At 31.7% G+C, this 144179-nt stretch overlaps 2 protein-coding genes and 1 long non-coding RNA gene across 8 annotated transcripts; 2 read left to right on the top strand and 1 right to left on the bottom strand.

Annotated features, from left to right (window-relative positions):
* Window positions 1-23680: 23680 nt before the first annotated feature.
* Window positions 23681-40245, top strand: LOC134723131 (uncharacterized). Its single transcript, XR_010107984.1, has 3 exons — window positions 23681-23721; window positions 27422-27555; window positions 40130-40245. It is a non-coding gene; the product is annotated as an uncharacterized LOC134723131 (long non-coding RNA).
* Window positions 40246-47883: 7638 nt separating this feature from the next.
* On the top strand, window positions 47884-99288 carry LOC134720549 (irregular chiasm C-roughest protein-like). Of its 5 annotated transcripts, XM_063582865.1 has the most exons (15): window positions 47884-48090; window positions 50652-50722; window positions 65707-65750; window positions 82559-82653; window positions 89524-89721; window positions 91184-91309; window positions 91560-91874; window positions 93355-93463; window positions 93725-93876; window positions 94368-94628; window positions 95083-95379; window positions 95880-95990; window positions 96665-96831; window positions 97157-97284; window positions 98003-99288. In XM_063582865.1, the coding sequence occupies exons 4-15, from the start codon at window positions 82581-82583 to the stop codon at window positions 98139-98141; spliced, it is 2076 nt and encodes a 691-aa protein (XP_063438935.1). In that variant the 5' UTR covers window positions 47884-48090; window positions 50652-50722; window positions 65707-65750; window positions 82559-82580; the 3' UTR covers window positions 98142-99288. The 5 variants fall into 5 exon arrangements, with proteins under 5 accessions (XP_063438935.1, XP_063438937.1, XP_063438933.1 ...); XM_063582863.1 differs by lacking the exon at window positions 47884-48090 and having other exon boundaries at window positions 50400-50722; XM_063582866.1 differs by lacking the exons at window positions 47884-48090; window positions 50652-50722 and adding an exon at window positions 63148-63461.
* A 6500-nt stretch (window positions 99289-105788) lies between these two features.
* LOC134720550 (uncharacterized) lies at window positions 105789-118910 on the bottom strand. 2 transcript variants are annotated; one of them, XM_063582869.1, is made up of 7 exons: window positions 118750-118910; window positions 109627-111309; window positions 109173-109263; window positions 108542-108746; window positions 107879-108023; window positions 107484-107605; window positions 105789-106971 (listed from the first exon to the last, which is right to left on the bottom strand). In XM_063582869.1, the coding sequence occupies exons 1-7, from the start codon at window positions 118829-118831 to the stop codon at window positions 106711-106713; spliced, it is 2589 nt and encodes an 862-aa protein (XP_063438939.1). In that variant the 5' UTR covers window positions 118832-118910; the 3' UTR covers window positions 105789-106710. The 2 variants fall into 2 exon arrangements, with proteins under 2 accessions (XP_063438939.1, XP_063438940.1); XM_063582870.1 differs by lacking the exon at window positions 118750-118910 and adding an exon at window positions 114147-114279.
* Window positions 118911-144179: the final 25269 nt, after the last annotated feature.

The following is a 144179-nucleotide window of genomic DNA, read 5'->3' on the forward strand; positions in this document are numbered from 1 at the left end:
TATCTTTCTTCCTAAGAAGTTCCTGTATGAAGTCAGCCTCATAATAATAAAGAAACAAGTCTGCTAGGAGAGGGACACAGATGGTTCCCATTGGAATGCCGACACTCTGTTGAAAAGTCCGTCCTCCGAACGTAACAAATGTGTTGTCAATCAAAATATCAAGCATCTTGGTAATGTTAGTTTCAGAGAATTTTTTGTTTGAATCAGAGTGATCTTTTACAAAGTAGGATTTATCTCTCCCTAAGACCATAATACTTGTACCTACGTTGGCCATTTTCTTTTATATAACAAACCAATACCAACTCTTTCAATTTGTCTTTTAGTTTGATTGTGGAATAGTGTAAAGTGTAGAAAAGTCAAATGTTTAAATACTATTGCAAGATGAAAGCGAGTTGGATTGTATGTACTCTAAAAGATCTTTGGAATTTTTTAGTATCCACATCTGAATTACACATCCTCTATAATGGTCAGTTTCACAATAACTTTGAAGCCACGCTTTGATTGCTGATAACATAGATGTTATTAATTTAGAAAGAGGGTTCGTGAAGCACTTGGAAGACTCAGCAATATACCGATGTTTGTATGGTTGTAAGGATACTTATATAGTTTAGGTATTCAATACAGTGATGGACGATCTAGTTCTTCACTTTTGATTGAAATTCCAAAGGAACATAGAACAGACCTATGATTATCCATGATTTCCTCTTTGGTAAGTGTCGTGAGGGTATATGTTGAGTTTCCAAGTGAATTGTCAATACCTAATTCGTTTATCAAGCAGTTAATGTAAGTTTTACACACAAAAACGATGTTGTTTGGGGCTTTAACTGCGGGGACAACAACATATTTGTCATGGGGGTAGAATAATTGTTTTTGTAACAATAGGGTCTCTAAAGATTGACGCAGCATGGGCATTTATAGACCCATTCAGTTTCTTAATTCTGATTTGTATCAATGACCGCACAGCCTTAATCCGTTTGGAAATAGTGTCTGCGTCTTCCTTCTCGCGCTTAGTCTATTACCTGACATACTCCTCGGCTGAATCCATCAAAATTTTAAAGTTGTATTTCCAATTGATGGATTTATGCTCACGATATTTTGGACCTTTCGATAACACATTTCGCAGGGAAGTGTTATTGACAATGTTGAGGTCACCGGTAATAACGTGGCCAGCCGAATTATATGTGAATTGGGAACTAGCACAAGTAAAATCAGGAGTTTTAGTCTTAAAGTCGTCAATGTTGAGATCCTGCAAAACGTGTTTGTAATTGAAAATTTTAGTTGCAATAGGTTTGGTATAGGTATAAGAAATGATTGGTACAGACAGATCTTTGAAATAAGGAGGTATTTTCGACTGAACTAAATTATGATAAAGGATATTGCCTAAGTTGACGTCATCGAGACCTTTGTTGGCAAAGGATAGATTAAGAAAAAATCTTTTCTCTTTTTCATCTTTTCCAATACGAGCTGGTTTGAAAAGTCTGTGACTTGCAATATCCGAAATGATAGCTGCAAGTTTATATTAGTTTGAATGAGGGTTTGTAACAGTGGTTTTTCAAACATAAATTGAACAGAGAATGAAGTTTTAAAAGGGGTAATGAATAAAGTTTCGTTCGAATGTAATGAATAACTAAAGGCTTTTGTATAGATGACAGTAAGTCATTTTAAATAGAGATATCATGCAGAGTAGGTGATGTATAATGACGATGACCATGACTGCGTCTACATCGAGGAGTAGAAATGAAAATATTCCCTACAGTTACCGAGCTACACGAAGGTATAGATAGAATATCTGTACCATCAATGTTTTAATTGCAATCATATGGTGTCGCAGTTCCCAATTGTCTAGTCTAATTGTCTAAATTGTCAATGCTCTTCAACTTTGTACTTGTTTGGCTTTTAAACTATTTTGATTTGAGCGTCACTGATAAGTCTATTGTAAACGAAACGCGCGTCTGGCGTATAAAATTATAATCCTGGTACTTTTGATAACTATTAGTAGTCCTCCTAAAATATCTAAATTCGCAAGTTCAGTGACAAATTTTTCATTTACATGATACCGAAGAATTGACTACAAAGGCACTTATTAGCCTCTGTGATCGACATGCTCCATCTATTACCATGTAATCTCTTGATCTGATCCTTGTAATAGTCTCACTATAACTTTGTTGAAATGTTATATTCCTCGCTATAGAAAAAAATTATTACAATTTTCCAATTACTCATTGAAATAAAACTAGGAACAATATCAGCATTTGTATTAAACATTTTCATACCAGAGATTTTGAGTTGTTCCCAAATTAATACAAAATGGAACTCATCTTCCATCCATTTATTACTTTTTTCTAAAAGCTGTGATATTGTATTATTCACAATCTAGCTAGCATACGTATTCTTATTTTGATAAGGTTTGGATAACATCTTATCTAAATCTAATAAAAGCTATTTTTCAAGTTTTCTCTTCACATAAAATTTCTGTAAGTTCTAAACTTATTTCCATAAACATTAAAATGTGTTATGATATTCCTTTAGCCAAAACAAGCTAACTAGTAATTTTGGGGCCTTTTATAGCTTGTTGTTCGGTGTGAGCCAAGGCTCCGTGTTGAAGGCCGTACTTTAACCTATAATGGTTTAATTTTTAAATTGTTATTTGGATGGAGAGTTGTCTCATTGGCACTCACACCACATCTTCCTATATCTATCTAAGAAGAGTTATCTTTCTTTAAATATGAGCAAAAATTTGTTTCTGTGAAGTTATCATCCATGTACATTATAAAACTATGTATTATACCAAGGAGAACATAACCTCCTTAATTATACTGATAATGTAATAAATAAAAAGTATAAAAATCAAATATTAATCCAGTAGAATATAGCAAATGTTTAATTAATACATACTGAAAAAATACCTTAAAAACACTAATGAGCCAGAAAAGATAAGAATAAGAAAAATCACTCAGAAAGAAAATATGGTTAAATATGGTTAAAGATGAGCATTTTTACTAAGCTGAAAAGGACAAAGTGATTGATTAATCAATTAAACAAAAGACAAACGCAACAGTATTTTGAGTATTCAAAAAATATTTATAGCTATGACCATATAAATGATAGCTCATGTCAACACAGAAGCGCTGACTACTGGGCTGGTGATAATGGAAAGGGCCTTGATATAATATTCAAATACACTTGAGGCTATATTACTGAAAGGGGTCATTAATAAAACAGCCAAATACATGAGGGGCTTTGTGACTTAAGGGGGTTGTAATAGAACATAGCCAAATACTTGACTACTCTATTACTGTAATAGAATAGTTAGGTTCATTTAGGGTTATTTTACTGAAAGGGGCAGCTGATCACATAAGGGAATTTAAAAAAATGCCTTCCCAGAATAGTCTGAAACGAGCGGTATTCGAACAGCCAAATAAATGAGGTGTGATATGACTGAAGAGGGCATTAATAGATTAGTCAGATTCAATTAGGGCTACATGACTGAATGGGACGGTAATGAAACCGCCAAAAACATGAGGGGCTAAATAAATCATAGAGGCCTTAATAGAACAGCGATATGCATGCGGGGCTATATGACTGAAAGGGTACGTAATAGAAAAACTTAATACATGAGGGAGCTACATGTATATGATTGTAAGGGAACTTAATAGAATAGCCAAATACATCAAAGATCAACTTTGTTTGAGGAAGTCAGTAAAACCGTAAATTATGTCAGTTTCTCTGAACAGTTTACCGGCAGTGGTAAGCAGGTTTACAAACTATCTCAGGAAAATGTTATAAAACAGTTTTGAAAAATATCCCATATCTGTTTTTACACAAATTTCCCATGATGTCATTTTACAAACTTGGTGTGTTTTTATTAGAATAGATAAGAAATACATGACGTATATCATAATTTAATTTTTTGTTTATTATTTACATAATTGTTTTCTAATTTTCTGTGAAATAGCTTGTGATTGATATTAATAGTTCAATTGACCTTATGAATGAATGAAATATGTAATAACTGTCTTATTAGTTACGCCTCCAAGTTTCTTTGATAATCACTTCCATTCTAATCTACGATGTCATTGCTAATTTCTTGGTCCACAAAATATATCATCATACCTAATACGTAAAAATAGATATTTAATTTAACAATGTAGTAGGAGTTATATAATTGACCGTTTGATAATTGTCATAAAATGTCATGTTGCTCTATAAGTACTATGTAAGTACAGTTAGACAAGTAGGAAGCTGTTAGTACTGTACAGAGGTAAGATGCTTTTAATTCAGGGTGTCATCTCATTCGTAATGGATATTGTGTTGTATATCTCTGGCACCAGAATATTAGTTTAGATATCCTGTTTTTATCATGCTTTAACATGAAATATCCCGTTCCTATTTATGGAACCCTATAATTTTGCAATATTCATAATAGGATGTATAAATTTAGAATATACACGATCGACCTAAAACTATCTGATTTGTCTATTTGATACAAAAAGGCATAATCACAAAACAAAAGAACACGAATTTTTAATATAGAGATCTGTGACAGCACTTCTACGTCATTGACGGAATTTGACAGTCGTTACATATATACATAGATACATCCATGTATACATAGCGGATTCCATTGGTTCATGCATTGCTTACCAACACAGAACGTACAAAGAAGTATTTAATGGCAAACTAAATAACTTATTACAATATTAAACTTACGATCAATTAAATACATGGATTGAATCAACCAACATCTGCATGAGTACTACTAAAAGAAAGACGAACGGTAACAAACGGATATTTCAACTCATTAATCGAAAACAAACTGACAACGCCATGGAGCAAAACTATTAAACAACAGTATACGAAACATAACATAGAAAACAAAAGATAGAGCAACACAAACCCACAAAAATAGGTGTGCTCTCGTGTGCTCCGTAAGGGTTTATATGCAGACCCGGTGATGATGCTAATGTGATAGGTAACATTCTAGGAAAAGAGTACCGGATTTAGATTATGGTTATGACAATTGGATCAGATCCATCGCCAACTGTCAAACAGATATCCCATAACGGTCAACAAACTCGTAATGGCGTCCTTAAAATTTTCGTATTTCAACGTCATCGCTTAGAACTCTTGGTTTAATAGACTATTTATTATCAGCAACTCTATGTAAATAAAAATAAATGAAATACAAACTATTGAATATACGTATAAACAGGGAAATATATACTCCATGTAGGCGCTGCAGGAATCAGTTTTGCTACATAGAATTGATATTTTCACAATTAGGAAACTCCAATCATCTCTTTTGTCACAAGATTCATTCTTAACAAACCTTCACCCCTAGCAACAACAAAAACGAAATTAAGTACAGATCTTCATAAGAAGCTCCTGCATGAATATAAAAAAATATATGGTATGATTGCCAATGAGACAACTCTCCACGACACGTGAACCGCTCATATGAATTAAGGAACAAGTCGACAAGAAGGGCTCGTCCATAATTTCTTCCAAAGGGACAGTCAGTTCGATAGCAAGACTATCTCCCTTGTTCATTGAGACCAGAACACAATATCTGTGTGGGATAATTTTAATGACAATATTTACATCGAGTCTTCAATGTTGTGTTTGGTGTACTGTTGTTTGTCTATTGTTTTATTTTTCGTTTTGGTACTTTGTCAGTTTATTTTCGACTTGTGAGTTCAAATGTCCCCATTGGTTATCTTTCGCCTCTCATTGTATCGTTACAGAGAAAACAGATCATACCCGTAGCCAGGGGGGGGGGGGGGGGGGTTCGAGGGGTTCGGACGAACCACCCCTTGAAAACAAATAAGCACTGTTAAAGTCGATGTTCTGTTCGAATTGTGACTGTTAAAGTCGAGTTTGTGAGTCAAACGAACCCCCCTTTAGAAATTCCTGGCTACGGGCCTGCAGATCTACCAAATTAAAGAATAGAATGTTTATGTTTAAACTACGTTGCCATGTCAACCTATATTTGACCCTTTATAAAAGCATGCAATGAGATAGCTGCTGCATCTTATCAATCTATAACCGAGAGAAGTGAACAACAAAATCTAGTTTCTTCAGTGAAATTAAATTTAGCGCATAAAAGTTTAATCCACCCACTTAGTCTCAAAAGATCATTTAAAATTAAATCTAATAAATTTGGTAGCAAATGAAGATATATGTATGTGTTTTAATTAACTTTTAGGTTTACATGTATTCTATATGAGTTCTGTTAAAAGACGGAAACCTAGTAGAGGAAGCTTGTCGTAATTTACGCGTGAGTTAGTTTGTTATTTCCTGCAAATCTGTCTCCAACGCAGTAGAAATCATATTAAGTTGACTTAATTGAAAAATATTGGGATGTCCACAGATTTTTTCTTTGCCTTCTGCATCGTGAATAATAGTAACAGGACCTAATGGAATTACAGAGCAGATTAATCAGAATTTAAACTAATCAAATACAATTTCTATCTACTGTTCATCTTACTGGCTGTTCATCTTAGTACCTTGGTTCTGGTAGTTTAGTAGTAACTTCTTTGTTGCTTGCATTCGATTGTGAAGATTTCATATATTTTGCCCTCGGTTTTCACTGAAATTACTTACTAATCTGATTTGGGCTCATAGACATAATTTTACATCATCAGCTTTTTTTCTCTCTGTAAAATGGAATCTTCAATTAGATTATAGCCGGAACGACTGTAATATTTTTTATGTACTAGTATTCGAAACTTTGAAAAAGTGTAGCACACTTTTGAATAAACCGCTACGCGAGTTACTGAAGCGTGCACCCCATTTTTGTATGTGATTTCTTCATAGACAGATTTTATTATACCTTTCCTTAAATATATAATCTTGCTAAGAATTGGCAAGATTATGCTTATTTCTACTAATATTCTGTTAGTCTATCCGAGGGAAAAAATAGGACTACATATTCTTTAAAAAATCGAATTCGACTAAATTATATCTGAAACCTCAGAATTTGAACCAAAAAAAAAGCTTCAAATAAAAAACTAGTATCCAACAAGTAGTCAAAAATCAACAGTGGTCTTATTCAAAATCTAGAATTTCTGTAGTATTGAAACTATTAATACTATAATCTTTTAACTGATCAAATCGAACTTGAGCATCAGAATTTGACAAGATAAATGAATAATAAATAATTTACCAAGTACGTCACACTCTTTGTAAATTCATTAAAACATTCAATTTCCGTGTACCGTTCTAACGGAGATGTCAGAAAGATGTCGATTTATTTAATTTAAACCTTGTATTTATATTTGCTAAAGACAATATTAGAACATATTGTAGTATCAAAGAACCAGTAGAATATAGATTTTGCTGTAGTATCTTAGAGCCACTATAGATTTTACTGTCTTCTCTAAGTGATGAAATGGCTGTATGGAGGTACCGAATTTAAAATTTACTCAGGTTTTTGTTTGTTTGTTCATTTGGTGTTATTGAATATATAATTTATGTTATGTTTGTTGACATCATGTAGTAGTAGATTATCGATGGCCTTAAATATACAGATACAAGAAGATGTGTTATGAGTGTCAATGAGACAACTCTCCATCCAAGTCACAAAATGATTCTCTGATCTTGCAAAAGTAGTAAAACATTTCACTTTTCTACACTTTACACAAGCATTTCCCATCCCAATATAAACTGGACAAATCAAAAGAGTTGGTATTGTTTTATTTCATAATAAAGAATGGTGAACGTAGATAAAAGTATATAAATCCTACTTTGTAAAGAATCATTTTGATTCAAACAAAAAATTATCTGAAACTGATATTATTATGATACTTGATTCCAATGAGATCCAATTGTGCCCCTCTTCTTGCCGACTTGTTCCTTTGTTATTATGGGGGCTGACTTCTAACAGGAACTTCATAGGAAGAAAAATAAGAAGAACATTAACTTTACTTTTAGCTGTACGATGTTCTCTCACTGACTTCATTAACGCGTCTATCCCATCGAACTAGAGATAAAGGATACTACATATCTTGACTTACATTTAGAAATTGACAATGTAGTATATATAAAAAAGAAGATGTGGTATGATTGCCAATGAGACAACTATCCACAAAAGACCAAAATGAAACCAACATTAACAACTACTAGAACACACCCGTGCTATCGCGGGTTCGTGACTGAATTTAAGTATATAACAATGCGTATGCCTTATTTAAGTATTGGTATTGTCATCTGATAAAGTAATCTATTCGTTTTGTATTCTATAGCAAGTCATCACTTCAGTTTAATCATTTTATATCTATTATATAGTCATTTTATAAAATTTACTGTTCGCAAAACTATGTATTATTCTTGATAATAATGATGTTTTGTCACAGGCGGATAACCCTGGCCTCACAACTTTTTGGAACATTTGGTCCTCTGCGATCTTCAACTTGGTAGTTGTTATGGCTTTTCAACTTTTTACATCTGATCATAGTTTTGTGTGCACGTAGCGCGCGTCTGGTGTATACAAATATTTTTCAACCCGTTACCTTTGGATGGCTATTATTCCGGTTTGTTTCTCTGTCCGTTATTTTCTCCCATTTATCTGTTTATTTATTGTAACCCTGTAGTGTAATGTTGTAATTTTAATATTAAATTAACACTGCCATTAAAGCGGGAGGTTTGCCATGCCACAAAACCAGGTTCAATCCACCATTTTTTTCATAAAATGCCCTGTACCAAGACAGGAAAATGGCCATTGTTACATTATAGTTAGTTTCTCTGTGCGTTACGTTTCGGTGTTGTGTCTCTGTTGTGTCGTAGTTCTCTCTCAGTTTTAGTTTGTAACTTGGATTTGTTTTTTTCTCTATCAATTTTTGAATTTTGAACAGCGGTATACAACTGTTGCCTTTATTTTTTTTTTTTAAGTCATGAGGATAATAAGATACACATTTTCTCTGCTTTCAAAATCTTTCTATTTGAACCCGTCTTCCTGGAACTTATCAATTAATTATTTGGAAAACAAAAGGTCCTGGAATGGAGTACTTTTTAAAGCATTGTCCTAATTCTTTTATTCGCTGTTTTACGTCATGCCAGCTAACAAATTGAAAACTGTACCTATATGCATTAAATTAAGTCCAGATTTTTAGAATTCGTATTACTATCATAGAAAGTCTTACTGATTGAATTACTACAATAGGGAACAATTTAGTAGTGTCAACCCTGTGATTATGACCCGTGTATATAGCAAAATCCTAAATACACTGTTTGGTGGTGCGCCTGTCAGATGCGGAACGTACAGATAAGGTAATAGGTAACAGATTAATATACTATTGGTATCGGTATCGGATTCGACCCGGAACTTAAAAGATATGATTTCAGCTTTCTGATTGTGAACTTTCCTGTCCCAAGTCAGGAGCCTGTAATTCAGTGGTTGTCGTTGTTTATGTGTTACATATTTGTTTTTCGTTCATTTTTGGTACATAAATAAGGCCGCTAGTTTTTTCGTTTGAATTCTTTTGCATTGTTATTTCGGGGTCTTTTATAGCTGACTATGCGATATGGGCTTTGCTCATTGTTGAAGGCTGTAAGGTGACCTACAACTGTTAATTTTTGTGTAATTTTGGTCTCTTGTTGAGTGTTGTCTCATTGACAATCATACCACATCTTCTTCTTTAAGCTTATGAACCACATAAAAAAATGCCTCTGTATTCACCAATGAAACCAATGTAATAAAAAAAAAAAATAAGAAAAAAACAACATTGAAAAATACTTCTCGGTCATCATTTGTTTTTAATTATATTTATTTAGATAAGGTAATGGTCAATAAATTATATTTTATTGACACAACTGATGGCGTGAACAGATGTGTTATGGTTTATCGGGGGGAAGTAAACACAGTTTTCACACAAAACCATTGCCAGATTATCAATTGCCTTACATACCCGAGAGATTCCAACTGATCAGACCCACGGTAGACTCGGACCTAGAGAGTGTCAGATGTGTCAATGCATCTCGAACATTACCGCTAAAAACCGTAACAAATTTTAAATACAAATCCAGTAGTTATCATGCAAAATAGTAAATATGATCTGCGTTGGATAGAAATCTAATATCATTTGAATCTGTAAGCCTTTTTAGGGTTAAAACTAGAAAGTGTCCATGGTGCACGTATGTCCCATCCGCACTATCATTTTCTATGCTTAGTGGACCGCGAAAATTTGACTTCAGCTTCATCAAAAACTACCCCGACCAAAAACTTCTTCTTCTTCTTCTTCTTCTTCTTCTTCTTCTTCTTCTTCTTCTTCTTCTTCTTCTTCTTCTGATTCTGATTCTGATATACAGTTACAGCTTCATTATTATTGAAGATTACGAACTGTTACATGCGCGCAGCATATGATTAAAAAAATATGAACAAATTTATCTTTAACTTAGTAGAATACTTGGTGATATTTACATGAAAGAAAACAACAAGTGATTAAAAAATATGTACATTGTTATTTATAGAATTAAATTATGTTGTGGAGAACAGTTGGTGTCAACTGATCTCTGTAAATTTCAATGGTTTGACTTGCTATACCACAACTTGTGGCAACATGTTCCATTGAATGATTGTTTGCGGAAAGAATGACCATTTGTAGCTGTCTTTAGAGGTGGATATTTGCCGAAATGTTCCAGTATGTAATTTTCTTGTTCTAGTATCTGATGGTATGAGGACTAGTGATGAGATTGCAATGAGTCCATGGATGACCTTGTAGAACATGATAAGTCTGGTTTTACCTGAAGCGGGACAAACGGACGGACGCACAGACCACAAAACATAATGCCTAAAATGGGACATAGTCTGAAAATTAAAGGACAACATCAAAAGTTCAATGTAGGATAAAAAAAAACTTAGTCACATATTTTGTTTTACTGACCCCCACCCCCTCTTAACTTAATTTGGGAAATATTGACTTGACCAATAGGATATGCAAAATTGATGTCAAATATTTTTACCCCCTTCTTCTTCTTTTTTGTCTTTTTTATTTTATTTTGAGTTATCGTGGGTACAACAGAAAATCGTGCCAGAGATATATACCCCTTTCTGTGACCTCTTTCAAGTCCTTCAAACGTTTGACTTCTGGGAACCAGTTTTCTCTCGTGAGCAAAATTAGCACAAGTTCAGCAAGGAAGCAGTTTATTAAGTGAGTCTGTCTTGAAGTGGAAAAGGAAGTTGTATAACAGACGTTTTAAGCTGTACTTGAGCCTGGGACTATAGGCAAAACAAATGGGCCCTCAGTTTGGTAGTAGTCGCCTAAATTTCCCGTAGTGAAACCAATGTGTTGGTCACATTTATATACAATTGTAACATGTACAAGGGCTAATACTAATAGAGAATAATAGAAGATCATACAAATAATAGAATATTTCATAAATTACAGGGCCCAGAAAGGGCATACAATCAGTAACAATTGATTGACATAATTGGTAATTACAACAATTAACATCACAGTAATCATGTAAATGTGTATTAAGTATATATATATAAGCATATATGGTCAGAATCAGAGCCAAAATTTGGTTGATTATATAGGGAATCAATGAAGCATGACTGGAGCCCCCCTAAAAATGGTAAAACATTTTGATTTTCTGCTGAAACAGCCAACTTAAAATATATTCTACATGTACATGAAGGTCCTCATGTGGCAGATCCAGTCATTTTTAAAACTTGGAGTTGCCCAACCAAGGAGAAAGAGGGGTACCAACCATAAGCCTCAATTAAAATGCATTGATCGTAATAAAAAATGGGACAGGGGGGGGGGGGGGGGGAGGTTTCAACCCTCCCCTTGGATCTACCACTGTTCCTGAATGACATTGCACAAATATGTCTGTACTCTGAGCAAGTTTTGTGATATAGTCATATTTACAATACTTGTTTCTGACAAACATCAAATGAGATTTAAGGAATTTCCTATCACAATTGTCCCCATGTAACAATGTGATCTACTGATGGGTTCTTCGGACAGATTACCATTATTTTTTTTAGAAACAAGACAATAATTTCTAGGTGTCAAATGAAGAGGAAATTGGTTTCCTTGATGATAACAGCAATAATTGTTTTATATAACAATTTATCTGTTTAAAATCATTCCAAGACCATGATACAATTAGTTGATTTTATATTGTTTTGAAGTGATACAATCCTGAAGTGGTACCCTTTGTTGCTACGGGTTTGTGGTCTCCAGTAAAATGCTTTCCTTAAAATATTATATATTGCTACTGTTTTAGCTGTTTATTGAAGCTTGACTTAGCTGTTAATTGAAACTTGACTTAGCTGCTTATTGAAGCTTGACTTAGCTGCTGATTGAAGCTTGACTTAGCTGTTTATTGAAGCTTGACTTAGCTGATTATTGAGGCTTGACTTAGCTGTTTATTGAAGCTTGACTTAGCTGTTTATTGAAGCTTGACTAAGCTGTTGATTGAAGCTTGACTTATCTGCTGATTGAAGCTTGGCTTAGCTGTTGATTGAAGCTTGACTTAGCTGTTTATTGAAGCTTGACTCAACTGTTTATTAAAGCTTGATTTAGCTGTTTATTGAAGCTTGACTAAGCTGTTTATTGAAGCTTGACTAAGCTGATTATTGAAGCTTGTCTTAGCTGCCTATTGAAGCTTGACTTAGCTGCCTATTGAAGCTTGACTTAGCTGTTTATGGAAGCTTGACTTAGCTGTTTAATGAAGCTTGACTTAGCTGTTTATTGAAGCTTGACTTATCTGTCTATTGAAGCTTGACTTAGCTGCTTTTTGCAGCTTGACTAAGCTGTTTATTGGAGCTTGACTTAGCTGTTTATTGAAGCTTGACTTAGCTGTTTATTGAAGCTTGACTGAGCTGTTTATTGAAGCTTGATTTAGCTGTTTATGGAAGCTTGACTTAGCTGTTTATTGAAGCTTGATTTAACTGTTTATGGAAGCTTGACTTAGCTGTTTATGGAAGCTTGACTTAGCTGTTTATTGAAGCTTGACTTAGATTTTTATTGAAGCTTGATTGAGCTGTTTATTGAAGCTTGACTTAGCTGTTTATGGAAGCTTGACTTAGCTGTTAATTGAAGCTTGACATCAGTACAGAGATAACAACAATAACTATTTACAATATAATGAAATATACAAAACAAGGAGAGAGGTTACAAAATTCATTATCCAGAAAGACAAACAAAAGATTAAATATTTTTTTGCCCCATTTATGGGCATTATGTTGTCTGGTCTGTGCATCAATTCATTCCTCTGTTTGTTTGTTCGTTCGTTCATTCATTTGTTCCTTCAGTCGTTCATTCGTTCGTCTGTCCCGCTTCAGGTTCAAGTTTTTGGTCAAGGTAGTTTTTGATGAAGTTGAAGTCCAATCAACTTGAAACTTAGTACACATGTTCCTTATGATATGATCTTTCTTGTTTTAATGCAGCTCAACCTCCCTCTTTGCCCTGTGATCTAATATAACCAACTATAGTATGTCTCAGTAAGACCATAATCTAGTAAGTAATTCACAAATTGAATGACCAACAAAACCAAGTCCCTTCAGAGTGACAGTTATGTTTTCACTGATGCTAACAACCTCAGATTAGATATTACCAACTTTACAGCCAATACACTTTAATCATTGACACCACTGTTTGGCCCAAGGCATTGTTCATTCAAATCTGAGAGTTTTGTTTTGATTGGATTATCTTGTCACATGACCCTAGGGTATTTGTCTGGTACTTGAGGGTGTTTGGTGGAACATTTAATTATAGGGTACAGGTTACAATCTAATTACATTTTCACACTAAATTACCTAAGTATGGGTAAAGTTTAATTAAATTATTGATTTTTCAGGTTGATGTCTGGATAGAAAGAATATTATTGTTGAAATTAACTGAGCATTGGGTTGGAGGTTAGTGAATAAGAGGTAAGTGAATTAGTTAAATCATTCCAGTACATAAATCATTCCAGTACATATATGTACTTATGAACATTGATTGAAAAAAAGAATATTCTAGATAAAAAATGCAGGTGACAGTGGCAGATGCAGAATTGGGGTTCAGGGGCTTGGAACCCCCTTTTTTATGATCATTGGATGTCAGGTGTCAGTGGCAGATGCAGAGTGGTCTTTTTCGTATGATCAATGGTTTTAAATGGGGACATAGAGCTTGGACCCCCTTTAAAAAATGGCTGAATCAGCCCCTGGGTGTGCGACCTGATGGGAAAGAAGATTTGACACATTTTCTGTCTTCCTCTTCCACAAAACCATGCACACTGCTCATGCATAGTTTGGTGAATTTCATTGAAACTTTGCTCAATGGTAGTTTATAAAAGAGGGATTTTTTCTATAATTATATTTTTTTGTTGTTCTGTGAATTCAGATGAACTTTAATAAGCCCCAGTTGTCTTATTATCCTATTTTGATATGCTGGAACATATACAAATACAAATACAAATATTTTATTGGCACAAACACAATTACAATAATTGGCAATGGCCCATACAACTGATATAAAAATAGTAATAATGCATAGAATATCAATAGGCATATTTCGAACAATATCATCGAACGATATCAATATCATCAACAGTAAATGATTAAAAAAAAGATATATCAATTACATAGTTTGTCAAACAAAATAAGTATTGAAAATAACGACAATATTAATATGTAATATTATGAACAATGATTATTAGCAATTTTATAGAGTTTGTTCTGCTTTACGCAGGTTCAAACTGTCTGAGATGAAAGAGGAAGTTAATTTTAGGATTGTGTATGAATTATTATTTAATAAAAAGATTATATTATTTTCATGTTTTTGAAATTTTGTAGGATCAACAATTATATTTGAAACTTTATGGTAAAATATGTCCCTCTTAGTAGAGTATTTTTCACAATGTAAAAGAAAATGTTTTTCATTTTCAATTTGACCAGAATTACATACAGAGCAGTATCTCTCATTTCTGGGAATATTTAGATGTCTCCCTCTTTCAATCATCAGTGTATGAGCGCTTATACGGATCTTACATATTGCAGCTCTGTCACTTCTGTTTTTTAAAATATCAACATAGGGTGGTCTTCTGCCCATTATGTAGACACTTTTGAAAAAGTCTAACTTTTTGGATTCAAATATATTTGCATTTTGAACTTGCAAACATTGGTCATTAATTCTTTGTTTAATAGAATTTAAATTACCTTTAACATAATTAAAGTTATTGATGATATAAGACATTCCAAGTTCATTCAAAAGACTCTTGACCTTTTTGACCCAAGGGTTTGAATCTACAGATTTAGTGAATATATCATATGCCAAAGAATTTTCCGAAGAAACTATATGGTTCAGGTAGTTGAATATTGAATATAATATTTTATTTTTTAAGGGAATTCTATTAAGTTCAGCTCGACATCCATCATTAGATGCCTTACAGTGAACCCCTAATATGTCTTTGATAAATTTAACATGAAGTTTTTCAAATGGATCAGAGTCTTTAAAATGTGAATCCACCCCCCAAATTTCACTACAATATGTAAGAATGGGAGTAACTAAACAATCAAACAATTTTTCAAGAAGTCTACATGGGTTGTTGAGACCTATAGTTTTCTTTATTTTATAGTATGCCTTCCTGGCTTTTTCCATTAGAGTATTCACAGCAAGGCAAAAATTGCCATTATACTTTAAAACAATACCCAAGTAACAATAATTTGCTACCGTTTCAAGATATACATTATCATAAGTAAAATGGTTTAACAATGTCTTGCCATTAGAATTAAATATCATAATTTTTGATTTATCAGTATTAACTTGTAGTTTCCATGTTGAACAGTATTCGTGTAAAATATCAAGAGATTTTTGTAGACCCTCTTTGCTTTCAGATAGTAAAACAATATCATCTGCATATAAAAGAATGTTCAAAGAGGTATCCCCAATAGCAACTGGATCCGTATGTTTGTTATCGAGATTACCTACTAGATCATTTATAAAATAGTTAAAAAGAAGGGGACTCAATACGTCACCTTGTTTAACACCCCTTTCTGAAAGGAATGGAGGACTCAACCCATTAGAGAATTTTATTCTACTTACTGTATCAGTATACATTGAATAAATAACATTAAACATTTTTTGGGGGATATTATGTTTTATGAGTTTAGAAAATAAACCTAGTCGCCATACAGTATCAAATGCCTTTTTTAAGTCTATGAAGGCAGCAAAAACTTTTTTCTTTTTTTGTTTATATTGATCATATATATGAATATATATAGTACAGTTGACGTCTGACAATCTGTCCAATGTTTGCATGTCATTCAACACATCCTACAAAAACAATTAGGAGACAGAATATGGTGATAGAATATGTAATCCAATTATTAAGGTATGGCGCATGAACTTCAGAATAAATCTAATAGATTAACAGGATTTAGGTTTCTGTTGGTCAATCTCTAGTTATCTATGACAAGTTTTTTATAGACTTTTATTTTATCTTTTGATTGTTTTCTACCTTTGCCATAAGCTTGACAGTTTTCTTACAATAATGAATTTTCTTCCTCCTTGCAACCCTTATGTGTGTTTTGATGATCAGTAAAGGAGAGTTCTCTTTAGGTTTGTAAAGTTTATGGTTTGTCCAGGCAATGATATACCCCATCTCCTTATTTTGGTAAATGAAAATATTTTGATCATATTCTCAACATTTTATTGGATATATTCAGAAAATAGTTAACAGGGATACCTCACTGGATAATGTGCATTGAAGTACATTCAAATGCAATTAGTTTGTAACAATAATTTTCATTGGATGTTGACAAATATTTTGAGGGGTTAGATTCCACGTACTACCAGTCCATAACTAATAAAGCCACCATTTTGAATTCTGATTTTTTTTTGGGTATGTAATTTTTTTTTAAATAAACAAGATAGTCACATTTTGAGTTCAAAATCTTCTTTTTGTCTTTATTGAAACCATTCTGTAGTGTACGCAAAAATAAAAATATGTTTAGTATTCATGTTTAACATCCAGAGTATACATATGACATCACATTTAAAATTGTTTAGATGCTAAAGACTATGCAACAGTTTCGCAGACTTTTTTTAAATATGCCATTATTAAGCCAAAAAAAATAGTCAATTTAAAGAACAAAGATTATCATAATTTTAAAATATATGCAGTTTACATGTATCTATAGCACACACAACATATTTTTGCCCCCAAAAGCACTTATTTTTTGACGATTGACCATATACAGCAAGCCTCCACAACAACTGTTCCTATTGACCATAATAAATTGTATACAGTACTGTGATACAGTATAGGTTACCAGTAAATGGAGTAATAAGCATGATGGATGATATGTTTTGTAGAAGTGAATATAGGCCAATATTAACCTGGAATTGATTCTGTCTACTCCCTTGTTGATTCACAAATAACATTCTCAGTCTTAACCTCTATTTGGATTTGTTTAAAAAAAAGATTGCATTCCCATGGTAACAACAGTGTGTCAAAAGGTCATATTTATTTCTTCATTGTAAACAAAGAAAAAAACTGCTAACATTCTGTAATTATTTGTATATATGAAGACATGGTCCTTATATTGACTTTTTATTGTTACTCATCTTTATATATTAACTGTCTTTATTGTCCATCGTTATGTAGTTAACAACTAATCAGACAATCGTAACTGAAATTTATTTCCAACTAAGTTTATTATATGTTTCATTGCAACAAATCAAGAAATAAATGAAGAAAATTATAACGTAGAGTCATTATATACCCTCTGGTTATAGAGTTACATTGTAAAGTCTAATTGATGGCAAGTCTGGGTGTCTGTATGGACAGAAAATAACAGCTTTCATCCCTGTTAATTAATTGTATTTTATTTGTGGCACTTTTCTTATTTGTATAACATGACATAATATATTATATTGAACAAAAATGTATTGGAAATTTGTCATGATGAGCAAAATATGTTATAAACTGGAACAAATGAATAAAGTTAATAAACTAGAGGCTTATAGAGTCTTTAAGGTGGTATAGGAGTTTTAAAAAAAAAATGATAGAATTTGTTCATACTTTGTCAAAATGTAGTATCTATTGATACATGTTCAAAAATATTATAAAAATGATAGGTCACCGTGCAAGTTTCAGGTTGTGACAAAATGACAAATTTTGTATGGATTATACAGGAAAAGACAACATTTTGTGAATAGAAACTAATCAAAATGATAGAATTGTAAAATAAATTAGGAAAAGATTGCTTTCAGACAATGCTTTGAGAATATCAAAAGAAAAGAAAGGGTCACCATAAGTTTTTTCCGGCTAAAAGACAAAATAGGAAAATTTCATGTAGAGTCCTTCAGAAAATGCACTGTTTTAGAGTTACCTCCCCTTAAATTGCCAATTTGAAATATTCAAAAAACAACCAAAAATAATCTACACTTGTAAAAATATTAACATTTATAAGTTATATTCTTATAAATTGGTTCTTTAAAATGAAAATTCATATTAAAAATCTGCATTCCTGCATCAAATTTTGCTAACTTGATAGAAAATATGGACCTTAGATTCTCTGTTTTTTACAATCCAAGATGGCGAAAGACACCCATACCACCTTAATCACTAATCTGGCAAATTTTTAGTTTAATTTTTAAAAGGGAGGTAACTTTCAACAAATTTAGGTACAGATGGGTTTTGCTTCTATCAATCAGTAAATGTTTTAGTCTTATGCTTATAACAATCAGTAAACGTTTTAGTCTTAGTCTTAAGTATAATTTCCACTTGTCTAAGGTAACATACTCAGTCAATGATTATGGCTCAAACTTTTTATGATTTGTTGATGTTGCATGGTCCATTCATGGTAAGTTCAAAGTTGAAAAGGTTTGCCAAGGCATAATGCTGAGCTTAAGTCTCCAGTAAGGGACAAAGTTAAAATGATTGTCAAGACTACATTGTAAGTCTATGGTTAGATCAAAATTGAAAGAAATTGTCAAGACCATATGCTCAGAAATTGATTTTTATTATTATGCCCCATTTTTATGGGCATTATGTTTTCTGGTCTGTGCATCTGTTCGTTCATTTGTTTGTCCGTCTGTCCTGCTTCAAGTTCAGGTTAAAGTTTTTGGTCAAGGTAGTTTTTAATGAAGTTGAAGTCCAATCAACTTGAAACTTAGTAAACCTGTTCTCTATGATTTGATCTTTCTAATTTTATTGCCAAATTGGAGATTTTATCCATTATCGCGGTCCACTGAATAAAGAAAATGATAGTGCGGATGGGGCATCCGTGTACTTGGAACACATTCTTGTTTTTCATCCTTTTTATATAAAAAGAATATGTGGAATGACTGCCAGTGAGACAACTATCCACAAGAGACCAAATGGCACAGAATGAGAAATTAGGAATTATGAATGTTTCTCGAATAAATAGATTAAATACAAATGTATATAAAGATATATGTGGACATATTAGTTTATGAATGTACATACGGTACCTATTGCAAAAGTATGTCCTTTTTTTATTTTTAAAAGGATATAACCTTTGCTTTAAGAAATATTTGAGTACTGTAAATTCAGATATTATTGCGTGCATTTATTATTGCGATTTTTTAATATTAGACTTAAATGCGATTTTAATTTTTACGATTTTGAGAAAAATCCTGTTTAATTCATATGAAATATTTCAAAATGCGAGTTTAAATTATTGCGGTTACAACTCTAATAATAAAAACCTCACTATAATTTCTGAATTACAGTAATAAGAAATGTAAAAATTGCTAGTTTTTTTTTTACCAAATTGAACCTGACAAATTGTTCTCTGATTACATTATATTTTCACAAATGCAGTCAGACATTTTGCTTGAACCTCGAGGATTGAATGAATTGAACCAAACTTGCTAATTTTAGCCCAGTTATCAGTGTTAATTCAATTGACAATGGTGGTAATATTCCAATTGTTAGTTTTAGCAGTGTTAATACAATAAAGATGATTAGAGAATTTGGCTGAGATTTGATTGTCACAAATGTGATGTCAACTAAAAAGAGATTAGAATAAAAAAATCATCATTTAAAAAAAAAAACAACCAACATAAAATGGGGATTGAATGAATATTATCACTATACAAAGATACTAAAATACTGTTAATTTAAAGAGATGTGGTATGATTGCCAATGAGACACCAATGAGACACCTATCCACCAGAGACAGATCATTTAATAGAAATCATTTACTTTTACCAAACTTGTTACTGTAGTTATTTTCAGCTTAATTTACATAATTGATTGACAGCTTTGGTTCACAGTTCAGTGATTACAGAAAAGTTTCCAAATTGTCTCCTTAATGGAAACATTAATCTTCTTTAGATCAATACATGGGAAAAAGTTATCAAATCATTTGTTATTGACATAGAAGAGCCAGGCTCATTTATTTTTTTGTTAGAAATGAATTGTTAATATTGCTTGTTAAGCAACCACTGCTGGATAACCACAGTGGCTTATAAGCTCTGACATCTTGGCTTTATTATAACTCATGGATACAATCGCAAATGATCATGTACAAAGCTATGTTCCTTGTTTCTTTGACTTCTATTGGTCTGTCTGCTTGGGGTTGAAGTTAGTTGTGTCAATTTATTTCTCAAACCTTATTAAATTATTTCTTTTGTATGGACCTAAATTGGCAGCTTTTTTTAAATGATTGTTTTTTTTTTATTAATTGGTCAAAATGTAGTATATATGATGGCTTTCTGAAATATAGGATAAGAAGTATGGGTCACAGGGCTTTTTTCCAGCCACAGGTTGTTAAAAATTGTCAGATTTTGTAAAGTTATAATATTCATGGAAACCTCAAATTTGCGATTTGCATGATAGAAGGAAAATTAAATATGACAAGATAGCTCCTATAATGCTCTCTTTAAATATAAAAAGAAAAAAATAGGGTCACTGGATGCATTTCCATGCTATTGAATTAATAGGTAAATTCATCACACATTCAAGTATAAAAGTTACATTATCTGAGTTATCCTTTATATGGCAAAGTTGAAACCAACAAAAAAGTATTCTGTATTTGTTTTCTGCTAATTTACAATTAAAAATGGTGGAAGTTACCCAAGAGAGTTTCAATGATAGATAGACTAGTTTTTTTGCAGTTAATATTTGCAGACATTCTGGGATTGTTGTCTTCAGATAAGTTTGTAATCTAATAAAAAGTTCATTTTTTTCTGTGTTTAAATGATGAATGGCCGTACAATTTAAAGTCCATAGAACCCTTTACCCATTTTTTTTTCTAAGTTGTCTTCCAAACATGCTGGTGTTTCGTTACCAGTCTCACAATCTGAATCATAAATTGTATGAATTCCGTAACATTTTTTAGAACATGCTTTGCAATTAAATTGATGGGTTTTGTCTAACTACATTATTCTAACAGTATTTACGTTTTCTTGGAAAGAAGCAACTTAATACAATTTATATTGTCTAAAAAAAGTCACTGCTTTGTTCAATATACAAATTTATTTATTTAATGAAATTTCTTTACACACTTAACATGGCCATTTTACGTCTGACATGGTTAGTCTTTCAGAGAAACTTGTTTGTTCAAACTTTTACTGTCAAATTGAAATTAACCGAAATTAAATTTCTGTAGACAAGTACAAGTAATTCAGAGAAGAGTTTGAAAACACATTTTATTATAATTTTATTAGGAGTTGTATTTATGATTGGATAAAAGTCTTTTAGTATATTGAGGAAATTGTGCAATAAAGATGTCTGTACATAATAATCACTTTGTTTGCAGATTTCCTAATGAAATATGTAGAAATGTTAATTGATATGCCATGATATTCTATTGACTGTTCGTTGATCAGTTGTCTTCAAGTGATCAGTTCTATTAATACAAAGAAAACCACTTTTGCAATGTTTTGTGGGTATGGCAGAGAAAGCAATACATTGTAATAAACATTAAAATTAATTATTTGAAGATTGCACTTATAATGAGCTTTAAGAAAATAAAAAGAAAGTTTTCTTCATAGTACATAGTACTTTTCTGCTACAAAACAAATAAGGAAATATACTGAACAATTTATGAATTATTTGAAAATTAAATTTATCTGAGTTATCTCCCATTTATGCCTTAAATAAATAAAAATTGTACCAAACAAAAAAACAATTATAATTTGTATATTCAGTTAGAAATATAAAAGAAAGTTTACTTCATTGTAAAAAGTGCTTTTCAGGTACAAAACTGATAAGGTAAATGTACTGTACAATAAGTCAAAAATTAATTTATCTGAGTTATCTCCCCTTTATGCCTTAAATGAATAAAAATTGAACCAAACAAAAACACTAAGAATTTGTATAATCAGTTATTTTGATTAGATAAATCACATACATTTCTGTAGATGAAAATGAATTACACTTCTATATCAAATTTGGCATATTTCTTTTTAAGAACTGTTTTGCTCTTCTACAATCCGATTAAGATCACTAAAGATGGAGACCCCAAAAGACCCTATCAGATTTTGCACTTTGGAGAATATATGGTTTGGAGAATTTAACATAGAACTGGTTTTAGTGTTAATGCAAATTATGACTTTTGTTTCTTTCTGTAAGATTCTCTGTTAGTATTGTTTGTTTGATTGGTGTGAAATCCCAGTGAAACATCCGGATAGGGGATCTAGTTAAAAAGGGCAACTCTTTATATATATATTTCTCTTCTCGTGAGTGAACCTTTTTTGATATTGGAATAGAACCTTCATATAGAGTTAATATATCTTTATTTGAATCCAAGTACATGGGTTGTTAACAAGTGAATTATTTACCCTCCCCCTTTTCAGTGTTAAACTTTAAGATAGAATAAATGTACCATTCAATTAATTTTATGTCCTTCCAATCAAATAATTAATATAATGCAACATTGACATATAAACCAAGGCTCAGCAATGTTCTTCTTTATCATAGTATGTTGTGTTACATATTTTACACAAGATGATAAAAGAGTTTTTTACAGGCCCCTCCTCTATAGTCATTCATATTTCATGTTAAGTAATAACCTTATCAGTCACTATAGGTTTGTATGTTTTATGTCTTCAATAAAAACTGTTCCATTGACTTTAACTTGATCAAACCCCATTTACCACTGAGGCTACAATCAGCTGAGGATGAGATATTGATTAAGTGTTTAACTGATAGACATTTTATACCTTACTTAACTAAATTGATTTTAATTTATTTATGAAGAAAACATATCTTAATTGAACATTTATACCTCCTAGCAATGGTATAGTTTTCATACACTCTATAGCTCTGTACTCAAATTAAACTATTGCATGGGGGAATTATTCAAATTGCACCATTAAATTTTAATTTTTGGAAATACCAGCACAACAGTCTACATACTTGGAAGCAGAACCTAAAATGAAATAAGGCTGACTATGCGGTATGGGCTTTGCTCATTGTTGAAGGCCGTACTGTGAGTGACCTATAGTTGTTAATTTCCGTGTCATTTTGGTCTTTTGTAGATAGTTGTCTCATTGGCAATCATACCACATCTTCTTTTTTATATATTAACTGTAGATGTTGAATCATTGTACCTCAAATAACTTCAGTATCAGTTAACTTATTTCCAATAAAAAAAAATTAGTTGAATCTAATGTTTTCTTGTTGATAAAAAAAAAAAGAGCCGTACAAAATCTTCTCTGCAGTGCAGCTGCTATAATATTAAAGAGTAAAATGGAATGATTTTTTTAGCACCCCAAGTTAGTGAGCTGCAATTTGTCTTTATGCTTGTGAAAGGTAAGTTATAAAATTGTACTGCAATGATACATGGAAGAAAAAAGAAACAAAATACATCCAAAGCAATAACAGGACAGAGCAGACTTGGTTGGTGTGGGCTGCTTTCATGGCAATTCAAGTTACCCTTAATTCATCTAATTCCACTTCAGAAATATCAGCTCTCTGATTTTTTTTTGTGAAAATATTAAATCTATTAACTAATGTCTTGAGGCCAAATATTGTGTATGCTCTATCATAAAAAATGTGGCCAAGTTTGATAATATTTCCATCAAAATGTGTGGCCAAGTTTGATAATATTTCCTGTAATACATAGTACCTCTATCCTAATAAAACATCTATTATAGTAGATAAATATTTGTACAGGGAATTGTAATAACATCAAATTATTTCTGTTAATATTTGGTAAGTAAATAGTATATGGACAATTATCTTATTAAAATACTATTTGGAAATGGTCTTATGAGTTCATTAAACATCCCCTGGCTCTAGACCTGTATTGTGGAGCTTGTTCAAATAACTGTTAGTACACCTCTTAAGTCTGCATTCAATGTCCGTCAGACCAAACTACTGTACAGGTTAAACACTTACTTTTAAGACAAAGAACTGGGAAAGATTTACAGTTACTATTTATAAAGTAAGTTGTATGTACTCTTTGGTTTATTTTAACAAAATATTGATACTCTTATAAAGTTGAATAGTTTTATAAGTACTAATTCTTACTTTATGTGAATGCATTTGTGTCCCTTTTTGAGATTAGAACCATATATCTTTATGTTATATGAAAAATTCACAAGAATGAACTGTAACCTTATCTAATTTTTCCAATTAACACTAACAATTTACTTGATTCTTTATAAAACCCAATATATCTATTTTCTTAGATAGATATACTTTTAGGTTTGAACAATTGTCAATGAGACAGCTCTCTACCAGAAACCAAATTACATAGAAGTTAACAACTATAGGTCACAGTGTGGCCTTCAACAATGAGCAAACCCATACTGCATAGTCAGATTCAAGTTGATTGTCAGTGTAAAATATTGGTTAAAACAAAAATTTGAAAATTAATTATATGATAACAAAAATAGATGTTTTGAGATTAGATATGCACTTTAAATTTATTCATGGTGTCAAATTGTTTTAGAACCATTTGATTTTTTTCTAGAATTTCAATGAAAATCAATATGTTGATATAATTTTCTATATCAAAATGATTCCCTGTGTCAGTAACTGCGAGTACTCTCAAATCGTATTTTCTTGTTAATTCGACCTGTTGATACTGTTTATAATGCTTTTTTGTCATTTTTTATTTATATGGATCTTTGCTGTATACCAGCTTTGATTATTTGTAATATCTTCAATTTTTCACTTATTCTTACAACATTTGTATAAACTTCAAGATTATAAAAAACCGGTTTTTTCTAAAGTGAACATTGATTGGTTTAATATTTCTCAGTGTGTTTGAATTTGTTTATTAGCCTTTTGGTCATGAATGTTTGTCTCTAATATTTAATTAACTGTGCATTTGTATTCAGATATCGCAGATCAAATTTATTCGTTCATTGTGTAATCATATGTTTTTTGATTGAGTTAAGTCTGCCAATTGATATTTTATCGTATGTTTTTATATGTTGTGATGTTATGCTATTGTTTCAGAAAAAGGGAGAAGGTTTGGGCCCATTAAAACGTTTAATCCCGCTGCAAATGTTTGCACCTGTCCTAAGTCAGGAATCTGATGTACAGTAGTTGTCGTTTGTTTATGTAATATATATACGTGTTTCTCGTTTCTCGTTTTGTTTATATAGATTAGACCGTTGGTTTTCCCGTTTGAATGGTTTTACACTAGTTATTTTGGGGCCCTTTATAGCTTGTTGTTCGGTGTGAGCCAAGGCTCCGTGTTGAAGGCCGTACTTTAACCTATAATGGTTTAATTTTTGAATTGTTGTTTGGATGGAGAGTTGTCTCATTGGCACTCACACCACATCTTCCTATATCTACAATAATAGTGTTCAAAATTCATAAATCAATTAAGAGATAACAATCCAGGTTACAAACTTAAACCAAGGGAAACATGTCAATTTTAAGAGGAAATCTGACAACAGAAATACTGAACTGAAGTAAAAAAACAATTAAACAACAACTTACCTAGAGAGGAATTGTTTGATAAAACCTTGTTGCTGACTTGGTACTGGACATATTCAGATAAAATGGTTGGTTGAAACTAGTTTTATGGCTTAAGCCAAACCTCCCACTCATAGGGTATATGTAAAAATACTGCTAAAATGACAACACTACGTGACAGGAATATAGTACAAACAAACCCAAGAATGGTCGGCACAGACAAATGCATGAAAATGAATAGTATGCCTTTTGTTTTCTTTGTTTTGTTTGTTTTGGAGTCTCATTGATGTATTCCCACATCTGCTTCATTCATTTTCATTCTTATAAATTGCAATTGTTGTTCTATACCAAAGATAATAACAAGACAATTGTTAGACAAATATTTACACCAACAACAAATACACAATATTTACTTTATGTACCTTATTTTGTTTGTCAGGTAGGAAATACAATGATCCTCTTTAAAAGAGAGGTGACGGATCATATATTGACGGGACAATTAATTGTCTTTCTAAAAAAAATCGGAAAAATTTACATTTTCATTGGCATCTAATGACAATAAATTTAACAATTCATTGTCTAATTTCTAAAAAAAAAAAATTGGAAATTTTACATTTTCATTGGCATTTATGTTTTTTATTTAATGAGTTATCTAATTTATCTCCATTGATATTTCCTGAGTAAATCTAGGAAAGCACCATTATGTTTTAGTGAGTGTTTGTTTTTGATTCATGTTCTGATGTTTGATTTTAAGAGCATCCTTTGTCTTTAATGAGTATTGACATCAGTAAGTGTTTCTCTATTATCTGTTTACTAAATATTTATTATACAAATAATCACATCTCTTTGTTCCTTTGTTTTAAATGGCTCTTGGAATCTGAGTAATACAGCACAAGGCTCTTTAAACTTCATATATCGATGTAAATGTTGAAAAATTTCAAAAACTTGAATAATTACTTATTGGGCTATTTCTGTATTTTCATTAGCCTGGTACAATTGACTGCTTATGACAAATAAAAGTTCATTACTGGGAGGCATTTAATTTCTAATTAAAACTTGTTTTGTTCTGAAAACAAATATCATTACAATTGATCCGAGGTAATTCATTTATACTGTTCAAACATACGGTCCACCCTCTCTATGTTCCAAACAAACGTATTGATAAAACCCCGTGTGATCAATATTGTTATAACAAACGCTACCGTCTCAGGACCAGTCAAGTATAGCCATCGATATCACTTTAATGTTTATTGCTATTTTACCATTCACATCATTATAATTTGGAGAATTAAACTACTTGTTATTGAGTGACCCTTAAAACTATATATTTGTTATTGAAGGAATTTAATGAAGCAAGAACCGTAATATTTGTTTTTATCAATATAGATGGATTTCAGAGCTAAAATCCTGCGTACCGGTATATACTAAATGCGTTATATTGAAGTGACTTTATTCAGTTAGTTTACATATAAAGTTTGCGTTGATATAGACTTGTATCAGAGCCTAATGCATTGGATTATGAATTTGAATGAAAAGTTGTGAAATTTTTATGTTTAAAAGAAAATTTGAATTTTAGCAGGTAATCATTGTGTATCATCGTATGATGTCAAAGTGAACAGATTTATAGGAAAAGACATTAATTCATTGAGGAGGATACAATAGAGAAAAGTGTGCAGTGGCTTGATACAGGATATAGACCAGCACAATAGCAAGGTAAGCTTATAATGTGTAACAGTCTAAATCTAGTGGGCAATAATGCAGGGTCTTGCAAAGCTAGTTAGTGCAAATAAACAATTTTATATTGGTACTGTTGTTATTTTTTCTATGGTCGGGTTGTTGTCTCTTTGACACATTCCCCGTTTCCATTCTCAATTTTACTCTATTTTTAGCAGTTGCATAGGTCAAATAAAGCAAATATTTATCTAACAAACTGCCTACTGCATTTAAAATTTTAAAGCTTGCATGCTAACTTATAAAGGATAACAACAATTGCCTCTAATATTAGACAGCATAACAAAGTGGCCAATCTCAAATACACTTAATTGGAACAAACAATCATACTTACAAACATCTCTGGACAACTTAGGGTCCAAATAGCTGTACTTGGTACCAGCAACATGTTGTTGAACAGAGTTGAAAGCGCAATAATTTTAAGTAGCATTTTGAAATATTCTATATGATTTAAACAGGTTATTTCTCAACATCGTAAAAATTAAAATAGCATATAAGTCTAAAATGACAAAATTGCAATAATAAATGCAGGCAATAATTTCTGAATTTACAGTTCTTTATTCATATGATCTGCACCAGGTGACTTTGGCTCTTTTGATTTAAGTACTTTCCTTAGTTTAAGATAAAAAATATAGATTATATCAAATTTGCAGATAAGCCTTTTTTTTCTGTCATGTCTTAAACAAATGTATCTTTAAAAAATTGGATTGGGGGATATTTAAAAAGATTTTTTGTAATTCCAAGGATTTGTATACTCACTATACAAATCCTTGGTTATTCTAAGGGAAGATGTTAACGTTTGATGCAGTTTTTATGCCATGGATAGTTTGAAATCATCATTTTTTTAAAAGACTTTGGCCAAACACTTGAAAATGTAGTTAAGTTTAAAGTAATTTAACTTTAAAATTCTACCTACTTGTTGTTTCCCTATATGCGGACAAATCATGACCAATATCTTCTTGCATATGTATTTCTGTTTTGAATCTTGCTTTTTTACAATTTTTCATAATGTTATATGGCAATTATACACAATTATGCTTCCAATTTTCAAGCTAAAAGGCTGCAAGATTTTAAAGTAGACAATAGATATAGGAAGATGTGGTGTGAGTGCCAATGAGACAACTCTCCATCCAAGTAACAATTTTAAAAAAGAAAACCATTATAGGACAATGTACGGCCTTCAACATGGAGCCTTGGTTCACACCGAACAACAAGCTATAAAGGGCCCCAAAATAACTAGTGTAAAACCATTTAAACAGGAAAACCAACGGTCTAATCTATTTAAAAAAAACGAGAAACACATATAAATTATATAAACAAACGACAACTACTGTACATCAGATTCCTGACTTAGGATAGGTGCAAACATTTGCAGAGGGATTAAACATTTTAATGGTACCAAACCTTCTCCCTTTTTTCTGAAACAATAGCATAACATCACAACATAGAAAAACACACAATAAAATCTCAATTGGCAGGCTTAAATTCCCGCTTAACTCAATCAAAAACATAAATTAATAATGTTCATTTGTACACAAACAGCCTAAAAACAGGTACAATTCACCTAAATGCGGACAGGTTGTTGAATTGCCATATATGGATTTTTATTTAAGGGGCATATATAATCCTATTGTAATGGTTGCTATCATGATAAGGCAAAATGGCCCCTATGCAAATTAGCAAAGTACCCCAAATTTTGCCATATGACATGTCCAACCCACTGTGTGAATTAAGATAAACATAAGTAAGAAACTTATGTTCAGCCCACACTATTAAATGTATAAATAAGGAAAATATCTGTAAGATACATATGCTCAGCCTTGACTTCTGTCTAAAAAGGAAGATATCAGTAAGATACATATGTTCAGCCTACACATCTGTGTTAATACAGGAGATATATATGTATTATGTATGCTCAGCCCACATTTCTGTTTTGATACAGGAGATATATGTATTATGTATGCTCAGCCAGCCACATTTCTGTTTTGATACAGGAGATATATGTATTATGTATGATCAGCACACATTTCTGTTTTGATACAGGAGATATATGTATTATGTATGCTCAGCCCACATTTCTGTTTTGATACAGGAGATATATGTATTATGTATGCTCAGCCAGCCACATTTCTGTTTTGATACAGGAGATATATGTATTATGTATGCTCAACCCACATTTCTGTTTTGATACAGGAAATATATGTATAATGTATGCTCAGCCAGCCACATTTCTGTTTTGATACAGGAGATACATGTATTATGTATGCTCAGCCAGCCACATTTCTGTTTTGATACAGGAGATATATGTATTATGTATGCTCAACCCACATTTCTGTTTTGATACAGGAAATATATGTATAATGTATGCTCAGCCAGCCACATTTCTGTTTTGATACAGGAGATATATGTATTATGTATGCTCAGCCAGCCACATTTCTGTTTTGATACAGGAGATATATGTATTATGTATGATCAGCACACATTTCTGTTTTGATACAGGAGATATATGTATTATGTATGCTCAGCCCACATTTCTGTTTTGATACAGGAGATATATGTATTATGTATGCTCAGCCAGCCACATTTCTGTTTTGATACAGGAGATATATGTATTATGTATGCTCAGCCCACATTTCTGTTTTGATACAGGAGATATATGTATAATGTATGCTCAGCCAGCCACATTTCTGTTTTGATACAGGAGATACATGTATTATGTATGCTCAGCCCATATTTCTGTTTTGATACAGGAGATATATGTATTATATATGCTCAGCCCATATTTCTGTTTTGATACAGGAGATATATGTATTATGTATGCTCAGCCCACATTTCTGTTTTGATACAGGAGATATATGTATTATGTATGCTCAGCCAGCCACATTTCTGTTTTGATACAGGATATATATGTATTATGTATGCTCAGCCAGCCACATTTCTGTTTTGATACAGGATATATATGTATTATGTATGCTCAGCCAGCCACATTTCTGTTTTGATACAGGAGATATATGTATTATGTATGCTCAGCCAGCCACATTTCTGTTTTGATACAGGAGATATATGTATTATGTATGCTCAGCCAGCCACATTTCTGTTTTGATACAGGAGATACATGTATTATGTATGCTCAGCCAGCCACATTTCTGTTTTGATACAGGAGATACATGTATTATGTATGCTCAGCCAGCCACATTTCTGTTTTGATACAGAAGATATATGTATTATGTATGCTCAGCCCACATTTCTGTTTTGATACAGGAGATATATGTATTATGTATGCTCAGCCAGACACATTTCTGTTTTGATACAGGAGATATATGTATTATATATGCTCAGCCCACATTTCAGACTATACACAGGAGTTATAAGCCCACTCTTTCTTTTTAATACAGGATTTTCCATGTGATATATGATCAGTCAATTTTAGTGAATATTGATATATATGTTATGAGATGGCAAATCAATTTTTTTTTACTGTTTTATCTGATTTCTGGTATTCTATTATTAAGTTAATATTTAATCTAATTCCAGTTCAAACTATGCAATAACTCCAGTTTTTGGTCCTTTAATTTGTTTTCCGTTCTTTACTTTGAAATTCAATAACATGATGTTTACTCTGCATCACATCTCAATGGAGAATATTCCCGTAATAATTGGTATAATAAGGTTACTCTTTTTAAGTTTTCTCGTCTCTGTGGATTACACTTCGGATGGTTGATAAAGTACGTAGATTGATTATGATGCAAGTGTCAAGATTGATTTCAGTTTATTGGTAACTTTATTACACCAAATTAAATTTAAAATTTCCTCCTCCTTTGATTTCACAGTTACAGCTCTACATGTATTAAACAGAATTGATCGTCACACAATAAAGTTTAGGTAATTATCGAATAAATTTAATTATTAATTTTCTGGTATAATTGCTTAAAACTCATGAGATTAAATGACACAGAAATTCAGATAATTATGCTAGCCTAGCTAATTTTTGTACAATTTACCATTTTTGTACATTTTGTTGAGATAAGATCTATAGGTGTTTTGTTTAGCAGGTTAAATAATTTAACTTAATGTATTTCTATCTGATGACTTATTCAACAGTTTAGTTGTCAGGTTGCTAGTTCTCTGTAGAATTGATTTAGGGAAAGGTCCTGGCTTTGGCTAATGACTTAAGGAAAGATCCTAGCTTTGAATATTTACTTAGAAAAGGGTCTTAGCCTTAGCTATTATAAAGGGACGCTATATCCTTGACTGTTACTGAGAAATTGTCCCAGCTTGCCTAGTACAGACAACAATTTGTAAGGAAAGTCATGTTACCAAGTTTCCTCTCTGTGCTGAGATGTTGAAGGGGAGATAATTTGAATAATGCTGGTAGTATTGGATAGGCTCTTTGTTTTGTTGAGTGTGTATTGTGATTTTGTGTCATTTATACACCATTATCCTCACTTTTCCTTGGTTAATCTGGAAACTTGGAGATGAAGGAGTAGGTCCCATAGGGTTGGATTTTTACTGTATTAAAGTAGATACAGTCACTTTCTTACTTTCATAACACCCTTAAAACAAAGTTAGCATACAGCTTGCAGACCTGCCAACTTCAACACTTAATATTGAGACTATTGTTTGACTCTTAAAACCCTCTATTATATAATCTGAATACCTCAAAATAGATTTCCATTGGAGTTAAAGTGGTATTAAAACCTATAATCCATCACTCAAACTCATAGTTTGTTAGATAAAAAGCTTGTATGACACGTTAAGAGATGCATTTGAGTCCTCTTGTGCTAAAAGTCCCCCATCAAGACTTTTTGTGCTTATACAGCAGGAATAACATTGGTTCAATGATGTATCCATAGTAACTAAGTACTGTTTAGTTGTAAACTATGCAACTTTCTAGATTTTATTTTATACTGAAATTACTCTTTTAAAAAGTCATATATTGAGGTTAAATATACTATTCAAGGGACAACCAAGAAGACATATATGTCGTAAATTCCAGTGTTTTAACATACTTTTTCTCAAAATAAACTAATTCAACTTATTTTCACCCAAACTTTATTTAGTGTCTGACCCTTTGGACCTGACCTTGTGCCAATATTTTTTTAATTTTAGATGCAAGTTTTACATGTTTTCAACGATTTATATTAGCTTTATTTTTCCACTCTTAAAATAATGCAAACTAATTTGTTTTTTTTCCTCATCCTGATCATGTATGAAGATGAATATTTTAAGCAAACAGCAATCAATCACTCAATGTTGCATAATATTGTTTTTTTTAAACAAATATTTTAAGGTTGGCCCGAAATGCAGATTCTGCTTTCTGAAATGAAGTTTTAAGAGATGTAATTTTAATTAGTTTATCTGACTGCATGTTGCCCTGTATACAGTATCATTAGAAGAAGATTTTACATAAAGTCTCCATTATTCCATGTTATATATATGATATCTCAATTATTATATAACACTGGCTCTGACAATCAACTGTTAAATGAGTTTTATTTAAGAGTTGAATGCTTCTTTTTGTAACTTTATTGGGGTGTAAAAGCGTTGACCGAAGTACATTTTGTATGAAGCGCGGAAGCGCTTCATACTAAAAATGTGCGCACGGTCAACGCTTTTACAACCCTATAAAGTTACAAAAAGAAGCATTCAATACTTATAATTACATTTTTTAGCTATGATCATGAAAACACGAATTTTATAAATTTTGTATTTTATTCACTTGTGCACTTTATTGTGGGACCACGTGCTATCACGAATAAAAAGTTTTATTGAGTGATGCAATTGCTTACGGAATAACACGTGATGTGCAGTTAGCCTATCAAAATAAAGTATTATAACGAAACATACATCTAATGTAATTATATGTATATGTTACATCTAATGTGATTTAATGTCCTATTTAGCAATCTATGACAGTTTACTAGCTGTCATCTACTCTTATAAGATTTTACTTATTTTTTTATTTTTTTTGTCCTCGCCTGAAATTTCTCCTTTCTGTCCTGATAGGAATCAGGTAGCAAGTTATGTTACTCCTTGGGCAGTATAGGACTTAGGATGAACTTATAGATAACAAGAGGCAGTTTCTCTGCTACAATCTCTTTAAATCGCAATATATTTAGAGAATTGCAAAATGAAAAAAGGGAACAAGCAACAGGTTATGTATCATCCCAAAATTGAGTTCACAAATGTATTGTGTTTCACTTTTACCTGTATTTTACTTGGACATCTTCAATACTATAATGCTATAGATTTAAAACAGCTTACTTCTGAGCTTATATATTTTTATTGTATGAACTAATGGCCATAATTTGCAGATAATGTTTTAAGTGGACTCCCTCAAGAGTTATGCCCCATAATAAGGCATTATACAGATACTGTGATATTAAACTTCTTTGTATGGAAGTTGAGAAAAAAACAGGGGTAGATAATCTCCAACTCTAATCTTGTAACCCATAGAAACAATCTTCTAATTCATATAAAAGAATTTAATTTACTCTGGAGTCTGGATTCACTTTTTTTCTTGGTTACCAATTTTTGTGGATGAAGTAAAACTCACAGATATATGTTTATGTAATTTATACGTGTTTCTCGTTTCTCATTTTTTAAAATAGATTAGACCGTTGGGTTTCCCGTTTGTATGGCTTTACACTAGTAATTTTTGGGGCCCTTTATAGCTTGTTGTTTGGTGTGAGTCAAGGCTCTGTGTTGAAGGCCATTTATTGACCTATAATGGTTCACTTTTATAAATTGTTATTTGGATGGAGAGTTGTCTCATTGGCACTCACACCACATCTTCCTATATCTATATTAAATTTCCTGGTTTTGCCCACAGGCACTTGTCTCAAAAAAAAAATCCTATATACCTTAATATAACACAAGGTACTTAACTAAATTTTTGAATAATGACACCCAGTCCCAAATTCCCGTTGTTTGTTTTATTTCTCGGTTGTCAAACCTATTTAAACTTAATATGCCGTAAATCTAAATTGATTTATCTACACAATGGTATATGACACGACTATCATTGTTGTCGGGATCATTAGTAGCAGGCCTCAGAAGTCTGTCAATGGGATGTGTTTTGCATTCGTCTCAATTTTTGGCAACACCCAGTACGCATGTAATTTTATACTGGTTTCTCATTGGTCAATCGTCTGGCTAAAAATAAATGTGGGAAATTTTGGTCAATTTATAGCTCTACATTAGTGTCGTTGTGTACACGTGTGTTTCATAACAAACTTATTTGGGTTTGTTTCACATAATCTGTAAAGAATTTACAATAAAGGTAATAATTCATAGTCAGAGGGAAGCTGACAGTTTTTACTTTAATAATTTTTTATAATAATTCAATCACTGCGGGCTGGGTGTTGCCAAAAATTGAGACGAATGCAAAACACATCCCGTTGACCGACTTCTGAGACCTGCTACTAATGATCCCGACAACAATGATAGTCGTGTCATATACCATTGTGTAGATAAAGCAATTTAGATTTACGGCATATTAAGTTTAAGTAGGTTTGACAACCGAGAAGTAAAAAATAACGGGAATTTGGGACTAGGTGCCATTATTCAAAAATTTAGTTAAGTACCTTGTGTTATATTAAGGTATATAGGGGAAATTTTTTTTGAGACAAGTGCCTGTGGTTTTGCCAAAGTCTTCGTATAAGCCTCAAGAAAATTTATTATTTGTTGACCTTTTAATTTTGTTGTTCAACTTTACCAACAAAAGCCACAAAAATAGGTATCAAACGAATAATAATGAATCCACAGTAAACACTATCATGCTTTGCAGTGGACCAAATGAATCTTTGCATCATACTGTTTGTTTTGGTTCTATTTTAATAAGACCATTAAACAAGTGTATGATACATGCTGTTTTCCCCACCATGATAGTTTACAGACAACAATCCACATTATCCAATTACAGACCATTAAGATCCTGGGAGGTTGCAGGTACTAATCAATTTTAATTCCAACGTAACTCATCCTTAGAATGACAATAATAGTCCTGTGAAGTCACTTCATTTAAAACAAGTCAATACCACACAATAATTGTTTAATGATTTTTAAGGATATTTTTGTTTCATCACACTGTGCTCTTTTCATTCTAACATGTAAATCAGACTTGGTAATTGTTTTAAATTATCATGTTTTGAGCAAGAAGAACTTCTTTTTATTCATCCAGATTTAATAATATTGTTCATCTTTTTTCCTAAACTATTGGTTTAAATTTGAGAGATCTTGCTGGAGTCTTTATTATATTGAAAAGATTTGAGTTTTGCTGAAAAGTACGATTTTGTTTCTGACTGAATCATCCTAAACACAAGAAGGTCATCAACAACATGAAAAAAATTAAGGTAATTTGTGAGGCATAGGGGTGATGATATAATAAATCACTCAATCTTAGTAAGCTGTAGATACTCTAACTTAAAGCAGATAATCAGAACAAAGCATCACTGTCTTCTTCAAAGATATGCACAACATTCTGATTCAAGATAGCAGCAAACAAAAAAAAATGGCAGATACATTAAATATTACAAAAGTGAAATAATTTTAACCTTTCAGAGAAACTAAAATTATATTTGCATGTTGTTGATAAATCTTCATATGATTGAGATTGAAATCCAGCTTCAATAATAGAAATAAACTGTTGCACAGTAGATGTCTTTGGATTTACTATAGATATCTAAATAAACCATGTGTCTCTATGTTAACACCTGTCAAAGAATGTCTGCTGTCCAGTAAGTGTCTTTTGGTTTCACTGCAGGTATTTAGATAGAATGATGTGTCTCTATGTTAACATCTGCCAAATAATATCTGTTACCTGGTAGGTGTCTTTTGGTTTCACTATAGATATCTAGATAGAATGATGTGTCTCTATGTTAACATCTGCCAAATAATATCTGTTGCCTGGTAGGTGTCTTTTGGTTTCACTATAGATATCTAGATAGAAAGAAGTGTCTCTATGTTAACATCTGTCAAGTAATATCTGTTGCCTGGTAGGTGTCTTTTGGTTTCACTATAGATATCTAGATAGAATGATGTGTCTCTATGTTAACATCTGCCAAATAATATCTGTTACCTGGTAGGTGTCTTTTGGTTTCACTATAGATATCTAGATAGAAAGAAGTGTCTCTATGTTAAATTCTGTCAAGTAATATCTGTTGCCTGGTAGGTGTCTTTTGGTTTCACTGTAGATATCTAGATAGTAAGAAGTGTCTCTATGTTAACATCTGTCAAGTAATATCTGTTGCCTGGTAGGTGTCTTTTGGTTTCACTGTAGATATCTAGATAGAAAGAAGTGTCTCTATGTTAACATCTGTCAAGTAATATCTGTTGCCTGGTAGGTGTCTTTTGGTTTCACTGTAGATATCTAGATAGAAAGAAGTGTCTCTATGTTAACATCTGCCAAATAATATCTGTTACCTGGTAGGTGTCTTTTGGTTTCACTGTAGATATCTAGATAGAAAGAAGTGTCTCTATGTTAACATCTGTCAAGTAATATCTGTTGCCTGGTAGGTGTCTTTTGGTTTCACTGTAGATATCTAGATAGAAAGAAGTGTCTCTATGTTAACATCTGTCAAGTAATATCTGTTACCTGGTAGGTGTCTTTTGGTTTCACTGCAGATATCTAGATAGAAAGAAGTGTCTCTATGTTAACATCTGCCAAATAATATCTATTACCTGGTAGGTGTCTTTTGGTTTCACTATAGATATCTAGATAGAAAGAAGTGTCTCTTTGTTAACATCTGCCAAATAATATCTATTACCTGTAGATGTCTTTTGGTTTCACTATAGATATCTAGATAGAAAGAAGTGTCTCTATGTTAACATCTGTCAGATAATATCTGTTACCTGGTAGATTTCTTTGATTGTTTGTTATATCATTGCAGTGAACCTCATATCTTCCTTTATTAATATGTAATATTAAACATGGAACATAGTCATACATCCTCATAATTGTTGAGGAAATATTCTATTTTACTCCGGAGATTTCTAGAACTAGTCTAGATACCATCAGTGGTATTTAGTTTTCAATGTTTCGATGCTAATCATTATCTTTTTAGTACTAAATGGCACTTTTACATGACATTGTCTAATTCATGCGGGTGCTTTAAACTTTCTCTTGTTATTTGTTTGTTAGCACCACAATAGAACAGTTAGGAAAATAACATTTGTTTCAGCAATTCACAAGTGGGTGTTGTTTGTATTGTAACAATTACTTCCTATGGAATAAAACTTCTATATAAAATAGATAATAAATAAATTGATAAAAAAAGACGCAGAGGAAATATATTGCAGTTATTATAATGAAAAGTCTATTTGTTTGAAGTCTACTTTTATGATCAATAACAATACTATAAGACAGTACCATGCACTTAAATATGAGGAGTAAAAAGAGCCTATTAAACATCTTTTATATACTGGCAAAAGGAAATCTTGTATTTCTGTTTAGACAATGTTTGTCTGTGCTTATTTGATTAGATGTGGTCCATTAAAGTGGAAAATTAAGACTTGTTCCTCAAGAAGAAAGAGCAATTATGTATCCAAACAAGTTATGAATATCTAATTCTAGTTTTAATTGAAAATCTATTATTTTTCCCCATAGAACTTAATTATCTGCAAACAATATCATCAAGATTTAAAAAATTAATGGCCTCTATTATGGCCTGTAGATAAGAATCTTGACAGAGTTATTTGCCCTTATTTGGATCTTAAATGTTTTATGCCATAGGTTGAAGTATTGGGTTTACATAAGAGATAATCTTGATCTCAATCTACTATAAATGAATTAGTTTTTGTAATATTCTGAAATAACTGTTTAGGGAAGAACAAAGATTTAATAGTAGATACTGAAAAACATTTATTATTATCAGATTTCAATTTTGCAAAAAAAAATGTATTAAGAGGAAAGAAAATACCAAGAGGACAATAAAAAAACACATTAAATTAAAGATAAGTTCATGAAACCCTACATAAAAGCCATATGAAATATATAAAAACCTGTTGTTCAGTCATTGTCATTTGTTGTTTTGGTTCTTAAGTTTCTTGGTTTTTTTTTATATAGATAAGACAATTGGTTTTCCTTTTTTAATTATGTATATATAATCCTAGTCATTTTGGGGTCCTTCAGAGCTTGCTGTTTGGTGTGAGCCAAGCCTCTGTGTTGAAGGCCATACTTTGACTTATAAATGTTTACTTTTACACATTGTGACTTAGAAGGAGAATTGTCTGATTGTCAATAACACCAAATCTTATTTATACCTGGGTTGAAAGGTCTCATTACAATTGGATTTTGGTTTCTATTGAAGTTCTGTACAAGTTTAAATGTAATGTCACATGGACCTAAAATTATTATCAAGAATTCTCAAACTTGTAAATATTTAATAATGTTGTTTTAATAGGACCAAAAGTAAATTACTTCATGTATGTCAATGTAAAATTCAGACAAAAACTGCACAGAATAAAAGCAGGGGAAAAACCATCAAAACTCAAAAAAGAATACTTGTTTTAAAATAGTGTAAATCATAAAGCCATGTTTAGCATTGCCGTCAAAGGTTTTAGAATTATGACTCATTTATTAAAGTATTTTTTATATCACTAGACCCTTTGGGATTCAGGTCACATCTCTTTTATATAAACACAGTCTAGATGATAATAAACACAGATTTTCTCTACTTTTTACTATTCCCTCAAGTTTTCTGTGGAATTGTTTAATTCAGTCATTTTGTCTTCTTTAATTGACTTGTAGCCTTGTAAAGTTAGGTTGAAAACATAAATGTACAACATTTTATTGCAGATTTTTTTTCAGCTAAGATTACACTGTTTGGGCAGATGGATCAATGAATGATACATTACTTTAATAATGCCCCTTGTGGCTCTCCATACTTTTAACAAACAGTTTCCTACACAGAGTGAAGGAAGTAGTCTGTAATTTGTTTTTGTGCTAATTTTGGAAGAAAATCAAAATAATTAAAGCATAAAATGTGTAATTTGGTAAATTGAGTGCCATCTGGTGGACGTTATTTTTGTTGACAGTGCCGATCGGTGAATTGATGATGACCAGGATAAGCTTTATAGATTGTTTATTACTTTTTTACACAACAGTCTCTATTGTAAATGGGATTTTTTTGCCATTTGATGGATTAATTACTGAAAAGCTGATTTTTTTATAACCTCTAAATAATTGAAATGGAGGTAATATGAAAGCTTTGGTTGTGAGCAGCAGACAATGGTAGCCATATTGTTTGGATGGTAATTAATTAAAAAAGTTAAAAATAGCAAATTTTATAATAAAAATAGCATGATATTGCCATACACCTAAAAAGGATTTGCTGACTATTCAAGTGCACCTGAGAATTTACCCAAGCTGGGGGTTCTTATTATACCAAATTATGTCTGAGCTCACAAGCTTAAGACCGTTTATTTGCTGAAACTAATTTGTAATGATTAGAAAAAATTGTCTTAATCATAATTATACAAATTCCACTAAGAGATACATTAAAACTGCATGCAAATATTTATTAGAATTTTATTGATTTCTTTTAAATTATTACAGGTGTTATTTCAATACAAAGATAACCAGCACATAAAATATGAGGAGGGAAATCTAAAGATTGAACAACATAAAACCACCTAAAGCTCACTGCACTAAGGGGAGAAATAAAGTGTTGTGCTTTTAAGTATGTATTATTGTTTAATGGTAATGAGGGTGGACATTTTCATCAATGTAAAACCACCTAAAGCTCACTTCACTAGGGGTGAAATAAAAGTCTGGTGCTTTTAGTATGTATGATTGTTTATAAGTTATTAGGATGGACTGTTGCTTTTAATATAAAAAAAATTGAGAATGGAAATGGAGAATGTGTCAAAGAGACAACAAACCAACCATAGAAAAAAAGCAGAAGGTCACAAACAAGTATGTATTATTGTTTATAAGTAATGAGGGTGGACTGTTGCTTTTAAGTATGTATTTTCTTTTATTTTTAATGAGGGTGGACATTTTTATAAACATAAAACCCTATTGTTTAACCATATGTAGAAGATTAGTAGCTAGAGATAAGGGTAAAACTTAATGTAGTTCAGAAAAAACTCTTATAAAGAACCATCAAGATTTGGTGAGAGATTGATTGAAATGAACTATCGTCAATATGCCTTTGTTAAAGTTAGGATGCTCGGTACAGTAGGTTTGGGCGTGTTTCTTCAATCGATGAACATCAATATAATCCAGTGAATAAAAACAAAGACCTAGTATTTTTAAAATAGAAGATTTTGACACTATCAACCTATAATTGTACTTTGATATTATCATTTAAATCTTTGATAAATCTTTGATAATTCTTTCCATTTCAATTTCCTTTTGATATTGGCAATTTCAAAATTTAAATTTGAAAGTTAACATAAATTTATTTGTAAATCAGGTTTTTATGTCATGGTCCTTGATTCAATGTCAAAAACTTTATCATCTTGCTGACTTATTGAACATCTGAACAAATATGATTATTTGCTTTTTTGCTGCTCAATATGATCATATTCTCAGGTACATCTGTTCTGGTATAAAAATTACTTTGGAAATTTTCACTTATTTTGAGTGAATAATTATTCTCTCAAATCTGAAACCTTTAGATTTACAAAGTTATATCTGCTCTCATAAGATTCCTGTTACCAGTCATATAAAATTAAATTGCTATTCATGTTCAATATTTATGGGAAACCTATATTGATGAACTAAATAAAATTTTCGGTGTAAATAGCCAATTTCCGAGATAAATGGAAAAATTATTGACTTTTATCATGCCAATCTACCACCTTATAATTCTGTTTCTCAGAAAATTAATACAAGTTTAGATAAGACACCCTGCGGTGTTTAAAACATGGGTAAACACTCTGAGAAATGGGAATCAGATCCAGACTTTCTGTTCCCTAAAGTATTCATACAAAGTCTCGCCATTTATAACCACATATAGTCAAGATATCTCAATCACTAATGGCTACAATAAACAAGGTTTCCGTCATCAACTGGAACTTCGGCAGTTCTAATTTCTTGAAATATTGATAATACAAATATTCCTTGTCAGGTAATTTGTAATTACTATCGATCAACTATTTAATTGCCTTTTCAAAATGATGTTGATCACTGTTTGAGGTGATTAGACAGTTACAGAAATTCAGATCTATTTTTTTACTTATCAGATTTGTGAAATTGCACTTTATTTACAGGATATAATTCCTTTTTCCCCGTCAGATTGTTCCCGGTTTCATTCCATCGGTGCTGGTCTGTGAACAAACATGGTAACCGAGTTATTAAAGAATTGTATTGATCTAAACATGGCAATATTAGATGGAGAGTAAGGAGATATTAAGTGAATTGCTTTTTATTATCAATGAAGGCAGTAACAATCTTAACCAGTTTGTATTGAATTGTCACTTCTCAGCCTGCAGATATATTAAACTTTATTAAAAAAAAAACAGAAATGATTTGATTGGTTGGTTTTTGAAACAACTAAGTAAGAGAGAAGATTGATAGATTGGATGTTGTCAGAGTTTTATTTTTGGGTAAAATTCTGATTAAAATTTCAATAATTTGTATTGATACTAATGGTAGACCATCATGTCAATATATTCCATTCAAGAAGAAGCTCAGTCTATGTTACAAAACATTAACCAATTACGTAATAAAAGTATATAAAGTCATCGTTGTATCCATTTGTCTCACACTCTGTCTGCCAATCGCAGGATGGAGGTTAATTTTTATGTTGACAAATTTCACTTTTGCCATGCAGGTTGACACAAAGATATGAAATAAGAAACTAATTTTCTGTCATTTTGACAGCTTTTTACTTTTCATTCCAAAGGGGAATTTTTGATGATGAGACCAATTATCTATCAGTTATTTTATGCTTTTGCCGTAGGGGAGGGGGAATCAAGTTTTACCCTTGTTTGTTTGTACTTCAGTACTTGTGTCCAACAGTTGGTTTCCGTTCTCTAACTTAAGTAAGCCTCAACCAAATTTTATGAAATTTATACACAATGCTTGTATTCACAAAATACAGATAAAGATTGAATTTTGGGGATGTCACTTGTACTGTTCTAGAGTTATGTCCCTTTACAAATGGCAAAATTGCTGATTTTTTTGTTTCCAATCTCTAACTTAAGTGTGCCTCAATCAAATTTTATGAAACTTATACACAATTTGATATTAGAAGATGTGGTATGAGTTCCTATGAAACAACTTTCCATCCAAGTAATAATTTATAAAAGTAAACCATTAAAGGTCATTAGATACTGCCTTCAGCACAGAGCTTTGGCTCACAAGAAACAGCAAGCTATAAAGGGCCTCAAACATTACTAGTGAAAAACCTTTCAAACAGGGAAACCAACTGTAAATCTATATAAAAATCATAAAAATATAATTTGTTTGTATTAGATAGACAATATGTATATATAAGAAGATGTGGTATGAGTGCCAGTGAGACAACTCTTCATCCAAGTCGCTTGTAAAGAATATTGTTATTCTTAAAAAACTATCTTTATAAACACTTGATTTTTGTAATGGATATAAATAGCTAGCCCATCTATGTAGTAATATTTGTTTGGGATCTGACTTATATTGTTGAAGTCAGATACATCAGTGTATGGCAGTGTGACTACAAAGGGTTTTGACTAAGCATGTTTACCAGACCATAATATGACCCAGGATAATAAACAGTTTGAAATGAAGTGAACATAATAGGCACGATTTTGTATTTGCCATCATATTGTGTTATTAAAGCTCTTGATTTGTGAATTTCCGTTTAATGAGGAACCACCATTCATTTGTGAATTGATAAAACTGTTTATTGATAGATTGTACGATTTTCAATGATTAACCAATCATAAGACATCCCAGCAAATTACAAACAAATAACAACATTGTAATCGGTAATGATTGATCAGCTCTGCAATGTAATCCTTGGTTCGTCTTGTTTTAGATGAAGTCCTTAACAATTACACGTCTTATGTAGAAGAATTGTAAAAGTAAACAGTCGTCCTCGACAACATCTGCTCCCAGATTAAACTCAATTTAGACGTTACCTTTTTGTAAGGATTTATTTTATTTTCATTTTATTTACGTTTACTCTTGATTAATTTCCTTGGTAACAGTTGGTAAACCCTAACAATATTTCTACATATGATTCATAAATCTGTCACAAAATTATCATATTTTGCATTTAAATAATACAGAAATAAGGTTTAGTTAGAAGACATTTCTCTAGGTTAAGTAGAGGATTTAACAAATAGTGCAGCAAGACATTATATCAAAAGTGCAAAACACTTGTTGTCACTTCACAGTCAGTTTGTCTTAGTTTGTTGTGTCAGCAATTTTCAACAACAAATCAAAGAGGTTAACTGGATTTCTTTTAAAAAAAGAGTTAAATAACCGCTTGATTGTAGTTCTACAAAGTGTGTAATACTGTATATATGAATTACAGTTAAATTGAGTACCAGTGGATAAATGAAGTATAATTTGTGAGTGATTTATTGAGGATTTGTCAAACTACTGTTGATTAAGTTTGTAAAAGTTGTGACTCAGCTGATAAATAAAAACTTGAAACTTGTGGAGGAAATTCAGAAAAAAGTTGACCTAAAGTTTGTGGAAAACTTTTGAAATAGTGCTTCTGTATGGACATTGTTGTCAAAGTTTGACAATAAGAAAACTTTTCCTGGAATTTATTGATTAAGAAGATTGAGGTAACATTTTGCACAGTGGATTTACCAAGAGAAAAAGCCGACGTAATTCAGCAGGTAGTGTGTCGTTCTTTATTGATTGTTTTCTGTACCAGGTTTCTTGGTTATAAGCAAGATTTTGTTCTTGTTGAATGTGACTTAACAATCATCATATTGCAGAATCTTGTTTCATGAGTTATTATAATTAATTATTATTACAAAATAGCAACTGAAGATATATGTGTACAATATTTTGGATGTAATTATGAGTACTATGGTTGATTTTGTAAGATGTCACTGTTTCTCTTGTAGAAGGTAACTTTCCATTCCTCCTTACCCGAAAGTTCCAAAATGTGAGGTGACTATCATTCACCTGAGCAACATGATAGGTTACTACAGTAGAACAGGATCTCAGATGCTGTAACCTTTCCAACTTCCTTCTGTCAACTCTGATGTTTGATGTTTGTCCAGGGTTGCGTATAATATCGTAGCAGCTACGTAGTGCTATGTAGATTGTGACTATTGAACGTGTAGCTATAGACTAGCTGCTTCATAGATATTGATAGCAGCTACTTAGCTGCCATGATATTGAACTCAACCCAGGGCTTGTTTATGTTTAGTTCTACTGTCTTCTGTCATCTTGGTGTTGTCTTTCATTCTTCAGCTTATTGATTTCTTTGTATTCTTTTTTCTCTTATTTAAGTATTTACATGGCAACTTTCATAGCCAATGTGTAAGAAATCAGGGGTGGGTCCAGCCATTTTAGAAAGGGGGGATTCCTAACCAAGGACAAAGGGGGAGGTCCAATTACATGTCCCCATTCAAATGCATTGATCGTCCAAAAAAAAAGGGGGGGTTCCGACCCCTGGAACCCCCCCCCCCCCCCCAACCCCCCCCCCCTCTGGATCCGCGCCTGGAAATAAAATAGCAGAAAATCCTAACACCTGAAAGTAGAAGAATCATTTTCCAATTTGTCAGTATAAGAGTACAGCATTGATTTCAGATTATAAAATGTAAATACCCATGGCTTCAATTAAAATCTAAACAATCCTGAAAACCAATTTTATAGAAAGTTAACATCTCATTTTTACATGTGAAAGCTAGTTATACATTTGCATACGCAGGTCTGAGTCATGAGATCAAGTCAATTATAGTCTTAAGTGAAAAAAGGTATTTCTTTTGTGAGAACAATGTAGAAATTAAATGTTTTGTTAACAATCTCATTATACGATGTGCATTAGAAAAAAAGCAAAAATACTATTTTTCTGAACAGACATGCATTCATCAAAATGATATAGAAATTAATTTGATAGATGATTGAAATATTAATTAATTCTTAACACTGATGAATAGGAATGCCGATTCATTTAGATTTTAATCTGATGTTACATTGATTTCATTATTTTTTCCAATCTGTCTACTCAGCGATGTAGAACTGATGACCGTTTGTCAATAGAGTGACCAATATTCTTCTGACTGGTTATCAGTAATGGGATGACCATGGTCAGCCACGTGCCACACGACAACGACTTTAAGCCTACTTGATAAAATGACCGATAGCCTGGGGAGGTCACTTCAGCAAGCTCTCCACTTCAGACAATAGCCAATACCTTAATGACCAACACAATGGACAGTACTTTCATGTCTTTAATGACATTGTCAGGTGTTAACGGAGAAAAATATAGACTCAAAATGAAACAATTTGGCACTTCAGAGTTTATGATCGATAGCATATTAGTAATATTCATTTTATTACTTTGCTATTTGAGAATGGTTTTCTTTGTTTGGTCTTATTGGCATTATTTAAATTGAAATTGAAGATAAAATTGTACTTTTTTCTTAGCATTTATGATCTTTCTGATGCCCATTAGGAGATTGAGCATATTATAATTATACCTGCCACACAACTTTCCAACCAACAAGGTAGGATATAATGTTTCCATCCATCTGTCCATCTGAGTTTGTCTGTCCATCAGAGTTAGTCTGTCCATCAGAGTTAGTCTGTCCATCAGAGTTAGTCTGTCCATCTGAGTTTGTCTGTCCATCAGTCTTGTTCTTGTTGACTTATAAGTTAGGCGTTAAGAGTCTTTTGTTTTCCTAGTAATGATTTGGGGTAGGGGTATGTGAGCGTGTTCACATAGCTTTTATATACATTCATTTTTTATCTGGTACAAATTTTTCATTTCAGTCCTCTTAATATAAGCTTATTAGTGAATATATGCATTGACAAAAGTTCTTGTTTATCATAAGGCTAAATTTGGAAGGGGGAACAGCTGATACCTAATGTCATCTGTGTATGCTTAAAATAGCATTTTATTAAATTTCAGTTAAGCTTTGATATTCTATTTTTAAATTTAACCCTGCAATGTTAATTACTTCTGAAACAGCTGTAAATTATGTTTCCGTCTTTTTCTTACCTTTTTATTGGCAATTTAAAACAAAAATATTATTTGAATTATCATGATTTCACAAGGACAGGACTGAATGTCAAATTTAAATAGGAAATAATGCTTAGACTATAAACCAAGCAAATTATTAAATACTATTTTTACACTTAAAAGGAACAGACTGGGATTATAATTAATATTTTGAATCATTAACCCATTCACCTGTATTTGTGGTATATCAGTTTTCATACCTATTTATCATCATTTTTTAAGGTCCATTGAAAGTTGTCAGTGATTTGTAAAATGCAAACATCTGCCACATGTACAGCTAAGGACAGGTGGTCTGTGGCGGGAATCTCTTAATTTATGATTAATCTTCTTTTTTATAAGTTTCCTGCTCAGGTAAAAAGATCAAGGTGAAAAGATACTTAAACATTGATTTTATTTATAGTACCAAGTGTAAAAATAAAAACATCCTGAATAAAAACTTGATGTTGTCATTGTAAAGGATTCGGATATATGTCATGAAAATCTTTTTCTTCCTTAAATCTATAAACAAATATGTTTGTATGCAACATGCATTGTAAAGGATTCAGATATATGTCCTTAAAAATCTTTGTGTTTGTTTAATAAATCTTTTTCTTCCTTAAATAAATAAACAACTATTCGTTTATAGAAACCAACATGCATTGTAAAAGATAGTATAGACATGACAGCTAGTACTCCTAAATTCACTTGTACATCATGAAATCATCACAAAATAGAATATTTGACCATGAGAATATTTCAGTTTTAGAACTTGATAGGTTTATAGTTTATATACTTCAAAAATATCCTGCTAACAATTATTATAATGTTTATTTTGAAGTCACAATGATATTACCTTTTGAAGATCTTGTCACAGGGGTATATTTGTATGTGTGGTCCACTGAATTAACCTAATTACAAGCTACGGACGGATACTGATAGAAAATCATCAAATCCTTCAATAAGGAGATTGAATATCTTGTGAAGAATAATAAGTTTTTATAAAGATTTTTAAAATATCATTATAAGATTTGAGGTATCACTGATGAAGTTATTTGTTGATAACAATAGTTTTGAATGATCTTGTAGATATCACTGTTAGATGATCACAATAGTTTTAAATTATTAATATTCTGATTTCTTGCCATTCATTTTATTTCATTATCTGTCTTATTTTTCAGATAGGTGTAAACTTTACAGATCTTTACTCCATGGATGTGTACAAAGTTGTGACATTGTAACACAAGGTGTAAACTATCTAGATCTTTACTGTGGACAAAGTTGTGACATTGTAAGACAAGGTGTTAATTGTCATGTAAATATTGACTCCAGAGGAAACAGATCTCTGGAATAATCTGGTTACCATTCCATTAAAAACTCAGTCATCTTACATTAAAAGGTAAGAAAATAAATATTTCACAGAAGAGCAGTTGGACATTTAGCTTTCAAATCAACATATTTTTACACAAAACAATTATATCAATTAGCAGCAGATGAACATCTTGTATATAGCATAACATGTGATTCCCTAAAGGTCATCCTTGGAAAGATGGATATGTCAGCTCCATTTTTAGCTCACCTGGCCCAAAGGGCCAAGTGAGCTTTTCTCATCACTTTGCGTCCGGCGTCTGTCGTCGTCCGTCGTCGCCGTCCGGCGTCCGGCGTTAACTTTTACAAAAATCTTCTCCTCTGAAACTACTAGGCCAAATTAAACCAAACTTGGCCACAATCATCATTGGGGTATCTAGTTTAAAAATTGTGTCCGGTGACCCGGTCAACCAACCAAGATGGCCGCCATGGCTAAAAATAGAACATAGGGGTAAAATGCAGTTTTTGGCTTATAACTCAAAAACCAAAGCATTTAGAGCAATTCTGACATGGGGTAAAATTGTTTATCAGGTCAAGATCTATCTGCCCTGAAAATTTCAGATGAATCGAACAACCTGTTGTTGGGTTGCTACCCCTAAATTGGTAATTTTAAGGAAATTTTGCTGTTTTTGGTTATTATCTTGAAAAATATTATAGATAGAGATAAACTGTAAACAGCAATAATGTTCAGCAAAATCAGATTTACAAATAAGTCAACATTACCGAAATGGTCAAATGACCCCTTTAGGAGTTATTGCCCTTTATAGTCAAATTTTAACCATTTTTCGTAAATCTAAGTTATCTTTTACAAAAATCTTCTCCTCTGAAACAACTGCCCCATATTAAACCAAACTTGGCCACAATCATCATTGGGGTATCTAGTTTAAAAATTGTGTCCGTTGACCTGGTCAACCTACCAAGATGGCTGCCATGGCTAAAAATAGAACATGGGATAAAATGCAGTTTTTGGCTTATAACTCAAAAACAAAAGCATTAAGAGCAAAACTGGCATGGGTTAAATTGTTTATCAGGTCTGGGTTAAATTGTTTATCAGGTCAAGATCTATCTGCCCTGAAAATTTCAGACGAATCGATAGTCAATTTTTAACAATTTTCATAAAATTTGTAAATTTTTACTAACACTTTTAACTGAAACTACTGGGCCAATCATTATAGATGGGGATATATGTACGCAGCAAGAATGTTCAGTAAAGTTAGATCTACAAACATATCACCATCACCAAAACACAATTTTGTCACGAATCCATCTGTGTCCTTTGTTGAATATTCACATATACAAATGTACCAAGGTGAGCGACACAGGCTCTTTAGAGCCTCTAGTTACTACTTTTCACAATTTATTGGTTGTTACATCATATGTTTCTGGTTTTGACTAGCCTTGTACAATGGCTGGATGTCTCTAAACTGTGTTGCTGTTTTAGCCTAAATCTCCTTTATATTGACTATGAGTATCCTTGTACATTTAGACATTACTTTTAATTATTATCCTTGGAGCATCAGGAAGTCTGATTTGTTTTCAATTTACTTTTTTTTTTCCTGTTCAATTTTGGTCGAGGTAAATATATTATATGAGACGAAATTTTACAATGAAAATATGTAATTTTTTTTTAGATATCTTGTTTATCAAATATGAAGCTAGTTACCAGACAAAATTTGGTAAAACTCATTGAAATTGAGAAATATAAAAAGACAATCTTCAGATATACTTCTTAACCATGGTAAAACTTGTCAGTCCCTATTTAAATATAAGAACAAGATGTGGTATAATTACCGATGAGACAACTCTCTACAAAAGACCAAATGATACAGAAAGTAACAACTAGAGAATACTGTACAGCCTTCAACAATGAGCAAAACCCATACCTCATTATAAGTCAGCTTTTAAAGGCTGAAATGTCTTCATAATAATGGTTATTACATATTCTATATTGTGTTTTGATAATTTCCAATTTTTTGTTAATTTAGAATCTGAAATTAATATGAAACCAGGAGACAACTAACCACCTAACACTAAAGGATAATGATGTGAACAATCAGGGCCCACCATATCCCCACAGTTTAATTCTGTAGTATTACATTAAGCCATTTGCTCAATTTAGCTTGAAATCCTACTTGATGCTAACACACTCCCATGGAATGTTAGAAAAGCCTGCTAATTTTAAGGGGAACTAATCTGTTATAATTCCTTTGTTATGTTACAAATAATCTATCATCACAAGAAACCAGGTGGACATCAAAAGATTCTCACCTGCTTATTACCTGTAAAATCAAACAAAAGTGATAAAATATCTCTAATATAATAACACAAGGATTTAGTCATAATATCCAAATTAATTTGATTTCTCTCTTTAGATGGATAGATAAAAGTGTTAATATAATCATTTAACATGATTTTAATTAACCTGATAAAAACAGGTAGATCATCAAAATTAAGCAGATAAAAACAGGTAGATATTCAAAACTAACCTGGCAAAGGCATGTCTTAATTAACCTGGAAAAGACAGGTAGATGTTAATTAAATTGATGAGACATGCCGATTGATTCATAAAAACCATGACTGTATTATTTATAGATGCTGATGGTGATACACACAGGTGTGGTCAGAGTTATCTACCCTGGATTATACCTGGAAAATTAATAACGGTAAGAATTTGTGTTATTATTTTGTTTTTCTTGTAACTGACTTGCATTTTAAATGGTTTATTATTTTATAAAAAAAATAAGGTTTAACATCAGGACTTTTTGAAGATTTTTAAACTGGATGGAGAAAATAGAATATGATTGTGATATGAATTCAAATTATTTTTTATTCCATCTGATGAATGTTTTTGTTTTTCTGTGGATGTATCTTTTTTTAATTTGTGTCTGTTATCATTTTGTATCAGGTTAAAATTTTAGTTCATGGTTAATAACATAGGGTAAACTTTGAAGATATGGACAGATCATTGAAATAAGGAGATGTTTCAAAATGTTCATTTTGATGTTAAATTAAAACAAATATAGGCCAAATTAGGATGTGACCCAGATTTTGTGGTTCACTGAACATGGAAATGGGACAATAGTAGCAGGGATTGGTCTATTTTAAATACATATTCTTGTTTTTAGAAAATATTTCAATATGAAATAATAAATTATTGTTTCTAGAGATAACTGATACTTTAAAAACTTAAACTACTTATTTTTGTCACATTGCAAACATGGTTAAACATGGTTATCATCGCTCACCATTGTTGGAAGTGCATTAGGGTCAACTATGGTCACCATTGATTTTCCACCTTTGTGACTATGGTTGACCATGGTAATACATCTGACCTTGGTTGGATGTGCTTTTCACCATGGTCAGCTATGGTCACCATTGGTTTCCCACCTTTGTGACCACAGTCATACATCTGACCCTGGTTGGATGTGCATAACATTATGGTCAGCTATGGTCACCATGGGTTTTCCACCTTTGTGACCATGGTTGATAAGCTCAATTTTCTCATCATAAGTGGTTGACATTGGTAGAATATCATGTAAATTTTAAAAAAACATTTGGTTAACTGTCATATAAAAAGTCAATCAGGGTCACCGAAAGTAGCCAACGTAAAATAAAGTGTCACAATGAAAGCTAAGTCAAAGGAGAAACTACAAGAGCTAAAACCTCATATATAAAATATGGGTCTTTATAACAAACCTCAACTTACCAGTTCTTTGAAATGATAAAAAAATATATATGTTTTTATTTCTTCTTTCTTGTCACAAATACAAACAATTTTATTTGGTCAATGTTTTTGTTATAAAAATTTTATAATGGGAGATAACTTATTATTTATTTTTATTAAATATTTGAAAATTTCATACTTAAAAAATATTTTTTTTAAATTGTAATACACTCCTTTCATCTTTCATTTTCCAAAAGTGTTTTTTTTATATCATGTATGAAGAAGATTTAGTATCCTACTACGACCTTACAGTGATGTGTTACTGACTGATTGAAGTTTATTATTCATAATTGTTCATCAGATATTGACAAGATATAATACTGATGATTTACTAGCTGCAAGATAATGGCAACCATCAGTTTGTAAAAAGACTTTTTTTTCTGTCATAATATTGGTTCTATTCTTTTTCATCCTTTGATCGCTGTTTGAACTATACTGTGAATGTTAACCTTCTATACTGGATAGAGTGTCATCCCCGAACTCAAAATATAAAAAATAAAGATATATTGGTCAAAAATATATTTTATAGTAAATTGTATTTTTGAATTTTTGTATTTTTATAAAAGTTAGCTATTTTCTTCTCTTTCCTACTAGATGAAAAATATAAAGATATCTTTTCTTTAAGAAAAAAAAATCTTTTTATGCCAAAAATGTTGAAAGATATTTTGAACAAAAACAAACCATTTTCAAATTACATTTTATCTATGCCTAGGAGTTCTCTTTGAGATTTATATGTCATGATAGCATGAGGAGAGAAAATCCCATAAAACTTTAATGCTTTTTCTGCAATTAAATGCAATGAAAACTGCAGGATTGATTAAGATAATGAATCATAATCTGTTTTTTATTCAATACTTGTGTTGAATAAAATATAGATTTGACAGTTTCAGAAGTTGCATGCTTCACTTGACTGCACTTAAGTTTATTAAATTATTTATTAACAAACTTTTTTCCTATAACAATGGATAATTTAAACCTATTTCCTGGCTATGAGTTTGATATTACTGTAGCGAGCAGTTTGATTGATTAACTCGACAGGAACACAGCCAGAGGAGGGATCCAGTAGATTGATCATAAAACCTAACTTTGTAACAACAGATGACATGTTTGTTCAAGGGTTAAATATATATATCGATATTCCATATAAATATTCCTAATCTATGGTACTTCTAAAAACAAATTAGCTGCTGGCTTTTACATTAATATGGTATATATATGGTATAATGTCTGTTTCTAATGAAAGAAACAAAACAAACATAAACTAGTTTTTAAAAAGACCAATCCTTTAATATACTGAAAGGAGGGGGACTATTTAAAAGAATTAAGATCAAAGAAAATGGTTTTGCTAACTGAACATTCACTGGATGTGCCTTAAAATATAAAAATTTCCTTAACTTAAGTAAAGCTCTATCCTTAATTGTCAAAAATTGTCTCCTTGTTTAAATCAATTGTCATGACCAATTTTAGGACTTCAAAGGATGAATAAAGAGGAGAAAAAAAATCTTTCTACATATCAAAAGTGATTATGTTGATACATGTTTGGTATCCTACCATTAATTGGATGTCAACAGTAGATCTTAAATAGCATTGGTTAAATCCATGGCTTGATTGAATGGACTTTGTTTAAAGGTGAAGACATTATATTGGTCTAGATGTCTTTCTGTTGTTTGTGTTGTCAGGTTTCTGTTTCATTGATGTATATACACTACATCCCTCCTTTTAATCATGTTACGTTATTTTAACACTTTAACAAGACTATCAACCAAGTCCTATTGGCTGAATCATTAACAGTTTGATCTGATAGAAAGTTTATATATTTACCGATTCTTTTCATGCATACAAATAAGCCATGTACTGTAGTGAATTTTTAATGGTAATAGTTTGTTTTCATGATTAGCGGTAATAATAAGATAGCCATTGAAGTGATCAACAAAAGGACGGCATTATACATCCAGTTAAATACTTAACTCTGTCTCAATACCCAGGATATCTATTGAATTATCCTTTGTGTTGAAGTAAAAGCCATTTAAAAGCTGGTTCAATAATCTCTACACTGATGCAAACAGGAAAGATATCACTTCGACTAACGTTTACGACAATGGCAATCCAATGTGTCATTCATAACTAATTTTACACTGTCATTAAGTCTTAAGGTATCTTACAACTCTAAGTATGATAAATGAATGCAAAGGATTTTCTCAATATTTGTAACCTAAAAAGGGAGGAAGCATTGATTTACACAAAAGTTAACCGACATATTGTTTATTATAGTTATCTAGTCCAACGGAATTATTTGCTGTATTTATGCATTAGTTCTTTCACCAAGTTATCAAACAGATATCTTAATGTCACTGTCTATTGTAATGTTTCTATGTCTAACAATCATATTTCAGGCAAATTTATTGGCTATGATGGTAAACAGTTATTAAGTTATGATCTGCTGTTTTTCAATATCTGCCATTTCATAAAGTTTCTAAATGGTAGCATTATCTATAATAAGAAATAAATTCTAACCCTCTAACTGGTTCCATAGATGTATCTATGCTGGTTCTAACTAGGAACCATCTCAACTAGTATAGTTAAATGTGGACTTTTGCTCTCTGTTGAAAGCCTCATTGTGACCTTTAAGATCTCAGTCCACCAATGAATGATGTCTATCTTAGCTTTGGGCTCTGTGTCATGAATTAATACTTAATAACTCTTCTTTCCTTTTACTTTTTATGTGTGGCAAAGATTCTGAAAAAGAATGAAAAATAAACTGACAACAACAACAGTTGTCTTTTTAACATGAAGGTAATCAGAGAAAAAAAAAATATAAATGAAATAAGGCAACACTAAGAAAACATTGATTGGCAGAGTTTTTTGTAAGCATGACAATTATAACAACGAAGTCCAATTATTTTGCATATGAAATGGGAAACAAAATCAGGCGGGGCATTTGATTGTCAGAATACCCAGTCCTGCTTATCATTATATTAATAGCGCTTGTATGATTTCAAACCCCCGTCCCCTGAATGACACCCTCTTTATAAGTTTAAACAGGAAAATGATTGAAAGATAAAGTATAGGACATTTGTGTTTACTTTGGAAGTTAGGTTTATATGTTTACTATAGAAGTTATAGGGTTATCTCAATCCTCTTTTTTACACCAATCAATAAAGTTATTAGGAGATTGATAGAGTAATTTACTGTTTGTGATTGAACAACTGGTTTCTACAATTTGTTCATAGAAATTTTATTTACTGATCAAGGGGTACATGTGTTACATTAATATAGTTTATAGCATAAAGATTCCTCACTATAATAGAGAAGTAATAGGAAAGAGATCTGAAAGGTTGTTAAGTCAGATGAGAGTGTAATGTTACAGTACACCTTCACCTTTGTTACATTTACAAATTATACTAAGAAATTTACAAACAGACGAGACATATCTCTGTGTATACAATAGCTATTTTGAGCAATCTTGCATAGTTTCTGAAAATTATTTTGCAGTAACCACTGAATCCTCAATACCTTTCCCTTTAAGGCATCAATAAGTTCCAGTTATTTTTGTTTCACACTAAAATAAAAATAAAAAATAACAGAAATCCAGCAAAAGGGAGATAAATCCGATTTGCAACCACAGACCAATAGTAAAAGTTAAAATTATTTTTTTGATAAAATAACTAAATCATAACTTTTTAACTATGATATTTGAATTCTATTTGAATTATTTTATTGTAATATTTAAACCTATGATATAACCGAGACTTGTTTTATCAATTGATTCTGTGTGTTGTTGATTATGAGACGGCTGTGGTAACAGATTGTCATCCCTATTGTATTTGTCATCTTATTGAACAGTATGATGATCTAATCTAATATTTACAATGTCAAATAATACATCAATGACTTGGTTTAATGTAAAGAAGTTGTAGAAGTTCAGGTACTGTTATTAATATTTACAATGTCAAATAATACATCAATGACTTGGTCTAAGGTAAAGAATTTGTAGAAGTTCAGGTACTGTTTACAATATCAAATAATACATCAATGACTTGGTTTAAAGTAAAGAATTTGTAGAAGTTACAATGTCAAATAATACATCAATGACTTGGTTTAAAGTAAAGAAGTTGTAGAAGTTCAGGTACTGTTTTATATTTACTGATACCTTTATAGAATGATCTTTAATGCAACATGTTCAATTTGACTCTGCAATTTAATGTTTGGACCCAACATGCCCAATAAGTTATTCATACTCATGGAAATATCAATGTTTATTTTTCAAGTTATGTTTGATGAATGAGAATAGACTTATCAATTTTCAGTTGATGATATTATGCATTAGAAGTATACTGCCACACTTTCTTAAGGAGAAAATCCTCATTTCAACCCAGCTTCATGTTCAAAGGGGAGATAATCTCCATTCCAACCCAGATTTATGTTCCAAGGGGAGATAGTCCTCATTCCAACCTAGCTTCTTATTCAAAGGGAGTTAATCTTCATTCCAACTTAGCTTCATGTTCCAAGGGGAGATAGTCATCATTCCAACCTAGCTTTTTATTCAAAGGGGATCTTCCTCATTCCAGCCAAGCATCATTTTCAAAGGGGAGATAATCCTCATTCCAACCAACCTTCATGTTCCAAGGGGAGATAATTCTCATTCCAACTTAGCTTCATACAAAAGTTATATCAATTCACAACAAATCTGTTGGTTTTGTTATTGATTATAGATCTACATTAATTAACAACTAATCATTGTCAAGTTAATGTGTCATTACAGTAATTCTAACGTTAGAAGTTGTCTCCCTTGTTCCACCCAGTATTTTGTCTTGTATGTTGAGCCTGGTCAAAAGTTCAATATGGACAGTACTTCAATATATCACCTGACAACTCAGATCATATCTTTTAACTGGTCATTTCCTGAGATAACTCATTATTATCTTTGGACATTTGACAACTAAATTAATTATGTTTTGAGGCATGCCTTGTCCAATTTCTGTTAATGAAAGTAAATGTTTTCTACGAAATATTGAAAAAAAATATGTCACCAACATTCAGTAGCCTTCTGTTGTGTCAAATCTCTTTACAAACAACTATTTCTTTTTATCATAAGTTGGTGACTAAATGGCTTTAATTTCAAGTAAATACATAGTGTTTTTGCTCTTTGGTTGGGTTGTTGTCTCTTTGATATATTCAGTATTTCCATTATTTACTCTATACTCAACCATGATTTAAGAATCTTTTTTGCAACTCAATCCTATCACTTTAAAATAAGAAAGATAAAATTAACAATTATTTATTAACTAGTGTATGTTTCTGTAATTTTTGTGTTATACATTTTGAACTACAGTTTTGATATTAGTGGTGACGTCATTTTCCTTTATGTTAATTTCATTTGTTTCTACATAAAAAAAACAACATGCTAAAGATGAATCAATTTTGTGTGAAAATGATTGCAGAAAGTTTAAAGTAAATCAATAGTTACAACTTATCAAAAGTAAAACTACTGCAGGAGTGTTCAATGACTTTGCCTACCAAGAGGTCTCCCATGGTTGGTCAAAAGTTAAAAATACATTTTACATTACAAAATTTTGGTAATTTGATACAAGTTATTTAAAAGTTTGATTTCACTAGAAAACAGAAAAATTAAAGCAACTGTCAAGAAAAGGGCTTTGCTCATTGTTGAAGGCCATACGGTGACTTATAATTGTAAGGTTTGTGTCATTTTGGTCTTTTGTGGATAGTTGTCTCATTGGCAATCATACCACATCTTCTTTTTTATATAAATAACTCTTTCTAGTCTGCTATTGTCGTTAAAACTAGAAATGTACACACAATTCACTTTTAATAAGCAAAATATGCAATACATTTGACATAAACTTCAACGAGTTGAAGGCAGACACTAAAAAGTAAAAGAAAGTAGAAGTAGAAGTAGAAGAAACGGGACATACTGTGGTTTTAATCCATAGTCTGCTTTAATGGGAGATAACTCTCTGTAAATATGGTTTTAATTAGACATTTTGTTTCCCTTAGGGGACCAATTTATGGCTGAGATTAGAACAAACATTGTAAAGTACAAACTATTTTGTTTAATAGCATTGTTTAAGAAGAACAAACACATTCTGTAGATTTGACCTTGACAATTTCTACCTCTAATTTCAATAACAGTTACATAACAACCAGAAGATTGTTGATTACGTAATCTGTCTGAGTGTGATGCTGATGGTTTTCTACTGAGCTGTGTGGGAGAATTAATCAAGTAGAAATTGTATGAAGCAAAAGAAGTTTTTTTGTGAGTTGTTCCAAGACCTGAATTGAATGGATTTGACAATGTATGCAGAAACTAGGCAGCCATTATAATGTACATATCAATGTATAACAAACAGCATAACAATGAATAAAAGGGGGGGGTCCAGCATTCTTATAAAATAGATGCAAGATTCCAGCGTAATTTGAATTGATTTTCACATGATCTTTAAACAGAAAACTATGTTCCAAACTTCAGGACTGCAACAGGATCTGTGTTTGACTTTCAGATATATCATGTATAGGATCTCTTTATTTAACATTTAATTCTTGATTAACCTCTAACTACAAAATACCCCCCAAAATATTTATTCAATGAAAAATAATGAGTCCACAGAAATCAACAGGTTTTCTGTTATGTAATAATTATTTTTCTTTTCAAAAACAAATATTTTGTTAACACTGGACAAAGGAGGTACAAACTTTATTGTCATGTTATTTTATCACATCTCTCACCACACACATGACAGATGGATTGTGTATTGTTATTTTCACATCAGGAAAATTCCAAAGTTTAACAAATCATGGGAAGGGATGATGTTTGAATAAACTTTCCAATTCTTTATGGAAAGCTCTGAATTATTATAGTACAACTGCTTGATAGATACATAAGAATAAGAATAAGAATAAGAATAAGAATAAGAATATTTTATTTCCAATTAAAGGGCCCTATAAAGAGCTTTCATGACATTACATACAAGTACATATGATTAGACATAAATTAGAGACATATAATATAAGAAAACAACATTGTTTAGTACTATTAAAAAAATGCTATAAAAGGCCAGGACAGAACCAGACAATACATTTTAGATCTTTAAAATATACCATTTAAAATCATATACCACTCAAAATATGTATATTTGTGGCTAATTTGTATTCATTATTTTTGAACTTCTCCTTATCTCTAGATTTTTAGATAAATACTTTCCTAAACATTTATACACATTTAAATTTTCTTGTGTAAATAGCCATAAAAACTTTGAAGAATTGTCTAACGATTGAAAATTATTACAATTTAGAGATATTTCAGTAAAAAAATCATTTCTGTTATCAATATATAGTGGACATTCAGTTACAAAGTGTATCTCATCTTCAACTTTATTTAAAGTACAGTATAAACATTTTCTGAGTGTCCTATTCACATAAAGTTTGGCGTATCTATCAGTCTCAATCCTTAATGGATGAGCGCTTATTCTAATTTTACAGATTGATTGTCTTAATCTAAAATCTTTATGATCCAAATATTTTTCAAAACAAAATAGAGTTTTAAAGGAAAAATAGGTAGTAAGTTTACCTTGATCTGATTGTAAAACTTTATTTCTATTTTCCTTCCAGAAATGGAGATAGTTTTTATATAGCTTATCTTTGATAAATTTTGTGAAAGAGTAGATACTGGTTTTTAAATTACATGTTTGTATGCCTAGCTTTTTTAAAATACAGTCTATACTTGAAAACCATGTATTCACTTTATTATTGTGAAGTTCTTTACTACATACATATGCATCATATAATAAAATGTTCTTAGTATTATTAAGTCGATGATAATATTTCAACATTGCTAATATAATATAAAAATACATTGGGTATCTCCCTAGTTCAGAAGTCACAGCAAGATTACTGGATTTCTTATTTACACCTAGAACATATTTCATAAATTTGATATGTGATTTTTCAGATGTATCATTCGAAAACACCTTTTCTAATATATATTGATCATTTTTCTTACATGCAGCTGAGTTTGAAGAAAACATACCCCAGACTTCACATCCATAGGTTAAAATTGGTTTTACAGTGTGGTCATATAAATGAAGTAAAGTTGAAACACTAGGGTTTGACGATGACATACATTGTTGTAATTTAAAACATGCTTTCATAGACTTTTTGTACAGTTCATCTTTACATTGAAAAAATTTTCCACTGGGTATAAAAGTGATTCCCAAATATTTATAATTATATGTACAACCAATAGCTTTTTCACCTAGGTAAAAAGGGAGATTAAAATGTCTCCCTGTTTTATTACATAAATATTGTATGTCTTTACATCTCTTGAACTTATAAGCATCTCATGGATTCTGGTCAAATTTAGCATACAACTTTGGCTTGTTAAGTAGAACAAAAAAAGACGGAAAAAAATTATGCATTTACTGATACCTCTTTTATTCTCTGAAATAAGCCGAAATTTGAAATTTCAATTAAATAAATGAAATACATCCCTCAACTCAGATGGAATTTTGGTTTGGTGAAGGATTTGTATTAAAAAATTGGTTTTCTAAATAAATCATCCTGAAATTTGTTTTTGTTTTTGTTTTTTTTTAGAAATGTCAATTGTTGTCATGTAGCTAAACAAAGGCTATTTAGAACAGTCCCTCGATTTAATAGACAAATGTTACCTTAATAATGTGTGTGTTTACATTCTCAAATCCAATCAGCTTAAACAGTTTGGGTAAATAATATTGATTTGACCCTACTTACTTCTACAACTCAATAATAAGAAAAAGAATGTAAGTAAAGTACACTAAGGGAGATAACCACTTAAGTATTCCAAGAAGGAATTCATTTAATTTAATTTTTTTCATGTTGAACTATGCATGACACAGAGTAAAATTAGAGCAGACTTCCCTGAAACAAAAGAGTGTCATGAGACAGAAAGTGACAAATATATCCTCTGTAGAAAAATAAACAATTTGTACAATTAAAGACAGAAAGTGACAAATATATCCTCTGTAGAAAAATAAACAGTTTGTACAATTAAAGACTTCTCAGTAAAAACCTATTGAACCTTGATCCATTAATTAAGATTTGAAGACAGTTATCTATTAAGGGTAAATACTGGATGGTGGTCGTGTGAAATATTGGTCTGACAACAATTGGTATTATTGTCTTAGGAATTGTTTTAATAGATTTCTGTTGATTCACAGACTTGGTCTGCTTCATGAGAAAATTAAGGTCATTTTTTTATTAGATTGATTTTTTTCATCTTCAACAGTTGCCTTTCAACGACATCTATGTAATGCATGATTCAAAAAAATAATATGAGCTTAGTGTACAAATAAAGTCCTATGTGTGTGTAACAAGTCCTATGTGTGTGCCGTACAAAGTCCTATATTTGTGTCGTACAAAGTCCTATGTGTGTTACACATCCTTAGTTTGTATTCAAAGTCCTATGTTAACTTTTGATTATTTGATGTTTTCCAGTAATTATTGTAATTGTCATCTTTGGTTAAATGAATGGAATAGTTTGTATGGAGGTAACACAAGCTTTGTTCAGTGTCCATTAGTTCATTATTCTAGTTTGCTTTTGGAATTAATCATTGCAATAGTTGACAAAATGATATAATGCAAGTTTAATTTGTGATTGCAGATATAGTGCATACAAATTTAAAATGAAAGTTTTATTTCTGGGAAACATCTCCTCTTGCAATTTTTCTAATAAGGAAACATCTGAACAATTTAATGAATTTGTAGTACTCTGATATTCAGGTTGAAGAGGTATTTGTGTCTTTAAAGATAAGTGTTATTATCATGAATTGTTAATATGATCAGTAAACTCTGTCAATCATAGACAGTCCAAGGACTTTCATATCTCTACATAACATTACTTCAGAGACCTATCAAGAACCTTTTCGTATAATTTGATAAACTTAGAAAAATTGAAGAATTAAGATAGCTAATACAAAATTCACTAAATAAATTGATAAAATTTTTGAAGCCACACTTATTCCATTACTTCAGTATTATAAAGGAGTATTACAAATTGAATGACATTTGTACTTAAATTCCAAAGTAACTTCCCCTTATTTAACCAAATAGAAGACTGTGGCTCACATTAGACAACTGCGGCATCATCAGTCCACCCATGGAAGTAATATTGAATATTTAAATATTACTTCCATGGTCCACCTAAAGGGTACAAGTTCATGTATGAGTTCTCTGTCAAATTGAATGCTATTAGTTTTGGTTCTTAATTAAATTTGAAACATGAAAATTAGTTCCTATTGAAAAAAAATTGAGTGCCTTAATGACAAAAAAAATAAAAAAAGGTTCTTGTGATAATTTTTTTTAGCTGATTTGGATGAACACATAGATGATAAAAATTATAATTGAATAATATTTGTGCTTGTGAATGTTAGTGACAGCTAGGACATAGGAATGCCTATTACATGACTTTTACATCTGGTAAAAGTTAGTAATGATTTAAATAAAAAACCTGACTTGCTGTATGTATTGCTTTGTCTTTCTTTTTTATAATATCTTAGTGTTGGTACAGTGTCTTATGTAATATGCAAATGTGCATGTACTTGTAACAAGTTCTTTATTTAAGCTTGTTTTGTTTAGTGATGTCATATTTGAGGTGACCCACGGATAAACAGACAATTATTAGACTGCCTAAAATAAATGCAAGGAATCCTTTATAAAACACTGATACATGACATAGCTTCTGGTCTGGTGAGGTTAGGTTCATGCATACACCAATAGCCAGTAGGGGTGGCAATAAACTCCTTTCACCTCCCCCAAATGAAAAAAAATAGTTTTCAAGACTGTAAGGTTGAGATTCAGAGTGATGCTTGACTATTTAAAAGTCAAAACATCATAGCCCCAAATTACCAATCTCCCCTCTCCCAAATAGACATTCTGTCTTATTTGGTGACCAGATCATAAATATATCTCAAAAACAAACGAAAATCTTGAAAATTATACTAAAGTACTAAGGCACCAAACTTATTTTCTCTTTAGGGTATGCATTTTATCAGAGCCTAACTTGTTTCCACTTTATAGCCTCTGTATAAATGCACTATGCATGTTATCAGAGTTTAACTTGTTTTCACTTTATGGCCTCTATGTAAATGCACTATGCATGTTAATAGAGTCTGCACCTCACTCTGGAGATATATGTACAGGAATTGTTTATATCTGCACTAGTGTTTTTTAATGCTCTGCAGACTTTTTCATCAAGTCTGTCAAATTTTAAGAAAAACAATAACATCCCCATGGGATACAATGGTATAATCCATGTTGCCAAAACTGCTGAGGAGAATAGTCTGTAACAATTTTCACACATGGGTGATAACAGCATTCTCTGCAATCTGATTGGTCAATTTCCAGCTACACAATCTGGTGTTGTAAAACTGCATGCTGAGTTGGAAAACTTTGTAATAGAAAATTTGTAAATGACTTTGATAACAAAAATTGTGTGTAATTAATGATTTGAGATAATTTAATAGTGTGAGGGGTGTGTCAGTTACTAGAAGAACATTAAGTTATTGGATTAATTAAAAGTTAGAAGGACTTTCATTGTATGATACAAACATCAAAGGATTATAATAGTTGGTCACTTTGTAGAATTGTTTCATTTGAGGAATTTAAACCTGTGGAGACAAATGTTAATGGTATGTAATTCATCTTTATCAAATTCAAGGAACAGTTTTACACATAATTATTGAAACAATTGTATAACTCTTAATCCTTAAAGTACATCACTGTCTGTTGCCATGAGAAAAATCTAATCAGGGGAGATAATTTTAATAACTGAAGAATATTTTAAAATCTAGGATTGGACTGACATTAACTTTCTCCAATTTTATAAGAAAAAACTGTCTAAATAGATAATTGTGTTCAAATGCGATATAAAGTTTGATTACTCCTGGCTGGATTTTTTTAAATTCATTATGTTAAAGGTCAGGATTAAAGCAAAAGTTTCATATTAAATGTATGAACTGCATATCCATTTAATTTGTCACTCTGGATTGTACATTTGTAAAACAGCCTTCCTTCATCTAATAAGTATTTATCTAAAAATCTAGAGATAAGGAGAAGTTCAAAAATAATGAATACAAATTAGCCACAAATATACATATTTTGAGTGGTATATGATTTTAAATGGTATATTTTAAAGATCTAAAATGTATTGTCTGGTTCTGTCCTGGCCTTTTATAGCATTTTTTTAATAGTACTAAACAATGTTGTTTTCTTATATTATATGTCTCTAATTTATGTCTAATCATATGTACTTGTATGTAATGTCATGAAAGCTCTTTATAGGGCCCTTTAATTGGAAATAAAATATTCTTATTCTTATTCTTATTCTAATAAACCAGTAAAAATAAAGTAAATTTTTTGGTGTACAATCATGATAATGGAATAGAAAGAAATACAACATTGCTATACATTTTTTTAAAAGGTTCAATTTTTATTCTCTTTAACAAGTAGAAGACATTTTTCACAATTGATGCTAACATCAAAATGGTGGATAAAAAAGAACAGCTATATATATCTTTAATCTTTACATGTGTGACACAATTTATAAAAAAAGACGCCTGATTTATATATCATTGTTTTTTATGCTATTAAGAATGTAATGTGATGTCACAATTTCCATTGAAAAAGTAAGCATAGTACGAATTCATATGTCATTATGTTATGATGTACGAAAACATATGATCTGACCATACCAATCTCAAGCTTTTTTTTATGAACAAGTTATTCCAGTTGACCTTAAGTCAATAGGCTTTAAGATGTCATCAGGTTAGCGACAGTCAGTCCTTACTTTGATGTACATGTAATAGCAAAAGTATAATTTGTGACATAGAAAATTTACATGAAAATATAGATTTCAATACAAAAACATGATTAACCAAAACTAGATATAACCTACAGCAACCAATTATAACCATAAAATTATTGTGTCCTGACTAATGACCGGTACATGTACAAGAATGTAGCAGGGTTAATATAAAAAAGAAGATGTGGTATGATTGCCACTGAGACATCTCTCCACAAGAGACCAAATGACACAGAAAAGTACATCTATAATTCAACAAAACATGCTTGTGAGTGATCAACCCTCCATCTATGGAGGAAATATCTGCTAGAAGGAGCAGGGCATGGTGTCCAGTGAACATTAACTCTTATTATGCATACTTTGTAAAAAAAAAAAACAAGTTTTTAATAAACTAATTTAGTACATGTATTGCCAGTGGTAATAGTGAAAGGTCAATAATGTGATTATTTTCAGAAATCTTTAGTTAACACATGTATTTTTTAGTTTCCATGTCAAAATTCAAGATCACCAAATTGCAGTACAATGTACTAGTTCATAATCCCTCCTTGCAGTGCTAGTTTGGGAGTATTTAGGTCTAAAACAAACTATATCATATTCATAAGAAGTCTACAACGTACATGCCATAGATTGTGTAGAAATTGAAGGAATACAAATCAAACTTGAAATGATAAAGTAACTCAAGATGTTATTTTGTTAGATAGTTGTACAATAGATTATATTGTTAACAAATTATTGAAATAAAACTATCAGACTACCTATAGGGAAGTACAGATACTGATTTATAAAACAGGTATCAAAATTAATATAAGGCTAGTTAACGTTTACTGGTTCAAAGTATAACCCTTGTAGACTCTCCTATGTGATTTTTAATCACACTGAGTCAGCCTGTATTAATTTTAACACGGACCTGATACATAATATTTATAGGTTGTGGACAGAATTACAATTAAGATGTTAATTAAAACAAAACCAGTTGATAATTGGTCTATTTTAGACCAACGTTGATACACAATTTAAGATAAAGTGTAAAATGTGAGATAATCATGATAATAGAGAGCTTATAATTATTTCAGAGAGTTGAATTACGAAGATAAGAAGTGAAATATTACCTATAGAGGTAAGATATATACTTTATTTAATTAGTTTGAATGGCTACATAGTTATTATCTTGTTTTGTAAAGTTATGGCATGAAGATAATTCTGTAACCTCATCAGTCAAGACTCACTTTGGCCAAACATGTTTTATTCAAATTTGAGGCTTATATTTTGACCATGTCAGATTTTTTTCAGTGGTCAAGACTTACTTTGGCCATGAATGGTTTGTTTAAGATATGATCTTTGTAAATAAGTCAATTTAAAGCTCCATCAATTCTTTCTTAAACCTTTATGAGGTTAATCAAGGTAATAATTGAAGCACAATACAATATTATACAATTCTACATGAATAATATGGACATGATGGACAAATAATAGTTTGAAAATAATGTAGATGTCAGATGTTCAAAGAACTCCAAATATTGTAAACTCCATTACACAGTACATTCATTCAAGTGACTTGGAAAGGGATAACTATCCTCAGTTTCTAATGTCTGGCCAAAGATGTTTTCTCAGAAATGGTTGTTTTCAATAGATTAAAAGGGAGCTGCATCAATAATTGCATAGAAATCAACCTTATGCGTACATGTATAAGATTCTGATTGATTTTGGAACATCCATATACGAAATACAATGAAGTTAAAGATAAAGTTTGGTCCGTCTGTAGCATTCAATTAAACATTCAACTTGCAAACAGCCCTTTCTGTTGATTTTTTATATCAAAACCGAAATAGGTTAACAGATGTATTATAATGATTTCTATCCAACCCAGCTCAAGTTATTCTTCATTCTGGGACAAAAAATAAATACTGATTTTTACAAATTTTGGCTAATGGGACCATTTCCTGGTCATTGCTATGTGGAAGAACTCTGAAGAATGAGTTCATTTTAACAAGTAGAAGGTGGTTTTATGGAGTTTAATACTAAAACATTCTGCAGTTAGATATTTTGATCAGACTTAACAATGGTTGGAAGATAATCATGACAATGTTATTAGAAAAAGATATTTTTTATCTGTGTTTGAAAACACCTGTAGTGTGAACAGCCGTGTATTGGGTGAAATCCAGGTTCTTTGACAACAACGTTATACAATACATATAAATAAACACTAACATAACACGGAATAGCAACAAGTTTAGTCAGGAAGAAACTCTTCTTGCCAACTAATTTGCACCAAGTTTTCTGCTAACATTTGACTCTAAAATCAATAAAATCTGTGGTATTCAGGGGTCATCAGACCCTTGGCAGTAACAGAAGAGTAAATTGTGTTACAGGTCACATGTTATATCTGACACTGGGGGGAATTCTTGTCAGGACTACATGTATTCAAATGTCAGTAAAAAACAGAAGTTGAAATATTATGATGTATTCAAATATGAGGAATGAACCTTTATAAAGTTTATTGAGGGAACACTTGTATTGTGGAAGAGGACGTTTGTGATATCAAAACAATTATTAAACTTCTTTTAAAAGAATCCTTATGATATCCAGGGCCTGGCAGAGACTGTAAGTTCTCATTTGAATAAGTAGCTTAATATGAAGTGATTAAACATTGCTCAATGTCCAGTGGCTAATATTTGATGCATACAATTTTATCCAGCATCCTTATTTTTGGCATTTGTGTGTGTAAGCATTCATGGGAACAATTAATTTGACATATGTCTTTAGGGTCTAGTTAAAATACTTTATATCCTACATTATACAGTAACATAAGGCCCAACACCAATTTTTAATGTTCACCAGTGAACATAGTCCTCAGTTTCCACAATACTAACCAATCTTAAGGACACTCAGGTGCATGTTCACCTATAACCTTAGTCATTTAATGATCTCTTGTACTTCTTTGATATCAAGCTATAGACATGGTTTTTGGTACTTCTTTGTTTTGATGAGGAGGTTAATAAAAACAATGCAGAAACAGATGTTCAGTGTTAAGATAAACAAGCGTGTTTGATGCCATGTCTTGTGTACTGCCTTGTATTGTAATATAGAATCTTAGAATATATAGAATTAATGTCTTGCAAATAAATATCTGAACAGTGAGAAATATTTGAGCTTTATTTTAGCTCCTACTTCTATTTCATATAAGATCAGAAAAATGTTTTGTAAGAAGATCAGAACCAGGAACAGAGAACCCTAAAATAAGATTGTGTAGATCAAGCCGTAGAAACAGTAATGACAAATACTTATCTTGTCTAACCTTTATTAGAAATGAATGATCTTGTTGTATACTTTAGCCTATAGTTAATCATCAGTCAGACCTGGTGATAATTGCTTTATAACTAGATAATAATTAATACCAGAGCTATTGTTTCAACACTTCAGTCTTCAGGAATGGAACATTTCATCACATAAATTGATTTGTACACTCAATCCAGCTTTAAATCCACCAGATTTCACTGCTAAATTCAAACCATAAAAGAGCAATATTAATTTAATAGTTTTATCTCTTTAGCATATAAATCATTTGATTCCAAAATAGTTGCCTCAACAAGCAAATTAGATGACTACTGACAATGTAACTGATGCTGAGGATAACAGCTGATCTATAAACATCATACCCGTAGCCATCGAATTGTGACTGTTAAAGTCAAGTTTGTGAGTCCTATGAACCCCCCTTTGGAAATTCATGGCTACGGGCCTGAACATCCCATTGGCGGATCCAGGGGGGGGGGGGGGGGGGGAGTTTCTGGGGTTGGAACCCTCTCTTCTTTTGGCCAATCAATGCATTTGAATGGGGACATATAGTTGGATTCCCCCTTTTTAAAATGGCTGGATCCCCCCCTGCATCCATGTTGTCACCACAAGTTCACCTCAGCATATCTAAAATGATATGGAAGGCCATATGGGCCTACAATGAATGGCTCAGTTAAAAAGATCAGACTCAAATCGGTCAAGTTTAAAATATAAGGAACTTGCATAACTCGTTGTTTCATATTTACATAGCAATAAGCATTTGAATTATAACTTTGTAAAGACTTCAATTTATGGTCCTGGTACAATGTGGCAAAAGATGATGGGTGGCCTTGGGTTTTTAAGCTTAAAGAAGAACATTGTTTTGCTATTGACCTGCATTTGAGTAATTAGTGAGTTGTCTGGTGTTATCTGACATGTGATATCCACCAGGGGACACATCAAAAACAAATTTATCTTCACACTAACTAATGATGGATGATGCAGAAAGCTGTCTGCTATATCTTGTCAGGATCACTACAATGTTTTATTGTTTACAAACTCAAAGACTTGGCACAATTTCATTATTGAACAATCATTGTTTTCTTTTACTGTTAGGATTAATCTCACCAAGAGTCACTTGATTTTAGATGAGTGACCTAGCATCAAGTGTTTGAATAACTTCTGTTCAATCACCACATGGTTAAAAGATTTGTCAGAGAAAAGAGGGACTAAAGCATCTGGTTCAAGTAAATTAAGGGTTAATGGTATTTAGATAAATATATAGAGGAATGTTTCATTCAAAACCTCTTTAGTTCTAATCACTGCAGTACCAACTGACTCCCAGCAGAATAATTAAAACACCTAAGTAACACTGATTAGCCACTTTGTTACATCATGGTGCCTCTGGGGCTTGTAGTAATGGTTTCTTCAGCAATTAAACTAATATAGTATGGGTCAGATGGGAATCGTATCTGTTATATATTGTGCATATCCTAGAATTATCATCACTGGTGCTAAAACTTCCATTCTGTCAACAAGTGGCATTTTAAAATGTTTTCCTAAGGGTAACATTTCTTATCAAATGTACATGTTAAACAAACAAAACTTGAGACATCTTAAAGACATAATTAAAGCTTTATTCAAATGTTAAACAAACAAGACCTCAGACATCTTAAAGACATAATTAAAGCTTTATTCAAATGTTTTATATCTTGTGGAATTGTAGAACCAAATGTAGTTTCATTGGCCGATCCAGAAATTTTCATAAGGGAAAGGGGGAGGTGGTCACTGACTGCCTAAGAGGGGACCTATCCTTTCGTGCATCAGAGTGACACCAAAAAATAATCAACCAATTTTTTCCCACAAAAGCGACCTGGTCCCTAGGACAGCCTCTTAGTATTAACTTCCTAGCTGGGAACTGGGGTGAATTTCATTTTTGTGTATATACAGTATTCCTGACAAATAAAAGCATTAGGAAATTTAAGACATCTCTACCCCTAAATATGAAAACTATTAAAATATCGTATGTTTTTTTCAAGATCTGTTTAGAATTTGATTGCAGGTTTTTTGTCATCTCTTCCTTTTGATTCACAAGTTAAATACTTGTTGGGCTACTGTCTCCTAATCCCAACAAATCTTCTTTTATTATAGGTAAAGACTTACAGATAAGATAAGATAAGATATTTTATTTTTCAAAATAGGTCCCGAGGGGGGCATGTACACATAACATGTATAATTGATAAAATATACAGTATTTTACATAACATTCATATAATGAATATAAAGTCATACAGGCTATCACATGTTAAGTAAAAAAGTTTTAAGAGTTGCTACTCAAGAGATGTGGCAAACTTATATTTTTCTTCTTGATTTTACAACATTTTTCCTGGAAATGTATAAATATAAATGATTTGTTTAGCTGGAACAGGCACCAAGGGACGATGCTCTAGGATTACAATTAAGAAATATTCATGATATATATATATGTAAAGAATTAAACAAGCAATATAATGAACAATAAAACAGTAACGTTATATATTTTTCCATGAATGTTCTACTTTTGATGTTGCAGAAATGAGCAATATAAAAAAATTACCACCAGATAGTTAAGAAGATTAAAGCAAAAGTTAAAAAAAACTCAGAAAAAATAACAGAATATCTGGCATGCTTTTTAGCAGTATGCATGACTAACTTGTATGATACATATTTATTATGAAATCAGCGAGTGGAGAAACTTATATAAAACCCTTTGAAGTTTAATCGGAATGTAATTTGTTGGTAATAGTTGAGTACTCTCTACTAACAAATTGAATTTGCGTGTTTCTATAGAATTAATATGTCATGTTCTGTTATAGTCCAATACCATTTTATTTAAAAGGAGTTTGTAGTAATCAGTTATTGAAGTGTAAACACGAGAGATAATTCCTGGAAATGATTGGCAAACATTATGATTAACATCATTCTTCAAGTTTAGTATATATATTATTATAAAAGAACAAGTTTCAGATCTACTGTTCATTATAACAGTCATTGATCAATAGTTTTACATCAGGGCTTCTTGTTGAGTACAAACAAACCAGTCTTTACTGTTCTTTACTACCCCTCCCCCTTTTCTTATGGTAAATACATAAAAGAGATTTTTAAAGATTTCTGAACAAATCACACATACTAATGGGATGGTCCTTTGATAACCATCTGTTGTCATCCCTATAACCAATGGTTAATCTAGAGACAAGTTTACATGTTACATAGATTTTATCAATGAATTATTCATATCTAAAGCAGGAATTTATTTGGATGATGTAATTGTTTCATATATGAATTTTGGATAATAACATTGAGTTTACTATTTTATGATTGATCTAAAATGTTGATTATGTATTAAAAAATATTGAAAATACAGGATATAAGCCTCAGAAAGACAAACATTACAAAAAAAAGAAAAAAAAAGTTCAAAGCACTTCACAGAAATATTAATACATCTTGAGAAACATTAACACCACCAAAAAAGCAAGGACTCATATAAAGGATATACTCAGATAGTCCACAAGGCTAAAACTTTTTTTACTGACTGACTGGGTGGTTTAAATTTTGCCATCTGTAATTACTATCATTGAATGAGAAGTCAGGTGCACCTTTAATTTACATGTAAACCTTGTCAGGTGATCTTGTCAGTTCCATGCTTAGTGGAAATGGAGAATGTTACTATAACAAACAAATTACCCATATTGCATAATTGTGCTCATTAATTGGGGAATAAGGATAAATCAAAATTCAGTTTCAGGTAAATCTGGTTAACAGTGACATCTGGTTTAAACTTAGAAATGTAGTTATAGAAATAAACACCCTTTAAACTGTGTATGAAGATGCCTATGTATTTTTACTGTTTATTTTATCTTGTGAAAAAGTTTTCTGGAGGAACACTCTTTCTGGTAATTTTCATTTTACTGCTTTATAAAAGACAAATAAAATATTCGGTCTACTGCATTCAGGTGTTTTATTAAATTTATTCTACATTATTTTTCATGAACTAAAAATTTGAGTTATCTCCCCTTATAAAGAGTAAAAGTCCAATAATATAAATTTATGTACATCAAGATAAACAAATTTTAAAAAATTGACTAGATTTAGTGAAAATCTTTTTGCTTTTTTTTACAATCCAGTATGGCTGAAATAGAGGTTACAGGTAGAGAATTTGAATGTTTGATCAGTGGAACACCTAAAACACCTTTATGACATAAGATTGTCTATTGTCAGGATGCTGATTATTAATATGTGAATGAATGATGAATAAGATTCAGATAAACAGACAAAAGCATTATATTGTCTGTTTATACAAAAAGTCTGCCAAGTACATGTTCCATATTTTTATATTAAAATGAAGCCAATTTTAGATGCATTATTTATTTCTATTACATAAAAAGTGAATCTACCATGTAGTGATTGCATAATAAAGAGAATTTAATTTGAAATAAATACTCAATGAAATAGGATCAAAAGAATTGTACAGTGTTTGATGTAATGTAATTATACTGAACTGATAAACTCAAAGGGGACATGTCTTGTAAATTAAGGCCAAAAATAGGATTCGTGAATTGTATAAGATCATGGGTTTTTAGAAGATCTTCAATTCTGGTTGTGAGATTTTGACATGTTAAGCATCTTCCATATTCATCTATGATGACAGTAATCTTGATTCAAATGTTTTGTTATGTCAACATATATTTGTTCCCCCTAACAGAAGTTCCAATGGAAACTTTGTGATAAACATTGTTATTATATTTATTCCTGTTGGAACAAATATTCTATACCATTTATTCCGTTAGAAACATATTCTGTTATATTTTTTCCTGTGGAAATAATATTCTAGAATATATTTTCCTTTTGGAACTTAGATTATGAAGGAATTTCTATTCTGTGACAGTTATAATGCCCTTTCTGAATTTCAAAACAGACAACATTGGCTCTGATCAACAGTCAACATTGGCTCTGATCAACAGTCAACATTGGCTCTGATCAACAGTCAACATTGGCTCTGATCAACAGTCAACATTGGCTCTGATCAACAGTCAGCATTGGCTCTGATCAACAGTCAACATTGGCTCTGATCAACAGTCAACATTGGCTCTGATCAACAGTCAACATTGGCTCTGATCAACAGTCTACATTGGCTCTGATCAACAGTCTACATTGGCTGAGTCTACATTGGCTCTGATCAACAGTCAACATTGGCTCTGATCAACAGTCAACATTGGCTCTGATCAACAGTCAACATTGGCTCTGATCAACAGTCAACATTGGCTCTGATCAACAGTCTACATTGGCTCTGATCAACAGTCAACATTGGCTCTGATCAACAGTCAACATTGGCTCTGATCAACAGTCAACATTGGCTCTGATCAACAGTCAACATTGGCTCTGATCAACAGTCATCATTGGCTCTGATCAACAGTCTACATTGGTTATGCTGACTGGACTTTAAATATCTTTTAAAGAATCATTAAACATGCTGAATGAATTATGTTTGATTTGTGAACATTTGAACTGGTGGATTGTTTTCTGATTTAACAATCATACCATGTGTCATTATATTTATATAAAGTATATATTATTCAAGATTTTTTGTGCCACAGCTGCAAGTGCATCATTTGAAATTTGCCTCTAAAGAAGAAACTTATTTGAAAAAACGAATTATCAATTTGAAACCACATGGATTGGCAATTAATTTCGTGTTTTTGTATTTTTCCTGTAGGTAATCCTGATTTCACTTCAAAGTAAATTCTATTTTGAAATTTATACAAAGATTATTCTATTTGTTTATAGATGTATCATTCTTTGTAATTGTAAGAATTCTTTGAAGTCGCCAGATTTTGGTAGAATTTTTGTATTTAATTGATGGATATGAATGTGAGAAAATACAAATAAATATTTAGATCTACTCTGCTAACTCCTGGCACCGAGTTTGAATCAGATGAAGAAAGATTGGTTATATTTGGATGATCATGATGATCGTAATAATCTCAGTTTGAATATCTTTAATCTCATTAAAGTATCCACGATGTCCACAAATTGTAAGGCAAGTGTGCTAGATGGACACTGCATCTTTTGGAAAATCTGAAGCATGCAGTCACCACCTAAAACAGTTCCAATAAATTATATTATGGTCAATGATTGCTGACTTTCTCCTAAACTTGAATGACTTATTTGCCACTATATAGACATTAAGCAACCAACATCCAATCAATGAGTGTTGTGTATTGTTTTTTTGTCACGTATATGTAAACAAGTTTTCAAATAAAAGGCCTTAGGGGAGATAACTTTTGTACATTTGATACCTAATTATTTTCCATAAAAGGTGTAATGATTCTTCAGGTTAAAGATGACTTCCTTTTTTACCAGTACAAGATAAAACATCAACAACTATCAATATTTTAAAGAGCTAGTTGAAGCCTTTATGTGTATTCCTAAACATGCTAAATAGACAAATAAAACAATAGATTTGACTTTCTCTTTTCCAGCAGTTTTCATCTTTCTAACTTTTGTAACTAGATACAGCATCTAGAGTCAAAAATAAACAAGTCTTCTTCTTTCTACCGGTATATCTAATTTTTTTTCATTGTAAATTTTGTTTGTGGTTTCTTCAACTTTGGAACCTTATTTACATCATCGTTATAAGTTTCTTATTTCTTGGATTATTAACAGAAACATCTTGATTCCTGGTAAACATCAACTGTTCCATGCCAGTCTGTACACTCAATCTGATCTATTCCTGAAATTACACTACTTCCACATCTTATACAACAACTAATCTCTTTCTCAGATTGTGTTCCAGAATTTAAGATGAGATTCAAAAATTAACAAAGTTTGTTATGTGCAACGATGTGTAGGGAAGTGGAACGGTTACATTGTGTTTTATACATTGATGTTATTTCTACCTCCAGACATCAAAGAGTTCCTGGTTGTTATGGTGCTTCAGATATATGTGATACAAAACTTTAGATGAGACAGATTTAGGATATTTTTCTGTTCTTTCTTGTCAATAAAAATATAAGAAGTAGACAAATAAACTATTGTTGATAAGGGTTCATTAGGGAGAGCTATTCAGCTTTCCTGATCTTTTTACAGCCTCTTATTTATCATCTGTTGGTCAATAACTTCTCTGGTCAGTTGGAATCCAACAATCCTCTCAAGACAACAATTAAAGAAAGTAGACTTCTGAATTAATTTAGTATGAAATGTTTTATTACAAAAAGCCTTTTTGAATATAAATTTGTTATAAGAACTAAGAGTTTAAAGAAGGTGACTTGGTTGCCAATAAGCAAACTTTTCATCAAAGACCATATGATATAGAAGTTAGTACCAATGAGTCTTCAACAATGAGTAAAAGGTCATTATACTGTCTTCAACTATGAGTAAAACATTAAAATTACATATAGCCAACTACTATTTGTAGCAAATTTTAAAACATGTTTTATTTATGTAGAAAACAGCTGTATAGAATGGTCAGTTTGTGGAATATGTTGTTGATTGTATATCACTTATAATGTCCAAGGTCATATAAATCAAACATCAGTCATTCTAGAGTTAACTAGCTATTGACAGATTTTGACAGGTGACGGCATGGACGTCCAGCAGTGTGTTGACCAGTCAGTTCTTACTGCCCACTGACAGATGTATACAGTTTGAGTCTAAGGTTTCCATTACTTGACCATCAGCTTATTAAATACCAATAACAAGAATCAGCCTTCTTGAGAAAATTCATTTTGTAAATCACTTATAGTTTGCCTATTGGACAGTTTCTATTTTAAGAACATACAAGGGAAGGAGACTGGTGGCCTTTCATTATTTTCTTGTTTTCTCTGTGACACAGCCATATTTCCATTCTGCATTTTATTTATGATATATATCCAGATTGAAATTAACCATGTTAGAATAGGTAATACCCAAATTACTTCAAGTAAAAGTTAGAAATTAAACAGAGATCAGAGAAGTTTTGGAATAATTTCCAATGAGATAGATATTAACAAAAGATGTAAACCAACTCCAGGTCACAATACAGCCTACCACAATAGTCAAACTCAATATTGTTTAGTAAGCTATACAATGTCCTGGGTTACATTTATGTGAAACAACTCAGTGCCTTTATTTATGACAGTCATCTCCCAGTCAATTTATCCATCCATTGCAATGAAATCAAACTGCCATGTTGAAGTACTTCTGTTTTATCTTATTGTTTATAAGATAAAAGTCAAGTTTACAGTGTTTGACCAATAGACATGATGGTCATAAAGATTACAAAGACCAGATGTCTAAGATGGAATTACACTGGGTTTTCACAAGCATGTCTTTTAATCCACTTTTTATACGACCGCAAATTTTGAAAAAATTTTCGTCGTATATTGCTATCACGTTGGCGTCGTCGTCGTCGTCGTCGTCGTCGTCGTCGTCGTCGTCCGAATACTTTGAGTTTTCGCACTCTAACTTTAGTAAAAGTGAATAGAAATCTATGAAATTTTAACACAAGGTTTATGACCATAAAAGGAAGGCTGGTATTGATTTTTGGAGTTTTGGTCCCATTATTTTAGGAATTAGGGGCCAAAAAGGGCCCAAATAAGCATTTTCTTGGTTTTCGCACTATAACTTTAGTTTAAGTTAATAGAAATCTATGAAAATTTGACACAAGGTTTATAACCACAAAATAAAGGTTGGGATTGATTTTGGGAGTTTCGGTCCCAACAGTTTAGGAATTAGGCGCCAAAAAGGGACCCAAATAAGCATTTTTCTTGGTTTTCGCACCATAGCGTTAGTATAAGTAAATAGAAATCTATGAAATTTAAACACAAGGTTTATGACAATAAAAGGAAGGTTGGTATTGATTTTGGAAGTTTTGGTCCCAACAGTTAAGGAAAAAGGGGCCCCAAAGGGTCCAAAATTAAACTTTGTTTGATTTCATCAAAATTGAATAATTGGGGTTCTTTAATATGCCGAATCTAACTGTGTATGAAGATTCTTAATTTTTGGTCCCGTTTTCAAATTGGTCTACATTAAGGTCCAAAGGGTCCAAAATTAAACTTAGTTTGATTTTAACAAAAATTGAAACCTTGGGGTTATTTGATATGCTGAATCTAAAAATGTACTTAGATTTTTGATTATTGGCCCAGTTTCCAAGTTGGCCCAAATCGGGGTCCAAAATTAAACATTGTTTGATTTCATCAAAAATTGAATAATTGGGGTTCTTTGATATGCCAAATCTAACTGTGTATGTAGATTCTTAATTTTTGGTCCAGTTTTAAAATTGGTCTAAATTAAAGTGCAAAGGGTCCAAAATTAAACTAAGTTTGATTTTAACAAAAATTAAATTCTTGGGCCTCTTTGATATGCTGAATCTAAACATGTACTTAGATTTTTGATTATGGGCCCAGTTTTCAAGTTGGTCCAAATCAGGATCTAAAATTATTATATTAAGTATTGTGCAATAGCAAGTCTTTTCAATTGCACAGTATTGTGCAATGGCAAGAAATATCTAATTTCACAATATTGTGAAATAGCAAATTTTTTTTTAATTAAGAGTTATCTTTCTTTGTCCAGTATAGTAAGCAAGAAATATCTGCAAGAATTTTTTTTAATTGGAGTTATCTTTCTTTGTCCAGAATCAACTTAAATCTTTGTTATATACAATATACAATGTATATTCACTTTTTACTAACAACTGATAAATTTAAATAATCTTTACCATTCAGTGATAACAAGCAGTTTTTTTACATCATGTATTTAAATGAGTAGTAATTGTTGCAAACTCCATTAGAATATTTTAATTGAAATTAGTTTTGGAATAAGGGAAAGGGGGATGTGAATAAAAAATTGGGTTAAATTTTTCTCATTTGAAATTTCATAATTAAAAAGAAAATTTCTTCAAACATTTTTTTGAGAGGATTAATATTCAACAGCATAGTGAATTGCTCTAAGAAAAAACAAAAATTTTAAGTTCATTTGAATACATTCATTCTGTGTCAGAAACCTATGCTGTGTCAACTATTTAATCACAATCCAAATTTAGAGCGGAATCCAGCTTAAATGTTGTGTCCATACTTGCCCCAACCGTTCAGGGTTCAACCTCTGCGGTCGTATAAAGCTACGCCCTGCGGAGCATCTGGTTACAGGTTTTGTTGAAAATAAGATCTTGTTCTTTTATTGAGGCAAGAAAAATAAGATCTTGTTCTTGTATTGAGACAAGAAAAATAAGATCTTGTTCTTGTATTGAGACAAGAAAAATAAGATCTTGTTCTTGTATTGAGGCTTGTAATAAGGCTGAGTTTGAATTTCTGGATCAGATAAAAGAGTTTATCTGTTGTGGTATCAGCTGTCCTTCGTTTTGAAAGTCAATTTAGGTTACACACTTATACATTTCTTTTAATTGAAGGATAGAATTTTTGGTATTTTATTAAATAAATCCAAATAACTGTTTAACTGCTTGAATACGTTGGCTCAGACAAGGTACTAAAACTACACATGACTGATATATTGTGTGTATAGAAAAACCTCAACTTTGAGTAAATGATAAAATGAAGTTACTCCTGTACTTTTAATACAGAATTTTTCAAAACCATGAAATTAAATCCACCACAAAAATGCACCCCATTTAAATCCATTTGCTTGGTAACCATAAAGATACATGAATCCCCAGTAGCCATTATTTATGTCTATAGTGTAAGAAGAGACAAAGAGAAAGCCAGGAGTTTATTCTGACACAATGACAAGTTGGTATTTTAACAGGATTATTCAATTGGTTGAGGAATGGAAATATTTTACAAAACCTAGAAAGAAAACTGTTTTCCTCACTGTATCTGCATCTGTAGGGATAGTATGAGACATAAAGTGAAGAGTAAATGTGGTAATCTAAATAAGATCAGACTTGGTACTCCATCATAACATATAATCACCTCTGACAACTCTTTACATTGAAGAATCTAGCTTACTGGTGATCTAACCTTTGTCATTACCCTTACACTGTCTCAGCATTAACTTTAGCATTGGATAACTGGTGTTATATTCTTTGTCATTATACCCCTGTTATACCCCCGCTTTAAAAAAGGGGGGGTATACTGTTTTACCTCTGTCTGTCCGTCCGTCCCATGAAACTTTCGTCACATTTTTCTCAGGAACTACACATCCACCCTTTCTGTAATTTGGTATCAACATTTATATATGTCAGCCATACCGTGTGATGCGTTTTCAGATTCATTACTTGACAACTTCCTGTTTACCGAACACTTGTATGATTTTACACATGATAGCCAAGTTGAAAATTTTCGTCACATTTTTCTCAGCAACTACAATACAAGGATTTCTGAAATTTGGTTTCATGATTTATATAAGTCAGCTATACCGTGTTATGCGTTTTCAGATTCATCACTCGAAAACTTCCTGTTAACCGAACACTTGTATGATTTTACACATGATAGCCAAGTTGAAAATTTTCGTCACATTTTTCTCAGCAACTACAATACAAGGATTTCTGAAATTTGGTTTCAGGATTTATATAAGTCAGCTATACCCTGTGATGCGTTTTCAGATTCATCACTCGACAACTTCCTGTTAACCAAACACTTGTATGATTTTACACATGATAGCAAAGCTGCAAATTTTCGTCACATTTTTCTCAGGAACTACAGTACAAGGATTTCTGAAATTTGGTTTCAGGATTTATATAAGCCAGCTATACTGTGTGATGCGTTTTCAGATTCATCACTCGACAACTTCCTGTTTACCGAACACTTGTTTGATTTTACACATGATAGCAAAGCTGAAAATTTTCGTCACATTTTTCTCAGGAACTATAATACAAGGATTTCTGAAATTTGGTTTCAGGATTTATATAAGTCAGCTATACCGTGTGATGCGTTTTCAGATTCATCACTCGACAACTTCCTGTTAACCAAACACTTGTATGATTTTACACATGATAGCCAAGTTGAAAATTTTCGTCACATTTTTCTCAAGAACTACAATACAAGGATTTCTGAAATTTGGTTTCAGGATTTATATAAGTCAGCTATACTGTGTGATGCGTTGTCAGATTCATCACTCGACAACTTCCTGTTTACCGAACACTTGCATATTTTTACACTATTAAAATTATCCACTTGCGGCGGGGGTATCATCAGTGAGCAGTAGCTCCCAGTTTCACTTGTTATAGACTGACTCAAATCAAACTTTATTTCAAAGTAAAAACAAATATTACTTTTATTCTCTTATCAATCAAATGTATTGTGTTTGACCATTCCTAATTAACACCCATAAAAGCTCTTATTACCCAAGAAATTTACCAATTGTCAGAGGCGGATTTAGGGGGGGGGGGCCCTTTTTGGGAAAAAAATTGGTTGCTTATATAGAGAATCACCTCTTAGGTCAGTCAGTGGGCCCCCACTTATGAAAAATTCTGGATCCGCCACTGATTGTTGCTTTAGTATTAATGGTTTGGCCAGTCTAGCTTTTATCCCTGTACAAAAAGGGTGTTGCATAATGAGTTTGGGACAGCTCAATGAACTTTCAGTCCTACTAAATTATGTTTTTACTCAATTTGAGTTCATTATATTTTTTACATAAAAATAAAGGTATATGACTGTTGCAACTTATTTAGGATAAATCATTACACAGAATTCTCCATTTTGTGGAACAGTGGTACATGATAATTTTCCTACATTACTTCAGGAAGATACAATAAATGTTTATTTTCCTACAATACCGTGGAATGATACTACAAACATCTTCCTGGCAGTGAGGGAGTACAGTATCATCAAATGCATTTAACTGTCATTAATTTCAAATACTAACCAATCAGATCCCAGGGTCATAGGTTATTGTATGGTGGCATGTGTCAGAATGAAATATATGTCACTTTGATGTATGGATAAGTACCTGCACTTCTCTCTTGTTTGTCAGAAATAAATTGTACAATACATACAGGTCACAAAATAATTGATGATGCATTCAAAATATAACACCATTTTCATTGTAGTATTTTTCCTGTATCAGAAAACCAACAATAATATATGTTAATTGAAAATCATTTGCTTATTCAGAGGCAGATTTAGTGGGTGTTTCATCCTGGGCCACCCTTTTGTGAAAAAATTTAGTTTATTATATAGAAAATCACTGAAGCATGAATGGAGCGGACCCTCTCTTAGGCAGTCAGTGCCCCCCCTTATTATGAAAATTTCTGGATTCACCACTGTTATAGCAATCATATTCCAGCAGGAAGTATTTCAGTCATTTACACTAAAACAATAAGTCTAGAATAATCATAGTGTATCTGAAAACTTCCCTGGGAGATTTGAATCTTTATTTTTAGCATGCAAATTTACTAAATAACATTCTTCTTCTTTTATTCAACATCTTGAGATAGCATAACATTCTCCCCAACATTTATCATTGATTTAATATCTAGAGACAAAAATTATCTCCTCTGAAACTACTGGGCTAATTTGACATCAAAACTGTTAGACGACTTTTTATAGGAGTTAATGCCCTTAAAAGACAAGAAGCAGATGAGCTAGTTTTTAATTTGTAACTTCAATGTGACCATTCCCACTGGTATAATACAGTATGATGTAAGTGATGTACATGTATGTGAGAAATACATGTATTATCGAGATAATTACATTAGAATGTTGATAGCTACTTTATTACAGATAGACAACAGTAATTACAACTCTAGAATACTATTATAGGGCGTGTGACATGTTACCTGTCAGATATAGCAAGGTTAAGTTCTGACGATTGTCAGGAAGGAAGTCAACTGATCTATGACATGTTAGTTGTTTGACATATCAGGGGGAAATAAAATGATCATCTGTCTGAGACTATACAGGTTGGGTGGTAGTGTTTGGCACAATCAGGGAAGACAAATTAAGGGATGTCTCTGACTGAAAGAACACACGAATTAAGAGTTGTCTTAAGGGATACAGTTAAGTAGGCCTCATATCACACTTGCATCTAAAAATTAATAATGAGGGTTGGTTGAAATCAAAACTTCTTCACCACAAAAGAGATGATTTCAGATTCCCAATTTTGATCTTTCCATTTCTATGTAGTAACATTTAGGCAGTGCCTGCATATGGAGTATATATCTCCCAATTGATGCGATAATTCCAGTGCTTGTATTTTCTATCATGATTTCCTTGATAGAGGGTTACTGCTCACAAGGAAGCTATTAAACCAAGAGTTTCAAATGGTGAAGTTAAAATCATCCCTTCATAAATTTGGATCAGGATCTGCTTACACCTGAGATCACCCCCAGTTTTTGGTGGGGTTTGTGTGCTTAGTCTTTAGTTTTATATATTGTGTCATGTGTATTATTATTTTTTAATTTTTAGCTATGGCGTTGTCAGTTTTTTCCATCTACTAAGTTTGACTGTCCCTCTGGTACCTATTTCCCCTCTTTTAAGGATTAACTTAAGGGATATCTGTTGGGGAAATTAAAAATAAATTAAGATTTATCATCAAGTATATTTTTCAGGAAAAGTGAAGATCCTTATGTTTTTCATGAGTGATGTCTGTTATATGTAATGTACATAATTTTAATTTGAAAATCAAACCCTTAATTATTCTATCAGAGTTAGAAAAGTTGTTTTATCTTTAAATCTTCTTTTTCAGATTAAAGTGAAATAAAGACAAGATGGAACACATAGAACCAATGAAGCAACTAGTATTTTACATTTCCATAGCAACAATTTTATTTATGAAAACAGGTATGATGTAATTAATGACAATAGAAGTATTACAGATGCACAAACATATTTGAATGAAAACAAATCCCCTTTGTATCTGGATTGTAGAGAATTGTCTTGTAGTAAATAAAGGTTCAAATCATAACCTTCAGGTTTGGTTATAAATTTGAGTGTTGCATGGTTAAAACCCTTGTTCAAGTTCAAGTTGGTTGACCGTTATGGAATAACTGTTTCACAAATGATATTGGATATGTTCTTCACGTCGTAACTACAATCCCCTTCTCTTTCATGAATGTGACCTACCGAATTAGACTTTTTACCGGATTTGTTATCACATAAGCAACATGACGGGTGCCGCATATGGATCAGGATCTGCTTACCCTTCCAGAGCACCTGAGATCACCCCTAGTTTTTGGTGGGGTTCGTGTTGTTTATTCTTTAGTTTTCTATGTTGTGTCATGTGTATTATTGTTTGTTTGTTTGTCTTTTTCCTTTTTAGCCATGGCGTTGTCAGTTTGTTTTAGATTTATGAGTTTGACTGTCCATTTGGTATCTTTCGTCACTTGTCTTTTCCTTGAAATCATTAGAAAAAAATAAATCTCCAAAGACATTGAAATAATTAATTTTGAGCAGAGTGGCATTTATTAAAATCTCAATAAATGTAGATTAGAAACAACACAAAAAACCCATCAGATGTAATTGCACCTTTCACAATGTTGGTCGGTTTACTTATATGATATTTATTTTCTGAATTCTATTTTTCTATTCCTGGAAGTGTTGAAGAAATTATTCAATACTCATGTACTGTTGTTGTCACAAGAGAAGTGTGAATCTACGCTCTAAGATAAACAAAAATGATGTGGAGAAAAGTGGAATTGAACATTCTAAGATAAACACAAATGTGAGAGAATGTTGATTTTTGTAGTGTATCTATCAACATAATAGAATTAATAAAACAGAGATAAAACACAAACACAAAAAAACACTTGGCATTAAAACATTTCATACAACAAAGAACTTTATTCAAAACACGGAGCTTGAACTAATCTAACCTTTGATTCAGGAACAATTAGTTTACTTACTAAGTCTCAAAAACTAAGTACACATTTAACTATGCTAATATGACACACATTTCCTTCAAGGACAACAGTTGTAAAATTAGTTAAAGGCAGTTTATTTGTAATTGAATAAAACAACATCTGTTATATACATCACAAGGAGACAGCAACTCATGGACACAAGGAAAAAAAGATATTTAGAGGTCAACAGAGCTGTTAAAAAATCATCAAGCTTCTGTACAATAATATGTCAACCACTAAATCATATTAGGAGAGAAGTTATTAAGATTTGATGGATTAATACCAAAATACTTTGAAAAATAAAGGAGTTCTAACTATTGATATATGACCTTGATAGTTCATTTTAAATAATCCAGCTTCTATACAATATGGTAAATGATAAGTCATATGTTTTCAAAGGTCAGACCAGAAATTATTAATATTTTGATTGCATGAACACCACAAATACTTCTGAAAAATAGAGGATTTCTGAGTATATATATATGACCTTGATAGTTCACAATGATTTACCTAGGATCACACAAGGTTCTAAATCCACATTATAATTGATACCTGTGACCTTGATGTTTATAGTTTGATATATAAACCTGGATATTTATAATGATTAACTGGAGATAAAGTGCAGTGAATGTATTAGCAGCGCCAGTAAAGCCAGTAAAATGCACTTTCATAAATCATCATGGAAGATAACTAGGTTAGAACATTATATAATTTGGGAAAAATATATACAAAAACAAGTTTCTGTATTCAGCAAGATTTTTAATTGTGCAAAAGTAGATTTTTGAGTAAGACATTAATATTCATCAGCAATACATCAGCAATGCAGATTTATGTTTGAATCTTTTGTTCTTGTCCTGAAATTCTTTGATATCATTACCTATATAACCATAAAAATAACAAAATTGTTGAGCATGCATCTTGTACTAAAGCTAAGTATATATTTATATGCATTTGATTGATTTGATTCGTTCACAAGTTCATCAGTGAGTCTGTTTACATGTCCATGTGTTCATCAGTGAGTCTGTTTACATGTCCATGTGTTCATCAGTGAGTCTGTTTATATGTCCATGTGTTCATCAGTGAGTCTGTTTACATGTCAATGTGTTCATCAGTGAGTCTGTTTACATGTCCATGTGTTCATCAGTGAGTCTGTTTATATGTCCATGTGTTCATCAGTGAGTCTGTTTACATGTCCATGTGTTCATCAGTGAGTCTGTTTACATGTCCATGTGTTCATAAGTGAGTCTGTTTATATGTCCATGTGTTCATCAGTGAGTCTGTCTACATGTCCATATGATCATTAGTGAGTCTGTTTACATGTCCATGTGTTCATCAGTGAGTCTGTTTACATGTCCATGTGTTCATCAGTGTGTCTGTTTACATGTCCACGTGTTCATCTGTGAGTCTGTTTAAATGTCCATGTGTTCATCAGTGTGTCTGTTTACATGTCCATGTGTTCATCAGTGAGTCTGTTTACATGTCCATGTGTTCATCTGTGAGTTTGTTTACATGTCCATGTGTTCATCAGTGAGTCTGTTTACAGGTCTATATGTTCATCTATGAGTCTGATTTTTTTTTCTATGGTCTGGTTGTTGTCTCTTTAACTAATACCTCATTTCCTTTCTCAATTTTATGTTCATCAGTGAATCTGCTTACATGTCCATGTGTTCATCAGTGAGTCTGTTTACATCTTATGGTGTTCATCTCTCAGTCTGTTTACACATGTGTGTGTCATTTGTGAGCCTGTTTACACATCTGTGTGTTGTGTTCATCTGTTAGTTTGATTATATATCAACTGAAAGCTTTAGAATGCTGTGATAACATTTGTATGGAATATTGAAATTTTGTTCTTTTGAAATTCTTGTTTATCTTTTCAAGAGTTGTTACATATAATGCAATCACTCACATGTGCCTTGAATGGTCTACTTGAAACTTTACCTTTTGATGGAATAGTTAAAGTAAGCTTGTTTTGATGAAAAGAATTGTTGTTTGCAATTTCAAAGATATGCGACTTTTAGCAGTTAGTTTCATATGTCGCAAAATAACTTGAGTTAGTTAAGATAAATTTTCTTTGCACTTTCCACTGTGAAAAACCAGCTGTGAATGCATGTCTCTTGAGCAGATCATATTCATTTTACCACTGGCATGACTGGCTAACAAGATTTGGGAAGGGTTGTTGTTGTTAAGTCATGTTTGTTTATTCAAAAAGTACATACTTAAAAATCTGTGGTTAGACTTGAATTGAAACCTTACTCTATCTTTTCCTGAATTGAGTTTAGAAAAGGGGTTTATTGAGATAGCATAGGCCCTTTCAATGCTAAACCCTTATGTTCTCAATAATAATATCATGTTTATCAAATATTGCAGAAGCATAAGTCCTATAGATCCCAGGTGGAACCATAAAGGGGCTTCTTGTTCAATTTTTCAATTTTAAAATTTCTTTGATCATTTAAGCAATGCAAAATATGGGAGGAAATAGTTGTGTTTGAATTATTTTGATATCAATTCATTTAGATAAATATTAATTTAATTGATAAAGGTAGGCATGTTAGGTGATTATATGTAATATAGATAAACAATATGTTTGGTAGAAATAGACACATGCTCATGAGGAGATAAAAACAACAATTCTACAGGTTGACTCATACTAAACACATGTGAAAATTAACTTTATAATTGTTAGTGGTAAAGTTTTGTTCGTCAGTACATTGTTTTGCACCAGAGTTTTTTCTTGGTCTTGACTCATCGCAGTAGTCAATACAATTACACAATATATGATTGTTTGATGTAAGATTTCATCAGTTGTATGCCTTGCCAAGGAAAAATAATGAATGAAGTCAAGAAAGCAGAACCATGACAGACTTTTACAAACTTTTTTATGGCGAAAATTGTGTGCATAAAAAACCTCGGGTTGTATGATCAGAACAATCTAGTAGAATAAGAATAGTAGTATGTCAGATTCCATTAGAATATTTAAAAAGTTCATAATGGCTTAGGTATTGGTCACCTTAGTCTAAATAGATAATACATTGTCTTATCAGGGACTATGCTGTATGGGCTTTGCTCATTGTTGAAGGCCGTACAGTGACCTATTGTTGTTAATGTTTGTGTCGTTTTGGTCTTTTGTGGATAGTTGTCTCATTGGCAATCATACCACATCTTCTTTTTTATGCCCCACCTACGATAGTAGAGGGGCATTATGTTTTCTGGTCTGTGTGTTCATTCGTTTGTCTGTCCCTCCGTTTGTTCGTCTGTCTGTCCCGCTTCAGGTTAAAGTTTTTGGTCAAGGTAGTTTTTGATGAAGTTGAAGTCCAATCAACTTGAAACTTATCACACATGTTCCTTATGATATCATCTTTCTAATTTTAATGCCTTATTATATTTTTTATCCAATTTCATGGTCCATTGAACATGGAAAATGATAGTGCGAGTGGGGCATCCATGTACTTTGGACACATTCTTGTTATATAATGACTTATGTAGCGTATCATTTAGGAGAAGAGTCAAAATACCTGTTGCACAGATTTGTTTTCACAATACTAAGAATCATACATTTTAAAAGACTGTTGACTGAAATGTTTGCACTCACATAGACCCATTAGGATGAAAAAGAAAATATATTTGGTTAAAGTTTAAATATTTTCCCAAGCATTGAAGAATCTTCTCATTCTGGTATCATGCTGTGTTGAAGTATAAACTAACAGTATGAAAGAGAAGTCAGTAATTTGTAAGTAAAATGGCTGAGATTTTAAACACTAGGTTTGATGTAATAAAAAATAAAAATATTCTTCATTCTCACACCTAATAGTACTGAACAAACAACTCAAAACAAAACTGATGACACAGTTACTTTACAAACTGTATATGTTTGATGTAGGAGTGGCAACACTAGGGATTCCTACAATATTCTTCTCTGCTCACTTTCTGATATTTTAATTATATCTCCATAACTAATGTAAGAAAAGGTTTAATAAAGTCACTTTTTTATATTGAAAAATACAACTATACAGATTACCTCCCCCTGTCAAATTTTGTTCTTTTAATTTATTTATTCTATTCTAAACATTTTAGCACAGCCCTATTCCCTAGAGTGGTTTCCTTCAAGTACAAAAGATTTTAGGCTAGATTAACAACTTAACACTCTTGCTTGGAGTCTAACCTGTTTGAAACATTTTGAGAAAGTGATTTTTTCCAGATTTTCCTTGCAATCTGCAAGATTTCTATGGGTACACTAACTTTACATACCAGACTGTTTATAAACAGTAATTTATTGAGTATATACTGTGAGTTTACAAGTTTGATCTTTTTATAGCCAGTAAAAGTCATTGAATAGAAACATTAAGTTAGAGAGGAACAATCTGTTTCTTAGATAAAATCAGGTATTAAATCTTATATCATACCATCTTTATTTTCTTCCTAACAGTATCGCAGGATAATAACAATATGTTTAGTCAGTAAGGGCTTTTGGTAGAGATTGTGATGTTTAATTTTATAAATCTGCACTAAACTTTAATCATTTCAAGAAATGGTTTCTGCTTTTTGCTCTTTTTTGAAAGCTGTACTAACATATTTATTTAAAGTTTTTCATCTGAAAAGATTTCAAGCATCAATTCTGGCTTTCTGTGTAATTATTCTGTACCATGTGATGTATGTTACTGTTTTTGTAGTGGTATTTTCAAAGGAGTCTGTTGGTGTGTTTGGTGTGTTTGGCGTGTATAGAAAGAATCACTAGTAAATAATCATATCCCAAGTTTATTATTGCAAAAGATTTGGTAGCGTAATTTTCTAAAACAATAACTACAGACTAATGATAATAAAAGTCTTGAGTAATTTTCTTTTTGAAATGTTCATAATTCCAAAGTGATTGTTATCATCCTTGATGTTCAGTCAAATGTATACCAATATATTACCTCCCTTTGTTCTGGGGGAAGGAAACCGATGTGTAAGTTTTGGTTTTGTCATCACTGTAACCCATAAATATGATTTATAAGGGGGATATGATAGCTTCAAAGGAAATTATAAATACAATGGTTTTATCTTTAGACTTGTACTGTAATAGTACATTTACTGAGCAATCTAGCAACAGTACTGCAAGGTCTTCTTCAGAGCTTAGAACCTACTAGTCAAAAGGAAATTATAAATACAATGGTTTTATCTATAGACTTGTACTGTAATAGTACATTTACTGAGTAATCTAGCAACAGTACAGCAAGCTTCTTCAGAGCTTGGAACCTACTAGTCAAAGGAAATTATAAATATGATGGTTTTATCTATAGACTTGTACTATAATAGTACATTTACTTCAGAACTTGGAGCTTACTTGACTGTGGGGAATTACCTGGTAAAGTACAAGTTCTCCAGAGCTAGGAGGCCACGGATCTTAGCAATAACAGCACCAGTTCTTCTGAACTTAGAACTTCTAGTATATAAAGCAATTATAGCACATGTTCTTCATTTTCGTCTGACCTTCAAACCTACTTAACGGTAAAGAATCATAGTCCAAGATTTCAATAACCTGGAGCCTACTAGATTGTGGGGAATTATAGTATAAGTTCTCAAGAGCTATGAGCCCACGGATATTATAGCACCAGTTATTCTGAACTTGGAACCTACTACTCTTAAGCAATTATACCACATGTTCCAATACTGGGTTATTAAAGGAGCAAAATTTTGGTATATATTAGTAAAATATATTAACTATATGAACAATTTATAAAGCAGCACAGCATAGATTTTGTAGGTTGTTTGTTTGGTGTTTTAACAGATAAATTTAACATTATTAACTGTATAGTCACTTGCTTGTCTTTTTCAGTATTATCAGTACAGACATTCTTTGAACAACCTCGGAGCCACAATGCTACTGTGAACAGTACAGTGATATTTAAATGTGTGATACAGAACAAAGCTGGGGAGGTTCAATGGATGCATGACGGATTATCCCTCGGATCAGACAGAGATTATTCAGGGTATGACCGATACTCAGTCATCGGTGGACGTAATGGGGTCCTTGGTAAGATACATTTTATTTCTTTGTTAATTAAAAAAGAGGGCTGGTTAGTTTTATATTAACAAAACCCTGAAAAAGTTGTCATTACAATTCCAAAATTTCGTTGAAAAGTAATAATAAGCTAGAAAAAATACTTTGGATTCATTTATTTTCGTGGATTAAAAAAATCTTGAATGTTCTTGGATATTTAATTTCGTGGTTTTGCAGAGTCTGTATATATAAACCTATATAAAAGTTTGTATTCGTTGAACATTCAATTTCATGGTTTTGCTGTACCCACGAAATCCACTAAAATTGGTATCCTACGAATAATAATGAATCCACAGTATACAATATTTGGAAACAATCATGTCATGATATTTGATATTTTAAAGACATTTGCTTCAAAAGTAGTATTAAGCCAAATTATTTTATTTTTATTTTTACCTGTTTGTAAAGTGTATTACTCATGAGTGTAAGTTCTTAGAAAGCAGATTTAAGACACATCATATCATGTAAGTATTATGGTCTTGGGTAACTGACCAACTTGTTACAAGTATCTTAGGTACAAACAGTAGTGTACTTGTCTGAAAACATTAGATTGAAGTGAAAGTTGCATGAATTCTGTATAAACAGTAATGACTTATTCTGGACGTTGAACTTGTGTTTTACTTCAGAAGTTTGTTTTTATAAGAATCAAAAGTGATACAAAACAAATTATGTCTGTCAGGTACCTGACTTATGTCAGACGGGAGAAGTTTGTGGTGTATTAATAAAACTCAAATAATAGATTATCAAAGAAATCTGTAAGAATTTATAATAATAAGTAGGAATAAAAAGAGTTATGAATTAATTGAGAATCTGACAAAAAACCAGCATTGCAAGTTTATATCTGCAAACTCCAAAACGACTCCCTCCCTCAGAGAACTTTAAGCACAAAAGAACCTAATGCATCACCTTAATATGTTGTGAAACTATTTTTCCTCATATACCTTTCATGAAAATCGTTTCTGGAAGTCCTTTCCTGGTATGTAGAACTGCTTAGCAATAATGAAGCTCAGTATTCAAACAAAGTTGAGCATTATTTTGTGTGTTTTTTTAACTTCTCACCATTGCTCTACACACTCATGACACAACAGCAAACCATTATTTATATCAGTATTCTTCCCAAAAAGGAGAATAAATCTTATTCAGTTCAGTTTTTGGTTCCAAATTGAGTGTCAAGAAACCCTTATATCATGGTTTGAAATGTTAAACATGAGTTGAAACACCATTTTATATTCTTTGAATGCCTGTTTTGAGGAATATTTTTTTTTAAATAGAGATTTCTATTATTTTGTCAACACCTTATATGGAACATCTGCAAGTCGACCAAAACAGTTAAACGTCTTTAACAGGTAAACTCTGAAATAAAACTTTTCCAACTTTTTAACACTTTGTAGATTTTGAACTTGATTCTTTTCACAGTTGTTATTTATATTTTCAGAGGAATTCAGTTTAAAAATAACGGATGTACAATTAAAGGACGATGGTGAATATATATGCTTTGTTCTACGGACACAGTCAGATCTTAGTATTAAAACTGATCCACCAGTTACTCTAAATGTGTTAGGTATGTAAACAATATGATTATGAATTATAAAGTTACTCTCGCTTCTGTGAATTAAGATTGTAAGGTTTGACAGAAATTGTGATAGTCCCTTAGTAATATACCGGTACATATTTGTTTAGGAGCCACTGAAATCCTGCCTACGGTAAATGGTTATGTTATGTATGTTTACTATTAAAGATTTCAGTAGAAGCATTTACTCTCTCAATAAAATCTTAATATAAGTTTGAAAAGTTACATAATTATTTTACAGTAAGACCAGATCCTCCAGTGATACAAGGGGGAAGTTTACAGAAAGTTACATTAGGGGAGCATAAGAATTTATCTTGTACCTCAGCCAATGGCAAGCCAGGAGCAGAGATCACATGGTATAAAGATTCTGTACGAATTGTTGATAAAGTGTTCAGTGTGACTGATAGAAACGGTGTTAAAGACAAAAGGGAGACAACTATCAGTCATGTGACCATTATTCCTACAGAAGAGGATCATGGGAAGAGAATAGAATGTCGGGCGGCTAATGCAGTACAAATTCAACCATTGAAAGCACTGGCTACTTTAGATGTACAATGTATGTATGAGTTATCTCCCTTTAAATCCCAAATCAATATAAAACAATCTCCTAAAAGTTGCATCTTTGTGAACTAAATCACTTTCATGCATTTTGCTTGAAATCACAAAATGGACTTTCAATTCTTACATGAACTCTTGAATTAGATATGGTCAAAGTCTGATATTCTTAAGCCAGAGAAAATGGCAACTGTAAGGAACCTTACATTTATCTTTGAAATATGAATGAAAGGAATATTTGAAATGTTGGATATTTTAATGAAGAAATGATTTAGTGCAAAATAAAGGAATGTACAAAACCAGATTTAAACGTGAAAATGAAAAATGCACAAACCGATACAAATTTATAGACAGAAAATTGAAGCCACATACTGTGTTTTCATTCAATTTCACCTGTTCTCCTCTGTTGTTAAAACCATAGAACTTTAGAAACAGTTATATTAACATTAAAATCATTCTATAAATTAAAAAAATTAAATACAGAGCTTATTTCTATTAAGATATAAAAACTTATGATGAGAATTTATTAGGTGTCAAGTTTAATGGTTGAAAATTAGTTTTTATTGACACATTTAATGACCTTTATCTGTTTTATGACAGGATAGCTATCATCACGAGCTTCCTGTTATAGAAACAAGCACCTGCTTCACAAATGTCAGACTCGCTTCTCTAAATGTTAAAAAACAATCCATGTTGGCACCCTGCATCGATTATCATTTAACTCTTACTTAATATTTTATGCATTAAATATCAGGAAATAAATTGGCAGTAGTGGATCCAGAAATTTGCTTAAAAGGGGGGGATGCTCCAGTCATGCTTCAAAGATTCCCTAAATGATCAAATGTATTGACTATACACTGCATTGTCATGTAGTTCTTACATTTGTATATATTGGTGTTTGGACATATAAAGGGCACCTTGAGGGTATGATTACAAACCGGATTGTATCAATAAGTAAATATACACCTACCGGAAGAAAGAGAGAGAAATATTTCAATAAATATTACATTAAAACCTGAACCATATTGTGGTTATCTCCCTTTCCACATTACTTGGATTGTTAAGGTTGAGAACAAAACTCTGTTATTCTTATCTAAATGCCAAGAAGGAGCTAAGCAATTGAAACCACTCCTTTGTATAATTGAAGAGATAATTGATTTAATAAACCACCTTAAATAGTGTTCTTAAGTCTGCAAAAGTCCAGAGCCATGCTATAATTTGATAGATTCTTAGGTCAGAAACAAATGACAGGTTGGTCGTCTAAAGTTGTTATGGACCAATGTCTCATGGTATTTATTCATTTTGACTCCATTTAAGTCTCATTAAGCCCTGTTTCACTCAAGTCTAGTCAGTTAAGTTGTTGTAGGTCCTGTCTCTAATATCTGGTTTACAGTAGGACATTTTGTATACAGGTAATTTTCAAAGACTGACAAATAACATAAGGCAAACCACTATAAATATATGCCTTTTATCTCTTACAGTTAAGCCTAGTATTACCCTGAAAGTTAATATTACACGAAAGCTACGAGAACATGACTACGTTAGATTTACATGTGATGCTAAAGCAAATCCTTCACAAATCACTTGGAAGTAAGTATAGTTTTTAAGGCGTACTCAAAAATATTTATCTGATGATTATAGCCCTAGTTTATTTTTCATCAATGTTGACTGTTATGTGTTGATCCATCAATGTGTAGTTTTAGAAGCATGGTTTGGCAGTGCCACCTTTCTACTTGTTATTTTCTAATAACCAGAAAGCTGGACATTCACAATAGGTTAAGAGTAAGATCATTCTCTTTGTAAAATTTATATTGTGATAGGTTCTTTATAATCTGTCTGTATATTTTGTAGATGGTATAAAGACGGAGAGTTTATCCCCGGTGAATCAAAGTTTACGTTGGACATTGCCAACCTAAACCGAGATGATCATCGTAGTATACTGATGTGTGAGGGAGAGAATGCTATTGGTGTTTCTAAGGCAACTACCACACTAGATATAGAATGTAAGTGCTATCGGTGTTTCTAGGGTAACAACCACACTAGATATAGAATGTAAGTGCTATCGGTGTTTCTAGGGCAACCACCACACTAGATATAGAATGTAAGTGCTATCTGTGTTTCTAGGGCAACCACCACACTAGATATAGAATGTAAGAATCTTTGTGAATTAGAAGTATGAAACAGGTTTTCCAATGACAACTGTCATTATCTATCTATATAAATCTGTAAGTTAGCTTCCAAAAACTAATATTAAATGCAGCAACCAGTTGTGACATTTATTTCTACAAAAGTAGAACATAATTGTATGCTGGATGAAAAATCAGCTTCTTCAAGGGTATTTCATAGTTTTATCATTTATATTTATCAAGCTAATATTTAGTTTTTGCTGGGTATTTTAATTTCTGGTTTTCCCTTTCACAGGAAAAAAATTGTTCATGTCACAAATATTAATAAATTACCAGTGTTAGTTTAATCTTATTTATTTATTCTGTAGATGGTCCTAAGTTTGTCAACCTAAATAGCCATATACCTGTTGACCTTGAAACATCAGTGACCTTGACCTGTGAAGCAGACGGCAACCCTTTACCCAGTATTATATGGCGACGTGGGAGTTACCCTGATGCCTTGAGTACAGAGAGACAGTACACTGTACATAACATACAAGACCATGATCTAGGGCTATATAAATGTACAGCTTCATCCATTAATGCTGGGTTTGCTCCAATTGATGCAGAAATTTACCTCATGAGAAAAGGTTTGTTCTTAGGCCTGATCTAGTATTTTTGAGTGGGAAAAGTGACTTCTTTTTCTATGAGAGAGAAGGGTGAAGTGACATTCCATTAATTTTCAGTTTTAAGTTTGTGTAATAATATTCTGTTTTCAAGAAAACAATACAGCAAAAAAACAAAACAAGTTACTGTAACAGTATATTGCAGTAAGTGAGACAGGAATTTACCAACAATATCAAAAATTACCTCTTGATTTGAAGGTTTGTTAACTTTTAATTTGATTTTTAATCCTTAACTAAAGGGGATTATTTCTCTCCCATATCAATAAGAGTATTTTACTTTTTCTGTGTGTATGATATGGATATCAGAAATGATGCAGTTAGAAGTCATTTCCAAATATATTGAATATTTTCTGGGTGTTCCATGATGTACTATCAAATAGTAGAACTATATAATTTATGTAAGATGATGTTGTTTTAGATCAACCAAAGATAACCAGTTCTAAGATACAGTACGCTGCAAAGGGATCAACAGCAGACATAGAGTGTAAAGCAAGATCTGTTCCTAATGCAGACGAGGTTATATGGATACGTAATGGAAAAGAGATAGACTTTGCTTCGTCAGAACGATACTCGTTCTCAGAAACACGGAAACCAGATGGTGTTATAAATACATTACACGTACAGGATTCAGATGATGATGACTTTGGAGTTTATAATTGTACAGTGGTTAACAGTATGGGACTGGATTTCATGGCTATTACTCTCAATCAGAAAGGTAGATAACTCTTAATTAGAAAGGTAGATAACTCTTCATCAGAAAGGTAGATAACTCTCAATCAGAAAGGTAGATAAATCTTAATCAAAAAGGTAGATAACTCTCAATCAGAAAGATAGATACATGTATCTTAAGTTATTGTCATTGTAAAATTACGAAGATGTGAAATGATTGCCAATGAGACAACTGTCCACCAGTGACCAGTTGACATAGGAGTTAACAACTGCAGATAACTGTACTGCCTTCAACAATCAGCAAACTCGTACCACATAGTCAGCTATAAAAGGGCACAGAAAAAGCAAATGCAAAACAATTCAGAGAAAACAGCCTAATTTACAAATAAATGAACCAAAACAAATATGATATTTAGCATCATTGATCAAGACAGTCAATAAATATTAATAACTCTTAATCAGAAAGGTATTACTTGTTTTCCTAAATGTTAATACATATGTATATCTAATGATTTACCAGATTTAATTTTGAATGTGTTTTTGTAGAAATCCTTGCTTTGTCATACATAGTAGGCGGAGTTATTGGTGGTGTGGCTGTTATATTTATCATTGCTATAGCTTGTGTGTTATACCATCGATACAAAGGTTCAGATAACGGTGAGTAAGTTATAGTGGTCAGCCTCTAGATCTGCTACTTTTTTGTCCCTGGGGCAACACATTGCAGGGGACATAATAAGTGGGTCTCATTTGGGTCTAAGCGTGATGCTGGATTACCAATTTTTTTATAAGCCTGACATGTGAAATACAAGTTATTGTGCTGTGAAAACAGGAAATGAAGTCTAGAGAGACACGTGAAATAACAAAAAAATGAGAATTGCTTACGTACATAGTGTTAGTGAGATACAGGAATCTGATAAAACAGTAAGCAGGATCTGGGATCAGAACCCCCAATGAGACCCCCTTTTAACATCGGGCATCTGTCAGTCTAGCCTTTTTGGCGCTTTCACGTTAACAATTCTAGCCAGATTTTTATAAAACTTATACCACAGGTTTATTTTTGGAATGTCTTCCAAGAGCTTGAAAATCAGTGCCAATCAATTACTTGTAAAAAAGTTATTAGATGAGTTATACCCCTTGGAAACTTCTTATATTGAAAATGATATTGTTAGAACTCTCATGTGTTCAAATCTTGCCAGATTTTTATGAAATTTTTATCAAAGGCTATATCAGCAATGTTGTTTATCAAGTTGAATCAAATTTGTATAGACTTGTTAATCACAAACACACACACACACTCAATCTAATAGAAATTATTTCCCTTTTCATTGTAGAATCCTATGCAGAAACAGATAGTAATACAGAAATAAAAAAGAGAGAGAAATCTGACTCACCAACAGAATTCCAGAAAGGTACATTAATGGACCAGTGGCGCCAAGATCTCAATTTCCATTGTCCCCCAACTGATTTTGATGAAGTTTATGGTAAAATGAATGGCACTGTAAGTATAACATTTAAAGTTGAGATATCCCCCTTTCCTAACATTTATTAGTTAAAACATATTTTTTTATAGTGGATAAGGAAACAAGATATTGCAACTAATATTAATCCCTTTCCACTTTGTGAATGGGAGTGCTGCATTGTAAAGGCATTAACCTGCTCTATTTTCGAAACCCTGGCTACGAGTATGCCTAGGTCGCTGGTTTTCTCTGGCTTCCTTCTACAGTAAAAATTGTCTACAATGAAATATCAAAGTGTGCTGACTGTGGTGTTAAACACCATAATTGATTATCAGTTTAATATTATAATTCTATTGCATCTTTCAGGAATCAAAAGTTACAAGTGGTTATGGAACTTTAAGATCAGAAAATTACATCAATGGTTATGACAACCACAATGGACATTTATTTAGTGATTATATACATAGATCTGATGAAACAATACCTGGGGAAAGGTGAGTTATTTATAGATCTGATGAAACAATACCCAGTTAAAGAGAGTTTGTTATATGTTCCATAAGGATGAATATTTAGATGATGTTTCAGGGTTGATGTTGTAGTTGTCCTTTGCACCAACTTTTTATGGGGGACTTGGAAATACTGGGCCTCCATCAGTCAGTGCATCCATCCTTTCTTATTAGCGCTCTTAATGTACAGTTGTTCATAGACTTATATCAGCAATGTCTCGGCTATATTAACAATAAGTGCTGATCAAAATTTTTAAACAGTTATGCCCTTTGAAATATTAATTTTAAAAGAAATCACATTTCATTTGCTATGAAGCCTTTATTTTGCTAAGCTATTTATAAATTGTTTTAACCCCCACTTTGAAGACAAAGCGGTCTGTTTTTTTAATAACCTAGATTGCTGATGACGTCATATATAAAGAATACAACTTTCTGCAAATCTTTGAAAAGGAATGATAAAAATCATTACAGAAACAGATTGCACCACTATAACTTGTGTATTTACAATATTTCTCCAATCTCAACAGTTAAATTTAAGCTACCCTGTATTTAAAAAGCTTGGCAAGCCACACACTTGAGTATGAAAATCTAATCTTGAGTAGAAAATTATATCTTGTTGCTGTGATGGAATCTATATATAATTTCATATTTGATGTTACAACTACATAACACAAAAAATATTAAATTTTCTATTTTTGATTTTCAGTCAAATGGATAATGGTGTACATCAATACGGAACCAGTACATTCCGGTCACGACCAGACTTTAACAAATCTTCAGATTCTGATCCATATCAACTTCCTCCAGCTGATATTTCTACAACAAAACTAGCTACAAATGTATGAAACACACTTTTTCATTGGTTTGTCATAACAAATTGTCTCATTGGTTTATAGCAGAACTTTGAATTTAAAAAGTTGCAGCCAATGATAATAACAATATTATATTCCTGTGGAACAAGCTTATAAACAGAGATTCAAGGTGTAATGTTGTGTAGCATTACAGATTTGCTATTAAGTGTCAAATGTAAAAAGACCTAAGAAAAAAGGTTAAGACTTTTATACATGGCGACTCTGATGACCTTGAAGTTTAGTTTTTCAAGGAATCCTCCTGAATTATTTCTGGCAACAAGTTGCCATGGAATTAAACCCTGTGTCAGAATAATAATCAGAAACAATGTTGAATCTATATAAAATCAGATACTAAAATGAAAGAGTCTTAAATAGTTGGTGCTAGCCAAGATGCCTGTGTGTCGATGGAAGTTACACGTTCAAAAAGTAGGAAATTAGTTGCAATGGTTTCCAACATAAAAGCGAGAACAAAAGTCGTATGTAAACTTTTTTAAGTTACATATGAATATTATACTAAAGAAACATGATCTCATGAATATTGATGATGCAATTGAAATTATTTCAAATATGTTTATTATTATGCAACACAGACAATGGAACTCTGTCGCAATCATCAAAACTGTGCCAGATAAATACAATACACTTGTCTGTCATTACAAAGGTTTAATTGTATTGTGAAGATTTCATAATCAAAGAAACTGTGTGTACATGTGTGTGTTGTGTAACATTAGTGCTAAGTGATTTCTACTTAAATGTGGCGCTGGTAGCTGTATGATGTTTGTGTACCAATAATTATTGTTATGTTTACTTTTTGATCATCGAGCACCTGTTTATCATGTTATATCATAATATCTGTTTACATCATATCATAATGTTTAATTTACATAATTTGTTGAGATATATAAATTCCTTGTCACTAACTTTTTCATTGCATTTGGATAAGCTGGACATAATAAATAATGGAATTTAAATTTAACTATAAAAAATTATTTTTGTTTTTGAACTCCAATTCTTAAAGGTGCACTTGTTTTGGTAATACTACTCATTAAAATCATGTGACCACTTCTTGACCAATGATATTGTCAGGATTAGATTAACTTTATTTTCTTTTGCCTATGGTGTATTTATAAGATACATTTATCATTAGGCCACGGTTTTTTAATTTGTTGGTTTACTGATTTTCTACATGAAAAAGTCGGGTCGGTCGGTCGGAAAAAAAAGAAAAAAAAAGATCTTTCAAGACAGAAGACTGATATGCAAAATAAAAATATGTTTCATCTTTCTAATAATATGTTTGTCATACTATTTTGTCATCGTTCTTGAATTTTAGTTTGATAAATATTATTGCTCAGCTGTAAACATTGCATGCCATTGTCTAATAAATTCCCGTTAAAAAAGGGGGGTACACGGACAAAGACGAAATTAAATCACAAACAAGAAAAACAGATTCACGTCAGTTATTTGACTTAGCTTTTAATCAAAACTTGGTGAAAAATAATAAGCACGAAAACTGATGAAGAAAAAAAAAGTAAAAACGTCGTACAAAATGTTTCAACACACGTGGAAAAAACGTAATAGACTTTTCCACAGGAAAAACGAGAATATCAGATTAAATAATCTGTTGTCATGCATTCCAGTTTTTTATCCAAATGGGCGATATTTTTTTAATATCTATGAAACAAGAAAATATCAAATGATTTGTTAAAATTCAGTACTTTAACTTGATGTCTTGAACTTCCACCTGTCCACATTTGGACAAGTCTATTTCTATAAGAACATGCATCTTACGGACTGATGACAAATAAGGGAAACGAACTTATTGTGTAATTGGTTTAAACACAGGTTTCGTTCCGCAAAATTATTTGCGCAAACTACATTTCAAGGTCATTAATAATTGATTTGTCTATTTTTAGAAACGTAAACTGGAAGTTTTATTTTTTCACAACAGAAAGTGTCATCACTTAACAGAAAGTGTCATCACTTCACTTTCTGTTAGTGATTAATGCATTTCATTTCAGAAAAAAAGGATATTTTAATTATTTTTCAGGGAAAATGCATTTGTTAGGGTCGGCGAGAATAAAAAAAAGCCTGAAAATTCGATTTTATTTTTATTCTCGAAATCGGCAAAATCGGGTCGGCGGATCCGTAAACCAACAAATAAAAAAATCCTGGCCTTACTTGTAGATGTAACATTTCATTCATTTTATGTAAATAAATCATGTGATCACTAGATAGTCTGCCAGCCAGTCAAGCTGTAATCATTCCATCCGACTCCTGGTCAGTATTGACCAACTGACCAATAGTATTGTAGTATTTTATTAGTCATGTGATGAAAACGATTCTGCTTCATGTATGTGTTTATTTTGATGCTATGTTTGTTATAATAGTTTGTTCTTGCCGGTCGCCCTGATGTTTTACAATAAGATCTCATGGTCATTATCCGAATGTTTTTATTAATATGAGTTCTGTATCAACCACAAGTAATCAATGCATCACACATATTCAGAAATTTCCTGACAGTTCAAAAATATTGTTAACCAGAGTTATGTGTTCAATAAATTAATGCTGGTTAAATACTAAGATATCCTCTAAGTCTTACTAGATTATATGTTTTGTTGGGTAGCTGTTTCATTTCTGTTTACCCCATATCTTAATCTTCAATCAAATTAATATAAGAAGTTCAAATATGGATTTGACCAACAAAACAATCTTTAGATATCAATATTGCATTTAGTGATTCTTAGTTCTTTTCTTTCTAATTGAAAGGAAATAAAAATCCATGAATAAATTTTAGCATTGGTTCCCATGAATATAGATAAATCAACACTATACAATATTGAGTTGATTTCTTTATGATGTTAAAACTTTTAAAGTTATCTTGAGATTTTTTGTTGTTTTTTTTTATTTTGCTGATCGTTCTAGTCATTTTACACAATATGCCTTTAGTTATACACACTAATTGTTTTGTTTTTTTACCTTTATGTGTTCTGAGTGTAAATAACTACACAATTTTTTTGTAAATTGTTTATTATAATGCTTTAAAATAGTTATTCCCAGGTTATTTTGTTGTACTTTCCCGAACAAAAGAGCATGTTTCTGACTGAAAAAATCTCTATCAACTCATAAGGCATCTTTATTAGATATTTAACCTCTTCTGCTTCTTTAGCTCTTTGGTTTAAATCTTATTACCAAAGGGAAGCAATCCTGTTTCACTATTAAGAAATATAAAATATATCTGCTTGCTAATTTTGATTGTTTGCTTGTTGAGATATATATTTTTAAATATTTAAAAAGCATAGAACTGTTTTTCTGCCAATAATTTAAAAACTTTTTTTTCCTTCCAAAGTATTGATTCAGATTTACCTAGTTCTTTATTGTTAATCTTTTCCCCTTTGACCTAAAGTCCATTCTCAAATTAAAGTTGGATTTGATGTAATCAAATGATGCTGGTCGTTTAAAAATTAATCAGGCTATGATTCATGTATTTATCATTGATCAAGGTTTTGCAATATAAATGGAAACTTTTATTTTTGCACTCAAAAAAAATTATAATTAAAGCAATATATGAGAAATGAATATGTGGAACATCAAAGGACCTTAAGGTGGAAATAATGGATTTGAATCCATGGAATTAGGTTGTAGAAGTCCCAATACAGATTGCTAGATCTACTTTGAACAAGATATCTTAAAAGAAATCCATGCATGTTATTGTTATTATTTATTTTGTTATACATGATTATAAGGAGATATATATTTTAGAATTCCTTACATTTGTAAATACATCATTCTGAAGTGGTCTAAAACTTTCATTATATTCACTGAGCTTTTTCTAATTGCAAACGCACATCTAAGTTATAGCAATTCATAACCTTTCCCCATATATTTTATGGTTGAATATTTGTGCTTTGTTGGGGGTTTTCCTGTTTTTCTTCGGTGGTTTTGAAAACAAAGTTTACATTGGTGAAAACTATTTAGGCCAGGTTTTACAGGTTATCCGTATAGACAGGTTATCATTATAGACTGGTTATCCTTATAGACAGATTTTACTGTACTCCAGATATTTTTAGTGGAAATCCCATTTTGTATTCCTTCCTTGAGTAACTTTATATACTTATTTGTTTATTATTGTTTTTCTGTAAATCTAGACTTCCTTCAGTATAGTAATTATTACTTCCTTCTTAATATAATAAAGTATTTCATGATTGATTTATTATAGCGTAAAGTGGATATGATGAAATTGCAGATCACTTAATAAAAGGCTATGTTCTAAGTTGTAATAGTCTGGCACTGTACACATATGTTTGTGTATTTATGTACACATATATTAAAGGTTAAAATTGAATGATGAATGTGTATTTTTTATGATAGAAAATGACTGGAAATTGTGTGCAATCAAGTATATTTGAAATAAAATATTATCAAACTACATAATTGTTTCTCTATTTTATCTGTTTGTTTAATTTATAGCTGAATTAAATGATGGAATTGTCCAGGGATTGGCGGATTATTCATTCATCAGCAGATAGTTAGATGGTTAAGTAGACTGAACCTGTAATTCTGTGGTTGTCATTTGTTGATGAGTTACATATTTGTTTTTCATTTATATTTTTGTACATGAATTTGGCTGTTAATTTTCTTGTTTAGAATTGTACATTTGTGATTTTGGGCCTTTTGTAGCTGAATATGCTATATTGGCTTTGATAAAGGCCGTACATTGACCTATAGCTTGTTATTTCTGTGGCATTTGGTCTCTTGTGCAGAGTTATCTCATTGGCAATCATACCACATCTTCTTTTTATATGAACAATTTGGTTTCTAATAACTGTGAACTAAACAAGGGATTCACAAAGAAAAGTATTCTTTTGGAAAGGATAGAATAAATGATAACATGAATCATGTAATTAAATCCCCCTTCCAGAAGGAGGGCTATACTAGTTCCCATCTGTTTGTCCCATTATATTTTAATGCTTTTTCTCTGAGCTTCCTGAAGTTTTTGTATTGATTTGAGTATGTTAAACTATGTGTTGTGTTTTGATACATTGCTCATTCCCTCATCCTGTTACCTAAATACTTATGTTTTATTTCACATAATTGTATTGTTTGACATTTTTTAGCTTTTTCTCAGGAAATACAAATCAAGCCTAAGGTTGTTGTATGTTGTTGTATATCATATTTGGTTTTCGTTTATTGTTTTGAACATGAATAAGGCCATTAGTTTCCTCCTTTGACATTTGCAATTTCTCAGCCTTTTATTGCTTACTATATATGGGGTTTTGGTTTTGCTCATTTATTTCTGATTCAATATAATGATTTATGACTATTGTTACAAGACATGACATTTTGTACTCAAAAACCTAACATCAGGTTTTAAAGAAACAACAAGGTACTTTATCTCTAAGGCAGCTTCCACAGAGTAAATAATTAAAATGACAAGAATTTTAGAAAGTTTATACAGCTTTAAAGGTGTGAAAAGTTTGATATATGTCTAAGAGACAGCAACCAAGAAACACAAAATATACATCAAGAGGTCAACAAAGAGGACATTTTATAATAAATTATATATGTATATATAGCTCTAAATCATCAAAATTCACAGATTTACAATCTACACAAAATGCGCAAAATAACAAATAAGTTTAAACTTACATCCGAGAGTCGAGACAAAATATACAATGATCTACCATTTAGAGACTGATACAAGAAAAGACAACCATTGAAGAGTTTCCTGACTTGGAATGTACATTGTACCGACACAGATATTAGTGAATCATTCATCTCAAGTGTTTCCTTCCTGTTTGTAGTCTGGACATGTTAAAATCCAGATATTTTATGATGACATAACAATTAAGAACTCAAAGACAAACCTACAACTCAAATCAATACCAAAACCTATAATCCCTGCTAAAAAAACCACCAAACATGAACTTTAAGAAGAAACAATTCAATACCCCAAAAGAACACACAAACTAATAGGGATAACCCTTTGGTGCCTAACAAATGTTTTACAACAGGAGAAATCTTATGCTGCCATTCAAAATACATGCAAACTAAAAGGGGAAACCATGGGCTGCCTGTAAAAATCAATTGTAAAAGGCTCTACTCAATCAAGTCTGATATTCTTTCTGACCATTCTTTTTATGCCTGACTAAATCTACCTTCTGGAATAAAAATAGATACTGTGGATTCATTATTATTCCTTGGATACCAATTTTTGTGGGTTTGTACAGGTGAACCATGAATTTATCAAAATGTTCAAAATTCAAATAACTCTAAAGTTTTATTCAGACTTTTGCAAAATCACATATCCACCAAAATGCAAGGTATTCCACATTCCACGAAAAAATCTGTATATACATGTACAACTATAAATAAATCCACAGTATACCAACACTTAACAACATATGGTCAAGATAAACAGCTGTAATACTAGTAAAAAGGCTTCCAAAATATGCATGAAATATTTGCTAATAGACTTAAATAAACACCAATCACTGAATCAATCCTATTTTGTTGAAGAGGCTGCAATACAAACACATACTTGAGAAGAATTGGTGCATACATTTGTAGGGGTTACACAACAAAAACATTTTTTTTAAATTATTTTTTTTATTTTATATCAGTTTTTTTCACATTCATGACATTAACAATAATATATGATTATTTTATACATCAACTAAATACAATGTATGATAGAAATGTAACAAAGTGAGACCTACTGCTGGACTGGTTATCAACAGTTGAGTTATTGTACATTTAATCATGTTATAAAAATTTGCAAAAAAGAGATTTTAGAAAATGGTCACTTATTTCAAGCCCAGTTAATTAGATATATTGCTTTAGTGTTCCTATTTGGACATGAGACACTAATGTGCCATCATACACTTTTAAATATAACTTTTAAGCCAAAGATAATCAGTCAGGAATATTTGTAGTTTAACAGACTAACACTGAAATACATGTATACCTCAACTATTCTAAGACAAGATTAAATAGAAATTTGCCTGACTATGCCACATCTATATGGACAGCGGCAAATCTAATCTAAATGGTCCCTTCTTAAGCACTTCTTTTGTGGACTAATTTACAAATTAGCCATTCAGACAAATTAAAGCAAGCATGGCTTTGGTAGAGACACGAAATTTCATACATGGAAAGTAACCATGCCTTATATTCAAACTTTGATGGAGACATATTTTTCTGAAATTTGTCAAATTAATTTAAAATTGGATGGTAATGTAAATCCCTTAGCAACACCCATGAATTTTGTCAAAATAATAAATAAAAATATAGATCATTTTAGTACAATAAATCTGATCTCAAGAACATATAGAAAGAAAACTTTAAAATAATTCAATAAATAACAATAAACAATTCTTCATAAATAACAAACACTTTAAAAATGTTCACATGATCACAGCATATATATAAAGATAACTTTAAAACATAAAAAAAATCTAATAATGGCACTAGCTACTTGCAACACATGTGAACCATGCTGAAAACATTAAAATTCATGTTTATGTACAGTCAAGTTTGTTTTATTTTGTTCCTCCCATACTCCCTTGGTAGCTATAACATAAATCAACAGAGTTAGGGGACAAAACCAACCAGCACAATGGAGTAAAATTTGTTATATCCTAATAAAAGTCTTTCACATCTTTGGCAAATAAAAACAATGATCAAAGATAATATATTATGCCAACTTCTTATTTTTTCACATTTAATTCTTACATGATTCTGTTCTATATATTATCATGAAATTGTAGATTCATATACTTATAATAGATTATTCTATCTTCATCGATATTTGAATTTAATTATTCCATAAATTTAGCATAGAAGTCTAAAGAAAAGTTGGTTTGTTTTGTTAACAATAAAATCAGTGGATTATCTACTACCAAGAAATCTGGAGAATGTGTTGGTGCTTCAGGCCGCTTAAAGAGTCCATAGTTAACTAACACCAGACTTGGGTAACTTGTAATCCCTGTAGGTTAACTTTTTAGACCACTTAATTACTGAATCCCCCTTTTTTAAATAACAAATCCATAATATATATACACCATCTAATATCTTTCTGTCTGTTTGTATTTTGATTTGAATATAACACTGTTAACTTTAATCCAATAACCCAACAATAAAACAAAACAAGGGACGGTAACATTAATAACTAATACAACAATAACATTTACAATGTCAAGGTCAACTAATCACAATTAGAACTGCTGCCATCTTCTTTCATAATCAAAGCACACAAGTACTAAAAGACACCTTCACTTGTTATATAAGGGCGGCAAAGTTCTGAATATTTCATGACTTGGAGACTTTTATTACGTTGATATGAATAAGATGTTCCATTATATAATATCAATATCGCTGAAATTGCTTCTCCAATATGCACTAAGTGTTCAATACGACATCTGAATTAACATGTTTAGTGTAAGATTAATATATTTCTGTCGCAATGTCAGCCAATATCTCTTCTATAAACTTTATGTTAAACGAGACATCATTAATTACACTTAGCCATTATTTGTGTCCATGGCCATGTTTTATGCGAGATCACTCAATACCCTAACATTACTGTCCGCGGTAATTCTCCAGTACATGCCTTGTTTAACAAGTCCCACAATCTTTGCCATTCTTGAGGGTTAAATTCAGATTTACGTCCTTCAGCTATTTTCAGACAATTACTTCCATCGAATGTTGATGATTTGATGACATTGCGTAACTTCTTTGGATCGAAGAGTCTTAACATTTTTTCAATAAGAATACAGTCTCTTTTCTCTATAGCATACATTAAAGGAGTTTTACCACTTTTCTTGTCCTGAAAATAATAAACAAATGCATGGTAAGTAAACACTCAATTATTCTTTACAGGTCATAAATAATTCAACAGGTAACTAAACTTTGAACTATTCTATACAGGTAAAATAGATAGTAACAAATAATACCTGTAATATTACATGTACTGTTGACTCTTTGGGTACCAATTTTTGAGAATTTAGGGAATTGAAAATTGTCACTCATGAATAAATATAATATTGTGGGTTGACAAATTCTATCTTAAGTCATCTTTAAGTCATGGTTGTTACCAACAAAAACCAAAGTTCAATTAGTCGATGAACTTGGAATCTCCAGTGCCATAATACATAAGAGATATACGATTGGCCTTTGCTCATTGTTGAAGGCCATACAGTGATCTATAGTTGTTAATTTCTGTGTCATTTGGTCTCTTTGTGGAGAGTTTTTCTCATTGCTAATCATACCGCATCTTCTTTTTTATATCACCTGTGAACAAGGATCCCTTTAAGAATGACATATATAAAATAACCTTACCTGTGAATTAGGATCTGCACCTGCTTTAATCAGAGCTTCAATAGTGTTTAAACTGTTAATATAACTTCCATTCTGTCTTTTTGTCCCATGAGCAATAATAGCTGTATGTAATGCTGTATGGCCTGAAATAAAATATACAATTAGATAACACTCTGTAGACATTTAGATACCAGGTATAATGACTAGGTAATAATATAGATCAGCTTTGGTTTCATGTTTCAAGGAAGTTTTACTTGTAGTTTGTCTCTTAATAAAAACCTTTTCCTCCTCCATAGCCAATAGGCATGGGTGTAATAATATGTCATAATTTACTATAGAGAGCATGAGGTAATATTTTATTCTTTATTCCCTTATTACTTCTGTCCAAGAGTGGAAGGAGTGTAGTAAATATTTACCTTCTGAGTTATAGATGTTAAGTGCGATGTCTTTAACACTGAGTAGTTTTTTAAGAGTAGGTAAACTTTCTTCCCCACCAGCAGATGCCACATGTATTGGTGCCTTCACTTCTAGAGATTTCCCTTCTGTTGGTGATGATGCAGACTACAAATTTACATAAATAATATTAATTAAGGAATTCAAATTGTAAGTAATCACATATATAAGTTTTGGAAAATAATTGTCGGATATATCTGTTTTATGCAATAGAATTTTGTCAGTATGTAGGAATTTGAATGGTTTTACACATCATTTTTTGGGCCCCTTTATAGCTTGCTGTTAGATGTGAGACAAGGCTTTGTGTTGAAGACTGTACATTGACCTATAATGATTTATGCAAATTGTGACTTGGATGGAGAGTTGTATCATTGGCAATCATCTCACATCTTATTATATCTACTATCTGAAGTATATCTTGAGTGCATTATAAAATATATTTTGCATATTATAATCTCAATGTATACATGAGCAAGGACATTTGAATCAGGAATTGATTATATTTGGTGTATAAAATCGTTATGAATTATAAGTAACAGCATTTAAATCACTTTAGTATTTACTCAGCTAAGAACATTTGAATCAGCCCTATCAAGTATCTTTAGTAAATTTATTTTAATAAGTACCTGTGCTAGAGCATTAGGGTCTGCATTGTTTTTGAGAAATATTTCCACCATTTCTGGTTGATTTCCCAACACAGCAAGATATAATGGTGTCATACGTTTCTTATTTTCCAAATCTATCAACCAATCCATTTGTTCTCGGTTTAATCTTTCCAACAATGACTGTATCAGATTAGGGTCACTTTTACATGCTGCTACATGAAGATACCTATAAATAGAAACAGTATACATCTATAAATAGTAACAACATATCTTGAATAACTATATGGTGCACATTTATAAATAGTCATAAACGATCTATAAATAGTGAAGGTGAACATCTATAAATAGTAACTACCTTCATTTATTAAAAGTAACAATCTATCTATAAAAAGAAAGCGTACATTGAAAAATAGTGACAACCTATCTATTAAAAGACACAATGTACATCTATGAATAGTAGCAATGATGACCTATAAGCTGTAACAATTAATGTAATACCAAAATATTTTATCAAAATTACAGAATCCGTCTATTTATTGGTTTTGTCTCCTGAAGTTCACATCTTTTTGTTTTCCCTTCCTTTAAGCATTGCCCTGCCTAACTCATTTCAATATTTGATTAAACAAAACTATCACACATTATTTGAACTTACGTGTCTCCTTCATCATCCTGATGTCGCAGTTGCTCTGATGGAATCTCAGCCACCATTCTTCTGGCTATATTTAACAAATTTCTTTTCTGAGCTAAAAATATTAAAATTTTAATATAAATAAAGGTAATGATTTATAACCATACATGTATTAATATTTTCTCTTTTATTCTGATTTATGAACCAACAAATCTCAATGTTATTCAAATATGAAAAACAAAAACTTTTGTAATTTTATTATTTTGAAACATATTAATTCAAAACTTGTCAACCATGTCAATGATAACAGGCCTTTTATTTTACCTTTTGTAATACTTCCCATTATGTCATTTTAGGGCTCTTTTAGAACATCTTTGTCAAATTGATACTAATAAGTCTGGATTTTGATCATTGTTGAAGGTCGTTAATGTGACCTGAAGGAGTTTAAGTTACATGTATTGAACATTATTTTACTTACCATTATTTTGATTATTTGGTGGTCTTTGTTGTGCATTGTTTGGTATCTGTGAGGGTGTTGGTCTGACCTGCATCACAGGTAATGGATCAGGTCTTGGAGGCTGTTTTTGTCCTTTGTTTGCCACAGGTCCTTGTACTGGCTTTTTGTTTGTCTGTTTATCTGTTTTGGGTGCAATATTACGTAAAGCTGGTCTCCTCTGAGCCTGAATAGGCCCTGGTTGTATGATGATGATCTGTGGCTGAGTGAACGGTGTGACTGGTCCAATGGGGATGGGACCTTGAGGCATCATCACAGGATGAACAACAGCTGACGGCTGAGAACATGGCGGTAGGATAATGTTATTGGTACTCATCGGTGGATGTCCAAAAATGGTTGCCTGTTGCTGAATTGTGTTATGAGTGGGCATTTGACAATGTTGTGTATTCATCTGGAACTTTTGTTGCTGTTGTTGCTGTTGTTGTTGTTGTTGTTGTTGTTGCTGTTGAGGCTGAGGTTTGATATTTATCAAGTTCATCTGATTAGCCATCATATGGTTGTGGGATATCTCAGGTCTTATCTGTTCCCTAACTCGACCAGAAGGTTTATTCTCTCTTAACAAATCAGCTGCGATCATTTTCTGAACATCTTGGAAGTCTTCTTCCCGCCCTAGTATAGGATCCATGAGGTCTAGTACATCTGAATATTGTGGGGCCACCGGTGAATATCCCATCTCTGGTACATGTGGTGGGGAGGCATTAGACTGGGGAGAACTTAGGTTCTGATATGGACTCCCATAACTCATGCCACTGATACCACTGTCACTCTGATTAGATGGTGGACCACCGTTAGTGTAGGGACTACTGCTGTTCTCATCAATAATCACATTCTCTTCTTTCACATGTTTGGGAGAGAAAATATTTGTAGATTCCATATTAACTGGTATATTACTTGTGAAATCTGTCCTCATGTTTTGTGCTTGCTCTGCCAACAGAGCATCAATTAAATCTCCCCCATCGGGTATACTGTCAAATGTGTATGGAGGGTCATTATGATGCTGGACCGGTGGGGTCTTCAATGTAACGGTACCACCACCAAGCTGCTTTACGTTGACATGAGACTGTGATGGGAAGTAGTCAACAACAGGTTTGTAATATTTGGCTGGTTCAGTCTCATCGTTGAATCCACGTTTATTACTACTTCCAATTTTATATTCTGGCTGTTGGCTATAAAAATTGTTGGCAGAATTATCATATGAACTGGCACGTCCCCCATTTGGGCCTCTGGCTGTTAATGCACCTTCCCTTTTGTGCACCTCTTCATCATTATCTAGTGATGTCTGGTTCCTTGGTCTCTTCGTATCTTCCTCAACAGTATTCTGTCTGCCAACAACAACTTCTTTTTTGTCAGCTATCTGTATATCACTAACTTTACTGGTCAGGTCATCCAAATCCTGATTTGATATTTTTCTTTCTGTAGTTTGATTATCTGCCTTACAATTCACAGTTACTTGATTATCTCCCTTACAATTCACTTCAGCTGGATTATCTCCCTTACAATTCACTACAGCTGGATTCTCTTCCTTACAATTCACTGCAACTGAATTATCCCCCAGACAATTCACTTCTTTTTTATCTTTATTTTCTTCTTTAGTCATGGTTATGCCAGAAAGATTGTTCTTTTTCTCAAAAGAATCTGCTTGGTTTTCTAAAAAAGACAAAATAAATAGAAAAACATTAATATAAACTGATAGAAAGTATTTAATATTTCAAGTCAAACAAATCAAGGCATAAAAGGATACAAGTCTTAAAGTCTCTTTTCTTTTTAGTCTGGTGATATGATTTGACAAAAATTTGATAGAAAATCTGTTTTATCAAGTTATTCTATAAAACACTTTTTATTTAAAAGCCACATAACCAAGCGAATTTAATTAGAAATTAGACAGCAATCATCTCAAAAAGTTTGAGCCAGTAACTTATTAAATAGCAACAAAACAACAAAATGGCCGGTAAAATGAATAATACCTTTAGAATTACAAGTACATGTATACAAACATTGATTAACTTAAGAATATCCAGTAAAATAAATATGTTCTTCCAGTAATGGCTGATGTTTGATTGAATGTTTGACCTTTGACCTGATGTCGGTCCAGTTTCAAGAATGTTTTCTAGTGTGTAAGGTAACTGTACTTAAGGACAACAAACATACTACATGTATCATCATATTCAAGTAAGGTAACTGTACTTTAGGACAACAGACATACTACATGTATCATCATATTCAAATAACATATATATATATATGCCTTTCAGGTAAATCTGATCAAATTAATGTATTTTTTTAGGGTTAATGCTCAGACAAGCAGGTGGAAATCAAGTGGTGATCGTACGACTACAGGAAGACGCGAACATTGGTTTGAAAAGTGACTGAAAAATGTGACCATAAAATGGTAAAAGTATTCCATAAACTACCATCTTTTGGAAAAATGGCCCAAAAAATAATCAGAATTTCCATCCTTTTTCATCAATGTCTAATGAACGAAGACCTGAATACATACAATATAAATAATCAATTCAAACAAAAATTAAAACTGTCATATTTTCTTATTTTTAATAATTTTAAAGTTTAAAATACTGCTTTACCACACTTTTTTTTTAATTAGTTTATAAAAAAAAAAATCGGAGAAACTGTTACCCTGATTATTAACAAAAATTGAAAAGAACCCTTACCAGTGTTTTAACTTTAATTTCCAAGACGAGTGTCATTGAAATGATGTTAACGAATGTCTGACATGTTAAGGTTATCTATTGTCTCTGTACAAAGCCTCAGGCAAATGATTCATAATTATATGTTTGTATGTAAGGTTTAATTTATTAATTCTTGGTTAGTCTTATATTATTAAACTTCTTAGATAATCAGCCTTATTTGTAAAAAGTAATATCATTTTTAGGACTTGCTGAATTTAATAGGATGGCAGACAGCCCTGGGAGTTTCTTTAAAAGGTCGCCAGAAATCAGAGCAATCTCAGACTATAGCAAGCCTATGTCAGAAGTTACCTAGGGAAATTCAGTGTTTGATAACTAATTCCTTTTCAATTTCAATTAAGCTTACGTCTTTTTTATTAATTAAATTCAAAATTATGCTGTTGAATTGGGTATGTATAAAAGGGCAATAAAATCCTAACAAACATACTCCAGAAACTGTATTGAGTGGATTGATTTAAGGGACTCCACCTACTTTGATTCCAATGGGAAACCCCAGGGGAACCCCAAAGTAAGATCCTAAGACATTTAACAATTGTTTATCCAGGATGTAAAAAAACAATGACAAAAGTGTCCCATTCTTTATGTTTCTTTATCTTTATTCTAGCCTGTTAACTTAACTAAATTTAATAGGTAAAGGACCATTTACACTCTGGTCTTGAAACCCTAGATGAAGAGGAAACTTTAAAGAATATTACATTTTATCATGGGTAAACAAAAGACATCATTAAAACTCTCAAACATTATTTCTATTATTCTAATGGTTTAAAGAGAACCTTAAGTTTCAACAAGTTCCAAAAGAAAATCTCAGGTTCAACTCAGACCCTATTGCTAGCCTTCATTCAGAGTAAACTTTGTTTTATAGCTGGCATTATTTCAGGGTTGAAGACCAAACTTGACAGGAACTCTAAGGAGTAGTCTCTAGCCTTAATTTGGACAAACTTAAAATGGTGTTCATTTTAAGAAAATTTCCTTCATAAAAGCACTATACTATGAACTTAAGTAGAGCCCAACTGTTCTAATGTGATGTATTATCATAACTGAAGTAGAGGCCCGCCAGCCTGGGCATAATTTCATCGCAACTTAAGTAAATGACCACTTGCTGGGGCACACCTGCCTTGGCACCTTAGCATCACAACAAATGCACCATTTTAATTATCACATCTGAGAAACTTGCTCTCTGATGTCATAAAATGAACTAAAAGGAAAAAGGGAAATCGTCCCCGTTTTGTGGTGGGGTTTGTGTTGCTTCAGTTTTCTATGTTGTCTATGTGTATTGTAAAATGTTGTTTGTCAAATCATGTCTTTTTCTTTTTTTGCCATGGCATTGTCACTTTATTTTTTACTTTTGAGTTTGAATGTCCCTTTGGTATCTTTCACCTGTATTTTGGTTCTATAAGATTAAAGCAATGTTTGACCTTCCACACCTGAACAAAACAGTAGATTCAAGATTAAAGCCATTACTTATTCAAATGAATAAAGCACAAGCATTTCATATCTATCAGCATCAGAAATGAAAGTAAATGTTTATTAAATAGGCTTGCATGTGCTGCTTACTCTCTAAGCAAGTAAGCACACTTCAGAAATCTGTTAAATTGTCTCCCTACAGCAGGCCTTACACTAGAATTAAATTAAATGTACAATAAGTGCAGACATTTTTATTCCTTGTAATATCTTAACATGAAATGCCTTAGGGTTTATCATTTTTCAAGGTAAATTATCAAGTATTAAGTAGGTGTGAAAGGTAAACACACCTTAACAGGTAAATCAATCATACAATACCTGTAATTTAACTGTAAAATAATTATCAATTAGCGATGTTTATCCTCAAGTTATATATTCCAATATAAAATCACTATTATCCTGTTAAGGTATAAAAACAAACCGTGTACACTAAAAATAAACCTCTATATGTAAGAATGATTTTGATTGGTTTCTAATCATCCAATGGCACACTAGCGCTTTGTTTATTTCTAAAGCTTTCATTTGTTGATATAAAGGAAAAAGACCCTTTAATTTGAATGTAACAAATAGATTTAGAATTACATAAAGCGTTAGGATTTCCTTTACTTTATATTTGACAAACACCTATAGAAAATTATTTCCTGGGGGTAACACTTAGTATTAGTATGTCATATATATATATATTATATAGTAGAAAATTAATAGAAGATTTAATAATGGTTTTAATTCATTTACATTTCTGGTATCTGTTGAATGTGTGATAAATTGAAACATGTATATCTCTTATCAATTTTCTTATATATTTACTGGTATTATTCCGGTATATATAGATGTTACCAACATAACATGATAAACATTTTGTCTACTAAAATTAAATTGAGAATGGAAACATCCAAAGGCCACCAAACTGTCTTAAAAGCAGCAAGAAAACTTTTCTTACCTGCCAACCTCTGAAACCTTCAACTAGGAAGATCTCCTTTCATTAGAAGAAAATGTTTTATATTCCATTGAATGGGCTCACAAAGAGCATAATACAATATAAGAAAATATTACAACAAAACCATTAACAATACATACAATCTGATATATCCATACAAGCATTATTTCTTTCAACATTAGATACTGTGGCAAATACTGGGTGGTTTGGGGTTGGAACTCCCCCTTTTTAAACGATCAATGCATTTGATGCACTCACAGGGGACATTTAGTTTGGATCCCCCTTTTATCATGGGTGGGAAACCCCTTTTGAAAATGGCTGGCTCTGCCCCTGAAATACCATACAGATACTATTTTCCTTTTAAAAGTTATTATAAATAAGTCCTCCTCCTAATAAAAAAGAGAAATTGAGTATAACACTTGACCAAAATCTCTATAAGCACAAAAACAAAATACCAAGTGGGATTATCCTAAAGTGGACAAACACTTTATTTTCATTCCTTTCTAATCTTCACTTGTCTATGAGATGGATAGAAGTGTTTGCACTTTTATCTTTTAAATGAATTTGCTCCAATGACCCATGACCTAGCTCAAAATAATCTTCTGACATCATGCAACATTCACTTTTTATCTATTAGGTCAAATACATGTATCTTAAGTTCTGATGCAAATTTTGTGAAAACTTGTGTGATATTAAATAATGACAAACGATTTTGCATAAAAGTGTGTAAATAGTCCTTTTGCATACAAGTGTGTAAAATAGTCTATTCAAAGCAACTTATTGAGTCATACCCTTATCTCTTTTTGTTCATATTCTATATAAATGACATCCATCTTTTCCTGTATTGGCAGACTGGTGTCTATATCTAATTTTTAGGACTCTATGTATATTTTTAAGATCCTGTTACAGTCTATGGTTTGGTTAAAATAGAGCCCTTAGTGGCAGTCCTAGATCCAGAAATGTTCATAAGCAAGCAAAGTTCAGTCACAAATGTTTCCCAGAAAAGGAGGGGACAAGCATCCTGGTTTAGTTTTGATTTTAAGACCTTGATTGTTATTTTTTGTTTTAAATCCCTGTTGTCATTTCAAGTTTCAAGACCCCTGATGTATTTTATGTTTTTATGTGTTGTCAATCTTAATGACATTAATGCCATATCTTACATTAATATCAAGAAATCTACACTTCAAAACAAAATATGTAACAAATTACAGACACTTTTATTGTCTCTAAATTTCAATATATAAATTCCTTTCATATTGATTAATTAAAAGGTACCATCCAATATCAGGTACCAGGTGAATGTGTCAATCTGGTACCAGGTGAATGTGTCAATCTAGTACCAGGTCACAGTGAATGTGTATATGAACATTTATAAGTCATTATTACTAGGTGGTATAGAGTTTACACCAATGACAGGGGCCAATCCAGCCATTTTAAAAAGTGGGGTCCCAACCCAGGACAAAAAGGGGGTGGGGTTCCAACTATATGTCCCCATTCAAATGCATTGATCATCCAAAATAAAGGGGGGTTCAAACCTCTGGAACCCTCCCCCTTGATCTGTCACTGAATGAGACAGTAACCTAACAACACAAGTTATAGTGTTCCCCCTGAAGAGGTCCTTCATTTTCCCCCTCATTATTGCATTATTCAATAGAAACCATTTTTGTTGTTTTAAGTATAATAATCTTTTATGAATAAGTTAACATTGCCTATAATCAACAAGGAGAAATTATTTTGTATTTAAGTTCTTCACGGCCTACACCCTTCAAATCTAGAGGCAAATAGGTCATATTTTTTTTCCATATTTATAAGAAGGTGTGGTATGAGTTCCAATGAGACAACTCTCCATCCACGTCAAAATTTGTACAAGAAAACCCATTAAATAAATGATTTATAATATTTTTTTTACAGTTACAATAGTTTAATTTTTATCAGTAAGATAAACCTGCTCTTTGTTCATGATATTATCACAACACAGTTTGGGGTTTTTTGAGGGGAAGGGGTTCAGTTTTTATCTCACAAATTAATGACATGCAATACATATCTCATCAGCTGTCATGTAAACTCCTGCCTGTATATATATATATAGGTCAAATTAATTTACAGTCTTTTTATGGTCTATGTTACTGTCTTACAACTAAGAATATTAATATGCAAATATTTAAATATCAAGATTGTACAAATATTGTAGGATTAAACCCAATTTTCAGTACTGGTTCATTACATTTACATGTATATATAGTTTTTTTCCAAATATCATCTTACAAAATCACTGAGGAATGTATATATAATGTATAATGTCAGTATAATTCAAACAAAAAACTATAAAGCTTTCAGGACTCTAAAATGGCATTTCATTTTGATAAGGTGAACTCTCTTTTTGCACTGACACACTCAAGCAGAGTTTAAGCTAGGATTTTGTGGGCTTTAGTCAAGGATTTGAAAGTCCAGAAAATTTTTAAACAAATATATATTATTTAAGTTTTTTTTGATGAAGATGATGGCCATTGAATGGTAGTTCTTGTTCAACATGTTCAAGGATAACTTTTAGTCAAATATTGCAAAAAAGTGACTTACATGTAGTAGAATGGTCTTAAACAGACTACTGTACCAAGCTTTGTTGGTAAAGTTAGCCCCAGTCAAGAACCAATCTCTGAATACATGTAGGAGAGTTACCAAGAAAACAAATTTCAGCAACCTACTGGTCGGAGCATCATTCAGATGGGTAAAAAATGTACTGAGAAGAGACCAATACAGCATAGTTAGCTATAGTGTTTGTCATTTGAGAAAATTGCTGTGGATGTCGGATCTTTGATACTCTAAATGTTACATTCACCACTTTTGCACCTAGAGTGAAGGCTATTGATAAAGAAACCTCAATAAAGATAGAAATGATCAGAAATAAAACACTGAAAGTTCTCAATTTCTACTTTTACTTTCACTTTCAGTTGAGAAAAGCCAAAAGTTTAAACTAAAGAAAGTATGACAAAATTGTGCCATCTAAATACTTACTTTTCAAGAGAAAAAAAGATTGTTGTTAATATGTAGCAGGGGTGTTGAAGTAGTTACAAAATCACAATTTTTTGGACTAAATAACTGCAAAATCATTTATTATTTTCTTATACATGTAGCTGTATAGAAGATAATCATATAATTAAAAACATTTTGGACTAAATACTGCAAAATCCTCCTTATTTGCTTATAGCTGTATACTAGTAGTAGATAATCATATAATCAAAAACACTGTCCTAGACTATCAAATAATCATGAAATATTTGAAATGGTAGTCAAATAATCCTTATCAACACTTCAAAGTTATATAATAAATTAAATAACTTACTCCTTCAGGTTCAGGTTTACCAAGTTGCAGAACTATAGCGCTTAGATCTATGGTAGTGCTTAGGTCCTTTTGATATTTGTTTTTACAATTTGGAGACCATATATAGATTGCCAATATTAGGTTAACTTAAATTAGTACCAAATAAATTATCGTTTTTTAAAAGGTTATTAAGAAACTGAAAACAATTAAGCCTACAAATCACTACTCAAAGGTGGATCCAGGGGGGGGGGGGGGGCTGTGCCCCCGTCTCGTGGGAAAAAAATGGTTGATTATATCAGCTTTATGATTTGATATACTGGCAAAAAGGACCTAAAAATCTAAGTAAATGCGTTACATCTGTGTGTTTTCCACACAGGCACTTGTTTCTATCCATTGGAAGGTCGACTATCCATATAATTTATATGGATAGTCGACCTTCCAATGTATAGAAACAAGTGCCTGTGGTTTTACATCTATGGTTTCCCATTGACAACTTTCGGGACCTGTTAATCAAAATAAAAAGCAACTTAATCTTAAATCCCTTTAGAACGCATGAGTACTGGAAAAACGTTTTAAATCAAAACCATAACTATACTGATTCCGTCAGAAATGTTTGTTTTCATGCTAAAAAAATAACTGATTCTTGTTAATCTATAATGTCTCACCTTTTTCTGCGGCGACTGCTTGGTTTTCTTCGTTTTTCACTTTCATCTTGTTTTCTTTACTGCATTGCTGAGTATCTTTCATTCTAATAAAATAATATTCTTCGATACCTGTCAATCTGCTCAACGATAAACAAGGCGGAAGTATCTGCAATTGGTTCGAAAGATCAACACGTGGTCTGGTGACTTCATTGGGGAAATTCCCATGTGAATGCCTCCAAAAGCGTTCTATAAATAGAAAATGACGGCAGGTCGGATTCTCGGTGTTTACCATTCCACTTTATGGGAATTTACAAATTTTATATCTTAATTGAAATAAAAATCGTTAAAGAAATCACAAAAATATTTTATACAAATAACTAATTAATCAGGAGGTTTGCAAAATCGATCTCAAACAGAATTTTAGTGAATCAACAAAATAAAAAATAGATTTAGAAATTTGTATTTTATGTATGGTAAAACCCGAGGATTTGTCCCAGATTCAACTATTATTTAAAAATAGATAATGCAATATGATTATTTGATTGGTCAATCGTCTGCTTTGATATAGGCATGAAATTATATATGTATCATTACTTGTAATTACTTATATACTAATTTTGCTTTGCTCATTGTTGAAGGCCATACGATGACCTATAATTGTTAATGTTTGTGTTATTTTGGTCTTTTGTGGATAGTTGTCTCATTGTCAATCCGACCACATCTTCTTTTTTATAATTAAAGTTTTCAGGAATTGATCTGTTCCAAAAAATGTCAGGGATTATTCATTAATACACTTGAACTGGAATTATTAGAACCGAAAAAGACAATGAATAACAGAATATTTATAAGGGAGCTACCATTTGATTTTTAGGGGGGGGGGGGGGGGGGGGGGGGGATCCTGCTTTTTTTTTAGTTGTAATTGTAACAAAAAATTTGTTCCGGCGTGACATTTGTTCCACAGGAACAAATCTCATAGGAAATATGTTCCTTCGGAACTTATGTCACAGAAAATATGTTTCAGCACTATAAAATTTGTTCCGGAACTAATTTTTTAACCAAGTGTGAAATGAGTTCCGGAACAAAAATTACAGCACCATGACAATGTATAAGTTTTGTTCCAATATTAAAATAAAAAAAAAAGTGAAGTTTGTGTGATATTAGTTTTGAAAGAAGGTGTTTTATAGAAGTCAATGAAAATGTTCTGCTGGAACCTATTTCACAGGAAATACGTACTGTGCTTGCATGGGGTACATTTGCAACTGAAGGCATGACTTTAGGATGAAAATAAGAAATAAAAGCGATGATAATGTTTCATAATTTGTATCTATTTTTATCTTTTATGTGGTATTCCACCTCCTTGTTTCCTGTTGATCTGTCATGGGTGTTCTAATCATACATGTACTTAGCTATGGTCATTGCACATTTTTAAGAGAGTGTGTTTTTTGTTTCTCTATGTCTTTAAATATAATTGATCAGTCACTTTGTCCTTTTTGAAAACGTACAAATGTTCATCTTTAACTATTATAATATTTTTTTTCCTGAATGACTTTTATTATTATTTCTATTCTACTCTTTCCTGGTTCATAAGTGTCATTTTTAGTATTATTAATTGAGTATGTTATTAACTTTTGCTTTACTCCACATGATTCAAATTGGATGTTTAAACTTTTTCTATATTACCTTATCAATTAAGTACATGTTTTTTATAATGACTTTAAACTCACTGATGACAAGTGCTCAGTATAAAAGAAAACTTGTTTAACCAGGGGAACATATTTCATAGACAAGGAACTTATTTCACCAGGTGAGGAACAAATCTCACGAACATGGAACTTATTTCACTAGATAAGGAACAAATTTCACCAACCCAGAACTTATTTCACCAGGTAAAGTGTGGAACTTATTGCATAGAGATGGAACAAATTATATAGAAATTGTCTGTGAAAAAAGTTCTCCCAGAACATATTTCCTGTGACATTAGTTCCACTGGAACTTTTTTCACAGGAACAAATTTTGGCTCACATAATCTCTGTCCTGCCTTTTTCTTTTTTACTATATTCGGTCCTGACTTTTTTTTACTAGTTTATCCTGACTTTTTTTACACAAATTGTCATCCTGCCTTTTTTTTTACCAAGTTGCTCATCCTGCCTTTTTTTTAATCAAAACTCCTGTCCTGCCTATTTTTTTCAAATTTCATCCTAGCCCCCCCCCCCCCCCCCCCCCCATAAAAATCAAATGGTAGCTCCCTAATGTAGTCTGAAAATCATACTTAAACATCTTTAGAAACCACAATCAGACCCTCTAGTGGTATCGGGATCGTTCGCCCTGATTATATGTTTGCCCTAGGTTCGTTCCTCTAGTCATGCATGATTGGACATTTGCTGTCCTTCAGTTGCTTTTTGTCAATTTTGGTGTTTTTCTTTGTTGCTGTTGTGATCCCGAGTAAATAATGACACTTACCCAAGAAGCTGATTGGCTTTATAGTCCTTCTGTTAGGAAGATTGTCTCTTTAGATGATTTTTGAAAAATAATACCAACGAATACCACATTGCAAAAACAAACAAAAATGAGCCTTTTCCGTCATATACAGTGAATGTGATTTTAAACTGCATGAAAAAAAAACCCAGAAACATCTCAGATTGGTGTTCAAAGTAAAGCAGACACCTCTAATTGATTCTAGTGATTCTAAGGAGAGCAAAACCTCATCTTTTGTAGTCAGGCATTAACATTTGCAATCCCTTTATGAACAATGACATAGCCATTATATTGTGTAAATGTAAACATTCTTTCCTTTATGCACAATGACATAGCCATTATATTGTGTAAATGTAAACAGTCTTTCCTTTATGCACAATGACATAGCCATAATATTGTGTAAATGTTTACATTCTTCCCTTTATGCACAATGACATAGCCATTATATTGTATAAATGTAAACATTCTTCCCTTTATGCACAATGACATAACCATTATATTGTGTAAATGTTTACAGTCTTCCCTTTATGCACAATAACATAGCCATTATATTGTGTAAATGTTTACAATCTTCCCTTTATGCACAATGACATAGCCATTATTTTGTGTAAATGTTTACAATCTTCCCTTTATGCACAATGACATAGTCATTATATTGTGTAAATGTTTACAGTCTTTCCTTTATGCACAATGACATAGTCATTGTATTGTGTCAATGATTACAGTCTTCCCTTTATGCACAATGACATAGCCATTATATTGTGTAAATGTTTACAGTCTTCCCTTTATGCACAATGACATAGCCATTATATTGTGTAAATGTTTACAAGCTTCCCTTTATGCACAATGACATAGCCATTATATTGTGTAAATGTTAACAAGCTTCCCTTCATGCACAATGACATAGCCATTATATTGTGTAAATGTTTACAGTCTTCCCTTTATGCACAATGACATAGCCATTATATTGTGTAAATGTTTACAAGCTTCCCTTTATGCACAATGACATAGCCATTATATTGTGTAAATGTTTACAATCTTCCCTTTATGCACAATGACATAGCCATTATATTGTGTAAATGTTTACAATCTTCCCTTTATGCACAATGACATAGCCATTATATTGTGTAAATGTTTACAATCTTCCCTTAATGCACAATGACAAAGCCATTATATTGTGTAAATGTTTACAGTCTTTCCTTTATGAACAATGACACAGCCATTATATTGTGTAAATGTTTACAGTCTTTCCTTTATGCATAATGACATAGTCATTATATTGTGTAAATGTTTACAATCTTCCCTTTATGAACAATGACAAAGCCATTATATTGTGTAAATGTTTACAGTCTTCCCTTTATGCACAATGACATAGACATTATATTGTGTAAATGTTTACAGTCTTTCCTTTATGCACAATGACATAGCCATTATATTGTGTAAATGTTAACAATCTTCCCCTTATGAACAATGACAAAGCCATTATATTGTGTAAATGATTACAATCTTCCCTTTATGCATAATGACATAGTCATTATATTGTGTAAATGTTTACAATCTTCCCTTTATGAACAATGACATAGCCATTATATTGTGTATATGTTTACAGTCTTCCCTTTATGAACAATGACATAGCCATTATAATGTGTAAATGTTTACAATCTTCCCTTTATGCACAATAACATAGTCATTATATTGTGTAAATGTTTACAGTCTTTCCTTTATGCACAATAACATAGCCATTATATTGTGTAAATGTTTACAGTCTTCCCTTTATGAACAATGACATAGCCATTATAATGTGTAAATGTTTACAATCTTCCCTTTATGCACAATAACATAGTCATTATAATGTGTAAATGTTTACAATCTTCCCTTTATGCACAATAACATAGTCATTATATTGTGTAAATGTTTACAGTCTTCCCTTTATGCACAATGACATAGCCATTATATTGTGTAAATGTTTACAGTCTTCCCTTTATGCACAATGACATAGCCATTATATTGTGTAAATGTTTACAATCTTCCCTTTATGCACAGTGACATAGCCATTATATTGTGTAAATGTTTACAATCTTCCCTTTATGCACAATGACATAGCCATTATATTGTGTAAATGTTTACAATCTTCCATTTATGCATAATGACATAGTCATTATATTGTGTAAATGTTTACAATCTTCCCTTTATGCACAATGACATAGCCATTATATTGTGTAAATGTAAACAGTCTTCCCTTTATGAACAATGACATAGCCATTATATTGTGTAAATGTTTACAGTCTTCCCTTTATGAACAATGACAAAGCCATTATATTGTGTAAATGTTTACAATCTTCCCTTTATGAACAATGACATAGCCATTATATTGTGTTAATATTTACAGTCTTTCCTTTATGCACAATGACATAGCCATTATATTGTGTAAATGTTTACAGTCTTTCCTTTATGCACAATGGCATAGCCAATATATTGTGTAAATGTTTACTGTCTTTCCTTTATGCACAATGGCATAGGCATTATATTGTGTAAATGTTTACAATCTTCCCTTTATGAACAATGACATAGCCATTATATTGTGTAAATGTTTACAATCTTCCCTTTATGCACAATGACATAGCCATTATATTGTGTAAATGTTTACAATCTTCCCTTTATGCACAATGACATAGCCATTATATTGTGTAAATGTTTACAATCTTCCCTTTATGCACAATGACACAGCCATTATATTGTGTAAGTGTTTACAGTCTTCCCTTTATGCACAATGACATAGCCATTATATTGTGTAAATGTTTACAATCTTCCCTTTATGCATAATGACATAGCCATTATATTGTGTAAATGTTTACAATCTTCCCTTTATGAACAATGACAAAGCCATTATATTGTGTAAATGTTTACAGTCTTCCCTTTATGAACAATGACATAGCCATTATATTGTGTTAATATTTACAGTCTTTCCTTTATGCACAATGACATAGCCATTATATTGTGTAAATGTTTACAATCTTCCCTTTATGCACAATGGCATAGCCAATATATTGTGTAAATGTTTACTGTCTTTCCTTTATGCACAATGGCATAGTCATTATATTGTGTAAATCTTTACAATCTTCCTTTTATCCACAATGACAAAGCCGTTATATTGTGTAAATCTTTACAGTCTTTCCTTTATGCACAATGGCATAGCCAATATATTGTGTAAATGTTTACAGTCTTTCCTTTATGCACAATATCATAGCCATTATATTGTGTAAATCTTTACAATCTTCCCTTCATCCACAATGACATAGCCATTATATTGTGTTAATGTTAAAAGTCTTCCCTTTATGCACAATGACATAGCCATGATATTGTGTAAATGTTAAAAGTCTTCCCTTTATGCACAATGACATAGCCATTATATTGTGTAAATGTTAAAAGTCTTCCCTTTATGCACAATGACATAGCCATTATATTGTGTAAATGTTTACAGTCTTCCCTTTATGCACAATGACATAGCCATTATATTGTGTAAATGTTAACAATCTTCCCTTAATGCACAATGACATATTCATGATATTGTGTAAATGTTAAAAGTCTTCCCTTTATGCACAATGACATAACCATTATATTGTGTAAATGTTTACAGTCTTCCCTTGATGCGCAATGACATAGCCATTATATTGTGTAAATGTTTACAATCTTCCCTTTATGCACAATGACATAGCCATTATATTGTGTAAATGTAAACAGTCTTCCCTTTATGCACAATGACATAGCCATTATATTGGGTAAATGTTACATTCTTCCCTTTATGCACAATGACATAACCATTATATTGTGTAAATGTTTACAGTCTTCCCTTTATGCGCAATGACATAGCCATTATATTGTGTAAATGTTTACAGTCTTCCCTTGATGCGCAATGACATAGCCATTATATTGTGTAAATGTTTACAGTCTTCCCTTGATGCGCAATGACATAGCCATTATAGTGTGTAAATGTTTACAATCTATCCTTTATGCACAATGACATAGCCATTATATTGTGTAAATGTAAACAGTCTTCCCTTTATGCACAATGACATAGCCATTATATTGGGTAAATGTTACAGTCTTCCCTTTATGCACAATGACATAGCCATTATATTGTGTAAATGTTTACAATCTTCCCTTTATGCACAATGACATAGCCATTATATTGTGTAAATGTTTACAATCTTCCCTTTATGCACAATGACATAGCCATTATATTGTGTAAACGTTTACAGTCTTCCCTTGATGCGCAATGACATAGCCATTATATTGTGTAAATGTTTACAGTCTTCCCTTGATGCGCAATGACATAACCATTATATTGTGTAAATGTTTACAGTCTTCCCTTGATGCGCAATGACATAGCCATTATAGTGTGTAAATGTTTACAATCTATCCTTTATGCACAATGACATAGCCATTATATTGTGTAAATGTAAACAGTCTTCCCTTTATGCACAATGACATAGCCATTATATTGGGTAAATGTTACAGTCTTCCCTTTATACACAATGACATAGCCATTATATTGTGTAAATGTTTACAATCTTCCCTTTATGCACAATGACATAGCCATTATATTGTGTAAATGTAAACAGTCTTCCCTTTATGCACAATGACATAGCCATTATATTGGGTAAATGTTACATTCTTCCCTTTATGCACAATGACATAGCCATTATATTGTGTAAATGTTTACAGTCTTCCCTTTATGCACAATGACATAGCCATTATATTGTGTAAATGTTTACAGTCTTCCCTTTATACACAATGACATAGCCATTATATTGGGTAAATGTTACAGTCTTCCCTTTATGCACAATGACATAGCTATTATATTGGGTAAATGTTACAGTCTTCCCTTTATGCACAATGACATAGCCATTATATTGTGTAAATGTTTACAATCTTCCCTTTTTTTTATCAATATAACTCTATATATGAAATGTTAATTAATGTATAAATGTGTAAGGGACGACTATTTGTCCAGCGGATATTGGAATATTTGATCACTTTAAGGTTTAAAGCATGAAACTTGGCAAAGTGAAAGTTTAAGGGGTATAGACAAAATTCAGATATAAGATGTCTTCCCTTTATGAACAATGACATAGCCATTAGTTTTCTCGTTTGAATTGTTTTACATTGTCATATCGGGGCCTTTTATAGCATGACTATGCGGTATGGGCTTTGCTCATTGTTAGAAAGCCGTATGGTGACCTATAGTTGTTAATGTCTGTGTCATGTTGGTTTCTTGTAGACAGTTGTCTCATTGGCAATCATTCCACATCTTCTTTTTCATATGCAGGAGTAACCACTCAAGTACCAAGTCAGGAATATGACAGTTCTTGTCCATTCGTTTTTGATGCGTTATGTTATTTGATTTTGCCATGTGATTATGGACTTTCCAAATTGATTTTCCTCTATTTTCAGTATTTTTGTGAATTTACTTTTCACATTTTGTTTTTTACATATTTCGCAGAACCATTAATATCTTAATCTGAACAGTATATAGCAAAAATTTCAGCTTAATAACATTTACAAATGTTATGTCAACATGACTTCAATTTCAAACGACTCCATATATGTCAAAATCTATAGTTTGTAGGGAGAAACTTCATTTTAAGTCAATCAACACGACCAAATTTACAAATAAGTCAACAGCCTTATTGTCATGATTCATGATCAGACTAATTACCCTTGAAAGGATTTTAACCATTTTTGCATAAACTATGAAAAATAGAAAATGTAAATAACATAAATTTTGAGAAAAAATGTACAAGCAGGACAGCATGCACAAAATCACCAAAGGACTCCTGTTGGGAGATTTCGTCCAGCAAAGACTGTGCCCACAATGTTTGCAGAAATGTAAAAAAAAGATACCATTTTACTCAGCAAAATAAGTTCACAATAAGATATTGATTGTTGTAATCTAAAAGGTTTAACCCATCATTTGTCCTTAAAATGTCCTTACGAAGTCAGGAATATGGCAACTGTTATCACATAAGTTTTGGTTTGTTACCCCGATTTTGTTTTTTGTCCATGGATTTATGAGTTTTGAACAGCGGTATACTACTGTTGCCTTTATTTATCACATAGTTCGTTTCTATGTATGTTGGAGTTTGTTTTTGTTGCATTTCAGTGTTCATGTTGTTCTTTGTTTTCCTCATACAGTTGGTTCATTCCCCTCGGCTCTAGTTTGTAACTCAGATTTGTTTTCTTTCAATTGATTTGTGACTTTTGAACACTGGTATACCACTGTTGCCTTTATTGGTCCTTTCCATTTTTGTGTGTCGTTAATTAGATACAAACGGTTTCGTTTAATAATGGCCTACTCTATCAATAAACATATCGTAGTCGGTAGTGTGAAAGATGAGAAATATTGTGTCAATAATGATACATCCATTAAGTTGTACCCAGACTTTGCGTAACGGCGTAGTCCTCCTGTAAATAACTGGCATGCCACACCTTGTATGCGAGAGAATTGCTTCAAAAATAGTCCTAAAAAGATGACAAATGCCAAAACCTTAATTGTCCTTTAAAGGAGTTAACACTCACAATAGACGTGTGAATATTCGCTTATGCATGTTTGAAGAACCAATAATAGGTTAAGTTGAACAGTAAATAATTACAAATTAGTCAACATGACACAAACTTTCAATATATTTCTCATATAAATTACTAGTATATCACTTGAATATGTTTTATCATATTTTATTTGCACATATGTCGATACCTATAGTATATGTAGAGAAAATTCATTAGGCGAAACATATAAGCAAATTATATATACAAGTCAATCAACACGACCAATTTTTCACATTCCTTGTAGTATTTTTTGCCTTTAAAATGACGATTTCGTTTTAGGTATTCAAAAGTTTTTTCTTCGAATATCTTCGAAAAAACGAATATCTTCGAAAAAAAACAGTTAACATTATCACCAATATAAGCCACTAAATAGGATATACAAATCAGCCAACATAACTGTTTCCATTAAAAGTGAATTAAATGTTAAAATGGTATTTCTTACACAGTGATCAATTTAGCTATAAGGAGACTTTTGTTTATCCGTCAAAAGACAATTGAAAAACTCATCATAGGTGTAAGGATTGAAATTTTATAATTTCGCAAGACGCGCGTTTCGTCTACAAAAGACTCATAAGTGACGCTCGATTCAAAAACTGTTAGAAAGGTCAAATAAGGTTCGAAATTGAAGAGCATTGAGGACCACAAATTCCTAAAAGTTTTGCCAAATGCAGCTAAGTTAATCTATTCCTGATGTAGAAAAGCCTTAGTATTTCAAGGTCAACCGCAGAAAAAGTGAGTTGCAGATTTGTAATGCCCCATTTTTGCCATGACTATAGCAGTCAATAACTAGTATTTTGGGGTACTTTAAAAAAAAATCCACAAAATTTATTTTGAACAGATTTCTTTTGCATCAAGAAAATCCCTCACTTCAGATGCGAATTATAACTTAGACGAAACTAGACTGCTAAACAACACGCACGGTTCTTGCGATGTAAGTATATCTAATGTGTTAAATACATATACTGGAGCCCTACCATCCTGTTCTTTTGGGAGTTTTCGGGTTGTTAAAATTTAAAATTTTGTAGGGAAGTGGGAAGATAGGTTTTGTGCGGAATATTTAAAAAAAATGCAATTCTAAATTGAAAAATATAAATGTCATTTCATAATTCATAAAGAAATTCTTAAAAGGAATAAGAATTAAATAATCATTAAAGTAAAGCTGAACATTTCACCAACGGGATAAGAGCATACTCTTTAAGTGAATATGCATATCGAATATGTAAAGACAGTCATACGACAAATATTTATATAGTTGATGAACAAACTGCAGAAGAGACTGAACGAATACTCATTTATCTTAACTGGAGTAATTTGTATGATACAAGTAGTCCCTTATATTGAAATTCTATATAACAAGACAGACAGTATATAAAAATGATTAAAAAGGAAAAATTTAAATAAAAAAAAATATTCAAGGAAAATTAAAAACAGAGAGTCTTTTATAATCCGGGTTCCTTTGATAACTATTTACGCCACTGGGTCGACGCCACTGCTAGTGGACGTTTCGTCCCTGAGGGTATCGCCAGCCTAGTAGTCAGCACTAGGTGTTTACATGAATACCAATAATATGGTGATTTTTATAAATTTCCTGTTTACAAAACGTTATATTTAAAAAAAAAAAAAAAAAAATTATCTTATCCAAGGAATAAATTATCTTAGCTGTATTTGGCACAGCGTTTTAGAATTTTTGGTCCACAATGCTCTTCAACTTTGAACTTGTTTTGCTTAATGAATGTTTTGAACTGATCGTCGCTCATGAGTCTTATGGAGACGAAACGCTTGAATGGCGAATTAAATTATAATCCTGGTACCTTTGATAACCATATCAAATTGCAAAATCATAAACTCAAACACATCAAACCGAAGGAACTGAACGAAACGAAAAAAATGTCAAATTCCTTAAATGGTGAAGACATCTCTCTATGTAAAAAAAGATTGATTGAAACTTGTTAATATAGCTTGCAAAACCTTTTACGTGTATGACAGTCATATATAATTTTCATTATATTGACAAAAATGTGTGAAAAAAAATGAGAGTTCAAAATGTCCAAAATTGAGATACAGCAGTTGTCATTGTGATATAATCTTAATCATACATTTTTTTCACACATTTTTGTCACAACTATCTCGGCAAAAAAAACCTAAATGACACAATATGGACAAAGCAAATCTTCAAAACTGAAAACAATAAAACGAACAATTACCATTGCACTATAACACAATACTAGGATGTATAAATACATGATAAACTCCATAATGGGATTATCAATTAAAGGCAACAGTTCTACCAGCGTTCAAAAGTCATAAATCTATTGAGAAAATAATCAAATCCGGTTTACGAACTAATTGAGGGAATTACATCAACTATAATGAAAAAAAACCAGGAATACTGAAATGCAACAAAAATAAACACTAACATACATAGAAATAAACTATTTGATAACATCTTCCATATTCCTGAATTGGTACAGGATATTTTAAGAATAATAGAACACATCAATTGGAACTATAACAGTTTCTTAAAAAAAATTGGGAAACGTTTTCAGAATGGGTTAATTGGTTCTCTGATTAAACGACTAACTCGAGCGTTGAAAAACTGCGTAAACGAGCGACTAACACCAATAATCCAAGACAAGGAAAGCGAAGCTCTTAAATGTCTATTATCTCATCACAATGAATAGGGTGGTGTTTATGTGGACAACGCATCATATCATATTGTGTTTGTATGTAAAAAAAAATCACAGACGATATCTGACATGTTCCTTACGTCGTAACTATAATCCCCTATACTTTCATGAATGTGACCTACCGAATTATAATATTAACCTGATTTTTTATAATATGAGCAACACGATGGTTGCCAAATGTCGATCAGGATCTGCTTACCCTTCCTGAGCACCTGAGATCATTCCTAGGTTTTGTTTTGGTTTGTGTTGATACCAGATGGACAGTCAAACTCATAAATCGAAAATATACTGACAACGCCTTTATCAAAATAGACGAACAGACAAATAATAGAACACACGACACAACATAGACAACTAAAGAATAAGCAACACGCAACTTTACGCCAAAGATTTACAGTCATCCGACACCAATAAACTAAGGCGATCAAAACCAATGAGCAAAAAGAATGCAGCCAATGAATTACCAAAATACTGTAAAGTCAGAAATTATTGCGTGCATTTATAATTGCAATTTTGTCATTTTGGACTAAAATGCGATTTTAGATTTTGCGATATTGTGAAAAAAATCCATATCAATTCAAATAAAAAATTTCTAAATGAAAGTTTGAACTATTACGATTATAACCCTGTCGCATTTTTCTCAATAATAAAAACATCGCAATAATTTCTGAATTTTATACAGTACTATATTTTTTTATTCTTCCAATGTGAGGACAAATAAAGAAGGATAACTGATAATTTGTTCAGTAACAAGTCAAAACCAAACATAAATATATAAAACATTCATATGTATGTGGTAGAATTAGGGATTATGTATATTATCTGAAATCTTCAGGAATTATGTATATTACCTGAAAACTTCAGAGATAAATTACTCGAATGAATTGACATTAATAAAAACTAAAATTATTTATTATATGCAATCCTATTTATTGGAACATCAATATGATCTTTTTTTAAAAGCACAATATTCTGATAAAAATAATGTATTTTCAAACTACAATTTAAAAAGCCAATCACACACCTCAAGTTGATTCCTTGTGTATTATATAATAAAATTGAGAATGGAAATGGGGAATGTGTCAAAGAGACAACAACCCGACCATAGAAAAAAACAACAGCAGAAGGTCACCAACAGGTCTTCAATGTAGCGAGAAATTCCCGCACCCGGAGTCGTCCTTCAGCTGGCCCCTAAACAAATATATACTAGTTCAGCATAATTTCTAGTTTCGTAATCGTTCATTAATCTGTCAAGCATATGTTCTGGGCATTTCTTTGCCTTCACCACTTTCTTTTACAACAATTTACATGATCAGTGCATTAGTATGTTGGTATTGACATACTTATCTGTTTCTGGGTTCACATTTAAATAGAATATCAACGGAACAACTGGTCGCTTGAATTAGATTTGATAAAGTAACAAGGGAATAAAACTGACAAATTTAACCATAAATATATGACATGGTGTTTTGTTTTTTACTAAAAAGAGGATAAAATTATAGAAGGACCATCATAAAAAACACCGATACAACCACGTAACGTTTTGATAACGGCCAGGTTAACACGGAGTGAAAATGTAAAAATATTGTCTTGCATAGTTAGCTTGCAAATATTTAGAATGGTAGAAACTAATTTGGTATAGGTCTATATGCTCAACTGAAAGTTTGATTTCAGTTGAATGCCAAACTATATCCTTTTTCGTTTTGTTCAGTTTCATTCTATAAAATGGGCACTAGATTGAAGTTCACATGAATACGGTTTTAATGAGGTCGAATTATTCATTTGCAAGTGCATAATTCTTCATCAATGTCAAAATTGAACCATACTGGCCGTTAATAGTAAATGATCATTTCACTATTTCAATGTCATTAATGATTGAACCAAACAAACATATATTTAATATATTATATATCTCGTATAGCTAGTGCCCCTTTAAAAAATCATTAAAATATAGAACTGCAATAATGTAAGAGCGGCAACAAACCTCACGTGACTTTAAGTTTATAATAATACACCTCAAAGGCATGCGTCCTTGACGATTATTTAAATACCAGAACGTAATTACGGTAATATGTATTAATTGATCACACTTCTTACACTAAAGTCTGACTGGTGAGTATTAAGATAAAAAAAAAACACTCAACAGGCCCTTGCATTGGCTTTTGTTGTGAAGAGAAAAAAGGAGTATCTTACCATTATAATTCATTTCAGGGTGAGTATTACTACTCTTCTGAATTTTTTAAAGCGCAATATGCAAAACATTTACCAGAAGACTGCACAAAAATGTAATTGTATTTTTTTTTAAGTAGTATATGACCAAATCTTATTTTTCATAGATTATAACACAATTTTGACTACTGCATTTTTACCTATCATGTCTGTTTGTTTTGTTCACGCATCATTGACAATATACAAATATACACAGAAAAAAGTCTAACAAAATATAAGTTGAGGAAGACTAAAAAATAACTATTTCAAAATTCCTATAGAGATTTTCATTGAAATAGGAGATAAAAGGCATAAATATCAATAATAATTGATACAAATTTATAACTTTACCGCTTCTACTCAACAGAATGTATTGATTCTTGATATTTTAGCCGTCTTTAGAGTATAACAAACAACTGTAAATGTGTTTTCATATCTTTTAAGGTTCAACCTAGATTTCGTAATTAAATAGTTTACCATTTATTAAATTTTTCAACATGTCAAGGTAAAAGATTTCAAAATAAATAGAAATGATTAGGCATATATTCTTTTTTTTTTTGTGGTTTAAAGTTTCCTTAAACAAGGTAGATGCTGAACAAATATAATTTACAGATATAAACAGTACCAAATTTTCACATTATTTTTCAAAATGTTCACAAAGCCACAAATTTGCAATTTCTTGAAGGAAGATGATATAAAAGAGGGACGAAAGATACCAAAGGGACAGTCAAAGTCGTAAATCTAAAACAAACTGACAACGCCATGGCTAAAAATGAAAAAGACAAACAGAAATATACAAAATATTGAAAACAACACGTTATTAATTTCTTGCGTCCGAAGCGCTTTTCTGGATTTACCTTCATCAGGAACGCTCAAAGCCAAACATTTGAAATCCAAAGATGTATAAGTACCGAAACCGTTGAAGAGCTATATATAAAAAATACCTAAAATAAATAGCCAAATTCATCTAAAGCCAACTTTGCCTGAGGGAGTTGAAACCTTAGTTTCTTAATAATTTCTAAATTTATAAACGGACAATTTTTTTGAGTAAAGTTTGTTAAATCATGTCAGTACCGAAATACTGACTACTGAGCTGATGATACCCTCGGGGACTGATAGTCCACCAGCAGAGGTATCGACCATAACATACATGATATCTGAGGTGTCTCAGATATAACATACATGATATAGTCAAATACGAACTTGCAATCACATCAAAGTATCATGCTTTACATCGTTATGGAATAACCGTTTCACAAATGATGTCGGATATGTTCCTTACGTCGTAACTACAATCCCCTTCCATTTCATGAATGTGAACTACCGAATTAGAATATTTAACAGATTTGTTATAACATGAGCAACACAACGAGTACCACATAATCTGCTTATCCTTACGGAGCACCTGAGATCACCCCGTGGTATTTGGTGGGTTTCGTGTTGCATATTCTTCAGTTTTGTATGTTATGTCACGTGTACTGTTGTTTGTCTGTTTGTCTTTTTCATTTTAAGCCATGGCGCTGTCAGTTTATTTTCGATCTATGAGTGTGACTGTCCCTCTGGTATCTTTCGTCTCTCTTTTACATGAATTTTTAAGAAAACCAACCAAAAACTGACAAGAAAAAAAATAATTTTTACGGAGTTATCTTCCCTTTCAAATGTTAATTTCCATAGAAAATTAAAATTGCTGATTTTGAGTTTTTTCTGTGTAAATTTTGGGCAAAATGCAATAGATTAGAACTAAAAAAAATCTGTTGCAATAAGTTTGAGGTTAAACTTAAAGTAGACTGGATGATGGCCATTGTCATCTAATAGTTCGTTTCTGTATGTGTTTCATTTAAACGTTGTATTTCCGTTGGGTCGTTTGTTTTCTCTTATTTTTGAGTGTGAATTCACATTAAGACGTGTCACGGTATCACCAGCCCAGTAGTCAACACTTGTGTGTTGACATGAATATCAGTAATGTGGTCATTTTATAAATTCCTGTTTACAAAACTTTGAATTTACCGAAAAACAAAGGATTTTCTTATCCCAGGCATAGATTGCCTTAGCCGTATTGGCAAAACTTTTTGGACTTTTGGATCCTCAAGGCTCTTCAACTTTTTACTTGTTTGGCTTTATAAATATTTTGATATGAGCGTCACTGGTGAGTCTTATGTAGACGAAACGCGCGTCTGGCGTACTAAATTATAATCCTGATACCTTTGATAACTACTTATCTTTTCCAAATCCATGTACATGTATTTGGTTTTGATATCATATTTGTTATTTTCATATGATTGTGTCTAATGCTTAGTCCGTTTCTGAGTGTGTTACATTTTAATGTTGTGTCGTTGTACTCCTCTTATATTTAATGCGTTTCCCTCAGTTTTAGTTTGTTACCCCGATTTTGTTTTTTGTCTATGGATTTATGAGTTTTGAACAGCGGTATACTACTGTTGCCTTTATTTACGACGTTATCTCGCTTGAAATATGCACAAACGACCTTCCCAATGGTATTGTACAATTATTTCATAATAATGGCAAAAAACAGATTATTTTTTACTGTTCAAACCCGTTATACAAATTTCATGCATCAAAAGCGGTTTTCTAGATAAATAGATAATATTTTTCTGATTGATCATCCCATGCAAGGACGAAAGACATTTAAATAGATTTAGGTTAAATCAACTTGGCATCAATGAAAAAGACAATATTTTAATGTTCGTACGTCATAACTGAATGAAAAATAAGTAATGCTGAATTTATTAAATTTTCAATACATAATTATTTTCTTTGTGGACACAACGTGTGCTGTCAAAAAACCTCTCTTGAACATTTTTGAAATTTTAAATTAAAGTATAGGTTTGCGTCTTCTAACCTTTAATTACCGAACGTGACTTATTCCTTATTGTGACTGTTTTGCTGAGTGTTAATTCGCATTGCTATAAGGCGTGTCACGATACTTCTCTACCCCAAATTCCAGTATATATTTTGATGTTATATTTGTAATTCTTATCGGATTTTGTCAAATGTCTTTACGTCTTTTCTGTTGTATTTATGTGTTATGTTAAAGAAAATTAGTCACCCCTTCATTAATAGATTTAAGTTTAGTTCAACGAAATTTAGACATTATTTTTTGTTTAAAATTCATTCAGAAGATGCACCGACATAGCTATATAATATAATTAGTTATCTGATTGCCACCGAAGTTTGTTTTAGATTTACGAGTTTGACTGTCCCTTAGGTATCTTTCGTCCCTCTTTTGATAATAATAAGTATTGCAATTTTTATTGTTATTAAATGTAATATCAGCATTACAATCTAATCTTAAATCAATTCTAATTAATTGGTTTTATTTTTGGGAAATATTTTTAGTCATTCAAATATGACGTAACGTTGTGTGCTTTTTTAGAATTTCAAATATGACGTCACTTTGTGTGCTTTTTTTACAATATCAAATGTGACGTCACTTTGTGCGTTGAGGCTTTGGCTAAGGCAGCAACCACTTGATTTTCGGGGTATGGGCTATGGTTTTTTTTTTTCTGTGCAAAATTTTTTTTAATATATTTTTTAAGCGACAAACCGAAAACAATTTCTTTCTTTCAATTTTAGCATTACATATAGTGGCAGCTGAGGGTGAAACAAACATTTTTTTTTCTCAGGGTCCAAAACAAATTATTTGTTTCACCGAAACCTGGAAACAAACTTTTTTTTCCCCAATAAAATCATAGCCACCCCATTTAATTTTCACATTTTTTTTTCTAAATATATATCAGAAGACAGCACAAATTTTACGTTTAAAGTAGCATATACCAAATCTTACAATCTGTCTATTTTTAAGATTATAACACAGTTTTGACTGCTGTACTTTTTGCAATTTTGCCTATAATGTCTGTTTGATTTGATTAAGCATTGTTGTCAATAAAACAAAAAGTGAGAGGTTAAAACCAGGTTTCTAACCATGACTCAAACAAGATCATGATATTGACATCACAACTTTATTAAAACTAAATTATTGTTTTGATAAAGGACTTGGTTATCGTTTTGCAGGATATAAAAATAAAATAATAATTCAACATGCAACTAGTTAATCAAAACAAAAAGTTATGTAAAGTTGTTGTTACTTTATTTGTAAGATTCCTATCGAGTTAAGGTGAAAGATCAATGTAAAATAATTGCTTATCTTTCGAAGATAATCCTCAGTACCTCGTTGGTTTTTTTTTGTTTTTATTTTTTCGAAAAACTAAGGATATATTTCCTTAACCGTATTTGGTTCAACTTTTTTGGTATTTTGAATCCTCAATGCTCTTCAACTTTTAACTTGTTTGTCTTTATAAATATTTTGATATGAGCGTCACTGATGAGTTTTATGTAGACGAAATCGCGTTAGGCGTACTAAATTACCAGGATTATTTTGGTCATTAAGAAATAACTAATCATAAACGGAGAAATTTATGCCCCAAAGATAGAAACAAAACAACAATAACCGTATCATAATCATGTGTGCACGTGAATAAATTCAGGGAAGTTTGAAAAGGATTGAAATGTTACATCGGCGAAGTTTGTTTATTTTGCATGTGTGGAACTAAATAATCAATACATATTTGTGAGAAATGCCATGGTTTATAAGGAACAATATAAATGTGCTGTTTTTGATTTTTTATTGGATGAACATTTATCTTTTTAATTTCATACCGTATAATAATAGAGCTTTGCATAACATTGTTGAACTTTCATACCGTATAAGAATAGAGCTTTGCATAACATTGTTGAAATTTCATACCGTATAAGAATTGAGCTTTGCATAACATTGTTGAACTTTCATACCGTATAATAACAGTGCTTTGCATAACATTGTTGAACTTTCATACCGTATAATAACAGAGCTTTGCATAACATTGTTGAACTTTCATACCGTATAAGAACAGAGCTTTGCATAACATTGTTGAACTTTCATACCGTATAAGAACAGAGCTTTGCATAACATTGTTGAACTTTCATACCGTATAAGAATTGAGCTTTGCATAACATTGTTGAACTTTCATACCGTATAATAACAGAGCTTTGCATAACATTGTTAAACTTTCATACCGTATAAGAACAGAGCTTCGCATAACATTGTTAAACTTTCATACCGTATAAGAACAGAGCTTCGCATAACATTGTTAAACTTTCATACCGTATAAGAACAGAGCTTCGCATAACATTGTTGAACTTTCATACCGTATAAGAACAGAGCTTCGCATAACATTGTTGAACTTTCATACCGTATAAGAACAGAGCTTCGCATAACATTGTTGAAATTTCATACCGTATAAGAATTGAGCTTTGCATAACATTGTTGAACTTTCATACCGTATAATAACAGTGCTTTGCATAACATTGTTGAACTTTCATACCGTATAAGAACAGAGCTTTGCATAACATTGTTGAACTTTCATACCGTATAAGAACAGAGCTTTGCATAACATTGTTAAACTTTCATACCGTATAATAATAGAGCTTCGCATAACATTGTTAAACTTTCATACCGTATAAGAACAGAGCTTCGCATAACATTGTTAAACTTTCATACCGTATAATAATAGAGCTTTGCATAACATTGTTGAACTTTCATACCGTATAATAACAGAGCTTTGCATAACATTGTTAAACTTTCATACCGTATAAGAACAGAGCTTCGCATAACATTGTTAAACTTTCATACCGTATAATAATAGAGCTTTGCATAACATTGTTGAACTTTCATACCGTATAAGAACAGAGCTTCGCATAACATTGTTAAACTTTCATACCGTATAAGAACAGAGCTTCGCATAACATTGTTGAACTTTCATACCGTATAAGAATTGAGCTTCGCATAACATTGTTAAACTTTCATACCGTATAAGAACAGAGCTTCGCATAACATTGTTGAACTTTCATACCGTATAAGAACAGAGCTTCGCATAACATTGTTGAACTTTCATACCGTATAAGAACAGTGCTTCGCATAACATTGTTGAACTTTCATACCGTATAAGAATTGAGCTTCGCATAACATTGTTAAACTTTCATACCGTATAAGAATTGAGCTTCGCATAACATTGTTGAACTTTCATACCGTATAAGAATTGAGCTTCGCATAACATTGTTGAACTTTCATACCGTATAAGAATTGAGCTTCGCATAACATTGTTAAACTTTCATACCGTATAAGAACAGAGCTTCGCATAACATTGTTAAACTTTCATACCGTATAAGAACAGAGCTTCGCATAACATTGTTGAACTTTCATACCGTATAAGAATTGAGCTTCGCATAACATTGTTAAACTTTCATACCGTATAAGAACAGAGCTTCGCATAACATTGTTAAACTTTCATACCGTATAAGAACAGAGCTTCGCATAACATTGTTGAACTTTCATACCGTATAAGAATTGAGCTTCGCATAACATTGTTAAACTTTCATACCGTATAAGAATTGAGCTTCGCATAACATTGTTAAACTATCATACCGTATAAGAATTGAGCTTCGCATAACATTGTTAAACTTTCATACCGTATAAGAATTGAGCTTCGCATAACATTGTTGAATTGAGCTTCGCATAACATTGTTAAACTTTCATACCGTATAAGAAAAGAGCTTCGCATAACATTGTTAAACTTTCATACCGTATAAGAATAGAGCTTTGCATAACATTGTTAAACTTTCATACCGTATAAGAATTGAGCTTCGCATAACATTGTTGAACTTTCATACCGTATAAGAATTGAGCTTCGCATAACATTGTTGAACTTTCATACCGTATAAGAATTGAGCTTCGCATAACATTGTTAAACTTTCATACCGTATAAGAATAGAGCTTCGCATAACATTGTTGAACTTTCATACCGTATAAGAACAGAGCTTCGCATAACATTAATGAAATTTCATACCGTATAAGAACAGAGCTTCGCATAACATTGTTGAACTTTCATACCGTATAATAACAGAGCTTTGCATAACATTGTTAAACTTTCATACCGTATAAGAACAGAGCTTCGCATAACATTGTTAAACTTTCATACCGTATAAGAATTGAGCTTCGCATAACATTGTTAAACTTTCATACCGTATAAGAACAGAGCTTCGCATAACATTGTTGAAATTTCATACCGTATAAGAATTGAGCTTTGCATAACATTGTTGAACTTTCATACCGTATAATAACAGTGCTTTGCATTACATTGTTGAACTTTCATACCGTATAAGAACAGAGCTTCGCATAACATTGTTGAACTTTCATACCGTATAAGAACAGAGCTTTGCATAACATTGTTGAACTTTCATACCGTATAAGAATTGAGCTTCGCATAACATTGTTAAACTTTCATACCGTATAAGAACAGAGCTTTGCATAACATTGTTGAACTTTCATACCGTATAAGAACAGAGCTTTGCATAACATTGTTAAACTTTCATACCGTATAAGAACAGAGCTTCGCATAACATTGTTAAACTTTCATACCGTATAATAATAGAGCTTTGCATAACATTGTTGAACTTTCACACCGTATAAGAACAGAGCTTCGCATAACATTGTTGAACTTTCATACCGTATAAGAACAGAGCTTTGCATAACATTGTTAAACTTTCATACCGTATAAGAACAGAGCTTCGCATAACATTGTTAAACTTTCATACCGTATAAGAACAGAGCTTTGCATAACATTGTTGAACTTTCATACCGTATAATAACAGTGCTTTGCATAACATTGTTGAACTTTCATACCGTATAAGAACAGAGCTTTGCATAACATTGTTAAACTTTCATACCGTATAAGAACAGAGCTTTGCATAACATTGTTAAACTTTCATACCGTATAAGAACAGAGCTTTGCATAACATTGTTAAACTTTCATACCGTATAAGAACAGAGCTTTGCATAACATTGTTGAACTTTCATACCGTATAAGAACAGAGCTTTGCATAACATTGTTAAACTTTCATACTGTATAAGAACAGAGCTTCGCATAACATTGTTAAACTTTCATACCGTATAATAATAGAGCTTTGCATAACATTGTTGAACTTTCATACCGTATAAGAACAGAGCTTCGCATAACATTGTTGAACTTTCATACCGTATAAGAACAGAGCTTCGCATAACATTGTTAAACTTTCATACCGTATAAGAATTGAGCTTCGCATAACATTGTTGAACTTTCATACCGTATAAGAACAGAGCTTTGCATAACATTGTTGAACTTTCATACCATATAAGAATTGAGCTTCGCATAACATTGTTAAACTTTCATACCGTATAAGAACAGAGCTTCGCATAACATTGTTAAACTTTCATACCGTATAAGAATTGAGCTTCGCATAACATTGTTAAACTTTCATACCGTATAAGAACAGAGCTTCGCATAACATTGTTGAACTTTCATACCGTATAAGAATTGAGCTTCGCATAACATTGTTAAACTTTCATACCGTATAAGAACAGAGCTTCGCATAACATTGTTGAACTTTCATACCGTATAAGAACAGAGCTTCGCATAACATTGTTGAACTTTCATACCGTATAAGAATTGAGCTTCGCATAACATTGTTAAACTTTCATACCGTATAAGAATTGAGCTTTGCATAACATTGTTAAACTTTCATACCGTATAAGAACAGAGCTTTGCATAACATTGTTGAACTTTCATACTGTATAAGAACAGAGCTTTGCATAACATTGTTAAACTTTCATACCGTATAAGAACAGAGCTTCGCATAACATTGTTGAACTTTCATACCGTATAAGAACAGAGCTTCGCATAACATTGTTAAACTTTCATACCGTATAAGAACAGAGCTTCGCATAACATTGTTAAACTTTCATACCGTATAAGAATTGAGCTTCGCATAACATTGTTAAACTTTCATACCGTATAAGAATTGAGCTTCGCATAACATTGTTAAACTTTCATACCGTATAAGAACAGAGCTTTGCATAACATTGTTGAACTTTCATACCGTATAAGAACAGAGCTTTGCATAACATTGTTGAACTTTCATACCGTATAAGAACAGAGCTTCGCATAACATTGTTGAACTTTCATACCGTATAAGAACAGAGCTTCGCATAACATTGTTGAACTTTCATACCGTATAAGAACAGAGCTTTGCATAACATTGTTGAACTTTCATACCGTATAAGAACAGAGCTTCGCATAACATTGTTAAACTTTCATACCGTATAAGAATTGAGCTTCGCATAACATTGTTAAACTTTCATACCGTATAAGAATTGAGCTTCGCATAACATTGTTGAACTTTCATACCGTATAATAACAGAGCTTTGCATAACATTGTTAAACTTTCATACCGTATAAGAACAGAGCTTCGCATAACATTGTTGAACTTTCATACCGTATAAGAACAGAGCTTCGCATAACATTGTTAAACTTTCATACCGTATAAGAACAGAGCTTCGCATAACATTGTTAAACTTTCATACCGTATAAGAACAGAGCTTCGCATAACATTGTTAAACTTTCATACCGTATAAGAACAGAGCTTCGCATAACATTGTTAAACTTTCATACCGTATAATAACAGAGCTTTGCATAACATTGTTAAACTTTCATACCGTATAATAACAGAGCTTCGCATAACATTGTTAAACTTTCATACCGTATAAGAACAGAGCTTCGCATAACATTGTTAAACTTTCATACCGTATAAGAACAGAGCTTCGCATAACATTGTTAAACTTTCATACCGTATAAGAACAGAGCTTCGCATAACATTGTTAAACTTTCATACCGTATAATAACAGAGCTTTGCATAACATTGTTGAACTTTCATACCGTATAATAACAGAGCTTTGCATAACATTGTTAAACTTTCATACCGTATAAGAACAGAGCTTCGCATAACATTGTTGAACTTTCATACCGTATAAGAACAGAGCTTTGCATAACATTGTTGAACTTTCATACCGTATAAGAACAGAGCTTTGCATAACATTGTTGAACTTTCATACCGTATAAGAACAGAGCTTCGCATAACATTGTTGAACTTTCATACCGTATAAGAACAGTGCTTCGCATAACATTGTTGAACTTTCATACCGTATAAGAATTGAGCTTCGCATAACATTGTTAAACTTTCATACCGTATAAGAATTGAGCTTCGCATAACATTGTTGAACTTTCATACCGTATAAGAATTGAGCTTCGCATAACATTGTTGAACTTTCATACCGTATAAGAATTGAGCTTCGCATAACATTGTTAAACTTTCATACCGTATAAGAACAGAGCTTCGCATAACATTGTTAAACTTTCATACCGTATAAGAACAGAGCTTCGCATAACATTGTTGAACTTTCATACCGTATAAGAATTGAGCTTCGCATAACATTGTTAAACTTTCATACCGTATAAGAACAGAGCTTCGCATAACATTGTTAAACTTTCATACCGTATAAGAACAGAGCTTCGCATAACATTGTTGAACTTTCATACCGTATAAGAATTGAGCTTCGCATAACATTGTTAAACTTTCATACCGTATAAGAATTGAGCTTCGCATAACATTGTTAAACTATCATACCGTATAAGAATTGAGCTTCGCATAACATTGTTAAACTTTCATACCGTATAAGAATTGAGCTTCGCATAACATTGTTGAATTGAGCTTCGCATAACATTGTTAAACTTTCATACCGTATAAGAAAAGAGCTTCGCATAACATTGTTAAACTTTCATACCGTATAAGAATAGAGCTTTGCATAACATTGTTAAACTTTCATACCGTATAAGAATTGAGCTTCGCATAACATTGTTGAACTTTCATACCGTATAAGAATTGAGCTTCGCATAACATTGTTGAACTTTCATACCGTATAAGAATTGAGCTTCGCATAACATTGTTAAACTTTCATACCGTATAAGAATAGAGCTTCGCATAACATTGTTGAACTTTCATACCGTATAAGAACAGAGCTTCGCATAACATTAATGAAATTTCATACCGTATAAGAACAGAGCTTCGCATAACATTGTTGAACTTTCATACCGTATAATAACAGAGCTTTGCATAACATTGTTAAACTTTCATACCGTATAAGAACAGAGCTTCGCATAACATTGTTAAACTTTCATACCGTATAAGAATTGAGCTTCGCATAACATTGTTAAACTTTCATACCGTATAAGAACAGAGCTTCGCATAACATTGTTGAAATTTCATACCGTATAAGAATTGAGCTTTGCATAACATTGTTGAACTTTCATACCGTATAATAACAGTGCTTTGCATTACATTGTTGAACTTTCATACCGTATAAGAACAGAGCTTCGCATAACATTGTTGAACTTTCATACCGTATAAGAACAGAGCTTTGCATAACATTGTTGAACTTTCATACCGTATAAGAATTGAGCTTCGCATAACATTGTTAAACTTTCATACCGTATAAGAACAGAGCTTTGCATAACATTGTTGAACTTTCATACCGTATAAGAACAG

Source organism: Mytilus trossulus, chromosome 6, assembly GCF_036588685.1.
Source record: "Mytilus trossulus isolate FHL-02 chromosome 6, PNRI_Mtr1.1.1.hap1, whole genome shotgun sequence".
NCBI lineage: Eukaryota > Metazoa > Mollusca > Bivalvia > Mytilida > Mytilidae > Mytilus > Mytilus trossulus.

Coding starts and splice junctions, on each gene's coding strand:
- LOC134720549 (XM_063582865.1), top strand. CDS start 82,581: ATGGAACACATAGAACCAATGAAGCAACTAGTATTTTACATTTCCATA. Junction 91,310..91,559: donor AGTTACTCTAAATGTGTTAG/GTATGTAAACAA, acceptor ATTATTTTACAG/TAAGACCAGATCCTCCAGTG. Junction 95,991..96,664: donor ATACAAAGGTTCAGATAACG/GTGAGTAAGTTA, acceptor TTTTCATTGTAG/AATCCTATGCAGAAACAGAT.
- LOC134720550 (XM_063582869.1), bottom strand. CDS start 118,831: ATGAAAGATACTCAGCAATGCAGTAAAGAAAACAAGATGAAAGTGAAA. Junction 108,747..109,172: donor CAGGATGATGAAGGAGACAC/GTAAGTTCAAAT, acceptor TTCTATTTATAG/GTATCTTCATGTAGCAGCAT. Junction 106,972..107,483: donor GTGCAGATCCTAATTCACAG/GTAAGGTTATTT, acceptor TATTATTTTCAG/GACAAGAAAAGTGGTAAAAC.